General features: G+C 45.4%; 5 protein-coding genes across 12 annotated transcripts; 2 read left to right on the forward strand and 3 right to left on the reverse strand.

The window, feature by feature from the left end:
• Positions 1-3232: 3232 nt before the first annotated feature.
• On the reverse strand, positions 3233-27847 carry TCAF2 (TRPM8 channel associated factor 2). 5 transcript variants are annotated; one of them, XM_074825785.1, is made up of 10 exons: positions 27257-27847; positions 26449-26840; positions 21189-21264; positions 16982-17611; positions 13685-14655; positions 11613-11707; positions 10397-10610; positions 9329-9568; positions 7153-7490; positions 3233-4457 (listed from the first exon to the last, which is right to left on the reverse strand). In XM_074825785.1, the coding sequence occupies exons 4-10, from the start codon at positions 17596-17598 to the stop codon at positions 4212-4214; spliced, it is 2721 nt and encodes a 906-aa protein (XP_074681886.1). In that variant the 5' UTR covers positions 17599-17611; positions 21189-21264; positions 26449-26840; positions 27257-27847; the 3' UTR covers positions 3233-4211. The 5 variants fall into 5 exon arrangements, with proteins under 5 accessions (XP_074681886.1, XP_074681887.1, XP_074681889.1 ...); XM_074825786.1 differs by lacking the exon at positions 26449-26840; XM_074825788.1 differs by lacking the exons at positions 21189-21264; positions 26449-26840; positions 27257-27847 and having other exon boundaries at positions 13685-14262; positions 16982-19408.
• A 90-nt stretch (positions 27848-27937) lies between these two features.
• On the forward strand, positions 27938-48107 carry FKBP4 (FKBP prolyl isomerase 4). Its single transcript, XM_074825789.1, has 10 exons — positions 27938-28181; positions 31755-31899; positions 33163-33305; positions 37334-37454; positions 37997-38153; positions 39430-39520; positions 39863-39946; positions 40683-40868; positions 41395-41634; positions 45683-48107. Exons 1-10 carry the CDS (start codon positions 28098-28100, stop codon positions 45779-45781), a joined length of 1350 nt encoding a protein of 449 aa, XP_074681890.1. The 5' UTR covers positions 27938-28097; the 3' UTR covers positions 45782-48107.
• Positions 48108-48509: 402 nt separating this feature from the next.
• Positions 48510-63451, forward strand: ITFG2 (integrin alpha FG-GAP repeat containing 2). 2 transcript variants are annotated; one of them, XM_074825790.1, is made up of 12 exons: positions 48510-48727; positions 50076-50171; positions 50622-50663; positions 51518-51695; positions 52004-52143; positions 52585-52733; positions 53826-53920; positions 56420-56473; positions 58155-58246; positions 58769-58886; positions 59439-59612; positions 59772-63451. In XM_074825790.1, the coding sequence occupies exons 1-12, from the start codon at positions 48632-48634 to the stop codon at positions 59918-59920; spliced, it is 1383 nt and encodes a 460-aa protein (XP_074681891.1). In that variant the 5' UTR covers positions 48510-48631; the 3' UTR covers positions 59921-63451. The 2 variants fall into 2 exon arrangements, with proteins under 2 accessions (XP_074681891.1, XP_074681893.1); XM_074825792.1 differs by lacking the exon at positions 50622-50663.
• Positions 63452-63801: 350 nt separating this feature from the next.
• On the reverse strand, positions 63802-86932 carry NRIP2 (nuclear receptor interacting protein 2). 3 transcript variants are annotated; one of them, XR_012623443.1, is made up of 7 exons: positions 86465-86932; positions 81325-81501; positions 75153-75235; positions 74561-74688; positions 71638-71690; positions 70681-70833; positions 63802-69938 (listed from the first exon to the last, which is right to left on the reverse strand). XR_012623443.1 is itself a non-coding variant. In XM_074825793.1 (6 exons), the coding sequence occupies exons 1-6, from the start codon at positions 86693-86695 to the stop codon at positions 70741-70743; spliced, it is 765 nt and encodes a 254-aa protein (XP_074681894.1). In that variant the 5' UTR covers positions 86696-86932; the 3' UTR covers positions 63802-70740. The 3 variants fall into 3 exon arrangements, 1 of the variants encoding a protein (XP_074681894.1); XR_012623442.1 differs by having other exon boundaries at positions 63802-69960; XM_074825793.1 differs by having other exon boundaries at positions 63802-70833.
• Positions 86933-103933: 17001 nt separating this feature from the next.
• Positions 103934-111184, reverse strand: FOXM1 (forkhead box M1). The gene is made up of 8 exons (XM_074825796.1): positions 110635-111184; positions 109380-109528; positions 108947-109162; positions 108404-108532; positions 107781-107825; positions 106753-106831; positions 106132-106313; positions 103934-104986 (listed from the first exon to the last, which is right to left on the reverse strand). Exons 1-8 carry the CDS (start codon positions 111182-111184, stop codon positions 103934-103936), a joined length of 2403 nt encoding a protein of 800 aa, XP_074681897.1.
• Positions 111185-113427: the final 2243 nt, after the last annotated feature.

The raw sequence follows: 113427 nt of genomic DNA on the forward strand, positions 1-113427 counted from the left end.
GTTTTTGAGGTGCTGTGGGAATTTCAGGGAGGTCTGTTTCAAAAACAAGTTTGTTGGGAGTGTGGAAAAATGCTCCTTTATGAGGTAGTTTAAGATTAATCCTCTGGCTACACTTCAGTTTTTGTGGGATAATTTCCTCTGTTTCACGGTCACATATGTATGTTTATTTCAAACCATGGCACATTCAAATATACTATTTAATCTCACACTGCTCATAGGATTGCTCTTGGACTGGTCTAATCCTTGGAGTTAGGAGCTGAATCCCGGGTTAGATGTTGTACATCCCACACATACCTTTTACATTCTGGAGAAGCAGCAGCAGCTTCTGGCTGATTCTGTGCCTGGCCTTGTATTTTCCCATGTAAGAAATGGCAGTAGGCCATGCATGCCATCTCTTAGGTTTCAGGTACATTTTTCAACACATTACCATGAGCTGGACCATACTCAATTTATGGTTTTTTATAAAAAAAACGAGACAAACTGGCTGTTTATTCACAGCCAATTTGGTGAGGCCATATCCCTAACCAATACCAAACACTGCACACCTGCCAAGTCCTCTTGGTCATATCCCACACTGCTCTGCTAAACATCTTGGTCATCCTGTTTATCTTTGGGCCTTCCACTGCTTATGGTTCATGTCAACCACGTCAGCTTCCTATATGAAGGCTGTTGCAAATAGAAAATGCCTAAGGACTTTATTAAAAGTTGTTGATAAGTTTTTTTTAAAGGCAACCCTTGAAGTCTCTCATTGGCTCCTCCCTTCATTATCCTGTATTTGTATCCCAGGGCAGGTGGCACTGAAGGTGAGAACTTCTCTGAAGGGGAACTGCTGTGTGATGCAGTGTTTACACCAAGCAGAATTATTTGTTTCATAAATTATTGTGCAAAAGGAACTGTATTTCCTCAAAGAAAAGGGCCACTCCTGTATTCCAGAAGTTTTATTTAGGGAATACTGTGGCCCATTCAAACTTCACTTCACTCACACAGCTTGCACTCTCCACAGTTCCATCTGACGGTCCAAAATTTCTGCACCTGCAACAGGCTTCTTTTCTTTCATGTGTAGCCTCAGGCTATCAAGTATTAAGTCACTCAGGAAGTTTTTTTTATCCTGCTCCTACTCCCACGGAACTCCCTGGGCCCCTAGTACCTCACTGCTCTGCAATGGAAAACCAACTTCTGCCCGGCTCTTGAAGTAACCAGCTCATATTGCATGTTTTCAAGTGTCACTTTCGTTCATCCTCTTCGGTCATTATTCCCCATTCTTATGCACATTCAGCTTTCCTATTGTTGGCATACTGCAAGACTCAGTGGGAAGAGCCTTCCAAGTCCCCAGGACAGGTGCACATAGCACCAAACACCTGAGGAAAGTGGTCAAAAAAATCATGTATGTCACTGCCATACCGCAGAGTTCACTTTCTTTCATATTAAGGAGATGATTCATCTAACCTCCCTTAGAGAAATAGAGACCTCCAAAGGGCATCTTTGTGCTGCCTTAGGTGATGAATTGCGCTCTGCAGGTGCCTCCTTCTCCGCACAGGCCCTAAAGGGAGCCTCATGTGAGCAGCTCAGATTGAGATGGTGAACTTTTGATGGTCAAACCAGGGCAGGTGAATCCCATTGTAGCTATGCTTGATTTGTGGATTACTTCCTAAAGCTGCTGCTGGAGAATCAAGGGCTAAAATAATCAATACAAATAGCACAAATTTCTCTAGTTGTCTAACTAAATTTTGAGATATCAGAATGACTGGAACCTGATACTACATCAGCAGCTCCTTCACTACCACTCAGTCCTTTACTACCAAAAAAAGGAAAAGCCATGTTTAAAAATAATATAATGCTAGCCAGAAAGCTTATACAAAAGTAGTTAATAAAACTGACAGAGTCATCAGTATTTTATTACACATTTGCTCTTGAAGACGTATTGTGCCTCTGTGTGTTTCTCCAAGTGTCTTGGCAAATCTGACACTTCACCTATCAGTGAAATCTCTCTTAGCCTGATAATAAAAGGAGTCTTCATCAGATCTTTGTTGGGCTTCCAACTCCCTGCTAGCAGAAGGGAGTATATAGCAATAGCAGGCAACTTTCCACTAAAAGCAAGCTGGCTGTAAATATGAAGCCAGTAAGTCTGTATGTAATTTGAAAACCTCACCAGTGAACCCATTCAGTCTTTGTTTATCACATCACGAAAATCCTGTTTCTGGTTTTATTTTTGCTAAGGTAAATGTGGCCTCCTAATCTATTTCACTTTTTTCCACTTTAGCTCCTGCTCAGGTCGCTCTCGGGTGTGTCTTAGGATTTTCCCAGACTGCACGCTGAATTGCTCTGGGACTGCTGCTTGAACTACATTTTCACAGACATTATTGTTTCATGTGTTATTTTGCAGTCTGTCTCTGTGATAACATTTTCTTGTCTTACTGCTACAGTCTCAGTTTGGCCTTTCTGCTCTGACAGACTACCCCAGCATGCACCATAACTAGTGGATAGGCAACTGCAGAATTCAGTCCTGCCGTGTGCCAATCTTTTCTCTGATTTATCCTTATTTTATGGAGGAGAACAGACATCGTTCTGAGAATGACATTAATTTGAGTTAGTCCAATTTTGAATTGGTTTACTACATATGCCTAAATATTTCAGGCTGCATTTAGAGCTGGTGTAAACTACAGCTTCTCCATTGGAATCCCTATGGTTGGATGAGTCCATCCTAGCTCAGAATCCAACCCCATCTTTTTTTTTTTTTTTTTGTCTTGTTTTTCTTCAAGATCCATTTTGTTGTGCCATTCATGAAAAAAAGAACAGATCCTATCATACTTAAGTTACAGATCTGATAATACTTTGAGCATTTTTTTAATGGACATGAACTTAACTTTTATTTATAAACTTATTAGGGGTGAAATCTGCTTCTGTTGGTAGGGTCAGGTCTAAATCTTTATAACATGTAAATTTTCTTCTGAATCCCCAAACCAGGACCAAACCAGTACAGAAACACTGTCTAAGCTATGGTTAGCCTCTGCATTTATTTATTGGAAGAACAACTCATACTAGTAGTGAGTAAGAATGGAAAGAAAGTTTAAAAGACAAAGCAAAATATCGGGCCAATGAATCACAGGGAAATCAGAACCACATCCAAGTCAGAACAAAAATGAAGGGCGGCTGTAACAAATCTTTGGGTCATTCTATTTAGGCTTTTTTTTACTAGGCAGAGAGATATGAAAGTAGGACCACATACACAACCTGCAACTCCACAATGATTGCTTTATTTATTGCTGATACACAAGGAATGGGTTGGGACTGGTATGCTATTAGGCTAAGCATTAACATGCTTGCCAGCCCCCGTAATAGCCAAGCAGTTATGAATGAGGTGGGAGGAACATTAACTTCTGTTGCTCCTTGGAAAAGGCCGGTCCTCTGTCTTGATGAACTGTTGTCTTCCTCTTCTCTGCTCCCTCACGCTGTCATGACAGTGCCTATTTTTTAACCTTTGATGAGTCCATGAGTTAAGCCATTACTGCCTACAATCAAGTCACCTCTTTGCTACTCTCCCATCTTGCATAGCATGTATCTTGCTGTCAGGCTATGGTAAGAGTGACAGCTAATAATTGACTTATTGACATAAAGCTGGACATTGGGTCACACAGTCATACAAGGCAGGAAGAAATCTACAGCATTTCAGTATCAGCTATGTATTATATAAGCATTATAAGGTCACTTCCATGAGAGCAGGTGTGGAAGTTCTGCATCCTTAGAGTGATTAAAAACTAGGGATTTTAGGGTAACCAAAACCATAGTGAAAGACATGTTACTGAGATTATAACTGAAGAATACAACATTGTGGAGGCTACTATTTGCTTTAAAGATCCATATTCTATTGGTATTGTCCTTGAAATGGCTTCAGTGACTGCTCCACCCTGAAAAGTTCTACTTCATCAGAGAAAGGTTCTGCAGGAACTAAATCCAATCAGCATTACATTCCTCCTGAGGTGAAGAACCCAGAACAAAGCTCATTCATTATTTAACTCTTCAGAAGCTGGCTTAGATGGTTGCTGATCTGCACACAAGTTTCTGTGGAATTTCTGTTCGGGTTGACCGACATTGACAGCAAGAATCTAAAGAATTCAGTGTAAGCTAAGCACCCAGTGAGCTACCATGCAGCACACAATGAGGAAAAGATAGCCCATAGCTAGTATGTGAATCAAGGTTTAGATATTTTTCCTTCATGGTCTATAGGATCTCATTGGGTCCTGTTCCCAGCTGGGTAAAGAGGACAGTTCCCCAGACAGCTCTTTCTTGATAGGCCATCCCCAGGCTGTAAAAAATGGAGCCAAGTTCTTATTCACCTGCTGAGAAAACTTCCGTGCCCACAAGTTCATCTTAGAAGGGTTGTCTTTTGGGATGGTGGACATTTTCTGGTAGTCGGAGAAAAGGTGGATGAAGGGGTCCCAACCAAACCCTTCCTGCAGCTGATAAAGAATATAGTGTAAGAACAATGAAGTTCTTATTTCACTGGCACTATTTCTGTGTCACAAGCAATAGAAAATTCCATAGGTTTCTGCAGTGTCTCTTAAGAGTGAATGTAAGGTTAGATGAAGGCATTCAACTTCCAGGCTTTGGAGCACAACTTACAGCACTAGAGTACAGGAAAATACACATTTCCATTACAATGGCCTCCCAAAACAAACAGAGATGAAAGATGCATTGGGAGCAGCCAGAAATGTCAGCAACCTACTATACAAGCTGCTGCTTTGGGCAGAGGAAAGCTTCTTGTGCAGTGAAAAAGCTTCAGAGAGGACACTGACAGAAAACCTGGAAAGAAGGAGCACAGGAGAACAAGGAATAATAAGAAAACAGGAAAGAAAGATTGTGAGCAGGGCATGCTTTGGCTAGGAATGAGAACAAAAGGGAATCAGATAGAATAACTGCTGTTGCATGAGTAATGAGTTTAAAGAGGGATGGGAAACCTAAGCTGTTGCTCAAGATGAGGTTAATATGAAGAGCTGACTTGGAACAACAGCATGACAGGATGCAGAATGTCTACTCAACATCCATAGTTCTTTACCAAGCCATGACCTACATCTCGCTTTCTGATACTAAACAGATTGACATTAATTGCATTCCACAAATCCTCCATCATGCTGGAACAGCTAAGCAGGAAAGAGCACTTCTACATTAGACAGAATAAACAGGCAGATTATCTACCTTTAATAATCCCCTACTGATATGGGAACTCCTGGTGCTGAGACTAGCTATGGACTAGGCAGTATCTTTTTGTGAGAGGGTTGGAGAGCCATGAGGAGGCTGAGTGGAAGGTGGGAGGCGAAGGGGTCTGGTTTTGTGCCAGGTCAAAAGCAGTAAGCCAACATATACTGGAGGAGGCTCCACACCATGTTAGGTTATGTCTGAACTGCAGAATGCAGGAGCATCTCCTCGACCCCGAGTTCAAGTATCCATCCCAGACACTTCCCAACTCCTTGTCACAACATGTCCACAGTGAAAACTGTCTGTTCTCTCCCCTGCCACCAGTTTCCTATAGGAAGAAAACACAGGTACTTGTGTGGGTGAACTGTGGCACATCCTGGATAACTGGAGAAACCAGCACCCCGGAGCACACTGCAAGTGCTTCTTTCTCCTAGTCTAGACAGAACCTTGGGGGCTCTGGCTTTACTCCAAGGCAAGCAGTGAGGAGGTGGAGACAGAACAGTCTAGACAGGAGTTTTGTTGTTCCATTTAAATCTGTACATCTCTTGAGCCAATTAACTGATTTTCTAATTGTTTTATACTCTTTTTTTGCAAGAACTGTGATACGGCCATTAGTGACCACTCTGGAGAGGTAAATGGGTATCCAGGCTGGACTCTGAGAGATGGTATGCTCCATCAGGACATGGAAGTGTAAGAACCAGAGAGGAATTGATCCTAAACAGGCCTGAAGAAGGCTGAAGACTTCCTGGATTGAAGGAATATGAAAAGTGTCTAAATGGCAGCCAAATGTGGGTCTCAAAAGAATGTGGAGACCATTCCATAGGAGAAAAAAACCCACTATGGCTGTAATAGTGACAGTATATAGACAGAATTGTAATTGTTCTTTCATGTCAGATTTATCTCAGCTGTCCTGTCAGTAGCCAGACAGGAGGTGGGTGATCCCAGCCTATAGGGTGTGGGTGAGGCAGTGGGGCAGTGGCCAAACTGGTAAGGTAGTGTGGGAGAATTTCCCTTTTTGAAACTGTTCCACTCTGTATAACTATTTTGATATTTGTTGCACCAGCAAAAACAGGTTGATTCTTCAGCTTGATGATACAGGCACTTCTCTGGGATGTGGAAAAATCAAGATCAACACTTCCCCAATAAATATTTTCTTGTTCATGTAAGATGTGAGAGTTCACAAACAAGTGGGTTGAGGGATACTCACCTCACAAGTCAGTAGCTTAAGCCATCATAATGGACATTTACCTTACAGTCCCCAGTTAAAACCAGGTTGAGTGCTCTCTCCATTAGACTACTAGCTGCTATGAGGATTAAGGGAAAGGGGGAAGGGAAGAATCTCTCTCGTATGCTTCCCAAGAGAATGCACTTTAATCTAGGACAGGGTTCATGATTTAGAGTCTTGGCCACAGTGAGGGATCCAGTTACATGTGCAGGAGGATAAGCTGAACCCGTCCCCTTGCCACTTGATGGACTACACTGGCTCCACTCAGTGCATTAGCCGACACGAACACCCCGCTCTCTGTTGTGTTTTGCAAAGAGGAGCTGAGCCATGTAATTCATGGGTTCTGGCTCTTCTAGACACCTTACAATGCCAAGGGCTTTTTTTTTTGCCAACTAGCCCAGCGTCCCACAGGAAATCTGCAGCAGATTAAAGAGCTGTGCCCAAGTTTGATCACCCTTCTCCCATGCTGTGTAACAAGAAGCAGTTCCTGTTTTTCTCCTAGGGAGAAAGATATTGCACTAAGCTCTCTCCCCGGGGGGGATAAACCCAAGTCTGACAAAGGAAGGTTTTCAGGAGACATCGGGATTAGATGCTCTGTCTGTATACCTCTCAGGTGCTTTCTGGACCCAAGATGAACCCAGATTGTAAGCAAACACTCACAAAGCATGACAGCTACTGTCACCAGGCTGCAGACATCCTTCTGCACTAAGAATACACCAGCTTTTCCCAGTTACCTGTAGGTATGTCTCCAGAGCAGTCCACACCTCCCAGTCCTTTAGCTGAGCGCCTTTCTTCAGATATTCTCTTATCCTTTCCTCCCGACACTGTGACCTAAGTGCCTCATGGGCTTTATGCCGGGGAATCCCCAGCACCTTCTCATGAACATAGACAGACCAGAGGTTGCAGGTGGCCTCTGTGGTATGAGGGGGAAACTCCCATGCTTGCTGCTGCTGGTTGTGTCCCAGCTCATGGACAGGACCCCAAAGACCAGTAGTTCGCATGTGCTTCATGTCTAACATCTCCTTCACGGAATCGAGGTGGCCCATGATGGGGTAGCCAGCATGCATCCAGCCTGCAGGAAAGACAGGTACCAACGCATGTCATAAGTGCTCACCTGTGTGCCTCTTAGACATGTGACTGTGTTTTTTTTTTCCATTTCTCTAGTGCCTTTCCTCCATCTCACAAACCACACTGTTATTACCATGAATGACAAATATTTCCCTTTGTGAGATAAGGAAATACTACAAGTTTCACTTTAAGAAATAGTCAAATAAGCAGTGTAAAGGTAGCACTGAACAATCAGTTAAGCACAGTTTTGCCTGCTTTCCCTTTTTATACATAAGCATACAGTGATGGTTGGATTGAGGTTGAGATTTTAGGATGAGGGAAAAAGCCTGACCATTACCCAGAATACACCTGAACTCTCATAAACCGAGCACAGCAATAATGTGATTCAGCACCCTGGCAGAGCTGGAGTCTTCCTATGTAGAGTGTGGATACTGCAGGTCTGCACTCCAGCACCCAGCAGTATGGATGAGACACAATGGAAGTCACAGTTTGTCATGCTTAAGGGCTGCAAAGCTTGTCATGCTTAAGCCTGTTTTTAACCTCACAGGATAGCTATTCTATAAACAACTTCCCAGTACCATGCTAGGCAAGAATTTTGTGCTGCAAGAGATTTTACTTATGTATCCTTGGTGTCTTCAACACTGATTTGTCCTTATTCTTGAAGATTCCCAAAACTTCATGCAAGAGTCACATCCCTGAATTCAAACACCTATTGTAGCAGGGGATAAGCAGCCCTTTACACTCACTATGTAGGGAGCCTACACAACTGGCTTTGACTGAACACTAAGGCTGTAGACTACTCAAGTTGGAGAACATGAATGGCAAACCCCTTCCTGCAGGAACTATTTAAGGTCTTGAGCTCTCTCTTTTTTAATAAGAGGGATGCATGCATTTAGCAGTCACTGGCACCCAGAAAGCTCTGGTCCAGAAATGCAAGTGAAACCATTTAGTCCACCCAAAACAGAAGGGAATTTTATGTCTGCAGACTATGATCTTTTTAACTGGCATTTGCTCAGGATAGCAGAGTCTAACACTCCCAAGATGTGCAACAAATTCTTTCCATGTGGCTTAGCAAAGGTTTAGGACATCAGGGTTCATGCCAAGCCCTTGTCTCATTGTGGGATGATGAATTTAACCAGTCTATTTTGAAAAACAGCTGAACAAAACTTGTATTAATTGTATATAAGCTCCACATTTACAATACAATTTGACTCTAGATCCAATGCACGCAGTCCAAAACTGGAAAAGCTGAGGTGGGAGAGCATCCGCTGCAAAACTACACACTCATGAGCTTTGGTAGTGATACTGGTTCTACTGCTCCATTGCCATCATCTCGGGCACACATCTTTTCAGGCTAAGCTTCGCCCACAATAATCTTTGTGGAGCTCATCTCCAGCAGGCAGGCACACACAGGTTTAACAAGTGTCACTGAATGCATGAGAACAGTCCTGTGGCTGAGGCAGGGAAAAAATAGAAATCAGGTCACTGTCTCCCAGCTGTACTGACTCTGCAGTGCATTCAGAAGGGAGGGTGAGAGCCAAAGCCACTGCAGTCAGCAGCTCTGCCTCTTAACACACCCAGGCAGAAGAACAGCTGAGTGAGACAACACCAGTTTTGAGAGCAGGGAGGCATCTGAAAGGGTCAATATGTTTTTTTAAGCCCTGCCTTACTGTGTTTCCATCCTGATGGAGTAGCTCACAATTATGCAAGGGTCGCAGTCATTTAACACCTTACATATGTTTCCAGCCTGGTTTTAGCAAAATAATCTTGAAGGAACAGACATTGCTGCTAGAGGTCACTTGTCTTTTAGCCCTTGAGAAGGCCATATGGCAAAGTACCTACCACATGAGATCTGGACATCTGTTACAATCCTCTCTGGCCTTGGGAACTTTGTTGGTATGGCTGCCAGTTTGCTTATTGCCACCATGATCTCATTCCACAGGGTAAGCAGAGGCTGTGGGTTCTCCATATGGCGGATGCTGTCAGACGGCACCGTCAGGATGAGATTCTCAACAGCCAGTTCTGCCCAGGGAGCAGGGTAGTGCCGGATACAGGCCTTCCACTGGTTTTCACAGGTCTCCCCTACATCAACAGCAGAAAATCGGTTAAGCACAGCTCTGACTTTTGAACACACTCCCAGAGGACAAGCTGGGGAAAGAGACCACAGTCATGGAATTCTCTTGGAAAACAGTATGTGGTAGTTGTGTGACTGGGGGTGGTGGCTGTTAACTAGTTAGTCCTCATCCTGTGCTTGGGAAGTCTCCTCACGCTCTTTAACAGATGGAAAACAGACAGAAAAGGACTAGCATATACCAGAGTAGCAGCACAGCAAGAACAGATCCCTGTTTTCCATCTGAGAACAAGAAGCATTGGGTTTCTCCAGCACCTCTTGATGATCTCATTTCTTCTTCTCCAGCAGAGATTTGCTGTTTCATGTAACAACCCAGGTTTTGTTCAGTTTGACAGAAGAGCAAGAAGAAATTGCATACAGAAAGAGAAGAGGAACTGACAAAGATGGGAAATTCAGCAGCGATTTACTGTAGGGGCTGGAGATGGCCATAGGGGGGCACAGTAAAGCAGGCAGAGTGGAAGGCTTTGTCAGCTTGTCTCCCTCCAACACAACGGTTTCCCTCGGAAATGACAACTCCAACCTCCAAGAAATGTTGGTTTGGACAAACCCTGCCCATTTTGTGATAGCTCTTTCACCTACCTCCTGCCACATAGCAGGCACAGAGTGACTTACCCAGAATCCACGAGGACAACAAAGCAAGGAAACTAAATCTGGGTATTCCTAAACCGAGCCATTTCTAAGGTGTTCCTAAGCACAGGACCATCTTTTCTTTCTGTCACAGGGATAGCAGCATCTGTGAGCAGCACTGAGGAGAAAGGCACCAAGGTAAACAAACCTACCGAGCTTGAAGAAAGGAGCTCTGACTGCCCCTTCTACCGTGATGGGCACTTTTCCCAGGACACTCCTTGCTGGTACTACGATGTAAACGAGGCCACCCCAGAGGCAGGAAATAGACTGTTTCTGGCAGGCAATCTCACAGGTGCGTATTACCACTGGGGCCCGCTTCAGCTCTGTGGCGTGAGAGAGGTCATCTGTGTGACACCCAATCTGCACCTGGCAAACAGAAGGGTGAGAACAGCTGGTCAGAGGGCTCCAAGTATGACCTGGCAGACCAACCACAACACCCTGAGCCGTCTGCAGCAGCACTGTCCCTGCAGGGTTCGCACGCAGAAGCAGCCTTCTGACCCCAGCCTAGTTCAAGTTTTCAGTCTGTGGTGACCAGAAGCAGTAAATACAGTGAAAAAAAGCTGGTGAAGTTCAGTGCTATCCCTGTCTCACAGTCTTACAGCCATACTCCCATTATGACTGGCTCAACTACATCCTTCACCAGCAGTTCAGGGTACCGCAGTGACTTTTTTCACTGCACTGTATTTGCATTGATCGTTCCTTGACCCTTCACCAGCATCAAAGTCACATCCTGTTACATGTGAGCTGGAGAGATATGATCACTCCTGGCTTCTTTTATTGTGCCTCTTCCTCGGTCCTCGTACAGTAAACCAGACAGCGTGTGGCTGCAGGATGAGACAGAAACACCTGAGTTAACTTTGATTTCAGTTGCAGGGAGCTCACTGCAAAAATTATCCAAGCAGGTAACCTGCTTCATACTTTGCAGAGAACAGGATCCCAAGTAACTAGTTTATATCTGATCTGGATACATCTACACGAGCAATAGTGATAGGGCTGTGAAAGTACCTTATGAGAGATCTGGAGACACAGAACTAAGTTTGGAGCATAGAAGGTCCCAAGTTCTTATCTTGGGTCTGAAAATCACCTTGATCCGTTCTCTTTACACGATAACAAAACAAATACAGCTGCCTTCAGGCAGCAGCCACACTCAGTTATCCCGCCAGCACACAGAAATAAGAGGAATGTAACAGAACAGAGTGAGAAACAAGCTGAAAAATTATGACAATGCATGGGAAGTGCCACAGGGTGGCAGCAGTAGGAAAGGACTGAAAAGGCAGCAAAACCAGTAAGGAGAAAACCCTTCTCCGTGCTATTTTTGAGTGCTCACCTGACAAATACTAAACAGAAGCCGAATTAGAGACAGCTTACCTTCAGACCAGCACCGACCACCAGGCAAGGGAATGTTATAACCGCTGTGTGCCCTTCAGGGAGGTAGAGTCCTGTACTCCTCCAGGCTGTCTCACCTAAAAGGCAAGAGAACACAGTCCTAATCAGTCAAGCACTTCTTTGGCCTGATACAGATTCCGGAGATTTCAAGCTGCAACACAAGAATCTTCCATCATGTTCTTTTCCCTTGCTCTACACTCCCAGAACTGTCTCACATTTCTCCCAACCTGTCAGAAATACAGTTATAAAGCAGTAGGGTAGCAGCGTGAACAAGATCATCACACCATTAGCAAGCAATCCCACCCAAATTTGAACTTCTGGAGATTCCAAGCTTAAATGTGTTTACTAGTATCTTTTAAAAATAATAATAATAAAAAAAAAAGAAACCAAAACCCCCAACACCACCTCCACTCAGATCCTCTTACCCTAACACCCTCATAAGAGGTGCATACTGTAGCAGTATTAAACGCAGTTGAAATTGTAGTAGTCATAAAACATTTCCTAAATAACAGACTGAGAGTGACAGTGGATTTTTCCTTATTGACTGGTCCAGCACAAGCTGGGGCCCACAGGAATTCCCATTTCTAGCTGACTGAAGTTATGAAAAGCCTAAAAGCACAGTCTAGATGTAGATGTAGACAGCTAGATGTAAGATGGGTACCCCAAAACACCACTATACTTCAGCATGTTTCTAGACAGTTTTCCCATGGAAACACAAGTCTCCTCTGCCCAGATCTCTAAACACTTGTGATACCCAGTGCAAAACTGACCCATCTCCACTGTACTGATCAGGCAAAATCCACTCTGACATAAAGTTTACTCAAGCATATTTCAATACAACCAGCAAAAGTCCTAAAAGAGATGAACTGTCATAAAGCATCCCAACTTAGAACCTTTCCTGTCCTTCAAGAAAGCAGGGTCAGTTTTGTCAAGCAAAACCTAATCCAAGGAAAAATGCTAATTAGACCATATCACAATGTTTCACCAATTCATCTCAGGTTTGCTGAACATGCACCAAAGGCAGTTTAGAACTGGTGTTCAGGATTTGCTAGCATTTCTTTCTTGTTTGTTTATGTGAAATTACACAAATTCTGAATATTTCCGGTCAAACAAAATACTGTGTTTGATCCAATGCATTCAGTTCAGCCAACCCTAACAATTTTCCTCTTTTGTCCTGACTCATTTGTGTTAAAACCAGTGAGCAGTTACTCCACAACTTTTCTCTCTGCATATCCTCTGCACTCAGACATCACCGCTCCAGAACAGTCTCCTTTATCTCAACAGAAGACTTTGGAAACAACTCCTCTCAATCATATTCTAATACAAAAAAATCAAGATTAATCTGCCCAGGGGATAACACCTTACTAGCAGAATTTAACCTGGAGTTTAAACATATCAGCTGTGAGCAGGAATCTCAACAAGGTTTTACAGATACAAGGCCTAATCTTAGCCAAATCATTCAGGGTGTAATTACCAAGTACCTTGGCTTCAGTGGTGGTGTCAGCCCAGTAAGTTCCCACCATGCTTCTAGACTCTTGTTTTCACTCCCAAAACCAGACCTTCACTCCATCAACTGTGCTGACACAAGTTGTTGACACTGAGGCTGAAATTATCTAGATAAAATATAACCCTTTTGTGCCTAACTCCTACCTCTTAGTAGGATGGCCCCAATAGGCAGTTGTATCAGCACAACTATGGCAACAACCACCTGCAGTGTAGAGCCCAGGGTTTTTCAAGGAAGCTTTCTTGACAAAGCCATTGTGCTGTGCAAGTACCCTCAGGCACCGCTGTTAGGTGGTTCTTCCCCAAGCCCCTGTGTGCCAACAGCAAGGAAGCAGGATTTTTGTGGGGTGATTCAGTGGGCTGAAATCAGGGCTGGCCACAAAAGGAGCCTGTCTGCCACTACACAGAGGTGAGCCTCCTCACAAGTCCACAGTGAAATTTCACATCTGTGCCCACGTTCAGACATACACAGACACATGCACACTGAGGCCGGGTGCCCCAGCGATCCCAGCACCAGGATGCCTCAAGAGGAAGGGAGATAGACTCCTCACCTGGGTTTGTGCCATCAATTTCCACAGTGACAGGGAGGGCACAGACCCCAGCAGCAGATTTTTGCACTAGGGCTGCACTGTCCGTCATGGTGAGGGACAGCTCGGTCGCCATGCAGAGAAGAACTGCCTCTTTGGAGTTGCTCTTGACAGGGCAGTGCCTGCTGACGTGTGGGATCCCGCTTCTCTGAAGCACTTTGGTCAGGATGCGGTGGAGCGAGGCGTATGCAGGGCAGTCGTGGGCTGGGATGTGCAGAAAAGCAGCGCAGTCTTGTGCTAGCCTTTGCAGCCAGTCCTTCAAGGGGGCTTTGAGCTCCTCATGCTTGTCTACATGCCTGTTGAAAAGAGCGAGCGCCTTGCGGAAGTGGTAGTGCTCCCCAGATCCCACGGGCAGGTGCTTAGCTGCCTGGATGCTCTGCCCCAGAATGCTCAGCCCAAACCGGTTCAGGATTTTGTTGCCGGGATATTTTGCCACAGCAGCTTTGCCACGGTTCTGGGAAGACCAGTACCAGGCCTGTCCTCCAATCAGTAGGCCACCTCCCTCTGCCACGAAAGCGTGAACCCTCTCTGCCTCTCTGTCGCTGTAAGAAGAGCAGCAGTACACGCTGAGGTCATCTGTCAGCTGGGACACCTGTGACTTCACCTCTTCCTGAGAGAGGAGGCTACACAGTTTCTTCAGGCTGGCATCCACACCCACCAGCCCCTTCCTCCCAGCATCCAGCCAGCGGACAGCATTGAGCAGGAATCTGGCCAGCTTTGGGGAGAACAGCTGGCTCTCGTGGGTTGCCACCACAACACGGCCCTGGCCGTAGCGTGCTGCAGCTAAGAGGCAGCGGTGCGAGCTGTCCAGGCAGAGCGGGAAGGAGAGCACACCATGCACTAGTAAGATGGAGGGTATGCCCCCTGTCACCAAATCCAGCTCTGACACACCACGCAGGAGAAACTCAGCGTCAAGACTGAGGTTGGCCTGGTGCCTGCAGAACCAAGAGAGGTCCAGGTTAGCTCCCACCCCAGAATCCTTTGCACAAAAGGTCACTTTGTCCATCCCTGCTTCTTCTTCCTCCCTCATTCTAGTACATCATGTTGTCAGTTCTTTAATTTAAAAAAAAAAAAATCCATCAATACCTAATTCTTCTCTTTTTAAAGCCTCAGCTTTTGCAGCCAAGCAAATCTGTAAGAATCTCAGGACCCATTTAAAACAAAAGGAGAGAAAGATGGTCAAAATGAAGTTTCTAGACTTCTGACTTTGAAAAGTCACTTGAAAATCTAAATACATTGCAGAAACTCAAAAATCATTAAGACCTTTCACATTTTTTAAGCTGCAGATGATGTGGGAATTAGCACATCTCCTATAACAGAAACTTTCTCCATTTACCCCACCCTAGTCATTATCAGCTAGGCAAGCCCAAAAGATGTCTCTGTATCTTCTCCCAGCCTCTGCCACTGTTGAGAACTGAAGAAATGGTAGCTAGGCCAGATAGGCTAGATGGACAGGCAGACACACAGCTAGACCAATAATGAGTAACTAAAAGTTGAATCAGAGCCCTAACACATGGTCCTCACATTACCATTAGTCAGTCTCCACAGTATAAAGAGATTATACTGTGCAAAGCTCTCTTATCTCTGCTATTTCCATATAACTCCTATATGTCACTGTGGAGTAAGACATATTGAATTACTCTTGTTTGCTTTGTCTACACTTTCTCCTGGTTCTGCCAAACACAGTTTTCCCCCAACACCTGGAAAGAATCTGTTGTTATGTGGCCAGTGCAGCCAACTCAGTAAGAGTAAATGATGCTGCCCTTCTGCACACCCATAGGACAGGAATTAAATCTGCAGCTCTCCTTTGATTATTATTTTACTGAAACCCTTTGTCACACGGAGTATGTGCTCAGGCATATGGCACAGCACCTGCCTCAGACCGCAGTCTGATTCTCTGTGGGTTAAGCAGGAAGGCCCAGATGCACAAAGCTGTTGTGTTGCACAGAAATAACGTATCTAAATTTCTCTGTGGCTCTGGATCCAATCAAAACCACCACAAAAGTACCCTAAACAAGGTATAATTCACCCTTAGTCACCATTTAAAAACTTGTTAATTGCTATGTAATTTTTCTCTGCTGAATTCTCCATTCCTCTCCCTCTTCCATGCACTGTGCATGAGGCGGTGGGAACATACCTGTGCAATGCAGGTGGGAATAAGAATTGGTCAGAGAATTTTATTAAGTAACTTCATTTGTTAGCTGTGTCCTAAACACTTCACTGAATTCAACAGCAGAGATTTCTACTATGTTTATTGGGAAACAAACTGAGCATCCAGAAAGTACCAAATGTAATTATTTGTTTGAAAATGCTAGAAATATAGTATTATTTATCCACAAATAAAAGACTGTGAAGGAAAGACTTGCAGGGAATTTTGTTGTAATTGTCGCAGCTTTCACCGCAGTGGAATGAAGGTGCCACACAGAGGAAACACAGCAGCACTCATGCTTCTCAGAAAATCCGATGCACCTTGTGTAACTCAGCAGAAAGTGGTGCAAGGCACAGCCTGGCACACCCGCTGGCAAGGGGAGGTGGAGGAAGATGGCAGAGCAATACCTAGGATTTTGCTGCCTGGTCAGCTGTGCGATGTGAGTTACAACAGCCCTGAGTTTTACACCTGCTGCTTCAGGACCCAAAGGGCCAGGCTGGAATCCCAAACAAACTGGGAGCATGGAGATTTCCTGCCCACAGCCTGTGGGCACAGAAGCTGAGAAGGGAGGGTGGCACTCGCCTCTCCTCAGCTCTCGCCAGCCCCAGGGTTTCACTTGCAGAAGGTGAATTTCTGCAAGTAACAGGCCAAACAGGTTTAGCAGCTGCCAGCCAGAGCCTGGCCCAGAGGGCTGGCCTGGTGCTCCATCTCCAGCCTGGTTTTGAACTGTGGGAAAGTTGCCCTGAACGTACACACATGTGGGGAGAGGGGAAGGAGATCCTCCTCCTGTTCCGTGTTGCTGTGTGTTGCACTCAGGCACACCTGGTCAGGCAGACTGCTCTAAAAGATGGCTTCCCTTATTTCCTTCCCCTTGAATGAATTCCCCGGGCCTGGCTCAGCTGCCCTGGAAGCAGTCAAAGACACCATTCTTTCTGACTGCAAACAGCATTAAGGTGCCCCTTAAATTGGAAGACAACAGTTGCATCCAATCCTGGCTATTAAAGAACCAGCATTCATCATCATCCTCATCTCTCACCTCAAGAATCTTCTATAAAAACCTCACCTACATAACCTCATCAGTTGTTTAAACAGAGAGCAAATCAGATACTCACGGGACAATTAATGGGATCTTGGGAATTTTCTTGGCGACTTTGAAGATGCCTTTCTCCACAGCGTTTCCTGTGAAGTACACACCAGCCACGCTGGTCACCTGGTTCCCAGGGAATTCAAACAGCACCTTCTCCTTGCCATGTCGACTAGCCCAGTACCAGGCCTGGCCACCAATGAGCAGTCCTCCACCTCGCTTTACAAAGTCAACCAGGTCTTTCGCCTTCGTGCTGTCATAGGCATCCATACAGTACACCCCCAGGGAGGGGCTGAGCTCTGCCCCAGCCTGCACTTTGGCACCAGCCATGAGCAGCAGCTGGGAGAGGGAGTCCAGGTGAGGATGGACCCCAACCAGCGCCTCAGGGGAAGGCTTGAGCCACGCCACAGCATTTCTGAGGAACTGGGAAAACTTGGAGTCCTTCAAGATTCCCTCATGGGAAGCAACCACAATCCGGCCCTTCCCATAATGTGAAACAGCAATCAGAACCTGCTTCTTAGAGCTCACAAGCACAGGGTAGGCATCTTCTCCAACAAGCAGCAGCTCACAAGGAACAAAACTGCCAGTGAAGTCCCACGGCCCAACACCATCCACCAACAGCTCATAGGTGGCAGAGGGTTTCATCTTCAGGTCACTCCTATCCGGTGGAAAGAAGACCAACATTCATTACAGTATGGCTCAGCAAAAAAGAACAGCTGTAACAACCCTGTGGAGTCATTTCTCTGTTGTCTAGTAGGAACTCCAAACAGGAATCATTCACTGGAAGCTTGTGGCTTTGTTATCACACTATTTACCATTTAAACAGAAGTGACAAGTATATCAAGATGATGGAGGAGAAGAAAGTCACTGTTTCAACAAATTCTGCTATGCATCATGGTGGAGAACAGGGAAATAAAGGCATTCACTTTCCCATTAACAATTTATTTGGAGAGGGAGGGTGCCAGAGGCTCCATTAAGTCTACTAGGAACTTGCCTGGTAGAGGTGATTTACATGGAAATAGCCAGAAAATGAAAAGACCTTATCAACACAACACACGGGCACAATTCAAGCATGCAGTTCACATTTTAGTTCCTAACTGGATACATACAGAGCTACACACAGTTGCTGCAAGATGGTATTCCCAAGTTGTACTTTTCTACCTCTGTTTAGGCACTATAAGCCCTTGCTTAGTATTAGGAGGTGCTGTGAGGGGGAGTAGATTCAGCAGAAATGATGGAGACAACCAGCTCCCCTGGAATAACTGTCAAAGTCACACAGTACCTAGGAGAGCAGGTCTGGGCACAGGAGATTCATGCCCTAGTTTCCTGATCCAAACTGCCGCATGATCTCAAGGAAATTATTTCCCCTTTCCGCAGCTCTGTTTCACCTGTTTTCCCATCTACGAAGTAAGGAGAGTGGTACTGACCTTGATTGCCAAGCTCTTTGAGGTCTGTGGGTGACACGTGCTCTATTTAGGCTCCCTCAGTTTGAAAGTTTGGCTTAGCTCTTCACCAAAAATTATCTTCTGCTGAGGTGGAGCAGCTGCGACTTCTCAAACAGGAAGGTTTTGAGGTAGAGAGTATGACCCAGTCCCACCCAGTTCCTGTCATTCAGGATTCACAAGGCTGACTTGGAGCACAACGCCTACAGCAAGGGAAGGAGCTGCTCTGGGGCAGGCCTGGCCCTTTCCTTGCCAGTACCCCGTGCCAACACTGAGCGGCTTTCTCTGGTCTTCACACACATTTCATATTTGGCTACCCTGAAAGCAAATCTTTAGCATGCAAACACAGGAAAATGGAGAAATCCTGGAGAAGCAGCATCCTTGATCTGGGTTTGTCACAAGCCCCAGGGTGCTCAGAAACAGCAACCTGATTGACAGCATCATTCCCATTCCTTATCCTCTAGACATGCCTGGAAGCTCCTGTTTTTCACCCAAACTCTCATGAGACTCCACTGCTGGTTTTTGTATGATTTATGAGTCAAAGCTGCTGATTAACATACGATAAAAAGCATATTTCCCAGTAATTTAGCACTTGTTTGCTGGCTTAGTCTGAATTCCAGCTTTGTTTCCCCAGGTTTGAGAAAGTCCTACATTTAAAAGCAAATACGAGGTCTGAGTGGTTTAGGTTGTTTTACCAGGAATCATGCAACAAAGTAGTAAAACAACTTGGGAAAATACTAAAGTTTTTTTCTGGTGGCTTTTGAGGATTTGGTACTAATGTACCTATACTGACACACTGACCGTGGCGTAGGGGAGAGAAAAATCAGATGGACAGTTTCAACAACTCATATTCTACCTGAGGACTACCCTACAGGACTAGGTTTGAAGTAAATTCAGTAAAAAATGACCCTTACTTCTTAGCCTGCACCGTTCTTCTGATCACAGGATTTGAAAGCTAACATCCTCCGGACCCATAAAAGGTTGGCTGCTCCCTGGCATTAACCCAGAACAAGGTGTGGCTGTCTTGGGAAGGATTTTAACTCTCTCTTAACTGAATGCAATTATCACCATATAACAGAATTCCCAATTTCTATGTAATCACAATTTCTCCATTTCCATTGTATTAACCATTTCAGCATGGAGAGAAGGAAGGAAGAGTACTCATTAGACCCAGAGCAGACACAACTACAGGCAAACTCCTCTTTCTAGAGAAGACGCAGCAGGGACAAAGAACACTCATGTCTAACAAGAACTGCAGGAACTGCAGAGCTGTACGTCGTGTCAATTAGGAGGAAACAACTACTAGATCTGGGCATACACAGAGGGAAGGGGGAGATCTTGGTTCCTAGCTGCTTCCCTTCTTAACGTGGCAGTGCAAATTCTCCGTGACAGTGTCTTGAATGAGTCAAAGCCTCTCGATTCCTTGTCTTTCCTCCTGCCCCTTCCACCTCTCACCACCAGACAGTTCCCACTCCCCACAGAGCTGAGAATATTGAGAGTAGGTATTGGAATATACATTTATAAATCCTGCCAGATGACTAATTCTCTCCTAGCCTTTCTTCTGGCTCTGGAAAAGGGACAAAAACGCAATGGGAAGGTATTGGGGCTTCATTAAATGAAGACTTAAGATTCCATCATCTGCTGTCCAGAAGCCATCACAGCAGACAAAAGGGATGTGGTACAAAGGAAGGAATACCCCTGGTCTACTCAGGAAGAATACTTCTGGGAGACAGAGGACATGGGGGGGCTCTAAGGGTGAATAAGGGAACAGACTTTGTGTGTCAAGCGCTCACTCACTTTGGGGTGAGTCTTTAAGGTCCCTGTAAAGCCTGTGAGGATCTCCATGAGTAAAAAGTACAGGATTGTGCAGTATCTGAGAGGAACAGGACAAAAGGCATAGGACAGCCACTGGGGTGGATCACTTGTTAAGAACACAGGCAGCCTAAGTGAGTGAGATAGACAATTTCTAGAGATTCAGCTGCTCTTCCTAAATAGGGGGGACTTTTGGGGTTTCCAGCCTCTCCTCTCTTTCAGATTTACAGTCTAGTTGTCTGCACAGTAACCAAGCACCAAGTATGCTGCAAAGTCTGTAGGCAGTAAAGTCTGTAGGCGGGCTCTTGCTTTTTAACATATTTACCAACAAACTGAGCAAGCAGAGGAATGCTGACATTCAGCATTTGTTGAAGAGACAAATTTCATTATATTCATTATGTCTGTTTGTCATTAACAAGGTTTTAAACTGAACAAGGGTAGATTTAGAGTGGATGTAAGGAAGAAATTTTTTTATGATGAGAGTGGTGAGACACTGGAACGGGTTACCCAGAGAAGCTGTGGATGCCCCATCAGTGGAAGTGTTCAAAGTCAGGTTGAGCGGGGCTATGAGCAACCTGACCTAATGAAAGATGTCCCAGCAGGGCAGGAGGTTTGAACTAGATGATCATTGAAAGTCCCTTCCAACCCAAACCATTCTGTGATTTTGTGATTCTATGACTTGTGTGCTGCATAGAACAGATGCAAATTTAATATACACTAAAACTGCAAGTGTACTTCAAAATTCTATGGCATATTCTTTTAAATAAAGGCAGTGTCTACACTGCAAGCGTAAGTGGGCTCTAGAACTGGCTAAGCATAAAAGTGAGAGCCTGTGCTGCTGTTAGGGCAATAATGTGCTCGAGCTCTGCACCACTGGAGGACCAAGAACTTGGCCTTAGCCAGTGTGTGCTCACATACATACAACATCCAGAGTAACTGTGAGGCTGAACCACCTGAGAATGGGGTTAAATTTGTACTAACCTGAAGATGGAGACGACAACTCTCAGTACTGAACACCTCGGGTATGTTCTGCATGCCTCTCCACCCTTTTCAACACCTGTGAAAGCACAAGCACCATGAAGCCACCAGTAGGGTAGGCTAAAGAATGTAAAGATCAAGAAATGTGCAAGAAGGGTGGCAAGATAAAGCAATAAATTCAGCTGCAATGGATTGCATGCAAAAGAGAATACAACACTTAAACTTGGACAACAACCTTTCTTAAAGAACTGCTCAAAACTATGGTAAAAGAAGGCACCTAGTGGAGATAATAGAATCAAATATCTCAAGTTGGAAGGGACCCATGAGGATGATCAAGCCCAACTCCCTGCTCCTCGCAGAACTACCTAAAACTAAACCATATGACTAAGAGCATCATTCAGACGCTGCTTGAATTCTGACAGGCTTGGTGGTGTGAGCACTTCCCTGAGGAGCCTGTTCTGGTGACCCACCACCCTCCCAGTGAAGAACCTTTTCCTAGTGTCCAAGCTGAACTTCCCCTGACACTGCTGGAGAAGCGGGATGGAGAAGTGGGAGGCAGCCAAGCAAGAAAGCTTGCATGGGAAAGACAAAGTTAGGAAAAAAGGCATCAAAAGTGAAACAAAAGTAACAAAAGCCAAAGAAACAAAGCTAAACACATCAAAGGGAGAAAGAGCCAAAGAAGAACTAAGTTGTAAATTAACGACAACTTCAAAATTAGGTCAAGAAAGCAACTACCAAAAGAAGTTACTGTGTTTGTTTTTATTTTTTACACTTACAGTGTTTAATTAGAAAACAGATTGAAAACAAATAAAAACAACCAGAAATTTTTTTTAGTAAAAGTGCAGCAGAATCAATCAGGCAATTACCATCTGTAATTACTGTTATTGGTGTTAATTTCATACGGCACTTTACAGCAGTAGATTACAAAACACTACAATTTCCAAACCTTGCAAAATGCTGCTGTGTTTTAAGGAAAAAACCAGGAATTGCCCATCCTTTCTGGTGGTGTTAACATGCACACATTAGGGTACACTCAGTGGCTAACAGGATGCAAAGAAATAGAAAATCTGAATGTCTAAACATGCATCTGTCCAGCAGTCTTGATTGCTTTTAAAGATAAGGCAAGGAAAGAACAAAATGAAAACAACTGATAACATCTGTCTGGGTATTTTAAAATAATTTTGCATTTGGAAAGGTGTGGTGGTTTGACCTTGGCTAAATGCCAGGTACCCACCAAGTCGCTCTATCACTTCCCCCCCTTTCCCCTTTTTTTCTGAACAGGGCAAAGAGAGGAAAAGAAAATAAGATAGGAAAAAAACCACAACCCTTGTGGGTAAAACAAAAGCAGTTTTAATATAAGCAAAGTGAAGCAAAGGTCCGCACGCAGAAGCAAAAAAAAGAAAACAGATTTATTCTCTACTTCCCATGAACAGGCGATGTCGGGCCTTCTCAGGAAGCAGGGCTCCAATACGCGTAGTGGTTGCCTCGGAGGACCAAGGGTGACCCCACCCCCTTCCTCCTTTCTCCCAGCTTTATACTGAGCAGACGTCATATGGTCTGGAATATCCCTTTGGTCAGTTGGGGTCAGCTGTCCTGGTTGTGTCCCTTCCCAAGATCTTGTCCACCCTGTCCCACTGCGGGGGGAAAATGTCAGAAAGAGCCTTGGTGTTGTGTAAGCACTACTCAGCAGTAGCCACAACACCAGGGTGCTATCAACACCCTGCCAGCTCCCAACATAAAACACAGCACCATGAGGGCTGCTACAGGGGAAAACCAATTCTGGCTCAGCCAGACCCAGTACAAAAGGTAATTAACATCTTAATTAAAATTAATTTTACTAACTTCCATGAACTGAAAGCAGGCTGATGGGCTATGATCAGTGAAGACAGGGATACACTGAATCAGAAGAGATGTCTATAAAATAGTGCTGTTTAGCCTTTTTAAAAATCTCCATCTGTGATCTAAAAAGGACAGGACATACCACATAATGAAATTACCAAATAATAGAAAGTAACGTGCAGCAGCACAGAGGAAATCATAACCTCACTAGAAAATAATTTTTAAAAAAATGAGAACTTGCCTAAATGCAAGTCCTACGGCCTGTAGTTTTAGAAAAGCGTTGACATCTGTTGGCGAAAAGGAGCAGAGCAGCTCAGAAACCTCCGGCACTGCAGATACAGGGCCCTTTTCCAATGAAGGCGCTGGAGGGGTTGAGTCTCATTGGCATGCCTGCTATAGAACAGCTCAGATCATTTCCCTTTCAATGCTGCTAGGTTCTAAAGCAGGGGATAAGTGTAACACCACTGTTTTCATTTGAAAAGGAACAGAGAAGAGGCTTAATGCTCTTTGCATGTGGACCATGCCAATCTACTATAGTCTGCAGCATGTGGCAAAGGATGAGGAAAAATAACAACTTTATCCCTTCTGAACTAAAAGGACAGCACAGGCCTTGGTTTGCTATGTACTGCCGGGGAGCAAGGGAAGGCAGGGATAGTGGGACAGCACCCTGAGGCTGAAAATGAAGAACAGGCAGATATTAACTCAGGTGGTGGGCAGCGACTGACATCCTTAACAGCCTGTCACAGACATGTCACACAAACTAACAGCCCAGGGTTAGACTGATGAAGGTTTGTGCCCTACTGTGGACTTCAAGGGTAGCAGTGCTTACTGCAGAAAAAAAAAAAAAAAGTGAAATTCACATAAACTGAACCTTGCTTCCTCATCATGCACCATTATATCTTATAATGCAACAAGGAGAAGTATTACAAGCTATCTCTGATCTCTTAAATCATGTTCTTTTCCGACTCAGTGTGACAGAGGACCATCTGGGGTTTCTTTCAGACTCTGAGACTAACCAAGCAATCACTCTGAAGATATATATGCCAAAAAAACCCTAAGTTACTTAGTTCTTTATTACTGCAGCTAGACAGATACTTACAATCGATCAATGCTTTAAGGCCTTATTTCAAATAACATGGGTGCATGAATTCTCGCTCTCGCCCGTGTCCTCTGAGCTATCCCTCCAGTATTAGGTTCCTCAGGAATGTCTTCACACTGCTCGAGCCACGCTGGGTCGAACTGTCTTCCCTGGCGTCCCTGCCTATGGCTGGGCTGTCAGTCCACCTGCCAGCTGGCAGTGAGTCCGAGATGACAGAGTGTGTGGCTTCTGCCTTTATTCCTTTCTTACGCCTCATGCTTGGCCCTTTCAAGCCAATCAAGGGTGAACCCAGTGCTCATGATGAGCTTGGGTTCAGTTCACGTTCCGATCACAAATAAATATTCAGGGTTGTTCCCTTTTTGGTTATTCTGTTTGCTGTTATCTCATTGTCATCTCTGAGCTTGTACAGACCTGCATTCCTCACTCCTTATCCCCTGCTCACATGAGTCTGCAGTCCCAGCCCAACCCACACAACTGGGCAAGCAAACCCCTAAACCCCCAGGCCCCAGCCTGTCACAACAGTCGCTTGCGCTGTGACATACTCAGGAATTAGACCCTTTGACAGCACCCCAAAGGCCCTTCCTTCTCACTGGGCTAGGCCACCCCGAATCTCACCCTTGCCTGTGCAGAACCTGTCAATAAAGCTACAGCTGAGCTGTGTTGCCCTAAGCCATCTTTCATGGTTTATGTCCAAGCCTTGTTATCTCTAGCAAGTCTTTATGTAAACCTATTCATAAATCTAGCACATTGCAGACCAGCTTCATGTCCTGGGAGGCTGTTCCAGACTCTTGCTGCAATTAGTTGTTTTTCAGGACATTTTACTGTCCAGGCTACTCTCTGCTATTTAAGGCAGTCATCTCACTTGTCTTTTACTCTGCCTGGAAGCTATTGCCAAAATTTTCACTTTCACCTCCCCTAAGCCTACTCAACAACTTCTGAAATCTTTCCTTTGTGTTCTCCCCACCTTGCTCAGTTACTGGTTTTGATTTCAAAATTGTTTCTACCACGTATCTTCTTGAAAACAGGCCTGACATGACACTAAGGCTCCTCTCCAGTGCTGTGGTACTATAAACATGCCTTAAGAGAGGCTTAAAATGAGGCTTAAAAAACAAGGGAGACACTTCTGACCTGCCTTCCACCCATACATACCCTTGCAAAAGCATTATGGCATTGACATCACCTGAAACACTCACTGCCTTTTTTCTAGTAGCTCTGCCTCCTTTTCCATAAAGCCCTCCACGTACAGTCCACTTTTACCTTCTGTCTGTTGCACCCTAAGGAAGGCCCTTGAACAATATCTAAGCAGTCTTTGAAAAGTTACTAAGGGACATAGCCTGCAGTAGTGGGTTTAAATTAATTACATAAGTTTGCACTGCTATGCTGAAAACGAGGAAATGGCTGAACATATATGTGATATGTAACACCTGTAAGAGATCTCCACTAAAAGATCTCCTTTCTTTTTTATTATTTATTACTTTCCTAAACTTGGTTCTAGCACGTTTGGCAGTTGTAGCTAATTTGGCACCGTTTCTACATACTACAATTTTCAAATGCTGGATTATTAAGCATACAGCAGAAAAAGTACTAGTCCCAAACAGCAACTTCATTGCCAAACATAAGGCAGATGACCAGCAAAAACTTATTTTAAACCAACATATAGATGGTTTATTATTAGAAAATGTAGGTGAAAAGAGAGGTCGGACCTGATGAATGGGGAGGGCAGGCAACTTGTGTGTTAGTGCTGACTGGAGAATGTAAATTCACTACCATACAGACTCGTTAGGCAGGGGACAGATGAAATAGTATCTCCCATGTTTTTGCTGTGCCTCCCCTGACAAGACCTGCTGGACCAAAACCAGCTTAGATGCTTCTCTCTGTGTTCCTCAGTGTACCAGGGTCTAGGGTCTATGCACAGAACCAGCTTTGTACCTCCTACAGATTTAATCTGCAACCAAATAACTCATCCATGTTAAATTGCAAATTGACAACAGGTAGAACCTTCTAGACCAAATGCACTGAGAAACCACAGGAGTTTCTTTTCCCACTCCACCTTCCCTCTAGGTAGTTTGAAGGTGCACTAAAGCGTATGTTTGGGGTTGAAAAGCATGCTCTTTTCCAGGAGAAACCTGTAGAATTCACCCATCTGCTGGAAGAACTACAGGTTTTTTACTTAGGCTCTTTTGCTACCACTTTCCCTTGGCATCGGCAGAGCCAACCTAAGGCTGCTGGAGTCATTGTGCACTGTGCACAGATGCAGCTTTATCCTGGCACAGAACAACTCCAGGTTGCATGCAGAGCCAGCACAGATGCAACATGCATACTCACAGAGCAAACCCACACACTGCTGCAAGCCTTCTGCAGCTGTTCCAGGGATCCCTGCTGAACTTAGAGGTCTGCATTGCACAGGCCCATGCTCTGAGACGGCAGTGCAGTTTGGAAAAGCAACTCCAGAACACTGAACACCAGCCTGTGAGCTGCTCTCCTTCTACCTTCAGTGACTAGTTTTGCTACCGAAGGATCAAACATCATGCTGAAGATGCAAAAGCAGAAGGCGCACAAGAAGGCGTCTGTCCTGTCCTCAGCTGCTCATGGGGTGCGCACGATGTCGCCGGGGTCATGCAGTCCCAGCTCTTTTTTGGAGCTGATGGCACGGAGGAGCAAGCGTAGCAGGCAGGAGGGGCTGCTGAGTGTCAGTCTGCCCGCCCAGCGCCCAGGACCTGTTGGGAAAGCAGAAGAGAGCGGAAAGGAAAGTTCAAGAAGGGCTGGGAAGGTGCTGTGGGAAGATGCCGCCTGACGCTGGGTGCGTGCAAAGCATGGGGTGGCCAGGGAGCCGCTGTTAATGGCTTGCACTGGAAGGCTGAACATGTTTTAACACTTCTGCTTTAGTTATTTATGCCAAAAATGATGACAAGGTCCTGGTCTTATTTTACATCATTGCAAGATGCCGATGATTTGGCCCAAAGTAGCATAGAGCCCGTGAGGTTGCACAGATGCCGAGTAAGGCCAGAGCCCGGTCTGCTAATTCCTCTACACTTGCACTAATGCTCTTCATATTCAGAGTATTCATCTCTATTTATTTATGCATCCCCAAACGTTCCAGCAGCAGGTTGAGGCACAAAATGGTGCTACTTACCCCAATGGTTATGGATGGGCAAGCCACAGAGCTTACGCTCTGTGCCCTAAGCATGTCTTCACCTTTCCTGGTCCAGGGTAACGAACCGTTTTCAAGCACAGGGTTTCTAACGGGATCCGCAGCCCAGTAAACCACGGGATGCCCGAGCTCCTCGGGCCGCACGCTCGCTGTCAGCACGACGCTTCCCTGCCCGATTCTACCACCTTTCCTGTGATCATCCACAAGCGCAGCGCGGGCAAAAAGAAAACAAGCCCCCACATCTGCAAAGGACTCCTAGTACTGAGGTGGCAGGAGGGTGACTTTTCCTCTAAACACAGCTTAGAGTAAAACAGTCCCTGGGCAGGGCAGGGCAGGGCAGGGCAGGGCAGGGCAGCTCCTCCTCGCTGCCGGGCCGGGCCCCCCTGCACCACCTGTGAGAGGTGGGCGCACCTGCCCCTCTTCTCGGGAATAAACTCTCCTTCCTCCTCTTCCTCCCCCGTCGCCGCTTATCGCTGCCAGACGGTTTTGCCTCTCCCCTCCCCGGCACCGCTGTCTTCTCCGCCCCCAGGGGCGACGTGCACTTTCACCCCGGGCCCTGGCACTGCCGGGCGCTTTGCGGCAGCCCTGCCGCCTCTCTAGAAACTTCTCGGTCGGTCCCTCCCTCTCCGCTCCCCTCCCCTCCCTCCTCCCCGCCGCCCGGGGGCCGGCGCTGCAGCGCAGGCAGGAGGTGCGCGGTGCCCGCCCCCGCTGCTCGGAGCCGGAGGCGCAGCCAGCCGCTACCCCCAGCCCGGCGGGAGGCTGGTGCCGACCCCGACCCGGTGAGGCGGCTCTTCCCTGCGCAGCGGTGGCAGCGGCAGGCGGGATGACGGCGGAGGAGATGAAAGCGGACGGGGCTCCCTTGGAAGGGGCGGACATCACCCCCAAGCGCGATGAGGGCGTCCTCAAGGTACCGGGCGGCAGGGCGGCCGCTCCCCGTCCCCGCACACCCCGCGCTGACCGGGAGGGCGGTGGGGAAGCGGTGGGGGGTGTCTCCTCGCCTGCGGGCGCTCCCCGCGGCGCCTTACCCCCGCCGGGGCCCGGTTTTCCCGCTGAGGGGAAGGGGGACATGGCCGTTACCGGGCTGCCCGGCCGATTAAATATTAGCAGCGGCGGCGAGGGCGCTGCGGCTGCGCGCCCGCGGGAGCTCCCACGCGGCGGCAGCTCGCCGCTCCCTTCCCCCCGCCGGGAACCCCGCGGTCGCGGGTGGGGGGCTGCGGCGGGAGAGGCGCTTCCCGCCGCCCTCGGGCCGTTCCCCGCGGCTGGGGTGGGCTCTCCGCCCGCACGGCTTGTTTTGGGGGGGAGCGGGGGGGGGGGGTGTCCGCGTCCGTCCCTCAGCACGTGTTCGGGGGCTGGGAATTAAAGATGGTGCCTCGGCGGGGTGCGAGTGTGTCGTAGGGGGTGGTGGGTGGCGCGGAGCGGTGCCGCGCTGCCTGCTCCTGCCCGTCTTTTGAGGCTCTGGGAGCGAGGCTTCTCCATCTTGGTGCGAGCAGCCTCTCGGAGCCGAGATGGTGCCGTTGCACGCGTGGGCCTGGTGCGAACGCGCCCCGGCGCGGCAGCCGGGAAGGCGGCCCGGGGGCTCCGCCGCGGCGGGGCGGGGGGGGCTGCGCCCGCGGGCTGCGCCGGGCTGCTGGCTTCTTTCCCTCGTGCTGGGAAGTGGGTTGATACGGGGAGCAGAATTTATACCGTGAGGGGGAGTTGCGCTGACTTCCTCTGTCAGATATTTCCTATTTCCACATCTCTAGAAACTTCTTTAGTCTCTCTTAAAAGGTTTAACAATCACTGGGTGCGTTTTTTTAATCACAGTGAAATTTCAGAGTTACGGTGTGTGGAAGAAGAAAAGCGGCACGACAGCAAAGACAAAATTCTGGTTTTAACCTTTAGAGCTTTCTGGGTTTGGTTTTAACCTTTAGAGCCTTCTGGGTTTGTCATAGAGGCAGTGTCTCCAGTTCAGGAGGGGTATCGGGGACCAGATCGAAGATGTGTGGTTGGCCTTGATACTCTGCCTTCCCGTATTTCCTGCCACCGTGCTTTGGCGAGAGTTTCTATTTTTTTTTTTTTTGCACGTAGCACGGTATCAGGTCAGGGTTCTCATCCGCATGGAAGCTGTCTGCAGTCTCCTGCATCAGATCCCTGAGCCTGGTAAAAGGCAGCGAGTGTCTGCCCACTCCATGCAGTGCCCACCTCTTGATGATGGGAGAAGCAGTAGGTGGTTTTTGCTTTTGTTTTTTTTCTAATTTTTTTAAAGGCAGGGGAGAAAATACTGGCAAAAGAACTGACATTGTGAAAACCTCAAAAAAGGTGAGATTGTGAATTGATAAGGCAAAAGACTGTAAAGGTCATGAAGTCCAGCCTTCATGAATTTTATTTTTCTAGTAATTGCCACAGTGCAGAATACACCCAATTGAAATCAAGGGTCTAACTCTGAACTAACCTACACCAATTTTGTACTGGTATCATTGCACTGATCCGAGGCAGTTTTTTATTTGTTCATTAGCTTTATATCAGAATAGTATCCAGAGGTTTTCACCTGGTATTGCTGAATGTGCTTGCACTATTTCTGTTGTAAGTATTTAAGTTCAGAAATAGAAATGCTTGCAGTCATTATGAACAGAAAAATCAGGTTTCTCCATCTGAAAGGGAAATGTAAACCTTACGGAATATAGGGTTGCCATATTGAGTATATGAAAAAAGTGAAACTCGAGTGTCTTAAATGCAAAATAATAGTAATAATATTGTATAAATATTGAAAATGAGATCGTAATTATTTTCGTGTGAGATAACTTGGTATGACACTACAAGAATATGGCATTTGGAAAAGCTTAGTAAATTTCCATTAAATGCAGTTATTATTTCAAAGTGACTTCAGATTAGCTGCTTTGAAATTTCTAGTTTGGATCCACTTTTTTTAGTATATATCTATCTAGGCATGAAGTAGTTTAGGTTGATTACCAGATTCACATTATCTTCATATGTCTCCATTCCCTGATCTCTGTGAGAATGGTTGCTTGAATTTTTGCTTTCCTTGGGGGAGAAATCAATAGATTAGTTCTGTAATGCTAATATCTGCTGTAGCACCGAGGTGGTGCAGGGTAAGGGGATGGTGTGCTCTGTGATGTCAGGCATCCCTTTTCACACTCTGCATTCTCTCCCTAGGAAACTGATCAGGTAGTATTTTTTTCTGTTTTTTTCCCCCCCTCTTTTATGCATCCAGTGAGGTGCTTTCAGCTTGTTAAGAGTCTGACAGAGGCTGTCCGCATTGCCTCAGCTTTGAGTGGAGGGTGCTGGCATTTCAGTGGTATAGTTAGTTGCAGGGATGGTGGGAGGCAAAGTGGGAGATTGACAGTGGCTGGTTGCAAGAAGTTAAAATTTGGGAAGGAGACTTCCAAGGGTCTGCTTCCTTCGGTGAAAAACGTGATTGGTATAGGAGCATGACATTTTTATAGCTTTTTGTTAAAGGAGGAGCACCAATCCATAGTTCTGTGTAACTGCCCTTGAATAAATGCTTCACTACGTTTTCCACGTCTGTAGGTGCAAGCAAATAGGGTCCTCTGTTGGTTCCCTTTTGACTAGCTAAAATAATGCAGAACTTTGGCTTGGAGCTAGATACTCCAATCAGGACTGGAAACAACTCAAATTTGAACTTTGGAATCCTGTTATGGGCAGGGCTTCATATCCTTGCCCTATGAGATATGTCAGTATTCTCTATATACATTTCAAGTGAATTTTTTCAGAGAGATTGGCCAATCTTGCTTTTTGTATAGTGTAGATTTAGTTGATACTGGTATTGCTAGCTAGGCTGGGGAACCTCTTGAGAAGAAAATCAAATCCTTGCAGCTGTATGTGAAATCGGGGTGCTGGCAATCTGTGTCAGAGTTGTGGGGTGATAAAATTAATACAGTATAATAATTCTTAAGTGTTACTGTGTTGGCTGCTAGAACTAACCTGCATTGGGGTGAGAATCTGTTAACCTCTGTTAAACTGTGGTTTAACTTGAGTAATCTCAGAATACATGTTAGAATACACTTGGCATGGAAAGAACCAGCTTGTTACCTTGTTTAAATGCTTTGCCTTAAACACTGAACTCGGGGGTAATGATAGAGTGGTTGTGAGGAAGGTACTTCAATAAAGGAAAAAAAGCCCTGCCTAGTGCTTTACCTGATGAAGTTTCAAGAACATTTAAAATCTTGTTGAGGAAAGGTAAGTGACATTGCTAACTATAGATGCAGAGATTTGTCAGCTGGTGCCAACTGTTGCCAGTTAAGTTCTTGTATCACAGCAGAGCCATCTTGAGGTTCCTGCATTTGCAACACTGCTAATCTGTAGACAGAACAGTCAGTTCATTTCCAGGTAACTGAAGTAAACCTGCAAATCCTTTAGCTACTGAAGATGATAATGCATGCATCTAAGTAAATGGAGTTAATGTCCAATAGGCAGACTTCGTTTTCATCATCTTAATGTTGCTTACTGGTTTTTTTCTCAGGTTGTCAAGAGAGAAGGCAGTGGGACGGAGTCTCCGATGATTGGTGATAAAGTGACCGTCCATTACACAGGATGGCTTCTTGATGGCACTAAATTCGACTCCAGTCTGGACAGGAGAGATAAATTTTCATTTGACTTGGGGAAAGGTAATATTTTGTGTTTGGTATTGATCATTTAATTGAGGTGGGATTTCCTTGCTGTGTGGCTCCTTTGCATGTTAAAGTTGCTATTTTAACTTGAGTTTGGAGCTTAAGGTTTGTTCTGGTAGAACGGCCCAGTCGGAACCAGAACGGCTTTGAGATTCTTGTGAATGAGAAAACTCTGTAGCCCCTTGATGAGGCCTGCTCAAGAATTCACAGGCCTCAGACAAAGCACTCCAGGGTGCCAGTTTGCCCCGAAGCATAGTAATAAATGGTAGTTAAATAGCCAGAATGAGCATTTTGTTGATTGTTTTTTTGGCAGACTTGAATTCAGGAGTACTTAATTGTGACCAGATACTGGGACAGGGTGCATGGGGCAGCTGTCAGCTGCAGCATGATGAAACGTACTCCCTTTTTCCTTAAGTGCCCAAATTAACCCAAATATGAAGTCTTGAAGTAGTGCATCCCTTCGTTATCAAAAAGCTTCATTTTTTGAATGCATGAATCCAAACATCCTTGTTCCAGCGACTCTTGTTATTCAGTCTGAGCTTTTCCTGGCAGTTTCTTACCTGCTGCTTTTTTATTTGGGAGATAAATTCCGCAGTGTACTGAAATTTGAGATGATATGAAGCGTACGTATTAATACAAGAGTAATAGAAAGGCTGCTTGAGTGTGTTGAAAGAAGCAGCAAGTAGGAGAGCTTGAGTAGGAGATAGGATTTTGTTACTTGAGGTTCCCACTTCAGTTTTGGCTTTAGAAGGAATACTACTTCTGCTGCTTTACTCCCCCTTTCTGTTACAAGTGCATGTAACTTCTAGTTACCACTCGTGCTGGTCTTTGCCAACTGATAAAGTACAGAGAGAAAAGGCTGTTGTTCTGGATTGTTTTCAAAATATGAGCCTGCAATCTCTCACCCTAAGACCTTCCTCTTCGAAGAGTTTATTGTTATTTCCTCGCACTTGAGATTGTGCACTTCAGCCCGTGTCTGTGTTCAGATGACTTGTATTCTCTGTAGGTGAGGAAGTAAGGGGAGAAAAAGAACCACTACACCTAGAATGAAGAAATTTAGCTAAACTTGGATCCCCAAGTAACTTTATAATTTAATTAGGATTAAAACTGATGTACATAAATTGGAGTGAGCACAAGTCTTCTAGTATTTCTGTTCCATCTCAGCTTTTGTATACTAAAAATGATGATGCTCAGTTTCACAGCCAGTCATGCCTTTCACGTATGCCTCGCAATCATGTGATTGAAATTTGACTTGCATAGGTGAGGTGATCAAAGCATGGGACATTGCTGTGGCGACTATGAAGGTTGGTGAAATCTGTCGGATTACATGTAAACCAGAATATGCCTATGGCTCAGCTGGGAGCCCCCCAAAGATACCTCCCAACGCTACACTGATTTTTGAGGTAAGTGAGAGACAGTCACTAAAACTGTACGCTTGAAAAATAAACAAAAAACCATATTTCACTGTAGAAAATGTGTGATGTAATAGCCTTCCAAAACAGGAATGTTAGGTTTTTCTAAAGAGAAAAATATGGTCAATTAGGGTAGTGTTGGCAAAGCATAATGTTCTAGTCTGGCTGCTACTGATCTACAGTGGCTCAGGTTCCCTTATTTTGGAGTTTTTAAAACACTTGAACGTTTTCCAGTGTTCATAGTTTTAGTTAGGGAATGATTCACTGTAGGAGAGTGCAGGTTGGGAGGGTGGACTGTCTCAGTGGCAGACTCTGAAGCTGCTGAAAAAAAATCTTTAATCCTCCTTCCACTTCATAGGACTAAAAGTAATGATACTTGTTAAACATTATGAAGTTTTCAGCAACAGAAGAAGCAATTAATGTCCTCAGTAATACATATTTCATACTTTTTTGTTTTCTTTGCAACATTAACATCATCTATTGTGAGCTATTTGGAGGAGAAGAGATAATTACCCCATATAAACTGCTAGAATATAAAGTGTATTTGAACAGCCCTGCAAATACGAATTCTGTTTTCTGTAGAGCTGAGAATTTTAATAAACCTTAAAGCACTACAGGAACAGTTTGGATTCAGGTTGCTTGTTGATTACCAAAGTCTGTCTGTGGATCCAGCCTACACTGATGAATCTTATCGTCATAGAAAGTCATTCGTACACACTTGGTCCCTATGACAGATTGAGCAGTCTTGAGTTTGGTGTCTGGGTAACGCTAGTTTTACAATTCACATGGACAGTTGGTCTCCTCGGAGGTGAACTGCATGTCTTGGTGAGCATAGAGCTGATTAGCATGGGTATTTCTTAACCTCAGCAGCAGAGGACAGAGTTTGTTTCCTGGTGACCTTTAAGGCATCTCCCCACCCCTCCCCTTCCCAAAAGGTAGTGGAAATAGCAGCTGTCTCTTGTGTGTTATTTCAGTAATGAGAATGGTTGCTCAGAATGCTGAAACAGGTAAAAACAGCTCTCAGGGAGTAGGGGCTGAAAGCCTATTTAGATTTTAATGGAAACAATGAGCATCTGTTAAGAAGGGTAAATTAAACATAGTTGGATATTGTATTTGTATTACGTTTGGATAGTGTATTTGCATTTCTTTTTTCCAGGAACTTGTAATACCATAAAAGATGTATTTTGTGCGGAAGGATTCCAAAAATACTGCCAGGAGGTAGTATCCCAAGCCACTAAGGGACGAGAACTTACTCATTTCAAGTACATCAAAATTAATGCCATTATTTCTGCAGTTGACTGTTGAAAAATAGTATCTTTTAAAACTGTTCTTAAACAGCACTTTTTAATACATAAATTTGAAGACGCTCATGACTTGCTTATATTGATCAAACTACGTATGCTGGAATGCTGTGTGCTTTGCACAAATGCAGGTGATACTAAGTGTAATATAGGGCAGGATTGAAGGGGGAGATGAAAACACACATATTTATGGTGTTCTGACCTGATGATTCAATGCAAACTCTGCAATTATATTTTTTTTCTCCCCCTACCCCTCTACTTTTTCCCACTCACTTCATTTTGCTTGAGGGAAAGGAAGAACAAACAGAACTGCAGTGTAGCAATTACTGAAGATGTTCAGCTTCTCTGCTTTTTACTGTCCATGTGCAGTGTCTCAATGTGCTCAGACCTTCTACCTCAGCAGCATAACAAGGCATTCTTAAGGGCTTAGCACTAGTACACAGGATGCTACATCATTGTCCTGCAACAAGAGATAATACCTAATTTTGATAAATAAAATCACTAACTGCAAGATGGGATTTGTTTCATCAGAGTACTACTGAGTCTGATACAGTCATCCAGATTATTCACTTCCCACTAGGTTTTTCTTAATGATGCCAGTCTGACCTCTCCATCTTCTAGGTACTGTTTAGGTAAAAATAGTGTTTCATTCATGACCCTTTATATCCCCTGATGCCTGCCTGAGCAGTAATGTTAGAGGAGGAAAGGGAGAAGGAAAAGCACTGAAGCTGCCTATGAAGGTTTTGTGCTTCCCTAAGAAAATGGCCTGCAGATGACTGGCTACAATAAATAAGCTCTCTTAAGTTTTCACTTTCTTTAGTCTTGCTCCTGTGTTTCATTTTATTAAACCAATGTCAGCATGGTTCCTTTGCACGTACAATCACCATATCAAAATTTTGTATGAATTACCTTAAAAAAGGACCCTTTAAAACTAAGGACTCTAAAAAAGACCCTCTAAAATGTTAAAAGATTTTGTAGCTCTGTCATTACCACATCAGCATTTGGTTATGACCTGAAATAATGAATGTCTTCTAGTTTGGGTTTTTGGTTTTTTTGGTGTTTTTTTTTTTTTTTCTTTTCCTTCCTCATGATTGCTTTTGCTGAGCAATAAGAATAAGTAGATTCTTCCATAGAATACTGTTAAGGTTAAAAAACAATAATAATAAAAAAAATGGTGAAACCTGTATGGTCATCAGTGGGATGTTCTGGAATGACTTAGCATGTTTCAGACAGACTGAAGAGAAAGGCCATGATACAATTTGTTATTAGGTATCCATCAAAATACAAAGTGGAAGTACTCGTTGTATGTTCCTTTTGCATTCCAGGTATCTTAAGTCCAGTGTCATGAACATCCATAGCATTAGCCCTGAACTTTTTTTTTTAATGAAGTACTTAGTCTAAACAACGATTATAATGGCTTGCTCTTTTATGCTGTTTTTACTATTGTTTTACTCAAACATAGGATAGCAAAATTTTTTTTTTTCTTAATTTCATAGCAGCAACAACAAATTTCTTTTGTGACTAGTTATTTTTCCATCTGGTCATGATACTCCCACTTCAAACTATGATTTGCCTTAGAGACTTGAGAGGGCATGCGAAGATTCAGACTGGGTAGTTATCTCCTACATTAACACCAGCTCTTAAAAATTCTAAACAGTTTGTTGCAACAATGATTTTTAGATTAAAGGTGGGCCAGATCATGGTTTTGTTGTTTTATCATTCTTCTGGAAATAATTTTTTTCTGAAATGATCCCACAATACACAACAGTAAGGCAAGACTAGAGGGGAAAACATAACAAGACTAAAAAGACAACACTAACTCTGTTCAGGCAGGAAAGGAGAGTGACCCAGAAGTTTTGAAACTCTTGTCCTGTGGCACAAGAGTAGGAGGCTGAAGAAACAGGTGGGGAATAGCCAAAGTCTGAAAATGTACTCTAGACTTAATATTGCAGGATAAGCATTTGGGATCGCTTTGGACTCCGTTCCAAGCACTTTATACCCTTCATTCCACCTATGATCAAATTCAGATCAATTTAATCGGATAAGGATTGTATTTTTATAATTAATTTTCCTGCTACTTCTGTCCTTGCATTACTTACAAACCTCTCTGGCCCTTGGATGCAGTGACACTACCGGTGATTCTACTTGATGGTAGAGTAAGAGGATGTGACAGCTGCTGAAGAGTGTGGTAGCACTGCAAAGTGGCAGCTGAGAGCAAATTCTTCCTGGCTTAATGTAATCAAAAGGTATTTTCCCTCAAAACAAAAAAAACCCCACCCAAACCCAGTAAACAAAACATCAAGCCCCAAACCCACTATCCATGCTTTTGCCTGCAGACTTTGGCAAAAATACTGTTAAAGAAGTCAATAGTCTTTTTTTGCAGTAGTCCCTAAGCATTGTGGCTAATGTAAGCTTTATTCAGAAGCCAGGTTCACAGTCCTTTCAGTTAAAGGATTTAATTTGTAGTATTGGAGACCAAGACTGTTGGACAAAAAAAGCTGTAAAGGCCTGAATATAATCTGAAGCTCTTCAGTGGGTTTCCATCCAGTATCTAGTGAATACAGCACCTTCATAGCCTTGGCTATCTAATATCTTACAGGACGTTAAGATGGTGGCTTCCTGAACAGCTGTATTTTCAAAGATCTCTGGAGAACAAATTCTGTGAGTTACTGAATTGATGTGATGAGAATAAATGCGAGGCTTTTCTTCCTTCCACAGATAGAACTTTTTGAGTTCAAGGGGGAGGACCTCACTGATGATGAAGACGGTGGCATCATCCGAAGAATCCGTAAAAAGGGGGAAGGCTACTCCAAGCCCAATGAGGGTGCACTTGTAGAGAGTGAGTACATTACACAAATTGTACATGGGTTTACCATGTGGGAGGGCAGAACCTTTTTCCTCAATCTACAACTCCTTGCCCTGAGAGAGGGGAATACATGTCTTCTCCTTCCTTTACTAAGTAACTTAACAGAATAAAAGTTTACTCTAGGTTATTTCTGGAGAGGTTTACATTGTCCAGCAGCAACTGTGTTCTCCAGAGATACTGAATCTGATGAAATGCTTATCTGATCACAAAAGATAGATGAGGAATAAAGTATTTCCATTTACTGAGGAAGAAGAGGGGAGGTAGTTCTGGCACTTGTTTGGTTTTTGTTGGGTTTTTTCCCACTCCAACAACAGATGAACAAAGAAGGGTTTATTAAGTTTAGCAGCAGAAGTTCTATTTGCTGCCAGTAGCCGCCATGCGTAGGCAACTGTTAAAAGAGAAAAGACTGTTTAAGGAGGAGGCTTTGTCTCCCTGTGTTATCTGTGCTACTTGCCCTGTACTATACATAGATACCTTCTGATTTTTCTCTGGGTTGTTCTGTTTTTTGTTACCAGTCCAGTTTGAAGGGCGATACGGAGATCGTGTTTTTGACAGGCGAGAATTGCGGTTTGAGATCGGAGAAGGTGACAACTATGATCTTCCTCATGGTCTGGAGAAAGCAATTCAAAAAATGGAGAAATCTGAGGAATCTGTGTTCTATCTCAAACCGAAGTATGCTCTTTCAGATCTTTTGATACTTGAAGGGTTTATACTAAGCATATGACAAGAATGAAGTGTTTTGTTATAATCCCTTTCAGTTTTTATCAGTGCTGTAGTAAAAACTTCACAAGCCCTGAAAGTTTGATGTATGCCATTTGGTTGTGAAGTAGTAGCACTCCCTAGAGAAATTTACTTAAGTCTCTATAGTGTTGATTTTGGTGAATATTAAGAAAAATATTGTTGCTCTCTAACTTACTATTTTTTGGTCCCTCTTAACAGTACTTTACAGTACAGCAGTGCATATAAAGATACCTGAAGAACAGCCTCAGAATGGGAAAAGAGCTGATGAGCCTTCTGAGCAGTCCAGTGCGACCAGATAGCTAGTCCTTAGGTGATATAGTTAGTAAAGAGTATCAGAAATCCTTTGTCAGTAGAAAATGGTTCACTGGTGTTCTGAAACCCTTTTGGAAAAAGACCTTCAAAGCCTTCTTAGGCAAAGTTATATCCAAACTTGGACCATGATGAGAACTCCCTGAGACTAAGAACAACTGACTGAGATGTATGACTGCACAATATTGTAAGCTTAAACAGTCTTGGATAAGTAGAATTTTCTCTTACAGTGCGAACACATTTGAAACAAGGGGAGTTTTCACTGATTGCTTCCATCAAGCTTTAATTCATTTCCATTTTTATTTTAAATCTTTTAAACTGGAATTGAACCTGATGGGAGAAGAAAAGCAAAGCAATCTGATCTTGCGGGTTTTCCTGCTCATGTGCAGCTTCTTCTTTTGGAGTTGCAGCACAGAACCTTTCTATAGGCATTTACTGTTTATCAGCTGATAGGTGGTATGTTAAGTGTACAGCTGTTCACTTATTTGCTCTATATATCGTCATCTTTGCTTTTCTGAGAATAGTACTAAAATACAGGAGCTCTGAAGGAACCGGTCAGTCTAAGACCGTGAATGTAAAGCAAGATGTGTGTAACTTCAAAGTTTGGGGTGGGTTTTTTTGATGGAGAGAACTTGCTTTTCCTTCACATAAGCTTAAAAAAAAAAAAAAAATAGAACTGATAGCCTAGAGATTAACAAAATTAACCCCAGGTTTCTCCAGCTTCCTTCTAGCCTGTGCCTCCTAATTTTAGGGTAGTTCCCAGAATTCAAGCCTTTATGTCTTGTAATAATGCTGTGTAGGCATCCCAGATTTTCATGGGGTTTTTGCCTCCAGTTTCCTACGTAGCAAATATGTTTGGCTGGATAGTTTTGGAACTCTTCTTTTCTTCCCCTTATAGCTATGGTTTTGGAAGTGCTGGGAAGGAGAAATTTCAGATCCCTCCAGATGCAGAGCTACAGTATGAAGTGAAACTCAAAAGCTTTGAAAAGGTAGGAATGAGAGATGAAGTCCCAAAGAGATTGGGAGGTGGGGGAAGAAGTATGAGTGCAGCTTAAATAAGGACGATGGAATCCTTGAACGTTGATCTGAAATAGGGAAGCCACTGTTGTCAGAGATGATGACAGGCTGGGAGCTCTTGGCTGAGATTGTCCTTGTTCTTACTGTATCCCTGTCTGTTACTGTCAGTGTCTCTCCTGCTCTAGCCTAGTTATCAGTAGCGCAAAAGTCTGCTTTGCAAACCTGTCTCTACCATACTGTTAGTGGGAAGCAGCATAGCCACTTGGCTTCCCCTGGAATTGTATCACTGACTTGAACTGTTCCTGTTTGGGTAGGCTAAGGAGTCTTGGGAAATGAACACAGATGAGAAGCTGGAACAAAGCTGCATTGTGAAGGAGAGGGGCACTCAGTACTTCAAGGTAAATTACAGTCTCCAAATAATAATAGCATTTCTTATTCCATGTTGTGAGCTGATAATGATGATTGCAGCTGCTGTCATTTCAGAGTGGTGGTCATGCTATTCTCTGATTTTTTTTTTTTTTTTAATTTTTTTTACAGAGAGAACTGGAGGGGAGGGTGTCTTAAAAAAGAAAGCCTCAGAGTTGGAATATCCAAAGAACTAACTCAACAGGGAGTTAGTTCTCTCTGTCAGAGCTGTTTGCTGTACCTACAGATAACCGTGGGGCATACACTGAATAGCAGCGAGGTCACAGTTCCTGCTGTGGGATAGTGCTGTGAACAAACAACATTCATTTGGGTAGGGATGTGTGGACAAACAATTTGTGTGTTTCAAACAATTTGACTGGCTTAAGGCAGAATTTCCATTATCTTCATGACAGAGCAATAGTTGTGCTGTTTTGAAAGTGCCCCATCTGCCTTGTTTTGTATCAAAAGTTGAATACAAGGTGGGAGTTGAGAGTGAAGTACCAATGCTGGCCTATACACCTAGCCTCAATGGGGAAACTAGTAGGTATTCCTAAAGATTTGCTGATCCTATGCAGGAATGGCTTTCAGAAGTAGTGTATTTTTGATGATAGAAGTTATTTTCTGATTGAATTATTTTTTTCAGATCTATTGCTCAAGGTAAGCAGAAGGGGCAAGAGAGAGAGCAAAGTTACTGTGAGCTGTGTGATAATTGACCTTCCTTGTTTACAGGAGGGGAAATACAAACGGGCAGCATTACAGTACAAGAAGATTGTGTCATGGCTGGAGCATGAATCAGGACTCTCTGATGAGGAGGATACAAAAGCCAAAAGCTTGAGGCTTGCTGCCCACCTTAATCTAGCTATGTGCCATCTCAAGCTGAAGGAATACTCCCAAGCTTTGGAGAACTGCAACAAGGTAGTAAGGCTTTATTTATTCTTAAGCTGCACAAGTAATCTTGACAGTTTATCTCTTGCTTTAACGATTTGAGGGATACCACACCATGTGGTGTTTGGTCTGTCTTATCAGCTGGCAGTTGGGTAGTACTGAATACACAATGTAAAAATACCCAACAGGTTATTTTCATAATTATTGTCCTCTGAATATCTTTTACTAACTCACTGCTACACTGAGAATATTCAAGTATTTAGAAATTAGAAACACTTGAGATGTCATGAAGGTAGTCATGTTGGCAAAGGTCTGTCTAAAAGCTGGAATAGAGCTAGGACTAAATCTTAGACTTGCAGTTTCTCTGTCAAATAGTCTACGATATTCAGTCCTCTTCTTGTACTTCTATTCGCCTTATTAGTAAGCCCTGACAAGACTCATAGATCTGCATCAGAAGGGGTACAGTTCTAGCAGTCTCCGGTGTTTGACTGCATCTTACTTTAATTAAAAAAAAAAATTATTCTTGAATGTGGTTTTGTTTGTCTTTTTAATGCAGGCACTTGAACTGGATAGCAACAATGAAAAAGGCCTCTTCCGGCGTGGAGAGGCGCACTTGGCTGTCAATGACTTTGAATTGGCCCGTGGAGATTTCCAGAAAGTGATACAACTTTATCCAAGTAACAAAGCTGCCAAAGTGCAACTGGTAACTTGTCAACAAAAAATACGGGAGCAGCATGAGAAAGAGAAAAAGATGTATGCCAACATGTTCCAAAGGCTTGCAGACAAAGACTTAAAGGTAAGTAAAGCTACTCCAGAAGACTACAAGAGGTGGTGTCACATGTTAGACAAGGAATAGTGCTTTAGGTATTCTACTTACTACTTAGTACAGATAAATATAGTGGGAGAACACTCTTAAGTGGCATCCTCTGGGGGGAAATGGAAATGGCCAACAGTCAAAATAATTAGGCCATCTTGTTTGAGCAAGACAACTAGCAGTACCAAGCATAGCACAGAATGCTTTTACTTACTTCAACCGATTTTGCAACAGACCAGTGTTAAACAGAAAGCACCTGAAGTGATGAGATGCAAATATGATAATGTACAAGAACTGAAAAAAGTGCCTATTGTCCTTGAACTGATTGTTTTAAAGGGTCTGTTCTGGTGCTTGGATGGCCCGGCTACTGAGACCTTACGTGTTGTACGGATGGTGCTGAGCACCATCTTGCTTCTCATGGAGACATCAAGATGTGGTTGATGCTCTCCATCTCAAATGTCACAGATTGATTATGAAGTGCCAGAATTGAGACTGTCAGAAGATTCATTATTCTACTGTATGGGTGGTTTTCCTACTAAGCTTCACTAGAATCTTAGTAAATACTAGTTCAGTTAACTGCAATATTTGAAAATGGGTTATAACAAGGTTGTATCAGCTAGCAAGAAACTGCTGGTGAGAATCACATATCCTAAGAAAACGTTCTGTTTTCCTTAAATCTGATGGTCCAGAAAGACTGCGTAAACCTGTAACTTCCAAGATAAAGCTGAGATTTATATCAGACTCAGATTTTCTCAGTAACACTGGGGAGTGCAGAAGCTGGCATCTTGTGGGGTTATTTTGACTGATCTTTGTCCACCTTTGCAGAATGTGCAATGGAGAATCTGAAAAAATTGTCAAATACTGGTATGTCAACTTCCTGCAGTTAACTCTGTCAGTGAGTCTGTCCAGGGGCCCACTGTCCTCAGATGAGTCTATCCTGACAGTTCAGACATCTCAGCTGTCAGCTGACAATTTGCTACATGAAACACTTGCAAACCTCTCTTTTTCCTCCCACCCCAATCTTTCAAAATGAGATAGATCTGAAATAATTTATCTTCCAGAGACAGTGGGAGATGTATTCAACCCTTCATCTCTTACTCTGTTAAAGTAGTCATGTAGTAAGCATAGGGTAATCGCCCCAAACTGGATGGTTGGGTGGGCAAGCTGTTCTGTTCGTAGCTTTTCTGTTGTGGGTTTGTTGTTTGTTTTTTTTTCTCTTCAAAGAGTAGCAGTAGTTCTGTGGATTTGGTTCTGCTTCTCGGGGAGGAGTGTAAACACGCACATAAACACAGACATTCCCCAGTGATTCTGCAAGGAAAGTGTCATGGTCCATGTATTTATGTATCTTACTAAAGCAGCCTGATGTCAACAGTCCTTGCTTATTGGAGCCTGGAAGAAAGTATTCTGTCCTTTTAGACATTGTCAGATATAGCCATGCAGCACACTAATTTTTGGTAGGTTTTAATGAAAAATCTCAGGAAGGTGAAGATACAGCAACTAAACTAGAATGATTTCACTGTTGGGCATCTTCACTTTTGAAATTGCAGGTTCTGCTGCACAGGTTCCTTTCAGCTAGTACAGCTGCTAGGAATCTGGCTTCCTCCCCTAAGTGTGGGACACAGCAAGATCTGCTGTTGAGAGAGGAAGAGTGTATTGCTGAAACAAGCTATACCCATTAAAAATACAAAACGGCTGCCTTCAGGCTTTTCAAAATGTACTCCTCAGCCCCTAAGACAGACAGTTGGTAGAGCCGTATTCTTGGCAAGAGGCAGACTCACAGTGTTTGTGTTGCAGACTGGGACACTGCAAAGACATGGCACATAGTTCCAGTTTTCCAATCTACTTCAGACAGAATCATCTTGTAGAGTCATAGAATCGTTTAGGTTGGAAAGACCTTTAAAATCATGGAGTCCAACCATTAACCTAGCACTGCCAAGTCCACCACTAAACCATGTTCCTGAGCACCACATGTACATGTCTTTTAAGTACTTCTAGGGATGGTGGCTCAACCACTTCCCTGGGCAGCCTGTTCCAATGCTTGACAACCCTTTTGGTGAAGAAATTTTTCCTAATATCCAATTTAAACCTCCCCTGGGGCAACTCGAGGCAGTTTCCTCTTGTTCTATCGCTTGTTACTTGGGAGAAGAGACCCACACCCACCTCGCTACAACCTGCTGTCAGGTAGCTGTAGAGAGCAATGAGGTCTCCCCTGAGCCTCCTTTTCTCCAGACTAAACTACTGCAGTTCCCTCAATTGCTCCTCATAAGATCTGTGCTCCAGACTTTTCACCAGCCTTGTTGCCCTTCTTTGGACACATTCCAGGACCTCAATGTCTGTCTTTCAGTGAGGGGCCCAAAACTGAACACAGTAATTGAGGTGTGGCCTCACCAGTGCTGAGTACAGGGGGACAATCACTTCCCTGTCCCTGCTGGCCATGGCTATTCCTGATACAGGCCCAGATGCCATTGGTCTGGTTCATTCTTTTCAATAGTTAGATTATCTTGGGAATATGCATGTGTTTACATAGTTTTTTCTTGGAGCCATCTGGCCTACTTGAAATTGATGTGGTTTTATATGAAAAAAGATTGGTGGAACAGGGAACTATAAACAAAGGACACTTACTCCCCAGGTCAGTCTTGGGGATTTTTCTTGCAAGAAAACATATTTTCCTGTTAATTCATTTATCATGTTGCTTTACTGTAGCTCCAACAGCTTCTCTGTGGTGGTGGGAGAAGTTTAAGAGTTCTGGAGTAGAGGTTTGTTTATCAAATGACTTCTGATTGCTAAGGCAGTTCAAGCTGCCTATAGTTCTGAAATTCCTGACATCTGCATGTCTTACAGTCCATTGAAGTTTGACAGCCACACTTGCACCAGTAGTTCTTTTCATGAATTCGAATAGTTCACATATGTAAAGTGTGATATTTTTTTTCCTTCTTTTTTTCTTAAAGGTCAGGATGTTTATCACCTTACCTTAAGCCCAGGATTGCTAGCTAACAGATTTTCTGTGGAGAGGAGACTTTGCTCTCATGTGTTTCACAGAATGTTTCTAAGGATGAAAGGTTGACCTTTGATGTCTGGATGTTCTTTGGCTGTGTTTTTTTTTTGTGGCAGCTAAGTTGATGTAACATTCTAGTTTGAGGAGTCTACCCCTTTTTGCCCTCCTGTTCCGTGCCCCCAACAGTGCATTCTTATATCCTTGTTCTTGTTTGGTTCTCATCTAACCTCATAATAAAACAGATGGGTCAGGGTGCTAGGCTGACAAGTGGAATAGAAGTTTTATTGGACTGTCTTTTGAGATGAGCAGAAGAAGATATTTCTACCTCCTTTTACTGTGTTTGAAAATTATTGTAAGCTCAGGATATGCTGGCTATGTCCTATTGTAAAAACTGACCTCGGACTCTTACCAGTGGCACTCTGCTTTCCACCCCTTTTCATGTGGACTGGAAGATATAGCGAGGAGAGGGCCTTTAGAGCAGCTACCTTGTCAGATTAGATTCTCTTCCAGCTAAACTCTTAGAGAGGACATCCGAGTGACTGTTGTCAAGTTGAAGTTACTCTTCCTGAAACTAGTTGCCCGACAAAGATACTTGGTATCTTCAGTCCAAGTGTGCCTCATCCAGGTTTGGGGTGGGGGCATGGTATGGGAATTGCTGAAACAGAATCACGTTGAAATTGAAGCAGGATGAAAGCAGGTCTGTGCAGAAGCTTCCTAAATGAATTTCAGTTTGTGGGAGAACACTTTAAGGAAGTGTTATGTGGCAAGAGTGTGCACGCCACATTATGAATTGGAACCATCTAACACCAGTAGTATTTCTCAGCCTCGTCTAAACTGCTTCTGGTTTCTTAGATGCAGAAATAATGCAAAGAACTTTTTGGTTTCTCTTGGCTGAAGGTCCTAATATCTGAATTCAGTCTTGCAGGGAGACCAGGTATCCTAGTGGTAAGAATCAAATAATGTTTGTGGTATTGTTTGCAAACGCTAGTAACTTTGTGTAACAAAGGAATGTCTTTTATTTGTCTCTCTCTTTAGTCAGCTGCTACTCTTCAAACCAGCCACACTGAAGATGCGGAAATGAAAGAGGAGCAGAACGGAGTTGAAGATAAATCGGAAGTTGACACAGAAGCATGAAAACAAACCCTATTCCATTAGTTTTGTAAATGAAAGAATTTCCAGTGAATTAGACCTTTATTTTTCTACCTGGTTGGACAGTGGCTTCAGGGGAGCAGAGGCTAAAGCCACCATGCCACAGTCAGTTACAGCTTTACATGTCTGTTGAAGAAGCTGAGTGGCAGCATAAATCTGGTTTAATCCTAGGGACTATTTATTCATTTGGCCTCTGTTACTGTTCGGGTTCTGTCTGGATTTACTCTGTGTGGTTTATTTGCATTTTGCCATTGGTGTTTGTCTCTTTCTGGTTCCAGCTCACTTCTAATCCCAGGTTCTGCTTCCTAAACTTATTTCCTTGATTTCTTGCAAGTAATCAGCCTTTTCCAGGAGTCCTCACGTGAGACTTGAGAACAAATTGGCGCTCCCAGTTCTTCTGCCTTGGGATTGCCCCGTTCCCCCCTGTTCAGTAGGGAGTCCCTTCCATTAAGTGTTGTAACCTTTCCTGTATGCCTCCTCTTTGCAAATTGCTGAAGGTGAAGACTGTGAAGTCACAGCTTAAGTAATAAAGCTCCAGTTAAACTCAAGAAAAAACAACTTTTCGTGAGTTTTTATTGGAATTTGCACAGCATTAAGAGAATTTACTGTCCTTTGGTCATTCAGTGTTCTCATCCACATAGCTGTACAGTAGCCACAGTATCTGATTATTTTTCTGTGTTGTTTGTTCATTGCCATAGAAAATTCCCATAATAATTGATACAGTATTTACCCATATATTTGCAAAAGGAAAAAATACATTGCTGAAAACAAGTCTGTAACCTATGCATAGAGCTTATGTTCTGTTCATTATTTCTACCTTCCTCTTCACCCTCCATGTTGTAAAACTAGTCCAGAAAACGCCCATTTACTTATATGTGAAAGTGACTGGCTTTGAAGAGAAACTAAGTGATAATGGTTTAACACATACAAATACTTCTAAATCCTAATCAGCTACAAACTTCTGAGTGATTCTAATGTCTGCTTATCCCCATCTTGCAAGAAAGGTATTACTTGATATTCCGCTTCTTTCTGCGGTATATTGTGTGTCTTGTTTGGGGGTGGGTGGGGTTTTGTGTGGGCTTTTTGTTGGGTTTTCTGTTTGTCTGCAGTACTCAACATAGTGCTCAAATTCACGTTCTGTTTATCCTGTTACGTAGTGTTAAACTCAGCATCTCCACTGTCCTGTTCCGAGACCCTCTAGCAGCAGGGACACTTCTCTGCCTGCTCTGCGGGAGGAAGGTAGATAACTTTTTCCTTTCAGATAAACCAAAACACATCTTTTTTTCTGTGAGAAAGATGTCTTAAAAGCCCGAGGGAACTGCTCCGTGATGCTGGATGTATGACCGTGGCCTTGGATATAACCAGGAATTAAACAGCTCATTCACAGAAGGCAGTAGGGAGGCGGTTTTGCTGTTAGGACGAGCTGGATCATGGGTTGGAGCTAGCTTAGGGTGCTGCAAACTGCACTGTTCTCTGCAGTGGGGTGGAGGAGGGATAGGAGAAGAGGCAGGATAAAGTGGTTGGTAGGTCATCACATTTAAGGAAATGCTGATTTGATTTGCTTAGAAAAATCCTAGTGTTCCCAGGTACTGCTTTTTGTGAGTTCTGACTCAATAGGCTCAGCCCTGCATATGTGAAAACTTTTCCCTTGTACCAGAGCAGAGTTACCTCTAAGGGGAATGTTACAGACAAGTTACAACAAGGTGTGAAGAATGCCTGTCAACTGAAGTTACAAGAGGGGATTTCCAGACCCAGATCAGTGAGGGGAGCAGGAATGCCAAGCAAGAGTTCTTTTTCTACAGCCAGGAAATACCTTGATTTGTTAGGAATTATTACTGGAAAGATGAGCCCCTGTGGCTGAAACTTGGTGCTGTGAAAGCAAGTATAGGGCCAAGTCTTAATGATAAACTTAATTCTTGAACCACAGTTCTCAAAAAATCTCCCCGTGGGGGTGATGGTTCTTCAACATATTTTTGAAAGCAAAAAGATCACAGAGCATCAAAAACATTCCTAGAGTCAGTGGTGGGTATGTTACGTGCGAGCAATCTTGAAATTACCATTTTGTCCTCATTTACTACGTAACTGTGAAACGTTTAAGAATGAAAATCTAAGGACACTGAACATGCCCTATTCAGGCAGCTGAAAGGAGGTTCCATGCTGTCTTGAAAAAGGGGGCTAGTTGCCAGCAGAAGGTGGCATGCTCGTGTTTATAAGTGAGGTCATGCATGTAAACTTAAAATATAAACTGTTCGTGATGTCCTTCCAGAAAACTGCTTGAAATAAACAATTACAATACTGACTTTGTAAACCACACACTTCTGTCTCAATTTATATATCCCTTATCCTGTGCAGTGTTCTTGTAATAGTCATACCGGATCTTTTGGAGGTAAGAGAAGCGTCCACGTTTGCTGTAAAAAGGGGAAAAAAAACCGCTCTCTGCCCAACTCGCAACAGAAGTGGGAGGGAACTAACTGCTCGGATGTATGACCTTGGAAATGACCAGGAATTAAAACAGCTCGTTGGCAGAAGACGGGCGGGAGGGAAGCGGTACCCGGGATGTTTCCGCGCTGGGGGACGGCGGCGCTGAGGAGGCTGGACGGGGGCGCGGCGCCGCCAGGTGGCGGCGCCGCGCCCCCGTCCAGCCCCCTCAGCGCCGCCGTCCCTCAGGTGCCCCGTCCCCTTCCGGTCTCACGTGACTCCCCCCTCACGTGATCCCGGCCTTCTTCCCGCGCTCTGCGCCCGCGCGTCCCGGTGGCGTTTGTACCTGCGGAGCCGCTGGCGGCCGGCCCGGTGTCCCGCGGCGGGAGCTCCGCCTCAGCGGGCGGTGGTGGCGGGATGCGGTCCGTCAGCTACGTGCAGTGCGTGGCGCTCGACTTCGGCGGCAGCCTCTTCCCGCACGCCATTTGCCTGGGGGATGCCGACAATGACACGGTCCGGTGGCGGCTGAGGGGCGGGGAGGGGCAGGTCCCGCCCTGGCGTGGCAGCGGTGGCCCCTGAGGGCGAGGCCCTGCCCCGCCGCGGGGTTCGGGGGGGGGGCCTGTGGCAGCTGGGCCGCGGGAGGTGGTGGTGCTTCCGCAGGTGGACTGGGCCCAGTTTGGGTGGCGAGGAGGTGGTGGGGCTCCCACCCGTGGGGGGACGCGGAGCTTGATGGGCCCTTGAGCGATATGAGGGGCGCAGGGGTTGGATCAGATTCCCCCAGAGGCAAGCTGAATGTTCAGTGATTCTGTGCTGCAGCTAGTCAGTGCTCCCATCGCCCTTAGACATGCTCGGTACGGGCCCTGGATGATGTGTAGGGAGGTTAACTTCTGGTGCCAGAGAGAGACGCTCTCCTGTGGAGCTGTGGGGAAACGCTTTGCTGGGGCACAGTGGATCGCAAACAGGGTAGAGCCGAGTTTCAGCGTCTCTTGACTTGTATGATGGATGGATGCGCATCAGGAATGTTGCTATCAGCCCCACAAATGGTGGTTTCTGATGGGTCTGATTTGTCCATAACTAGCAAGAGGTTAGCTTAACCAGATACGTGTAAACTGTCCCTTCTTCTCAACAGTCAAATTTTATTACAGCGCTATCCTAATATCCTGAAAAGCGTCATGGCTAACAATGCAGTAGATAATAAAACAAATTTTCCCATAAGAAGTTGTGTTATGCAGGGTAATGTGTGCAGGGAGTTATGAAATACACACAATTAAGATACACAGGGGCATGATGCAGAAGATGGGGTAGTAGGAGTAGACTCTTCTCCAGGGGTGGCTGGTGATTTTTAGCAGTCATCTTTAAAGAAATAATCACCATTCTGAAAGACCTTTACCCCTTCATCAGGGAGATTGAATGCCCAGTGTAAATCTATTGCAAGTGTTCCTGCAGCCTCTTCCTGGATGATTAAATTTTCCTCATTGCCATTGTTCTCCTCGGGTAGTTAAAGATCAAGTCAATATAGATTGAAGGGTGGAAGATGGGGTGATGGTGATGATGATTAGCAGAGCAGGATATTAAAACAGTGACATAACTCTGAAACAGTGGCTAGAGATGCGGTGGATAATGGAATGTTGCTCTAAGGAGCCACTCTCCAGGTCTTTTTATCTGCGAGAGTAAAATTAGGGCTTTTATTTTTTTCCCAGACCTTCTCTGTCGATTCGAGTCTGTCTTTTTAACTCTTGTTTTGCTTGCTGCTTCTTCCCACAGAGCGATTTTTAGATTTGAATTCTGTTATTGCTGTGGGGAAGGAATGCTGTTATTGTAATTGTGAATTTCTTCTTACTAACCCAATTCTCTTGTACAGCTGAATGAGCTGGTGGTGGGAGACACCAACGGGAAACTCTATGTTTACAAGAATGATGACAGCAAACCCTGGGCTGTGCGATCTTGCCAAGGAATGGTCAGTTCTTGACAAAATTTTTAAATGGTTGGGCCTTTTGGTGTATGTGCAGCCAGCTATCCTTGACCGCTGCCTAGGAATATGTAGGCCAGAGGGGAATGGCAGCCAGAACTTGTTCTAATGCCTTTCATGTAGTTATGCAAGACCTTGCTTTTGCCCACAGCCAGCCTCATGGGCTGGAAGTGGTGAGCAAAGCACTGAACAAACACAGGAACTGGGCTTCTGTCCCACCTTGACCCTGCTCCTGTGCCCTGTGGGTTTTGCCTCAGGGCTCTGGGCAGTTGTGTGACAGGTGTGTTTCTGTCCCTGACTCTTCTCTCTTTGTCCTTGAAAAGGCTGTTTAGAGTTCAAGAGACGGTTTATGGGGGAGGAGAGGGGAGGGCAGAGGCTTATCCCAAAGTGCTGTTTTGGGCTGCCTTCTTTCATGTATGGCCTTCTTTTCTCTTGCAGCTCACATGTGTTGGCGTGGGAGATGTATGCAATAAAGGAAAGGTGAGAGCAGCCAAACTCTCTTCAGCTCAGTCTGTAGGGCACGTGGGAGGTGCTCGGGAGATTAGGGCAACGTCATACCCTGCGTGTGGAGGAAAACATGTTGCAGGTGTTTTCTCTCCAGGATCTGCCCTTGCTCATAGAGTTTTAGTGCTACTGTTTTAAAACCGTTCTTCTGTTTACATATAACCTGTATCTTTCTGTGAGCCATATGCAGGTTTTAGTGAGCAAGGAAGTCCATCCTGTCTTCAGAAACACTGCTGATTTCCATGTCCCCCCTGTGTGAGCACCACAAGGCTTTGGTGGTCTGAGGGTTGCTCCTTTTCCTCAGCGGCTTTTGCCCTGCTCTGTGCTGGTCCCTGCTGTGGGCCATGGCCCTTCTGCCACTTGGCTGTGTGCATTTAAGGTCATCTAAACAAGACTGAGCCATAGAATAGTCTAGACTCCCAAGCAGATTCCACTGGGTCTAATGACTCCTTTTGCTGGATTGCTATTTCTGGGGTTTAAGCCAGGACCACTGAGTCCAAAAGTCCCAGATTAGGCACCCTGCCTAAAATACTGTAGCAATGTGTGCTCTAGTGTGGAGCAGAGCTGAAGTGAGCATTGAAAATGCCACGCGTTGGGGATTGCATGCACATATCAGCTTGATAGCCTAGTCTGACAAGGATGAAAAAGAAGTTTGGACCCTGCAGTACCTGAGTAGTTTGTATGCTGACCAAACCCCTTTTTCCTGTTCCCTCTGTAGCAGTCACTGATCTGGACGGATCTACCCTCGTATCTTCCCTTCCCCTGCTGTAGGACAGCTTCTGTAGTTTCTAAAAGAGGAAAAATCAAAAGGTTTTTCTCTTCCCTCCTAGAATCTGGTGGTGGCGGTGAGTGCAGAAGGCTGGTTTCATCTTTTTGACCTGACATCTTCAAGTTCAAAACACTCAGATCCTTCAGGTCACCATGAGTTGGCAGGAGCAGAAGAGCAGAAACCAGTGTTCAAGCAGCACATTCCTGCCAACACCAAGGTCATGCTGATCAGTGACATTGGTGAGCCGGGAAGCTGGTGAGGGAGTTGGTGGGTATGAGGTGGTGGTGTTGAGAGAGAGGGAAAGTGTGTGGGACTCAGAAGGAAATTACTGTCGTGCTAAAACAAGTGCTCTAACAAACCACAGCCAAGTCGAGGAGGAGAGAAGCAAGAACTTCGGGAATTTTCCTGAAGTACAAGTCCTCGTTACAGGATTGGGATCCTCAGGGATGCTACCTGATGGATACCAGCACAGTGGCTTCTGAGTATTGGGGCTCTTGAGGCTATGAAAGCCTGAGAGAGCCTATCTCTCTCCTTGTATTCGCTGCAGATGGAGATGGGAAGTGTGAGTTGGTGGTGGGTTACACTGACAGGGTGGTACGTGCCTTCCGCTGGGAGGATTTGTCGGAGAATTCAGACCACGTCTCTGGGCAGCTGCTGCTGTTGAAGAAATGGCTGCTAGAAGGTCAGGTAAGGAAACAGGATGTTCAGAGCAGAACTTGTCATACAGTCTTTGAGAGGTGGCTGTTTCAAGGGAAGAAGCACAAAATCTCAGGCCTATGAACAAAGCAGTTGTCATGTTGATGGCTTGAAAGGAGATTTGCTCGGTCGTTGTCCTGTACATACGGAGCAGCTGGTGGGTTGGTCTGGGAAACAGTCGGTTGCTCTCATCCAACTAGAGAGCATTAGTGGAAAATATTAGCGTTGTTCTTAAGTGGCTTTTGGTAGGGAAACTGAACCTTTTACTGGAACTTGGACATTTTGCTTCTAGCTGAATTTGTTCAGCCTCTGCTCAGCTCTATCAGAAGAGCTGCCATATTCAAGTTTAGGTACAAGGAGCACAGTGAACCTTTCTGAGGTGTTTAAAGTTCTCAGTTTGACTCTATCCATGTTTTTCCTTTGCCGGTACAGGTGGACAGCCTCTCAGTGAACCCAGGTCCCGATGGCTCACCGGAGATGATGGTGTCTCAGCCAGGCTGTGGTTACGCCATTCTGCTGTGCACCTGGGACTCTGAGCAGCAGGCCACGACAGAGGGAAGAGACAACTCTGCGCCAAGCAGGTGAAGGGCATTGCTGCGTGGGGTAGATGAGGAGATTCTGCTGTAGATGCCCGTCACAAGGGGGTACCACCACACCACCTGTCTGAGGGTGGGGGAGTGTTGTCATCTGTCCTTGCTTCAGTGACCTGCGGTACTGCTGGGAGTTCATGACTTAAGCCCACTTGCACCCACACTTCCGTGAACACTTTACGTCTTTATCACAAAGGTGAACCCCACCACTTTCTTTGTATCCCACTGTGTTCTCCTTGGATTGGACAAGGAGAGTGGCAAAACCAGCCCACGGAGGGGGGCAATACTGGGAAATGAGTGACCTAGATTTCCAGAGAAAGAGTAGCAAGCAATCTGGTGACCTATCTAGTGGTGGGAAGGGTAGCGGCTGAAAGGCTGGGCCACGCCCAGTTAGTCTGAGGCCCGGGGTGACACTTTGGGTTTGTTCGCTCATTTCCTCCATGTGAAGTAGATGGAGGTTTTCCTGATGAGACCCCTGGCAGCCAGTGTTGTAAATCACAACCAGAACAATCGAGATGAGCAGTGGTGCTGGAGGGACCCTTGTGGGGAATTCATGTGCTTCTGGTGTTCTGTGAGACTTTAAGGCAGACCCAAAAAAACTGCAGCAGGAGGGCAGCTAGGCAAGGCTCCTTGGTGTCTTAGTGGAATGGTACCCTCCTAGCCAGAAGCCAGGCCCAGGCATGATCTCTGACCAGCCTATTTAACCCCAGACAGACACTTCCTGAGTGAAAAGCAGCCAGGCTGATGTGACACTAATGATAAAAATGGTCTTTTTTACCTTGATTGGAATACATATTTTACTGACGTCTTTTTTTTTTTTTTTTCCTTTGAGCTCTTTCCAGTTTTCTGATGCATTACATCATTCTGTTGCAATTTTTTTAAACATTAGTGAGTTCCTTTCATACCTGGGGTGGCATGCGTTCTTTTCCTTAGTCTTTACCATTAGAGGGCTAACCTATGCACAAACTCTGTCAACCTCTGGATTTGTAGAGCTTTGGACTACACTGCTCTTGAGATTGTTCTGGCACAGTCCCAGGCATGGTTCCCTAACCTTTCCCTGATGTCTGTCTCTCTTTTCCCTAGCGAGGCCCCTGTTCGAGATGTTATTCTACACCAAACATCTGGACGGATTCACAACAAGAACGTTTCCACTCATCTAATTGGTAGCATTGGCCGAGGTGAGAGATTAGGAGCTTGGGGGTCTCTGGCCCAACATTTGCCCCGACAGTTTTTCAGTACATCAGTCCAGCATGAAATCAGATTTCCTGTGGTTGGAAAGTAACAGTGGAAGGCAGCTGCAAGAGCAGAGGGAACTCGGCTTCCGTTAGCCAGCTCCCAAAGACAGCTGGATATTTGCATTTGAACTTCTTACAGCCTTTGTCCTTCCCTAGGTAGCTCTTACTCTTCCCTAGCGCAGCAGTTTCTCTGCAGCCTCCACTGGCATGCATTCAGTCACCCTGCATGGCTGCCAGGCCTTGCTCCTCCAGATGTCCTTGATCTTTGCTTTTGCATGGCTGCAGTTTATGCCCTTTTCTTATTCCCTAGATGCATCTCTGCCTTTCCACAGCCTCATCTTTGTTCTTGCTCTTGTGCTTTTCCCAACACCTGGCAGCTATATCCTGCCCTTCCTTCACCTATGCAGTCCCAACCCCTCTAGAGCTGCTTCCATATTTCATTTATATCGCTGTCCTCTGTTTCCTTCCAGTGTATTCTGTTCAGCTGTTGTATCTAAACTCTCCACAGCTGCTGGCTCCTCTCAGCCCTGACATGCTGCTGTTGTGTCCAGACTTTTCTTACACACTGCCACTGCTTCCCTTGTGTAACTGCTTTGTGCTCTGACCCGTGCCTCGTGCACCTGCTGAGCCCTGTTTTAGTACCTATGGAGAATAAGCAGCTTTCACTCCCCCTGGGAGCGTGTGGGCGTAACACAAGAAGGCAGAAAATTCCCAATGCAGATCACTTTCTCTTGTCTGCAGCTGGCTGGAATCCAGCTGCGTTTGCTCTGTCCAAGTATTACCCCTTGCAGTGCTGTCTGAGAATGATTTAGGCTGTCCAATGTAATTAAAGCTGGGGGAGAAGAGCAATCCACTGAAACCTCTCCTCTTCCCCTACCCCAGAGTACCCTTTCTCCCCAGTTTCTAAGCTTGTCATGTTTTCAGCATCTCGGATGCTGCTATGAGCAACGTGGTCAACAGAGCGTGAAATCAATTATTTCACTGCATACAAAGACTTGCATCTAATGAGAGGCGTCTGTGAAAAATGAAGGCACACAGAATAAGGGATGAAGAGAAGGTTGTGAAAAGCCCATGGATGCTGGACCATCAGTAATGAAGCATCTGAAGAGTGCCGCGCCGAGCAGTTTGTGAGGGGGACACAGCAGATCTTTTGGGTCAGAGCCTGTCTGGATGGATGTCAGCTAGGAGCAGCAGAACACTCAACCAGCTGAATGTTTGCTTGAAGCTGGTCTGTGGGAATAGAGTATTCTGTGTCCTGGGAGCATGCAGGGTGTTGTGGCTTGGAGCTGTCTCTGGGCAGTGGAGGTAGGATTGCAGTCTTAGGTCATTCTGGGGAAACTGCCTATTTGCTTCCAGCTCCGCAGGCTTGTCCCAGACTGCCAGGATTCCTGGGTTCCTGCAGACCTCAGGGAGCCAGTGTCTCTCCTACATTGTCACTGAAAGGATTAAATGCGGCTGTAGTTGAATACAGCTCCAGTCCTCCCCTGATAAGTGTTATAGCACTTTCAAAACGTGACCTTGCATGTCTTTTCTGACCGGTAGCTAGGTAGCGAGTGTACTGAGGGGTTGAAGCAGCCCGGTGGTTGGCGGGGCTCTCCTCTTCAGATTGAATTAGTCACATTTGTCAGTGCTGTCCTGCACGTAACTGATACACAGGCTTTGGAGAGGATACTCCTTTCAGGAAGTTCACAGCTGTATAAGCGTAGCCCAGGCAAGCCAGGGCGGAGCATGAAGGCACATGTCTAACCTGCTCATAAAGGGAAGGCTCTGTAGCATCTGACCAGTGTTTGCTGGGAGAGGATCACAGCTTCTGTGCAGTTTTGCTGTAGTGAAAACTATTAATAGCGTCGGTAGTATGATCTCCACAGACTCACTAAGGAGTTGCCATGGAGGTGCTTTTGTGCTAATGCGACCAATGCTTTGTCCTGCTGGTGGGATCTTGCTTTTTTAACCCTGCACCTTCCCAGAACAGCCAAAGGCCATGTTTCTGTCCTTGAAAGAAACAGTGAGGATACAGTTGTAATAGTCTTGTTCAGCTTCAGCTGTTCTTCAGTTTGTCCCTTGTGATGGTCTTCCTGTTCTCATGCATTTCTGGAACCTGGAGAGGGTGTGATGCAGTCCTCTAAAATCGTAACTGCCATGGGCCTGCAGGTGCATGTGTGGTACAGACAGACTCCTAGGAGCAGGCAGCAGAGCCAGACATGCCTGTAGCACTGCAAACCAAAGGTCTTGGGTTTTGAGATGCCAGTGCCCTACAAATAAAAGCCAGCACAGAGTACGATTGGTTACAGGAATCTGCAGATATCTGCTAAGCAAAGTGTCAAGGCTGGGCAAAAAAAGGAGGCAGGATGGATCAGCTTGGTTTGGATCTTTTTTTTCAGGAGAAGGAGGGGACAATGCTTCTAAACTGGCATCAACTGTCACTCTCTTCTGCACTTACAGGCTGCTCCAGTGAGAATAGTGGCTCAGGTCTCTTCGCTCTCTGTACTCTGGATGGTAAGTCCTACCACTGTCCTGGGAGAAGGGCCTGTGGGGTGGCCAAGGCCTGTCACTATTTCAAAGCAAGGGATCAGGGGCTCGATGCTTTTGGTTTTGAGAGAAGTGGGAGGTGGGCTTCCCTGGGTCAGGCAAGAGAATTTGACTCCAAGACTCCTTCTGCTGATGTATTTTATATGAAGGCATGAAAGCTAAGACAAAGTAAAGCAAAGTAAAAGTTGTCACTGTGAGCAAGTCCCCCCTAAGCCAGGTATGTGATAAGATCTGTATCTGAGGATATGATAAAACACATTAAAGCTGAGCCTGTCCTTCCATTCCTTACTGAATTGGGTCTGATACCGCACAGACTTGCTCTCTCCAGGAAACCTGTTGTGTTTTCTATCTGTTACTAATATCTGGCTTTCTCTCTTTCCCTGGTAGAGTCTATCTGTGGATTTCATTGTTGAAATCTGTGGATTTGAAAGCATTTTACAAACAATAATTACTTGTATGGTCCCATGGCCTATGGGGGTGGAAGTATTAAAGCAGTGAGCAGCTGGGAAAATGAAGAGGCTGGGTCATTGGCCCGAAAGCACACCGAAAGCTTGAGATGGAGAGTGAGACTAGAACTTCCATCTGCTGACTCCTAAGCTGCCAGATTACCCCGTGGTCAAACAACTGTTTGAGATGCCAATTCAGCAGTGCCATTCCTGTAGACAGGAGCCTCTAAATCACAGCAGAGTTGTGTCCTTGTACTTGAAGGGACTTGGGTTGTCTCCAGAAGCGGTAAAGGAAATGGATGCTGGACCTTGAGTATTGGTAGAGGGGAGCTGGCCTCACACAGGCCTGGAGCCAGGTTCTTCTGCCATGCCCCTGGCTGAGAAGTGATAGGACAGGCTGCAATCTAATGAGCTGAACACAGGGTTTCTGTCCAAAATGTAACAGTGTGGAGACAAGATGCTGTGCTTCTCCCTTCCCAGATAGGCAGCCTGGCCTCTTTGGGCCAGATGTCCACCTGCCCAATAGTGTCCTGCTAGGGAATTTCTGATTATTCTCTGGGCCTGAACTCTGAAGCTTCTGCATCTGGCAAGGCTTCCTGCCTCACTGTGGTTCACTTGTGACCCTTACTGAGGCTGGAGGGCACTGTGAGGTTAGATTCATGTTTATGTTCTGCTCTCTCAATGCCACTCCCCTGCCAATACTATCACAGTATCTCTGGATGATAGAAAAATGGTGTGAGGTAGGTGCCCGGTATGGTTTTAGCAGCCAAGAGGCCATGGCCATGCTATTAGCCAGCAGCTCTCGGCTGATACCTGTCAACATGCTGTCCTGAGATCACATGATCTGTGGGACACAGTGAGAAGCTTCTAGTTTACTCACTGTCTCATGTGAAATCTGTTGATGTACTGTACTTTGGAAGCCTGTTTTGGGCAGCTTTCTTCTTCTCTTAGAGCACAATCCAATTAGCAGGGCTGCTGCCATTTTTCCCTCTGTTTCCAGTTACTGATGACAAGATAATGGACTGTGGTCCTTCCCAGAACTGAGACTGTGGTATCTGTTATCAACCACAGCCTGTACCATGGGCCCAACCTTCTGCCTGCAAACCCTAAGTGTTGAAGAAGTGTGCAGGGCCCAGTGTTAGCAAACATCTTGCTTCCTTTTAATACTTTCAAGACAATCTTTATTTTTTTTTTCCCTCCAGGGACATTGAAACTCATGGAGGGAGCAGACAAGCTGCTCTGGTCTGTGCAGGTTGATCACCAGCTGTTTGCTTTGGAAAAGCTGGATGTTACTGTGAGTGTCTGTGAATAGGGCTGGGAGGGATGAAGACAAAATCTTTGTGTATATGAATTTAAGAAGGGCAGAGGGAGTACGACTCAGCTGAAAAAGTCTGGGATTATATAGGATGATACACAGAGTGTTCTGTCTGTGCCAGTGCATTCTGCACTCGGCCTGTCCACCTGCAAGAGCTTGAGCTGTGTCAGCGTGTTTGACCTAGCGAGTCCAGCATCCTGCTATGAACTTTTTCGTCCCCCAGCTGCTCTTTTATTTTACTGCAAAGTTGAATGGTTTTGCACACTGCTGATACCCTGGTTGTCTGCAAGCTCTTATGATACTTAAGGGTTGTGATAGAGAAGAGAGAGATGCTCTCCAAGTGCAGAAAGATGGGGAAAAGTGCAAAATGTCTGGACAAGATGTCCAAAAGTGACATCTTGTTCAAACATTAGCATTCTGTCTCTAAAGCAGGAAAGATTCTTGACTACCTATGGGAATAGTTGATGTCCATGCTAATACATGATCTTACGGTTCCTGCAGGGCAATGGGCACGAGGAGGTGATTGCCTGCGCGTGGGATGGTCAGACGTACATCATCGACCACAATCGGACTGTTGCCAGATTTCAAGCAGATGAGAATGTCAGTGCGTTCTGTGCAGGTGGGGAGCCTGACTGCAAAACCAGCCCTCACAGCATTTCTCCCTCAAAGCTACTACTCCCCTCTGGGACATCTGGAATCCTTTGTCCGTCTGTAGTGAGAAATAATTTCCCTGTGTGTGTACTGCAGACGGTCCAGCTAGTCTTTTCTCTGGGAGAAGTAGGGATGAGAGGAGGTGATGCTGAGGTTTTTCCCTGTAAGGATTTTGGGGTTTTTTCCTGTCCTTTTTCGATTTGCTGACTTCTAAGCTATTCTCAAGTGGAGTTAAGAAGCTCCACGGAACCATCCTGAGCCTTGGCTTTGCTCAGTCCCCTCTCTCGGACCTGCAAGAAGCAGCTTGAAAATCCCTGAGCTCCATGCATTAATAACAGTTTAGAGACACTTTCTTGGATTATCTCAAAGGCATTTCATAAACCCAAGTCCACATCTGTGCCCCTCACCCCACGTGCTTGCTTTCTGATAACAGGTTTGGTACCTCATCATGAGAAGTTACCTACTTGCTTTCTCTGTCCTTTTGGAAGTAGTCAGATCTCCACACTTTTGCTTTCTGCAGGCCTCTATGCATGCAAAGGAGGAAGCAACAGCCCCTGCCTGGTTTATGTCAGCTTCAATCAGAAGATCTACATCTACTGGGATGTGCAGCTGGAGAGAATGGAGTCCACCAATCTGTTGAAAATCCTGGATTGTGACCCAGAGTTTGGAAATCTCCTGCAGCAGCTGGGTGTGGGTGAGTGCAGGAGGGGTGAAAGACGTACAGGAAAAGAGAGGAAGGGCTGCTGGCAGGTGATGTGCCAGGAACTAGAGGTCCAGGTACTTCTTGAAGAAGAGGGACTTTCATACTGCCTGTTGAGAATCCCTAACAACTGTCTTTCTCTCTTTTCTGTAGAAAGAAGTGACGTTTCTGCTGTCAGAGACCTGATTCACAAAACACTGTATTTTCCAGAGAAAGAAGAGCAGAGCAGCCCCTGGCAGTGTCAGGACCCTGCTGGAACAGACTCCTCTGCCCACTACACTGTAATCCAAGATCCCTTATAACAAGTCACATGGAGGTTGATATCTTTAAGACCAGCACAAACTCTTCTCCATCTGGAATTGGACATCTGATGAAGATGAGACTGTTCTTTTGACATCTCTGTCAAAGCTTCCAGACAGCAAAGGGTGTACAGGCTGGGTTCTGTGGAGGGATGTGCTTGGCTGTAGCTTGAGTGAAAGTGGTGGGTTGATTTGCTATCAGAAGCTATCAGAACAGCAAGAGTCCAGGGTCCTGCTCCTTGGTCTTCCATTGCCAGTTTCCATGTTCTCCGTTAGCTAAAGCGTTTTGTGGGTGACTCTGAAGGCGCAGTGAGGACATAGATGGAGAGAATAGCTCAGTCTCTGTTTTGTCCTATTCGTACAGCTGCTTTAACGATTATTTCTGAGTAGGATCAGTGCAGGAACTGCAGATGGAGGAGTTGAGTTAGGGAGCAGGCAAGGGCCTTCTGTCCTATTTAGGTGTGTTTTTAAAGTAGAACCAGGCGTTGTTTGCCTTTGCTCTGCTGCTGCTCTTCTACTAAGCAGTTTCTCACAAACCACCTCCCGTTCCAAGGAGCTGGAGACATGTGTGAGAAGAACCACAACTTGCACTAATAAGGTGTTGAGAGTTAACAGCTGCAGTGAACCCCAGCTGTATACAAGAGGCATTGCTTGTCTCCATCTTCTTGAGCAGGGTGATCCCAGAGATGGCTGTGACTTAGCAAAGCAAATATGAGCTGGGCAATAAGAGGAATCAGTCTTAACTATGAATCTGTGGTGCTGTGAAGGCTTGGCCATTCTATAATAATCAGTGGAAATGCCACGCTCCCCTCTTGTTGTGGAGAATGCCATGCCATTTTGAGTCCTGCACAGCTGAAAGAGGCGGACTGGAGGTGACGTTCCGCTTGCTGGTATACAGAGTCTGGAAAAGGCTGGTGCTCACCCAGGCTGTTCCTACACAAAGGCCCAGGCAGGAACCTTTCCTGCTGGTGTTACGCTTTTCCCCATCTCCGCTTGCCCCTTGCCTAACTCTGCTTATTAGGATAGGAGCAGCAGGCTCACCTGCTGTTTTATATCTATTATCTTTCACTTGTGTGATGTTTTATTGGACACGCACGATGGGTGGAGCTGTCCCTGCACGCTTATGGCAGTCTGAGAGGGTTTGCATCCGAGTCTGAGCAAATGTGAGCTCTCTTTAGCAAATGGTAGTGTTTGAAAACCTGCTGTGCTGTACTCTGCAGAACATCCAAGGGCAGCCCTAACTGGGAGAAAGAACTTTGTATAGAGGAAAGGAGTGTCTTGCCCTTGGGTCAAAAGGACTGTTATTGAAGTAGCCCTGTGTGGTAGAAGGGCAGATCTTTACATGAGCCCTAGCTTTGCTTTGCAATTTCCATCTGTAGATTTATATAAGCTTTGTAGAGGACAGCTTCTGTCCTCTGTGTTTGATAGCTGTGAAAATTGAAGCATGGAGGAGTGAAATATGGCCTGCTCTGTACCAGCTAGCTCTCTTCTTGCTTCTCAGACCACTCTATATTCTTGCTCTGCAACTGCAGTGGAAGTTTCTCTCCATTTTAATGACCTCACTAAGAAGCATTTTTAAAGGTGCCTCTGTCATACTAAGTGCTTGTGCACAACTGGACCCTTCAGGCAGGAGCTCTCAAGTCCTAATAATGCTTTGGTAACAGGGGTGTTTAGAGCAGCAGGGCTTGAGTTTGTCAGCTGTGGAGAGCTGATCGTCTGCTGATGGGCTAAAGCAAGGAGTTGTCTTGAAGCTTGTGGGCTGAGATGTACAGCCACCCATCCCAGTGGGCAATCACCATTGCTTCTGGCAAATTAGTTGGTGTGAACCCTTGGGTTCTTGTCAGTCCCACCGTCCTTTCCTAATGAGGATGAGTCTTGTTGGGGCTATTAAGTAGATCACAGTCTATTGGTTTCGTGCTACTTCCAGGTTTCTGATTCCCAAAACGTAAAGCCACTCTTTCCGATCACCAGAACAAGTAAGGATTCTCCCGTCTCTCCTTTCAGGTGAAGTAGTAGCAGTTGCTACTCTTGTCTCCACCCCTTGGAGACTGGCTGAGGTGGGGAGAAGCAGTGTCCCTACGGATGGGGTGAACAGTTTGATTTCACTGTATTCTGGGATACTTTCCGCCTAGCCCTGTCGCTACCTGATTTTAATCTCGCACTTCAAAGTTAGTGGAACTGGCAGGAAGAGGGACCACAGTGGAGCAGGACTCTGCAGAGCAGTTTCCAGAAGTGTACAACAGAAACGACATTGTAGCAACGTCCCTGAAGAGGCCTGTGTCTTGGCATATGCTGTTCTTCCATCCTGAACAGAGACTGCTCTTCTTCCTCTGCCTAAGGCTGTGTATTTTCTTGTCCTGCCCCCCCCCCCCCCGCCCCCCCAATTCTGTGGCTTCTGTCTCCCCCACCAGGGACAGAAATAGGATGGTTACAAGCAACAGAAGATAGTAATGCCTGAGTTTTCAGTCATGGCTGGCACAACCGGGCATGTGTCCTGTTGCACAGAGGAGGGGCTCTCCTGCTGCGTGTGCTTTGACAAAAACAGACGGAGTTCTACCACAGCTTGTGCCTGCCATGGCCCCACTCAACGTTGTCTGGCTTTGGAGGGGCAGATGTTTTCCACAGAATTGCTCTCTTGGTAAATGTGCTGGGTTTGGGGGGGGGGGGGGGGGGCTACAGCGGTGGCTCCTGTGAGAAGCTTCTTGAAACCTCCTCTAGCTCCAAGGTGGACCCACCTCTGGCCAAGGCTGAGCCAGTTAATGACGGTGGCCGTGCCTCTGATAACATATTTAAGAAGGGAAACCTGAGAGGGGTTTGAGACTTGTGAGGAGTTATGAGAAGGACACTTATGTGAACACTGAGGTCAGTGGAAGAAAGGAGGAGGAGGTGGGGGGGAAGTGCCCCGGAGCAGAGACCCCCCCTGCAGCCCGTGGGGAGAGGGCAGGCTGTGCCCCTGCACCCGTGGAGGTCACCAGTGGAGCAGGGTCACCCTGCGGCCTGTGGAGGACCCCACGCTGGAGCAGGGGGCTGTGTCTGGAGAAAGCCGGGACTCGGGGAAGAAGAAGACCCTGCTGTTGTACTTCAGCTTTGGGTTGACACAGCACTGAGGTATATGGTGGAGTTGAGAACTGTCAATGTTAGGTTAATGGTTGGACTAGGTGATCTTCAGGGTCTTTTCCAACCTAGATTATTCTGTGATTCTGTGATGTGGGGGTGACCCACACCAGAGTAGCATGGGAATGGCTTCATCCTGTGGGAAGGATTCATCACAGAGTTTGTGGAGGACTGTCTCCCGTGAGAGGGGAACCACGTGGAGCAGGGGCAGAATGCAGCAGAGTGCTTTGGACTGACTTCACCCCCCGCCCCCTGCCCCTGCCCTGCTTGGGGGAGGAGGTAGAAATATCAGGAACAAAACAGCCTGGGAAGAAGGGAGGGGCGGGGGTAAGTGTTTTTAAGATGTGGTAATGCTTCTCACTGTCTCATTCTGTCTGTTAATGTTTTGAATTAAAGTGATGTTCTTTTTTCTTCCGCTAAGGAGCCTGTCTTTTGCCTGTGACAGTTAATGGCTGAGCCACCCCTCCCTGTCCTTATCTCGATTCCTGAGCCTTTGGCTTTATTTTCTCCTTCCCAGCACTGTGGGGGAAGGGGGGAGTGAATGGCTGTGTTGTGCTCAGTTGCCCTCTGGGCTCAAACCACAACAGTCTGCTGCTGGGACCCCAGAGGTTCCTGGAGCATTTTATTTGAGAGCTGGGCCAGGCTGAGCTAACCCGGTAGCTGGGTCTCACAGGTTATTGCAGTGCTCCTATATTGTAATTCCTTCTTGAGGCCTAACAAGAAAACAGGATCGTCTATGCTCATAACAGAAAACAGCTCAGTGCTGTCTGTCCATGCCAAATATAAACCTTTATTAGCAACAGAAGCGCAAGGGGGCTACAAATGGTTGTGTGACTGAAACTGTTTTATGCAAACCAAACTTTTCTGTACAGGTCAAATGACTTCCAAGGAAGGAAGGTCAAATTGATCCACTGTTGCACTGTTAATTGTTGAGAAGGAACAGGAAAGGATTAAGGGGGGAGAGATGACATTTTCTGAAGAACCATCTTTAAAAGAAAATGAGGCAAAACCAGTGTAAATGTTGGACAGGGCAACCTGTGCAACCTAGCCCTCCTCTTGTTGGCCTGAGGATGACAGAGCTGTGTGCTGTGCAGACCCGCGCATGCTGTGCTGTGGAAAACAGGTGAGAAGATATGGACACTACACATCATCCGTTCCCCAAAACTCTTCAGCTCTTAAAACTATTTGAGAGGAAAAACACTAATGTTTGAGACTTTCCCCTGACAATTTTATACTGTTTACAGCACGTAATAACTTGCAGATGCATTTTGCTTCTGTGCCCCTTGTGCACAAAAGAAAATGAAAACTACACAAGAATTAATTGGAACTTTGGTACTGTTCTTGGCCAAAACATAACTTCCTTCTTTTTTCATGCCCTGAACTCCAGAGTGACAATTAATAGGCTGGCTACAGTCAATAATTCCTGAAGTCAACCCTTCAGGCTACTTCCACTGGCAACATTTTCTGTGAAGTACACATCTACTCAGAGAAGGAGTCACGTAGGCTCTGTCTCTGGTCTAATGGAGTTATGTTACACTTTCATTGTAACTCATTGCCTGTTCCTGCCAGCCAACACAAGCCACAGAGTTGGAATTAGAAGTTGTTCCTTCCCACGCAGCAGAAAATGTTGTTTGCTGCATCCTACTCTGCAGCAGATTGGCGTACCCGCTGGTGCCAGGAAGCTTTTCAATGTCAGGATTTGCAAGACATGTTTGTATGTCCTAGTGCCAGCACACAGCAAGTGAGGGGTCCAACAGCATTCTCAGACACTGGGGGTATTTGCAGATAAATGATTCATGGCTTTGGTTGTGATGCTCAATTTACTAGCAAGAAAATAAAGGGAGGGGGTTGCTTTATTTTCCTGAGACAATAAACCCGCTGGCCATCCTTGGCCTCATTTTTATGATCTCTTTGCTGAGTGTAGTTATTTCTGTAACTCTTCAGGTATATCCTGGCATTTGCCAGTGGAGTCTCTTGAAAGGAGGACTGACTGCAAACGTATGTAGGTGGCTCAGTGGTTTTCAGTTCCGTAACTCGCCTGCTGGTAGTGAAAGAAGGAGCAGGCCTCTGGGAATATGGATGGTTGGAGCTCCCATTCCATTTAAAACCACGTGACCCCAAGCTCCTGGAAATGGTCGTGATTATGGCTTCGGCAGAGTGCGTGTTCTCGGGATAGGTTTCTCTCTTGCATGTAGGCCTTGGAAGGGGCCTCAGAAGTCCATCTCCCCATCCCCGGGCACGTTCAGCCATACATATCTCACACCTGCCATGTGACACTTCTCTGTTCCAAAGACTTGCTGTGACAGACACTTCCCTGCAGACTGTTCACAACTGCTGTGTCCACTCTACTGGAAAGTAGCCCTAGTAGGAGCTGACCACCAAGGCGGTTCAGAGAGATTATCCCTAAAATAGCAACATTCCATTGTCTATATTGAAGGGATGGGCCTCATCATGAGGAAGCCAGTGTTAGACACATGCAGGATGTGCCCGTGTCCTGCTCTGAGGTGGCAGTCTGTACTAAATTTCTACTTTCCATATGAAAGTATTAGCATTTTTTGATCTCTGGTGGAAAAAACCTTTAGATAGCTCCTTCTTTTCCCTTGTCCCCCAGAAGCAATAGAGATGACTGGAATTGGGGGTAGGGAAGTGTATCTGTATAATAGCCTTTTCCAAAAGAAACTACAATTGAGACAGTCTTCAGCCTTGCCAACCCTCTTAAAAATTACTTACTGGGCTCCCTAACGTAGGAAGACTTTTAAAAATTACCATGTTTGTAGATGGAGTTGAGTTTGCTTCCTTGAGATGTTGTCAGTCCTGGTTTATAATCACATCTTTTAAAGGTAAGATTCCTGTCTTTCACAATGGAAGCTGGGATTCCCATGTAATGACACAAAAACACTGGTCTTTGAAGAAAACACCAGTTTGGGCAAGAATTCCAAATAAATGTGTTAAGGTCAGTGATAGCATGTCATTTAATTCCAAGGAACTTTGGGAGATGGAAACCCACCAGGAATTGTGCTTGATGATGAGGAAACCAGGTACTGATGCTGCAGGGTTAGACTGTGATTTAGGGAAGTAGTTGAAGTGGGATGTCAGCCATGGTGTTATGACCTGCAGTTCTCATTTAGTCATGTAAATGTGTTTGGTTTTTTTTTTTTTCTGTAAGCTCTGCCTGCAACAAAGCTTGATGGGGAGGTTCCAGGATAACTGTTGGCAACAGATTCCTCAATGTCTGGGTGGAAGAGACCTTTACGGTGCGAACCTGCATGTTCAACTGACATTGACAGGAGGAAGGTGGAAAGCATGTCTTCTCTGGAGCTGATTTCAGAGCTGAAAAGAAGGGCTCTCATATGCTAGTTTAGTGCTTGTTCAGAAACATCCTCTCTGTGACTGACAAGTGGCACAGTCTACATTTATGCATGTAATTGTTAACAACAAAGAGGAAAGGCTGGCAAGATAGTGGCGCAAGGTGAGAGTGTATCAGCAACAGGAAAGCGTTAAAAGGATTATCTAAAAAGGAAAGAATCCCTTTTGGAAGAAGAAAATTTGTCACTTACCAGTGTGGAAGAATGAATAATTCACTCGGGGGAAGGTAAGGAGGATGCAAAGAGCTCATTATGCAGAGAGGGACAGATGGGACTGATGATTTTCATCTACTGTAGCGCATTAATTCGCAGAGGAACATAACTATTGGTGATTTGAGAAATGAGCCATGTGAATCTCAGAAAGGCTTCAGAAGGACTGGAGGGTGTTCTGAAGGTGAGCAAAAGCAGAGTTATCCCAAGACTGGCATTTAAGAGCAGCATCTGGTGAATTCCAACAGCAGCCAGTGTGCAAGTATCTGCAGGGCTGTAAGTGACAGGCGCTAGTCAAAATAGAATTGTCAACTCAAAACCATGCCAATTTTCTGTAGGATCCCATCCAGCACCCTTTAAATAGTCGGAAAGATTCCTGTTGGCTTCAGTGTGAGTTCAGGAAGACTCCTACTCACCTACACCCTCACCCTAGCCAGAGCCCAGCTCCAAAATGGACACCCACCAGGCATGGCTGTCACACAGAAGTGGCCAGGACTGAAAGCTGTTGGTGGCCCTCCCCTTTCCTTGGCAGACACTTGTGGGCACCAGCAAAGCCCAGGGAAAGCTGTTAGACACTCTGGAAGGCAGCAGAGACCTGTCTGGTCATCGTCAAAGCCTGGCAAAAGCCCTGGGGCGCTCTGGAAGGCAGCAGGACCCCTTGCAGGCTTCCTCAAAGCTTGGCTAAAGCTTTGGGTCACTCTGGAGGGAAACAGGGCCCCTTGCAGGCCAAAGCAAAGCCTGGCTAAAGCTTTGGGACACTCTGGAAGGAAGCAGGGCCCTTTGTGGGCACTGGCAGAAGCCATCAGATAGGGTTAGGGTTTGGATTAGGGATGGGGTTAGGGTTAGGTTGTTGGGGTTATGGTTGGGTTTAGGGTTAGTGTTAGGTGTAGGGTTAGGCTTATGTTTAGAGTTAGGGTAAGGGATTGGGGGTTAGGGTTAAGGAATAGGTTTAGTTATATGGTTAGGGGATTAGGATTAGGGTTAAATTTAGGGTTGAGGTTAGGGTAGGGTTACAGTTAGTGATATGGTTAGAGTTAGGGTTAGGGATTAAGGTGTAGGGTTATGGTCAGGAGTTAGAAATAGGGTTGGGGGTTAGGGTCAGAGTTAGGGGCTAGGGATTAGAGTTAGCATTAATTTTAGGATTAGGGTTAGGTTTGGGGGTTGGGGGGGTTAGATTTAACAGTTTAGGGTTAGGATTCAGGTTTAGGGGCTAGAGGTTAGGATTAGGGGTTAGGGTGAGGTTTACAGTTAGGGTTGAGGTTAGGGATAGGGTTAAGTTTAGGGTTACTGTTTAGGGTTAGGAATATGGTTAGGGTTTAGTATTAGGTGTTAGAGTTAACATTACATTTAGGATTAGTGTTAGGTTTTGGAATTTGGTTTAAGGGGTTAGAATAAATGCGTTAGAGTTAGCTGGTTAGATTTAGGGAGTTAGGGTTTAGGGTTAGGGGCCAGGGGTTATGACTAGTGGTTATGTTCAGGGTTAGGCATTAGGGTTAACATTAAGGTTTAGTGTTAGGTTTTGTGTTAGGGATTAGGGTTAGGTTTAGTCTAGCATAGGGTTAAGAGTTACATTAAAGGTTAGGGTTAGGTGTGAGGGATAGGGTTAGGGGATAAGGTTAGGAATAGGGTTTCAGTTAGGTTTAAAAGTTTGAGATAGATCTATGGTTAGGGGGTTGATTTAGGATTAGGGTTTTGAGGTTAGAGCTAGGGTCAGGCAATTAGGTTTAAGGTTAGCGTTAGGGGGTTATGTTTAAGGGTTATGGTTAGGGTTTCAGGTTTAGAGTTAGGGTCTGTGTTGGGGTTTAGGGTTGGGGTTAGGTTTATGGTTTAGGGGTTAGGATTAGTGGTACGGTTAGAGGTTTGGTTTAGGGTCAGGGTTACTTAAGGTTAGTAATAGGGTTAGTGTTAGAGTTAGGTTTAGGAGGTTAGGGTTAGAATTTAGGGTTAGGGTTAGCTTCAACAGTTAGATTTAGGGTCAGGGTTAGGGTTAGGGCTAGAGTTAGCTTTAATGTTTAGGATTAGGGTTTAGGTTTTGTCTTTTTTTTTTTTAAATAGACTTTTTTAAAAGTTAATGAATAGTAAGAGATGTAACAGACATTGTATCTGTCATCTTTAGCAGATTATTTGCCATAGTTCCATATGCCATTTGTAGAGGGCAACGAGATTTGGAAACCAGGTGAGTTGCTGCACATAGGAACAGGTGTTTCATCTATCTCAAACAAGGGTTTTTTCAGCAGAGTTGACCCCAGTACCACATAGATTCCATCTGACACACAGGATGGTTGAGTACAAGTCTGAACTGTCATTAAAGACCCCTGGGTTTGAGAAGCCAGTCAGACACGCAAGTGACACAAATCCAGGAGGAATTACTGGTACTTTGAAAGACAGGCTCATCGGGTAGAGATGGGTCCTGACATAAATGAGAGAACTGTTGGTGTCATTCAGGGGATTCATGGAAAACAGTTCATGCAGCCAGAAATAATTAGATGCACAAGTAGAAGAATGGCTAAGAAGACAAGGAACAGATCAGAAGCTGCAAGATATGATGACTAACAATAAAAGTCACTAGCCTGGTGCTGCCTGTAGGAGGAGCAGATGCCAATCACACCAACTGACACTGTAAGTGCATCCCAAGTCATATCAGCCAGGCTGTACTCTGCTGTCCTTAGCATGTGTTGAACTACAGCATACAGCATCTGATTTAGGAAAGAACTAACAGAAAAAAGCAAAAATGCATACACAAGTTATTTGAGAAGCACAACAGAAACAATGAGTGGTTTGATAAAAAAGGAAGAGAGCCAGTAGTGTTTAATCCAGGAAGACAGGCAAAATGGGGATGTCATGGCATCCTAAGGGTGGACAAAGGGATGTTGTGCAGAGTTTGGATAGTGAATCAGTAGTCATGAAACATGGAACAAGCCCTGATCTGGTGTATCTTTCCTAGAGCTAGTAAAGAATAGACTATGTATTTATCATACAGCTATGCTCTAGGATGCAAATAAAAAAAACCCAACCAAAACCAAAAACCCAACAACTAAGTGACTTAATAACCACCCTGGTCATCCCAGATGAGTTCACAGTTCTCTGACCTGAGCTGATACTGCAAGGAAGTCTAGTTCTTGTTTCATGCAGGAGTAGCAAAGTTGATGGGCTGTGAGATGCTGGGACTTGAGGCTGATGATGTATCTGTGTCCAATCACTAGATTTCAAGTTGAAAGAAAGGAGCTGACAGAGCAGAAGACTCTGGGTACTGTAATTCATCGCAGCATTTAAACTGGGTGGCAGGATCTCTGACGATACAGCAGAGGTGATAGGAATTGTAGCTCTAGCAGCTGGAGTTCAGAGAGGAGAGGCCTGGTCAGAGTGTGCAAGTCTGGTTACTGTGTATAACACCAAGAGATGATAAGCATAGCCATTCATATAATATAGCTTAGTGGCCAAGGATGCAGTTGCAAAGCCCAAGCCCCTGTGAGCGTCCACTGTACTGTAGGCATCTATGCTCAGCATTTCTGCAAACGCTTCTTAGAATTAAGAACTCTAAAAGTGTTGCTGCAAGTGTTTTCCAAGAAAATACTACTGTTCTGCTCTGAGCCAGCAAAAAGTAACAATATCCAGCTTCCCAGAGTACAGGTGAGGGGACTGGCCACAGAGCCCTTCCCACAAAGAAAGCGGAGTGAAGTCCGCTCGCATCGAGGCAAAGAGAAGGGAAACATTCGTGGCAATCTTTGGAGGCTTTGGGGGAAAGCGCTGCCCTCCTGTCCACAGAACAACTGGAGATTGTTCACGGAGGCCCTCTTGTCTCATGAACAGAGGCTATTGTGAAGTCATTAAAAGGGTAGGGTGAATTTAGTACAGAAGCAGAAATTGGAGTGACCAGGGACCGATAGAAAAACAAGAACAAAATGCCCGCTTGGCACATGGGGACAAGCAAGAGGGTCCACTGAAAGGAGGGATATCTCTCAAGGTGAGGCACTCTCAGCAATAGCAGCTTCCAGCACCCATTTGCCTTTTTCTCACTCCCCAGTGAATGCCTCAGCCTAGAACTCAGCAAGGTTAGGGGCATGTGAGCCTCACCCTCATCTCTCTCTCGTGGCAGCAAGTCTCCTCAGCCCCAGACCTGGGGAATGCAGCCACTCACTGACCAGGCTCTTCAGAGGCATGTAGAAAAGGCAGCTCTTGACTCAGTGCTTTAAATCTCAGGACTCCTTCCTCCAGGTCGATGCAACACTAAAGAAGGGGAGAGCCAGTTACTTGCTGAACATTCCAGATAGCAAATCTCACGATGTCTATGGGGAAAACCTGTATAAACATCAAACCACCCCACTTTGGATTTGTAAAGACCTTACAGTTCCCCTCCCTGTTCGCCATGCTGGCTCTTTGCTCCTGTTCTCTTCAATGAATTCCTCCCCAAACCCTTCACAGGGCCATTCCCCTCCCTTCTTCCCATGACTGCCCCTGAGGTGATGTCCTCACACCACTCAGCCATTCAGGCCAGTCTTTTCCTGCTTTATGAGTCCAACATGTAGCTACAAATATTTGACAAGCAGAAGCAAGCTTGCTGCAGCCGTATTCTGAGCCACCCACAAGCCAGGCTCAGCAGAACACTAACCCTGAACTGAGCTGACAAAAGGAGACAACTGTTCCTACTTGTATCCAGCTGGTGTTGGATACTGAATGTGATCATACAGCTTCATGTGGCTCAAAGCAAGGGCAGAGCTTGCTCATATCTGCCTTCAAAAGGCAACACAGATATAACTCGTGACACAGTGTGCCTTGCCTTATCTCCTCTTCCTGTTTGCAACTTATAGTCAGGAATACGAAGAATGGGAGATGTGATAGTGTCCTATCGGATGATTCCTTTCTTAAAACCTATAAGAAGGACTGGAAAGGAATCTGTGACACAGAGCATACTGCAGCCAGCCAGTGGCACCCTGGAAGACCTGGATGTAAGTATTTCTGATCCTTACAGCAACCAAATCTTGGAGAACTTCTTGAGAGGAACCCTGCAATAAGCAAGAACCCGTTTCTTACCTTGAGAGACAACAGTGTCTGGAGACCAATGCAAAACTCCAGCATTTCATCATCTGAGAAGAGAGAAGAGACTGATCAGGCTTAAGACTATATATACTGCCCCTCTAAAGAAAGCGTGTCTCTCCTGTAAGAGGATGTGGAATATGAGAGCATCTGGGTCATAAAGTTAGATGGTTATTCAGTATAAAGTGAATAACAAATAACAAAGGAAAGTGATGAATTAGACACACAAACATTAACAAGCAGGTGGTAACAGTGATAATAACAAAGACCAGCACTCTTCTGCCACTGACTGATGATCCATTAAAGGAGCTACTCAGGCACAGCCCTGAAGAGGGTCCAAATGAACTTTGTAGCTGGTAAGAGGAGGGAACCATGATTATCATGAGTATTATGAGATATTTGAGGGGGGTTGTGGGATTGGAACTTGCTATCAGATATCAGAAGGGGCTTGTGTAAAACTTACTATGGGCTGTGTAGGGGAAAGGCCAAAGGCAGGAGAAGGCAAGCAGCAGGGTGCATCAGGGAAGAACAAGCATGGATAAATGGAGAGGAGAGGGGTTAAGGGGGGCAGTTACATGCGAGCAGGCTGTTGGTCAGTTCACTTGTCTGACCACACCCTGCGACTGATGGCTGCAAGCTATCTGAACTTCTTACTAAATAATTTTATTAAGTAATTTTTTTCTGTGTAACCTCTCTACCCTACATGTGACTGCTGCAAGTCTTCAGTGTCGGCAAGTGTAGAAGGTGGCCACGGGTTAAAGGGCAATTAGCTCTAGATGTCAGCAGCCAGAGGGACTGGCATGCAAAAGAGGTGCCAATAACTGAAGGGACCACAGGCCCTAGGGCTCATAGATCTGTAACAACAACTGGAGGAGGGGATGTAGCTCACAGGTGCCAGCAGCTAGAGAGACCAGTGTGCAAAAGAAGTCTGGGTGCCAGTAAGTGGGGAAGGGAGTACAGGCCATAGGGCTTAGACACCGGGGTGCCAGCAACTGAAGGAACTGCAGTGTGTGCTGCAAGGTCTAAGTTCCAGTAACTGGGGAAGGAGTATGGGTCACAGAGCTTGTAGGTCTAGGTGCCAGCAACTGGAGAGATCAACATGCCAGAGAGCTCTGGGTGCCAGCTCTGACCAGGGTCACAGGGCCCTTAGGTTTATAAGCCAGCAACTGAAGAGGACAGAGCATATGTGTCAGAGGTGTAAATGCCACTAACTAGAAAGACTTGGGTGTGGTTTTATTTCCCCAGTGAATTTAATCTCGCAGGTTTGTATGCTTGTGGTTTTGTATATATAATCAGCTAGAAAACTTCAGTCTGGTCTAGCCAGTAAGTAAGAGGACACCTGCATCAGGAAAGACTCAGTGTCTGGGTCAGTGGCTAGGTAAGGGGCCCAGGGTCCAGACATGAGTATAAGACAGACCTAGAAGCAGTGCTGTTATCTGAAGACGCTGTGAATGTGAGTGCACTTGTGAATCCAGAGACTGAGGATGTATGAGCTTCTGCTAGTGAACTTCAATCCTGGTCAGCCAGAGAGGAGGACTGGGACTGGGCTATTTGTGCTGGTGTTTATGTGAGTGTTGGTAAAGGCACTGTTCTATGTGTGGTAATCTGTATGGCTGGCCTGGTCTGCATGCTCTCTGTACGGGTCTTTCTGGAATATATGTTCAGCCTTACCAGTGTATAACCTGCCACTAAGAACATGCATTGGACTGGGTGAGAGCGATCCCCAGGGTCTTAGAGTCATCCATCTGTACTTCAGTGGCAGGGAAGGAAGAATCCCCAGGTCCTGGAGTCTGCAGGATTCAGCACCCACCAGTAACATCATTAACACTTCCCATGCCTCCTGGATGCCTGCTTGCCCCGTAACCAGTGGCTGTATCTTGTAATTTATTTATAAGCACATAAGCAAGAGCACTGTGTGCACAGGGAGATGTGAGGCACAGATGTAGCAATCCTGCTCCTTCCAGGCAGCCATTTCCACATCCCAGCAAAATGGATAGGTGCTACTGGACTAAATTCACCTGTACTGGTACTAACACAGACTCCCCATGAAGGGCAAGAACAAGCAGAGGGGAAACCAGGGAAGAAAAGTGAGCTGGAGTGTGGAAGAGGCAGAAGCTCTTTCTAGATGACTAGGAAAGTGGAAAGAATGGACATGAAAAGAGGGAGCACAGGAGGTCTTGGAAGATGAACAGTACTCATCGAAGATGAGGAGACAGATAAAGGCAAGAGGGTAAAGCTGGAAGACTAATAGGGAGAAAGAACAGGGGGAAAAAAAGACAACTAAGTTGTTTTCAGCATGTGCACAGCTTGATGTAAATGCAGAACATGCAGCCTCTCTGTTGTTTTCTGGGTGTGCCCCAGTGACTGCTGACTTGACCTTGTCTCCTATGGCTCCTTCCTTCAAAGGGTCCTGCCTCAGGACACGGAGGGAGACTCAACACTCTGAGGCTACCAGGTTCTTCCAGGGTGCTCCGTGCAGCAGAGGCAGATGAGTACACAGAGAAACACTCTGGGGAATAAGATGTACCCTCTGTCCGTTTCTCTGATGACTTCCATCCAGCCAAAGACACAAGTGCTCATTCAATAGGAGAACATAAGGCACCAGAGGACTAATCAAGCAGCCTGGATAATTTTAAGAAAGGTCCATTTTAGAAGGATTTTCTACATCCTGTGTTAAAACCCAAAAGCACCTCATTTCTCCCCATTTTCAATGTCTTCTCTCTTTGTTCTCTTCCTATGCCCTTTGCCTTTGGTTACACAGAGGATATTCACAGCTCATAATGATCTCGGCCAGCAGTGGGGGTGACCACATCACCGACCTCCCACTGCGTTACACTTTCCCAGAGATCCTTTTAAATGCCCTTGGCAGGGCAAGAGGGACACAGGAAAACTGGGGGAGAGGAGGGGCTGGCACTCTCACCTACAACCAGTGCTGAACACAGCACTGTCTCCTGGCCAAATTGCAACTCCATATGTTCTACTCGGCCAACAACGCTGGGCATGGGAAGAGGGAAGTCTCCACAGTCCATGGCAGATACTTCTTCCAGCCTGTGGGACACAAGAGGTGTTATTGCCTCAAGTGGGGGAAGAGGAGGAAAAACAGGACTTCTCACTGATGGCAGTACTTCTCGGTCTCATTGGGAACAGGCCCACAAGAGGAGGAATCTTTTCCATACAGCATGTCTGGAGGCAGATTCCACAAGCAAAACCATAAGGTGTTATCCATTTGGGTTCCTCACCGCTGAGGCTAAACATCAGCTGGGCAGCTTTGCCCTACAGTACACACAGACAGAATGACACAGCTCTGCCTCCTAGTCTGGGGTCTGCACACAACTTTGCCAGGGCTCCTGCTGCCTTGCCCTGTAGCCCACCCTCTGCATCTTCTCCTCAACAGCCATGGCACATGCAAAGCTGCTAGTAATTATCACTGGGGCTGGGAATCAAGAGTGCCTAGGTTCTTGCCATAGGTTTTCTTTTAGCCACCCCTCCTTTTCTACTGTGCAAAGACTTACCCCAGCTGGTTTAAACAGCTCTTGGAGATGAGATTTGGTAGACACCCAGTGTTAACAGTCGCTTTCAATACCTGACCTTGGCACTAGAAAAAACAACAACAGATAATTACTGTGGGCTCAAAATTGACATACCCACTCCTCCAACAGTGTGACAATCCCTTAGGCCTTCCTTAACAACACAGCCAAAGATGTGGTGTTTTAGGCAGCAGTCAGAAGGCAGGAGACTCATCCAAGACAATGGTGGTCTCCCAAGTGCTCTGCAAACCTCTGCCAAATGCTTCTTCTTTAATTTGTCTTCTTTAATTTGTATTTGATTGCCCAGACACTTATCTGTTATTAGCTACTTCAACTTAGCCATGTTCCAGTCAAGAGATGAATAACTAGTGAATTTGTTCAGAAAAAACACACGGACTTTCTTAGCAGAGCAATAATTGATATGACAAATGCTTCTAAAGGAATACAAGCATGTACTACAGCCTTTGTAGGTTTCTTCTCTCCATTTCTTCTGGTGTCACAAGGAACAATGTTCCAGGGCTAGACGTCTGTTCGCAGTTGAACAGTTTCCAGAGGGAGAAGTCTGTGGGAGAAGCAGGAGCACACAGGACAAGCATCCCTGAGAAGAGCTTGAATTTAAGGCAGTTTCCAAGATAACTGACACATCCAAATGACACCTGAATCCAAGAAACAACCTAATAAAGAGGTGTCTGTTTTGTGTGGGACTTACATTAAGTTCCTAGACAGCTCTTTAGGGAAATAGGACATGAACACTACAACTACAATATTCACAGCTGGTGTCATCTAGCAAAGGGAGAGACTGGATGCCCTGCACCCAAGTCACCTCTGTGTGATCTTACTGGAATAATCCCCAGCACCTTGCCCATTTAATTTCTTCACTCCTTTGCACTTGAAAGGGAACATGAGGTGTGGTTGCCATCTGTTTTGTGTCCCTTCTGCACAGAGGTCCTTAATGGCAGGACAGAGGTGCTGAAAACAACAGGTTTCATATATGGTAGAGGTCTGAAAAAATAGTGTCATCAAGGACATCAGTAAGAGTTATGTTCAGAAAAAAAAAAAAAGGAGGAGCAGGACTTAGTAAACGAGCTGGAAAAGATGGAGTAACTGCCATCTACAAAATATGGCTTGCATCTACCTATAGTGCCTAACCACTCCCATTCTTGATTGCCTAGTTCTTCAAGGCTATGTCTCACACCAACACCCAAAAAAACCCCCATCCACAGAGTTTCCCTTTTGGGAGGCTCATTTTCCTCCTGCTATCATTTGTATCTGTCCTGCAATTCCTTCTCTTCAATCCACTATGGCACTCAGTGCCGTGAGCCACTCGGAAGAGGCAACAGACCTCCCACAGCTCCTCTACCCTTACGCTCATTCCTAAATGCTTTGAACACCTGAACTAGATCAGCATGACCATCAGGGACTCAGTGCAGAATCAGTAGGGTCAAGGAAAATCTCTCAATTTCCTGATTTCTTAGCTAAATTTGTTTATGATTATTACATGGGCTAATCATCACAGAGAGCTACATCCAGTATTTCCAAGATTTCATTTTCAAACGTGTTATTTGTGAGTTATTATAAAAAAAAAAAAAAAGGAAAACACACCTCCTGTGAGAAATACTGGAATGCTGCAAACAGACACAACAGCAATAGTAGCTTGAGTGCTTATTGCACTCAAGGCAACCTCAGCGCATACTGGAAACTTGAAGTCTGTTTTGTCTTGGAGCTCTTCCTCTGGGCTAAATTGCATCTGCAGTACCTCAGTGTAGAGAATTTAATCATTCTGAACATTTAGATACACCATGTTCCTAGAATGGCCACTTAGTTGACAAATTCTCAGGAACTGCAAGGCTACTGGAGCTAGAGATCTCAACCTATATGGTTTTACAGACTTCACCAAGAATCATGTAAGACTCATATGTATGATGTATATTTAAATAACATCAGTGGTTTTAGAAGGAAGAGCATTCACCATGTGTGGCCTCATCCATTAACAAAGAGAACAGTGTTCAAGCAGTATCTACACAGAAAATATGCACAGATGCATATTTTCAACAGATCCTGATTTGGTTATTATACCTTTTATTCTTTAATGTAAAAAAGCATGTCTTATTCATAAAGAGTTATGCCCAGTTAATTCACAATCCTGTGTGACTGCAAACACTTGTGGCTTCCTAGAACACCCAAGTGAGGCATATAATGTTAAATACTTTAAGAAAGCCAAAGCCAAGACAGATCTCTCAAACTTCTGGCTATCAGCACTGTGCCTTCCCCATTATATCATGTGCTTCTCAGAGTCTCAGCCACACTAACATCTACATTCAATCCAAAGCTGTTCTTTAGCACATGGTATGGAAATCTAAACTTCAGCAGGGAACGTTCAGACTGAACATTAGGAAAAAATTTTTCACAGAAAGAGTGGTCAGACAGTGGAATAGGCTGCCCAGGGAGGTGGTGGAGTCACCATCCCTGGATGTGTTTAAGGGTCATTTAGATGAGATGTTGGGGGATCTGGTGTAGGGGAGAACTTTGTAGAGTGGTTGGACTTGATGATCCCAAGGGTCTTTTCCAACCTGAATGATTCTGTGATTCTGTGGAATTGCCACAGAACTACGAAGTCACAGGTTGGAAGAACACAAAACTTAACTGACTTGATACCAGCTGGAAGATTCAGGAAACAGAGTCAGACCACAGAGAAACCAGCCCCCAGAAGCCCTCCTGCAGTTCTTTTCACATTCATACAGGAATATTCCCCCAGCTTCTTCACAAATGAGCAGTCCTTTTTCACTGTGGAGCAGCTTGGTCCCATGGTAATACAGATCACACATGACAGAGCGGGTAGGAGACCCAGCTGTGCTGCTCTCTGCTCCCAGAACGCACATCCATTCTCTTGCCTTTCTGCCTCTTGGCACAAATCTGTTTTAAGCAAGTGGGGGAGCATGCCAGCGCCTCACAGAAAGGGGAGAGCTGCAAAGCACTCTATTTAGAAGCTCCTGGCTTTGGCAATACTTGTGCTTGTTCAAGAAAAAGCATTGCCACCATGGGTCCAGGCTGCCTGGCATGTCAAGTTTAAACATTCAGGACTAGGATTAGTCCCTGCCCATAGAGGTCCCCAAGGCCAACTGGAGAGATCTCACCTTACCTCATGACAACAACAGTTTGTGGCAAAAGCTGGTATTACAAAGTCCAGGCTTCTAGAGGAAACAACCTAGAAATTGACTGGACCCAGAGGACAGTCCTATATCCCTGCCCATGGCAGGGGGGTTGAATCTTTAAGGTTCCTTCCAACTCAAACCATTCTATGATTCTATGACAAAATGCCTTCCCTTTTGCTTTTAGAGCTCTGTAATGTCTGTGCTGTCTGGTCCTCACTGACACATCAGTCTTGCCTAGAAGGATTGTGGCCAGACTAAGCAGAGAGACAAAATAAATCACAAAGTGCAGATACATGCTAAGTATCTTCCTCCTTATCCTCTGTACTGTGTTTCACAGAAGAGGCTTCTCTGTGCCTCTTCACTACCTAAGCGGGTATCTTAGCCATAAGCATCAGGTCAGGTATGCTCCCACATTTCCCCATACTGCAACCTGCCAACAGTGTCCAGCTGAATCAGCTCTTCCTCATTAACAGACATGGATTCTGCTGGGAAAGAGTTAACCAACCAGCACAGAAGCCAGCTGTTCATTGCCCAGCTACAGAAAAGGCATTGTATCAGCTCTTCAGAAACAGAAGACACTAACACTAACCATTTGCCCAGAGAACTCCCCAGGAGCCTGAGGAGAGTCACTGGTCCAGCATACCACAAGCACAATGCAGATTAGGTAAGGAGTACACAGGCAGCTGATGAGCACTCTAAGCCTTCTTGGACTACACATTACCCACTCTCAACTCCCCCCCCCCAAATTTTCAGTCTGTTACTACTAGTCACCATTAGTCATTATCTAAAAGTCAGTTATGGGGATTTCCAAGAAAGAGAAAGAGGGGAGTGGAATCAGTAAGGATCACCATTTATAAAGAGCTTTGTTTCCTGAAATAATGTCAGTTCCAAAGTCAAGAAGCTGCTTTAACCAACCAAGGTTGATTAATCCCAGGTTCCTTTGGCACAGAGGAAAAGCAGCCTTGGACAGCAGTGGAATCTTTCAGCATCTATTTCCAAGTCAATGAGAGGCAATCCCCACCACAAAAAAATTACAGCTTGATTTTATGATGCAGATGCCAGTCATGACAAACTTTCCAAAGTGCTTTGCAAAAACTGTGCAAAAAGGGGCAGTTCTGCTAAAGTACCATGTCAGCAACCCACCTAAGTAAATAGTAAGGTGAGTGACTCTGCAGTATAACTGTTATAGACTGGGTCTGTCTGTGATCTCTGAAACTTAAAAAAGCCTTAGGCACAGGGCAATTATAACCTGTTAGAGTAAAAACACTTACTGCCTTAATCTCCCTGTATCACTGATGTCTACATATATTCAGCTTTATTTCCTAACCAAATTCAGCTACTAGTCAGGAGATGCACTTGTTACCACTTTGAAATCTTCAGCATCCCTCCCTGAGTGGCAGATGATCTTTTCTAGGGAACTGCTGTCAGAGAGAAGAGACTTCACTGGGGTTGTGTTCTATTTCTAATAAAAACTGCACCATAGTCAAGCAGCTCTCCAAAAGGTACCAGCTCACCTCTCTGGTTAAAATGAACAGGCATCCTGAGTGCTATTTCTGCCATACATCTGTTACTTACAGGTGAGGCTTTTTGAAGTTCACAAATGTGAACATGAAAAGCAGCAAGACTAAAAAGAATGGGAGAAGAGCTTCCTTTCCTTTGATGTAAGAAGATTAAGTGTGGCAAATAATGACTGTCTCTTAAGAAGGGCAGAAAAAGAGAAAAATGCCTGTGCAGAAGGTACTGAGTTTAAGGAGAGTTAAGTGCAGTGTTAGACCTATTTCCTTGACTGTGATGTTCATTAACCTTCCTCCATGGAGGAAAATATAATGTGTGGGATAGCTGGGGTACAGTCCATTAGAAACAAAAAGGGGAACAATTAGTGGACTCTGACGCTGAGTTACTTACTGCCCATGGGATATGATACCCATGCATGACAGTCCTTGTTTGATGTACACGCCTGGCAAAACCCCACCCTTTATCAGTGAGTTTCCTCTTACAGAACAATACAGACTGACAACTAAAGAAAAAGAAACACCTTCGTTTGCTAAAAAAAAAAGACTCCAGCTATTTGGAGAAATTACACTGAGAGCCATTCATCCTATTAGTCTGTTTTCCCGAGTATGGTTATGTTAACCTAGTTACATCAGTCTAAAATCCAGGGTAAGCAACGCCTAACTGCAACAGTAAAGGCTGGGAAACAAACCAGACCTGGTACTGAAACACTGGTTCCAAACATTTCAGAAACTTGCCAACTGAATTTTCAAAGGTATACGTGTTTTTCCTGGAAGTGCAGACTTTATACTCTAACATGTGAGATGTTCTTTAGGACAGGTAACTGAAATAAACCCAGCTTAAAATGGATTTCGTATACCAAGTCTATACTTTGGTGAGTCGCATATCTGCGTATTACTGAACAGCTCTAACCATGCAGCCTTCTTTTATGGGGCACAGCTTTTGGATGTGCTTTCTTACCTACAGGGGCCAGGGAGGAGTGTGTTCTGCTGTATGGGAGGATATAAGGAGAAAAGGGAGCTAAAAATACTGCTTCCATCAAGAAATGCAACAGCGCTAATTCAGAGCACAGTTAGCCATTTTCTTAGGAGGTCCTTTGACACCTGAGAGAATCAGACCAGACTGAATCCAGTAAATGTAAATCAACTAGGGACACCTCTCTTAAAGTGATAAGGAGACATTCCTTGTTTCTGTATGCAGTTATGAAATACTTCGTATCATGGGAAAGCTGGCCTCCAAAGAAAGGAGATGTCATTAAGGTAATTTGTCTTCAAATACGGACAACTAGAATGCATGTGACAGAAAGGCTTTCCTCTGTCTGTTGGAAGAACTGAATCCAAACTCTAGGAGAGGCCATGTAGGAAATCTGCTCTCTCTGGCTGCAGCTGCCTTTGCAATTAATAACTTATCATGGCCCTTGGGAGTGGGGCAGCTGGAACTCATTGAGCATTTGCCATCACTGTGAAATCAGCAGCACCATGTTGTTGCCTTACCTGGCACTGTATTAGCAGGGATGAAGTCTCTTTCCTCCTGTCCTTTTCCTTTCCCATCTTTTCATCCTGGTCTTTTGCCAGCGGAGATTGAACCCGTGCAGACTGAACCCTGGTCTCGCCCCGCAGCTTGTTCAGATTGCCTTCCAAGAGGCGCCGCTGGACCACACTATGTGGCTGCTGTCTCCATCACAAAGAAAGAGAAATCTCAGCTAAGTATGGAGCTGAGGACAAGGACATGTACTAGCCCAGGAAAACAGATTGTAAATACATAACCTAGCTGATTATCCTGATGAAAGACAGGCTTATCCCAGAAAACTTCCTTTAAATACCAAGATTTTTCCTGTAGCCACTATGGTGACGTTAAAATGTTGGGATATCTGTGACAGGCAGGTCTCTGGGATGCAGTTATTGGAGGAGAAGAACATGCCTGATGCATGCTCTCCCCACACGTATCTGTTCCTTCAGCTAAACATGCACTTGGCAGCCTCATACCTGTTCAGGTACTGCACTACACTACCGGGTGGGTGTGTGCTGACGTCCAGCCAGGCACAGCCACCTTCTAATGTGGGAGGGGATGGGGCACGCAGCATGTGTGTGATGTACATATGGGTAAGAACACAGGACTCCACAAATTTTAGGTGTACAAGCAATTATTTATAGTGAAGCAAGAAGCTTCCCATGCATAGGAAACTAAAACTAGCTTCTAATGTTATTTGGAGTCTGTCTCTGCTTCCCTCCATCAGAAGCGATACTATTTTGACTCCCTTCCTAGTTGGGGGAGCATCTATGAAGCCCTCTGTTGTTCACAGCTAGAAGGGAACACCATCAGCCAGATCAACAGCTGAAGGACCTTTATTCCTATCATCTTATTCAATCTCATGTATCTTGTACTCCTATTTCATTCCTATCTCCTTTCTTCCAGGCAGAAGAAGGGGAGGTGCACCAAAAGGAAAGAAAAATTGTGAAAAACTTCTTGTCCCAACATTGCATACACACAGAGGAAATTGTTGCTTTGGAAAGAAAGCTCCCTTCACCATCAGCTTGATGCTCTGGTTTTTGCCCAATGTGGATCCAGTGCCTCCAATCCCTGCACAGCTACTGAATCAACAATGGGCAGCGTCAGTGGAGTAGGCCCGTTGGAGGTAGCTTTGTCCTTTCTCCATGTACTCAGCCTCATGGCCCTTCTCCAGGAGAGCAGCTGTTCAGAGCTGACAATAGCGTTCTCAGTAACGACTGCCTATGTGAAGAAAGGCGATGAATCTAAAGGGGCTCATGTGCTACAGCGTAAACCGTTGCTTTTGTCTTTCTCAAAAAAAAAAAAAATCTACTTCCAGATGGTGCAGCAGTTTGATGTAGGATCTTATCAATGTGCAGGCCAAACATCTGAACCAGACCAGACCTGCCAATGCGCCAGGCTGTATTAACCCTACAGAGTGTGTGTGCTTCAGACTAGCTTTATGCTTGGTCAGAGGGCTGAGGCCGGGGAAGTGTGTCGATTGCAACTCGAAGCACACTGACTTGTTAGTTTTGCCTAATGGTTGGCTCTTCTGTTGCACTCAGTATTGCTCTTCGCAAGGTGCCAAGTCCCCCATGCCTCTGTTTCCCTGTCACTCGAGCAGCGAGAGTCAGATCATTCACATGCTGCATGAGACACACTGCGGTAGTTGAAAAGGTGAGGTAAAAATATCCCTCTGCTCCTGGTCTTTTCCCAGCCTGCTGTGCAGGCACACAGCACAGCTGGCTGTTGTACTTCACTCCCTAAATACTCTGAGCACAGTGCCCGTTTGGCTGCCAGCTAACATCTGGGCCATGGGAAAAGGGCAGGGAACGGACAGCAGGTCTCCAAATTCCCACCCTCCCTCCTGTCTCCTCTCACAATCTGGCATGCAAAGGACCTTTCCCTCTCCCTGCAACCTTTCCCACAGAAAGAGCAGGCCCTTTGCAGCTGCCACCTCTGTCCCCTTCCTGTCACTCAGGCTGGGAAGAGGCCAAGTGTTGATAAGGACTCACAAGTAGCTGAGCTCTGGGACTGTGGAGGCATCTGATTCAAGAGCAGACTCCTTGGGCTGATGAGAAGCAATGAGATGAAGAGGATGGTGAGGGAGGACCTGAAGAGAGTTGTGGCCAGCAGCTGGAAGGGAGACCCTTCCAGGACTCTTAGAAGGATCAGAGCAGATTCCCAGTTCCATCATGTTCAGGCTCTCCAATGTGAAATCTCAAGGCCTTGTTATGATTAGTGAAGTGGTATGAGCTGGGAATCTTGGGTTCTGGGAGTGGAGAAGTCAGATCTTTGGATCTTCCTGGTACTTTCAGAATGTTTTAGTCAATGCAGCTACTTCTTTGGGGTTTTTGCCATTTAAAAAAAAAAAAAAAAAAAAAAGTGTCATCCTTGTAGTTGTTATAAAGCTGGAAATGTGAGTCCCCACTGAAAAATATAATTTCTCATTGTTGGAGATGTGATGGGCCCATCAGATGCCATATGCTGCTGGATGCATTGCATAAGCTGCACACACAGAATACACAGAAAAGAGTGACAAAAAGCCTGACTTTGTATAAGAAAATCTGTGGTTTATTTAAATGACATGATGCCTTGCTCTAATTTTAGGACATGCAGGGCTGCCACAGCTGAAGTCTCTGGCACTGTCAACGGAGACATGTTCTGGGGAATTAAACTTTCCTCCCAGTGTAAGTGCTATAGGACTCTGGGATATTTTGCACTCTCTCCAAGATGAACCTCTCCAGCACTTCCTGATGTTGCTTTGTTTTCAGCCCTGCATGCCTGTCCTCCAGGAGGGAGCCAGGTCAATTTAGGAAACATAGATGGAGTTTGACACGGGGCTGGAGGAGTGCCTGAAAGCATATTTTGAACTCTAATTTGCAGCCCCCAAAACATCACAGCAATATCACAGTGGCCTGTCAAGTTGCAGGGACTGTTGAATTGCTCTTGGAAATCTAAGGCCTGGTTCTTCTCTTCCTCCAAGGTAAACGAGAAACAGAGGTACTGCAGGTACCACACTGACCCCAGGTATAGCACTGTGCGTGCGAACTTTGCACAGGTGCCACACTTTATTTTGTGCCTTCTAACACCAGAACAAAATTTCCATGGCAGAAAAGATGTTATGTTTTATTCAGTGCTCCCTAGCTCCACGATAAAAATGTTTCAGCCATTCTGTTACGGACCAAACACAAACTATTTAGTAGTTTTCAGTGACCGAACACCATTTGCGTGTGAGGAAGTGTCCTGCCTAGAATGGCTAATTTTACCAGGAGAGCTGCTCGTGGCAAGCAATTTGGACAAGGCCTGTCTTGCTAGAGCACATTTGGGGCTCCAGAGTGCCAGCCTCTGGGGGCCAAGACTGCCACCCATACTGTGCAGGACTCTCGCAGAGGCCTCTGGCTGGCACCACACTTGTCATTTTGGGGCATAGTGTCACAGGAATCGATTCCAAAGCAAAGCAGGTGGACATGTTTCTCTCTGCCTTTGTGGATGGGCTCAGCAAACATGCACTGAAAGACTCAAAAGTGGCTCCTCCCTGTTCTCTGCCAAAAGCTGCACAAGGAAGAGCCCAGGGGTATGTCTGGCTATCCCCTCCTGAGGAGATGTTTCAGCTGCAGTGTGGCAGGGCATGAAGGGCCAATGCTAGCCTGCCTGTGCTGCCAGCCCCCGGGCTCTGGTGTGGCCAGACCTCCTTCCCTGCATGGAGAAGAGGCCCTGTTCCTTGCTAACGTGACACCTACATGACTCCCCTCTTGTACTTCAGACAGCGACCGTGTTCAGGGCCAGAGGGACGCTCAAGACCAGTCCCTGCTGACAGCCATGTGTGCGGCTGCAAAGGACAGGCAGAGCATGAGGCAACAGCTCAGGGTGACTTTGAGGAGCCACCCTTGACCCTGCTGAGCCAGAGACTCTCAGCAGCTGCAGGGAGGGTGGTGGGAGCAGGAGGGGGCGCCAGCAGTGGAACATGGCCCTGACCCCTCATCTGCGCATGGCAGAGCTGCTGCACCCAAAGGTTTTAGCAAGGAGGATAGCTTCCACCCAGGCCCAGTGCCTGGGACCCTGCCTGTCCTGCACACATGTGTCCCTGTGTGCCCCAGCACCTCGCTGCCAGCAGTGGTGGGGCCTGCCACAGCAGTTGGGAAACAACCAGAGGAGATAACACATGCATGAGCATCTGTGGTATTGCTGTGATGGTCTGAGGATATAGAGGGAAGCACAGGCTTCAGGGAGGGGCAAGATCTTTTATGACACTCCCTGGCACAGCTGGAATAAGTGGTTGTGCCCCCATCACTGGCCAGACCCGGGGCCTCTTTTGGGAAAATGGTTTAGACCTCTCCATCCTTGAGCAGTTAAACTCCACAGTGGAGAGAAGTTAGACAGCAAAACTGCCAGAGCAAGGGGGAGATGCGTGCAGTTAAGCCAGCAAGAGATCCTATGGAAAATTGCTCCCAGCCTTGGGAAAGTCCCTTCAGACCACAGACTGCCCAGGCTCCTGGAACAGATCCCTTCCCTGATGCCTCCTGCTCCATGTCTCTACAAGGAGATGCCCACAGGCCTTACTCCCATGCCTCCTCCCCAGAGGTGTCATCCATGGGTGCTGGCCACTGCAGCTGCCTGCACGCCTGGCTAGCCATCCTGCCCTGTGCTAGACCCTCTGGAAATCCAAAGAGTAGGGGGAAAGAGAATAATGGTAAAAGGTGACAAGGTCAAACATAACTCTCAGAGTTTCATGAACTGTGCTTCCCTCCCTGCTTAATCCAGGGAGGAGTCTGCTTTTGAGATGGATCATGCAGGAATACAAGGTAGCTTTCAGAGATATCCCACATGGAAACATGTATGTCAGATGAACATATATATCTGTACTGGGTGAGTGGAAAGTTGGATGCTGGAGACTTCTTCCAGTCCATGTCTGCCTGCCTCTGTGAGTAGTTTGGTCCCTATGGGGATGCATGAGAAGATGGATGCAAAAAAAAAGGGTGATGCATTCCTTCTCCTCACCCTGACCTGCTCCTAGGATGATGCTGAAGGGAAGTTTCGTCTTTGCTGAACCCATGACCCTTTCACAAAGCCTGACAGCAATTCCCAACTGGGATGAAGGCTATTAGGAGAACCCGCTCCCAAAGGGGATCCCGCTGGACTCACCAGATCCTTGGACGTGCCAAGCCTTGTCAAGCCATCCAGGGGCAGCAGGTCAGCAGAGTCCTTGTGCACAAACTGGGTGGCCTGTTTAAGACGCCTCTTCTGTTGCAGAATAGCTTTGTTCCTCAGCTCCACCTCGCACTCCTCTCGCTCCAGGTCAGGAGTACCTTCACTCTGTTTTTCCTCCTGGTCTCCTTGCCCCAGTGGCAGGGGGCAGCTCTTCCTTGTGCTCATGGTGAAAATTCAGACAGAACAGGTCCTTCTTTGTACGGTGGCGTGTTCCCTGAACTCGTTTCCTGGTGTTTGCTCTCCTGAGGCTGACTCAGTCTCTGAGCTCCTTTCCCTTTCCCTTCCCCACAGCTCTCTTTCTCTCCCTTTCTCTGCCTTTCTTCCTGCTCTCTTAGTTATAACTCACCCATTTCTGAAGTGTCTCTGTGCCTTTTTCTCCCTCTGTCCTCTCCACTCCCCCAGTGTCCCTCTGCTCCCCACCTCTTCCTCTCCCTCTCTTCTTCTGTCCTGCCTGCAGCTCTGCCTCCTCCGGTCGGTGGGTCCCTGTTGTAACAGAAAGAGCCCTACGTCAGAAACCAATTTCCATAAATTACAGCAGAGCCGGCAAGATGCTCCAGCTGGAAAAATCCAGCAGCAGAAGGATGGCCCCGCTGTTGTGGGCTGGACTTACCTCCCTTGGGCTGTGTGCGCGCACGCGTGTGTGTGGGGTGTATGTCTGTCTGTGTACGTACACACACGCTGCCTGTTCCCAGACAGCAAATCTCTCAGTGACAGGCTGTGCAGTTCAGTGTCACTGCTGGCAGGGATTTGACGCATCTCAGTGAGTCTGTAAATACTGGCAACAACACGGTTCAGCCCTGGAGGTGATGCAGTGCCTTGGTAAATGGGAGAGAGCATCCGCCTCAAGGCTGCTGGCAGGCATGCCCAGTCTCACTTCTGCAGAGTGTCATGCATTTGCAATAGGCTGCACTGAAGGACTTTACCACGTAGCCTGAACAAAATGCTGAAGGCCTTGTTTCTGCTCCCAGCCAGGGCAAATGTATTGGGCCTGACTCCACCCTCATTTTCACCCCTCTCCATCTAGAGCAATTCCCTGAAGTTGCAGAAGCCTAAAATCACTGGCTTGTTGATACCAGTGGACTTGACTCCCTGTTTACACTAAGAGTGTGCTGACATTGCTGCAGTGTGGGATGTCTGGACCAGGGCAGATATTTCTCTTCTCAGGGGAGAGAGGACGTGGCAGAGCTCACTTCTTCAACTTTCTGCCTCCACGTTATCCTGCTTGAAACTATAAGTTTCAACTTGAACTGAAGCTGCTTTATTTTGATCCCTGTTCGCTGGTGAATGCGCTGCCCCAGTAAGCACCCATTCTGACATCGTGTACAGAGGAGGAAACCAGAGTTTTACTCAGCTGTGAAGCTGAGGACAGCATCACCTTTCTGTAAATATCACCTGGGGGTGAAAGAGCTTTCATGTATGACATAGAAGGAATAGCAACAACAGACTAAAAAATTTACAGCAAAAGGAAGCTTTCTGTTGCTCCTTTTTTTTTTTTTTTTCCAGCTTAGTAGCATGTAACATTCCAACATTACTAATACCAATTATTTCTATGTTCTAGATTGCATATAAAAATATAACACTGAGTTTTCAATGTTAGGAAGTAAATCCAATGGTCCATGTTCAAAGATGAGTCCAGTCAGCCACTGTGAGACCTCAGTGTAGTCACAGAAACTACACAAAATTTGGCCTCAGTGCAAAGCAAACCGTGGTGTTTACCTTCTACTCCCTGCTGATCATCACAGTGTTAGCATTTCTCTTGGGATCTTTGGTCCTCAGATGTTAGAAGAGAGGTTGGTCATTTTTAGAGTCATTCTAAAATTTGAAGAGGTTAAGCTTTTTGTTCCCAATATGCTAACTGCTTTACACAAGGTGTCAATGGTTCCCACAGCACCAATTTGCAGAACCAGATTTGGCAGAAATGGGAGTAGAAATATATTCTAACTGCTTTACACTACAAGGCCAAACTCCAACATCATAATGCAGGCAGAGTCTCATCAAGAGCTCGGCAGAGCTGTTTTCAACTGTCCTTGTCCCTCTGCAAGCCGAATTAAGAGAAGAGTTTAAATAATAGATATTCCTGGGAACACTGTGTTCCTACCGTCTTGTTTTCTTGCGTCTAGGTTGCTATGATTGCTGATTTACATACACTTTGACTTCTTGTGGCCTCATTGAGTATCCTCTCAGTCTTGTTATTGAGTCCTTTAACCATCCCCATAAACCAGTAATGAATCATGCACGTCTGCTCTCACACAGGGCCAAGAGGCCCTTTTTCCATCCTGTTCTTCTTAAACAGAGCCCATTTACTCAGTAGGTTAGATGCTTTCAGGTTTTTTGCAGAATGGATGCTCTTAAAGTTTTTCTAATGGAGAACCAGACCACAGTGCAGCAAATTTAGGTTTATTCCCAGTAGCTATGCCTTTCCCAGTCATCTTTTGTAGGCCCTGGAAACCAGTGTATGACTCACCAACAGCCTGTGTTAGAAAAATAAAGCTGATTTAGATAAAAACATCCATACACAACCCCATACACACTGAGAAATTATTTTCCTTCTTTGATCCAGTCACATACAATAATCATAACCCGTTATACCTCACTATTCTCTACCCTTAATACAGAAATTCTTACAGGATGTGTAACAGTGCTATTCAGACAATGGAAAAACTACTCCACCTCCACAGAAGATAAATGCCTTTCTCCCTGCTCCTGTTATCAGCTTGGCCTTCTAGATCAAGCAGTTATAGATCAGTGAGAGCTCTGGGGCAAAAGATTCCAGCTTCTAACTACAAATCCACAGCACTGTATCTGTATTCATGACTGTTGGTCCCTGGTCTTGGCCCCGTCCACGTCAGAGAAATGCTGAAGTGTTCAGAATATATTTCTGAGGAAAGGCACTCAAAAGCAACATTTCCCTGTAGTCAGTTTGCCCAGTGAAGAAACTGGAGAGGGTCAATATTCCAGCCAGCTCTTCTGTTGTTGAAGAAATTTATGATCAGTACCTGGAGTGGTGAAGGGGAGAAATGGACTCCTTTGCTGAAGTAAGTAACTCCCAGATTAAAGAATATGAGATAAAGTAAAGATTTTACCTCCCTCTGCCAGGAACATTAAGGAGTATCCCAGCTGTTTGAGGAGCTGCTCTGTTGAAGGCTTTCACTGGTTTGACTTTAAATTTCACATGCTGAGTTTCTTTCACCACAGATTTTCTTTGTATCTGACTTCTGGGAAGCTTTACCTAACCTAATCAGTCCTCTTTAAAATATTCTCCTGCTACTTTTGAAACTTCTTGTACTTGTTCCCTTCTTAGAGACTTCTCTTTGGCTTTGAATTTTTCTCTCTTTCAACAATTTGGAAACTATTATTTTGTCCTCTTGTAGAGCCAACACAGTGCAGGTGGGAGGGTGGATTGTAGATAAAGAGATTTACATTTCTCTTGTGTCAAGCTAGACTGTTACAGAGCTCAACAAAAGCCCCCACATAATATAACCAGCCCAGAGGTCGCTTCGACATTACACCACTTTCTAAGGCAGTTTGGTAGAGCAAGCTTCAAGTGGTTGTAAAGTGCCACTGGGTGTAGCAACTATGTCAAGGCCAGGAGATTCTTTATAGTGGCCCAGTGCAGGGTCACTATGAGATGACTTTCTGCTCATCCTCTTGCATTCTCACAGTCTGTGCACAGTCTGTGGATGCACAGATGGTGCAGAGGAGGGACAAGAGGACAAACTCAGGCAAATTATGCATGTTTCTCTCTCCCATTCCATCTCTGACAAAAATTATTTGGAAAAAAAGCTTCCTCTGCTTTGAATTCCCTCCAGTTTGTCTATTTGTATAATAAAATAATTTCCTATTCTTCAAATAATAAGTGACAGGTTACAGTATTTATATCTGTGAATATGTCTGGCAAGATTCCATCAAACAAATGTCATCTCAGATGCACATAACATTTTAGCTCAGCTGCTGGACAGCAAAGTAATGTCAGTCAGAAAGTAGAATAGTTTGTTTAGTTAGGTAATTTAGGGTCAAGTCTCTGTAGCCATCTGCCATAGGGGCTAGATTTATGAAAACACTGTGGCAAACCTGGAACAGTGTTGCCCAATATGAATTCCCCCTCCTGTATAAATATTGTTTGTGATGATTTGTGTCCTGTCTGTATTGATTTCACTGCTTGAGCTACGCTGCATACAAACGGGCCTTTTCTGTTTGGTTAGAATAGTTAGCATTGCCACAGAACAGTTGCTGATCATTCTGCAAACTATTCCAGTTGCAGATCCTCCTGGAAACTGTGCTAGGGCACACGGAAAATAAGAAAGTGATTGGTGACAGCCAACATGACTTCACTAAAGTCAATTTGTGACTGGCTAATTTGGTGGCCTTCTATGACAGGGTTATAGCACTGGTGGGTAAGGGAAGAGCAACTGACATCATCTACCTGGACCTGTGCAAAGCATTTGACACTGTGCCACACAACATCCTTGTCTCTAAATTGGAGACACATGGATTTGATGGATGGACCACTCGGTGGATAAGGAACTGGCTGGATGGTCACACTCAAAGAGTTGTGATCAACGGCTCCATGTCCAAGTGCAGAGCAGTGACGAGTGGCATTCCTCAGGGGTCGGTGTTGGACCAGTGCTGTTTAACATCTTTGTTGGTGACACAGACAGTGGGATCGAGCGCACCCTCAGCAAATTTGCTGATGACACCAAGCTGTGTGGTGCGGTCGACACGCTGGAGGGAAGGGATGTGCCATCCAGAGGGACCTGGACAGGCTGGAGAGGTGGCACCATGCAAACCTCATGGAGTTCAACAAGGCCAAGTGCAAGGTCCTGCACATGGGTCGGGGCAATCCCAAGCACAAATACAGGCTGGGTGATGAGTGGATTGAGAGCAGCCCTGCAGAGAAGGACTTGGTAGTATTAATGGATGGAAAACTGACTATGAGCCAGCAATGTGCGCTCGCAAACCAGAAAGCCAACTGTGTCCTGGACTGCAGAGAAGTGTGGCCAGCAGTCCAAGGGAGGGGATTCTCCCCCTCTATTCTGGTCTTGTGAGACCCTACCTCCAGTGTTGTGTCCAGCTCTGGGGCCCCCAACACAAGAAGGACATGGGCCTGCTCAAGTGGGTCCAGAGGAGGCCACAAAGATCATCAGGGAGCTGGAGCACCTCCCCTGTGAGGACAGGCTGAGAGACTTGGAGTTGTTCAGCCTGGAGAAGAGAAGGCTCTGGGAAGACCTTATAGCAGCCTTCCAGTACTTAAAGGGGGCTACTGGAAAGATGGGAAGGGACCCTTTATCAGGGAGTGTAGGGATAGGATGAGGGGTAACAGTTTTAAACTCAAAGATGGTAGATTTAGATTAGATATAAGGAAGAAATTCTTTATTGTGAGAGTGGTGAGACACTGGCACAGGTTGCCCAGAGAAGCTGTGGCTGCCCCCTCCCTGGCAGTGCTCAAGGCCAGGTTGGATGGGGCTTTGAGCAACCTGGGCTAGTGGACGGTGTCCCTGCCTGTGGGACTAGATGAGCTTTAAGGTCCCTTCCAACCCAAACCATTCTGTGTTTCTATGATTCTGTTATCATGCGGCAGGCAATACAAAATTCCCCCTTCCATTACATGGCTGCATGAATGACACTACATGGCTTTGGCTTTGTTTTCAAAAGGGGAAAGAATATTCACTTTTATTAGAATGCTAATGGACATAGAAATGGCAGCTATCTTATGCTAGAGATTCTCGGTGCTCATGAAGATATTTAAAGTAGAGAATAATTTGTGGAAGGAATATGCTTACTAATAAAAGTGTGCAAGAGTTTGATATGAACGATAGTTGTGTATGTAAGACCAATAACACAGTACTTGGAAATGTGCAGTCTCAAAGGTGTCTCCTCTGTGTGTCTCTGGGTAGTTGCTTTCATTTCACTGTCCTTTCACTTCCTATCCACAGGGAGAACAGTATTTCCATTATCCACTTAGCTTGAGGCTAAGAATGCACTTGTCCCTAACACAGACAATTTTTTGAAAGTCTCTATATCCTGCCATAATAATAATGAAAATTTTACACCATTAAGGCTCCTTTCAGAGGATGTCCTCAAAGATGAATACTCAAACAGTACACCCAGTACTGCTAAGTTGCCTCGAAAAGATTAATTTGGTGCACATATGTGTGGGGTTATTACTAAAAGCACTTACAGAGTCTTGACAGGGTGCTTTGAGTGGCTGTCTATGGGCCTCTGTCAAAATCTTTTTTTTTTTTTTTTGATAAAACAACAACAGAAGCAAAGAAATGAGACAACCACTTATACACTTTTTGCCTGTGCTTAGACAGCTGTAGAATCAGGGCAGCTCTCATATTGCTCAAAATGAAGCCCAGATGTAATCCTCAGAAGGTAAAGGATCTCTCTGTTGACTGTCCTTGCCTTCAATTTCCTTTCCTTTGGGGACAGTTTTAATTTTAGAGTCCTCCAACAGACACTGAGGAAAACTTTCCTATCAGCACTTGCTAGGTGTACTGCGATGTTTCTTGACATGTTTGTAAATGGCTTGCTTTGCATCTTAAAGCAACTGAGAGCAGCCAAATTCTTCATCAGTCAGCAGTATAACTTGTTGAAACCAATTATAATCACTTTAACCAGGTATATTTGTCAGTATACACAGTCTAAGCCATGTGCCTGTAGCACATGTAGCATATTTGTACCTGTAGCTTGTTTCTGCCTGCTGCAATGTGATGCTCTGTGAGCACCTTGACTGGAGCAGTTCTACTGTAGCAGGGCTACCCAGATGCTCCCACTCAGTTCTGGGGGGAGTCAACCACTCTAAAGGGTGTTGCAGCCCACCTATGCTCTCTTGTTCAGGCAGACTTTTATTTAGAAATACAGCAATTCAAGCATCAGTGCTTGCTGGCTAAATCTTTAAAGATATCCTCCTGTTGTGGATGGTTCTTCAGGAACACCACCTGAGTCCTGCTTAGTGAATCAGCACCTTTTCCACATTGTGTTTCCTTCTTGTTGGTAGGTGCAAACACTGGGTTCATCCCATGTAAAACAGTCAAACCCAAGCCCTGAAAACAGGTTTTCACATCTCTCATGCTTTTCTGTGGTACCTGATCATTTTGGCTCAGCCTTAAACCTGAGGTCTGTTGAATCTGTGATGGTCCTTATACAACCTTCTCCTGTTCTTTATTCTCTCAAACAGCCTCAAGTTGCAGCAGGGGAGATTTATATTGGATATTAGGAAAAAATCTCTTCACCGAAAGGGTTATCAAACATTGGAACAGGCTGCCCAGGGAAGTGGTTGAGTCACTATTCCTGGAAGTATTGCAAAGACATGTAGACATGGTGCTTAGGGGCATGGTTTAGTGGTGGACTTGGCAGTGTTAGGTTTACAATTGGACTTGACGATCTTAAAGGTCTTTTCCAACCTAAACAGTTTTATGAATCTATGATTCTGTGTCTTCTGATCCCTGTCTCCATTTGGCTCTTTGAGTCACCTTCTTCTCATCAAGGTCTTCCCTCCTATCATCCACTCCCTGATGCCTAGTAGGAGTCCCTGGGACACAAGAGAGCTCATGTTCCCATGCTCAGCTGATGGCAGTCATGAAGAGAAAGTTCCAAAAGAAGTCTCCACACACTCCAGCAAGTCTGTGCTGGAGCACATTCTGTACTGAACAAATATTTCAGGTTTTAGTTGCCAACTATGTCTCTGCTAAGGATGTTAAATACATCTTTAAAATAATGTTTGTAAGAGCCAAAAATCGGAAAGTTTTCATTCAGCTCATAAAAAGGGATACATCAAAGCCAAGAAGGACACCCTGACAAACTCCCTCCACAGCAGAGAGGCCTTAGGTCTTTTCAACAAAAGGTTTGCTATAAAATGTTTTTTTCTTAAGCTGGACAAAATATTCTTGTGCTGTCATTTATAGAAGCAATTGGGCTGTTCAAACTGAATTCTGTGTTTCTTGCCCCTTCTCTCCCCTGTAGGACAAGAATAACTCCACCTGAGACTGATATCCAGCATGGATATTTTCTGCTCAAACAATTCAGGATTTTATGATGCAATCACCAGCACAGTAGTACTGCTAGTACAGAAGCAGCTTTATCTACACAATGCACATACAGTGACAGGAAGACAGAGGGACGTGTTATCACCCCAAGGATTTGATGGACAGCAATGATGGTTTAACAATGTCATTTTATTTTAAATTATAAATACTGGGTTCCTTTGGTTTCTTAGCCTTTACGCTGCATTCATACACTGTATCACCCAGTTGTTCTTTGCATTCTTGATGTCTAGGCTTTGGCATGATTTGAGTGACAACTGAGATTATCTCATGATCTCCTGAATCCAGCAACCAAGATTTTAATAAAAATAGCAAAAAAAAATCAAAACTGAGATTCAGCTATGGGAAACGGCAAAACAGCTCTTTGTAGTAGGGCAGTCCCATGGGTATGCATAGCAGAGTGCAGACTGTCAAGCACTGACTAGCTACAGGGTGGAGCTTCTGAGGTCAGACCATTCTGTGGCATTGATATTATTATTTGCAAATACTTGGAAAAGCATATTGATGTTGAAAGCATCTTCAGTGATCACACAAGCTGCAAGCGATGCACTTATGGTGTCAGTTCTGCTGCATTCCTGACCTTTCTCCCCCTCCTATCATTGGATGCTAAATACATCAAACACTGTTAGTTGTCCAAAATTTTAAGGATACATTGTAATTTGAATTCATAAAGGAATGACAAGTGTCCCAAGTGGCCTTTGAAGCAGAAAGAGAGTGATTGAGATGTGTAGAAAATGAGAGGAGTGGCTGAGAGGGAGTGGGTGAAGGCCTACAAGAAGCAAGTGTATGATGTCCACCAAAATTATGGTGGGGTGGGGGTTTTGGAGGCTGGGGATCATCCTGTTCTGCATGTAAAGGCTTGGGCTCGTGGAGAGAAATGTAGAGATACCTGCTTTCCTGGGAGGCTACTTCTGACAGAAACTTTGCAAACATGAAAGCCCTATTCAGGGGACTGGCAGGACTATTGATGGCCTGACACATGGAGCACCATGATTTCTCCCAGCATCCAAGTCCTAACCTGTAACGTGCTGTCCTGGTTTCGGCTGGGAGAGAGTTAATTTTCTTCTGTAGCTGGTACAGTGTTGTGTTTTGGATTTAGTAGGAGAATAATGTTGATAACATACAGATGTTTTCACTTGTTGCTAAGTAGTGTTTAGAGTAAGTCAAGGAATTTTCAGCTTCTCATGCCCTGCCAGCAAGAAGGCTGAAGGGGCACAAGAATTTGGGAGAGCACACAGACAGGACAGCTAGCCCAAACTGGCTATACATGCCCAGTATATAAACTGGGGGGAGTTGGCTGGGTGGGGTGGATCGCTGCTCAGGGACTGGCACCCGGCCAGCGGATGGTGAGCAATTGCACTGTGCATCACTTGTCTTTCTCGGGTTTTATTTCACTTTTTTTTGGTATTTTCTTTTTCATTATTTTTTTTTTCAATTATTAAACTATTCTTATCTCAACCCATGAGCTTTACTTGTTTCCGATTCTCAAGTGAGCAAGCGGCTGCACGGTGTTTAGTTGCTGGCTGGGGATAAACCATGAGACATGCCCCTTGTCAAGAGATGAAGAAGTAGAAGTGAAGACAGATGCTGCATATGGAGCAAAGATACAACAGGGTGTGGTCATGGGGAACCTGAGAAAGAGAGAGAACCGAGAGTGTCTAAACGGAGAGACAGCAAGTAGCACAGATTACATATGGGCACTTTCAGCCCTCAAGAAGTAACCCTAAGATGATGACAGAGCTCTTGACAACCCATATTCTTATTAAAGTTTCATGTACTGTTGAGTTAACAATGCCTGAAGCAATTCCTCCTCTAGGTATCTCTTCATGTGTAAGAACAGCTAAGCAGGCAAAAATTAACTGCCCCAAACAAAAATTTTTCTAAAGTAAAGCTTAAAGTGGAAAATGCTGCAAGACCCCAAATTGAGTGCTTCAGGGCTTATACATGCTTTATCCAGAATAGAAATTGCAGTTGGAATTTCATACTGTACCATGATTCAAAATCACTCTGAGCATAGACAAAAATGTAATCTCAGAATTCAGAATAAAAAAAATGTAAGCAATCTAAACCTGTTACTCCGTGAGAAAAGCATAGAGTTGAAATGGGATGTTCTGGTCTGTTGTGCAATGATACTATCCAAAACTTTGCCTTTATTAAAATTTACATGAAAATATATCAAATGGGAAAGAATACAGTACAGCAAGAAAAGATACCATATTGGTAGTGAGAAAAAAAATTTTCTGTAGAAAATGTCAGGACTATTAAGAGATTTCTCTGAAGAGGGTTTTTTTGTCCTGTTAGAAAATTGGTCTATCCATTTTTCAAACAGTCCTGGTACTAATGAACTGTTTGTAACCACAGATGAGTATTAAAAAAACTTACCTTCTACAAGTTACATTACTAAATAAACAACAACCTCCTACCCGTCCATCAGAAGGTAATAGAGACCAACAGCAGGGAGCATAAGCCATCCCTGTCTGTCTGTAGTTTAATAATAATTTGTGCCGACTGTTTTGCTTGACTTTCTTAAATAATGCCATTAAATGTTTCTGTTTTAAAATAAGGTACATCCAAAAAAAGGAAGCAAATGTGGAGGATAAATAATTCTGATGATATATCTTCTATGCAAACAGTTTACCAGTGTGCTCTGTATAATGACTTCCCACAGATTTTGAGCTGTGGAATAGAATCCACTTTGCATAATCTTTTGCCTGTATTGGTAAACTGTGTATCAGGATAGTTATCATCTTAATTTTTCCAAGAAAAGTTGTAACTGAAACTCAAGGACAAATGTGTCATTTGAACTGCATCAGCAATTCAGATTCATGGCCTTATGTTCTAAAACTCTGCTTGTATCAAAGCAAGAAACCAGTCTGAGATGACTATTGAAGCAGGACACTTTCTTCTTAATCTCAGGCAGCTAATATTTGTTATACCCTGAGTTTCTTTTTATCCAGTTGTAGCTCACCTCTGCTGGAAAAAGGGGAGCAGGGAGGGAGGCTATTTCTGTGCAGGAACAAGCCCACATTTTTCAAGCCTGTCATTTTGATCTCTGAATCCATAGTGCATTTTAAAGAGGAAGCCAGGTATTTTACTAAAAAAGAAATTTCCACCTTTGTTTAGAGCTAGACTGCCCTCTGGTAGAAATGAAGGCCTGACACCCTCACAAAAAGATTGCTGGGTTGTAAAACAGGGTCTCATTCTTCCATATGGGGAAGGGCTTGATTTCTTCCTCCAGCAGCCAAGTTGCAAAAGCAAAAACGTGGCAATCATCTTTACTCACCTCATGTCAGGAGACATCCAGTCCCTTTCAGCTGACAAAAAGGGGTAGGAGGAACCCCACTCAACTGGTGAAGGGGGAATTACATTCCCTTTTGCATCTTTTGCACTTCTTGCCAGGTATAGAGCAGAACTTTCAGAGGACCGGAGCATCCACAGCTCCTTGTAGCTTTGAGTGTCCCAAATCCTTTGAAAATTGTATCTTAAATTAATGTTTTCTTTCACTAGCTAGAAGGTGTTAAACAGCATGCTCTGTTATCAGAACTCAAGGACAGCCTTGGGATACTCCTGCACATTACTCAGAGAAGACCTGGAGGAGTGTGAAAGGGTGTGAAGAACTGTGCCTACCTGCTCTTGAGCTACAACAGGTTCATGAGAAGACAAGAAGTATAGCTCTGCTTTTAGTGAAGGAGGATGGACAGAGGTATCCCACCATCTTCCAAGATCACATCTCTACACTATAATCCAAATACTGAGTCTGCAGAGGGACAGGTGATACCTGCATTCTCCCTCTGTATACATTTCCTCTGTTCTGAGCCTACTTCAGTGCTCTGCTTGCAAACATACAACTCCTCAGTTCTTTGCCTGGTTACAACTCCTCATGCTACACAGACCTCTTGTTTCCTGTGAACTGCTAACTTGGCACTGCCCTGACACCCCTATTCTAAATGCCTGAAGTAAGATCTTTGTTCATAAAGTCTTAACCATGTTCCCCATTCTTCCTTACAAAAATACTTCTTTTTCCCTCCCACTGTCATGTGGCAGTCAAGCCTTTTACCTGTTACAAGCATAGATCTCTTCAGAGAGACCCTCTTTATGATAACACTGTCAAACCGCTTCATTGCTGTCACTTGCTGAGCAAGTGTGACTTAATATGTCCCAACTCATTCCCAAGCCAGACTAAAGCTTGAAGTGAGCCCCCCAGGTCAGCAGTAAGGATGGAGGTATGTGGTGGAGCTACTGCAGGGAGGACATCAGAATTCTTTTGGCTGGGGCTGGTTATAAGCCCTACACCTCAGCCTGCTCACAAGCAGGAAAAGGGGGTAGATGGTCCTGTACAATATCCAGGAACCTCTGATTTAAAAATGTACAATTACTCACGAAAAAGGTTTGCAGAGGAAGACACTGGCAAAAAGCATGGCTTTCTCCTATGGAAATGCTGCTTCTGTTGTACTGTTCCCCAAGAGCTGTGCTGGTTTAAAACAGAGGCATAACAGGAGCACGTCTTCTGGGGGAGGTTGTCAATAATCTTTATTACAGAATCACAGAATCATCTAGGTTGGAAAAGACCTTGAAGATCATCCAGTCCAACCATTAACCTAACATTGACAGTTCCCATCTACACCATATCCCTCAGCACTATGTTGACTCTACTCTTGAACACCTCCAGGGATGGGGACTCCACCACCTCCCTGGGCAGCCCATTCCAATACCTAACAACCCCTTCTGTAAAGAAATACTTCCTAATATCCAGTCTAAACCTTCCCCGGCGCAACTTGAGGCCATTCCCTCTTGTCCTATCACTTGTTACTTGGTTAAAGAGACTCATCCCCAGCTCTCTGCAACGGCCTTTCAGGGAGTTGTAGAGGGTGATGAGGTCTCCCCTCAGCCTCCTCTTCTCCAGACTAAACAACCCCAGTTCCCTCAGCCACTCCTTATAAGACCTGTCCTCCAGACCCTTCACCAGCTTCATTGCCCTTCTCTGGACACGCTCGAGTCATTCAATGTCGTTTTTGTAGTGAGGGGCCCAAAACTGAACACAGGAATCGAGGTGCGGCCTCACCAGTGCCGAGTACAGGGGTAAGATCCCTTCCCTGTCCCTGCTGGCCACGCTATTTCTGATACAAGCCAGGATGCCACTGGCCTTCTTGGCCACCTGGGCACACTGCTGGCTCCTGTTCAGCCGGCTATTATTATTGGATGATGCTGCTGTGTAACTTGTTCTGTCTGTGCCAAGAGCTGGGGGTGAACTTTCTATCCCATGACACAATTACCTGTATGCTCCCACCTGTCTGAGTCCCCTGTATACAGTGCCCCAAATTCCATAAACTTCAGTGTATGTTCAACTCCTATACAGGGTGCTCTTGCTGTGCCTTATTGCAGTGCCCTATTGTCTTCTGCTTTGTGTCTAGTGTGATCCCCTACCATTTTTTCATCAGCTCCTGGCAGAATGCAACTATTCTTCCTCAAGGTAAGTCTCCATGCTGTCTCCTGATAATGGGGATGAGGACTGGGGCAAGACCATGCCCAGTAGTCCTTCAGTGCAAGTTCAAGTGGGCTGAACTGAACACAATGTGATTGCAGGGTGGTTCTTGCTGTTTGGAGGCTATAGCTGTCCAAAGAGAAAGACAGTTCAGTTTTCTGTTCTTGGACAGGTGTGCTTCTCTGTCTTTCTTTGACTCAGCTAATTCCTGCAGAGCAGAGGCTGACAGCGATGTCAGTGCTCAGCTCTGAGCACTAAATGTATGCTTTTGCATAATGGAGAGGATGGTGGCCTTAGGCTCAAGAAGTTGTCTACTACACATCCAAGCTGACTGCAGAAGAATTTCTGTCCTGCTCAATCAAGTCTCTGCCCCTATACCTCAAGTTCAACAACTGGCTCCCCATGGTCCAAAATAATGCTTTTGTTTCTCACACAGTGTTTTACTTCTGCCTGGCAGCTCCATCATCATGTTGTTCTAGCCTTTGGTTCGTGACAAATCTTTTCAAAACATAATACTCCTACCCTGCAGCCCCTCTTCCACTGCTCCCACCATGACCTCACTGCGTATGTCTCCAGCACTTGCCCGAGAGTACAAAGTGCTTGAGTTCCAGCTGTCTTACTTATCTGTCACTTCACTCCTGAGCAATGGCACCCGTGAACAGTCCAGTTGCTCAAATATAGGATACCTGAGCAATAACCTCCAGCAACAAACTCTGCCAATTTAATCTGACATCCTCCAAACAGCTGCTTTGCTGAGCGATTAGAAGCGCAGCTCCCTGCTTCTCTGCCTTATGTTTATCTGCTTTCCAACACCTGATCACGTTTAATCTTGCGGATCTTCTGTGGGCTAGGCCTGGGATATTAAGAGCACGTGTCCTTCTCCCTCTGTGACAACAGATGTGAAACTCCTTACAGCTAAAGATGCAAATATCCATGACTTCCACACTCAAACAACTTATCTTCATAGTAGTTTACGTGCTGCAACAACCAATTCCCATAAATAGTGACATATAAATACCAGCAGGGAAAGAACAGGAGGAGAATCCAAAACTAACAATTTTCAACAAGCTGGCTGCAGTCACTCAAACACTGGTGTGATGACTTTATAGCTTTTTGTACAACTTTACAGTGGTGAATGTAACAGGATGAAATTAAGGAAAGGCAGAATATCAGGCAAACACAGATAAAGAGAAATAAGGTAGTCTTCCGGAGGCTTGTAATGAAATCCTCACTAAGAGAAACTTTGAATTATGTTGAGCAAAACACTGGGAAATCTGCTGTGGGAGCAGTAAGTAGGTAGGACTGCTTAAAGTTATTTTTTCTGTTGTTCCTTCCACCTTTTTTGATATAACTGCCTTCTAGCAGAGTTCTCACTGGAATACTTAGCAGGAGGGGAAACTAGTCTTTGACACTACTATGTTCACAGTATAGTGTGAGGTGGCCATCAAAGCACCTCAGATGACTGGGACAGCAAGGGATCACCTGTCTAGAATTAACAACATCCCATCATGCCAAGGACAAGAGGATTTCATAATTCACTGGAGACATGATCCTCAGTTAGCTGGCTCCTGGATGTCAGTTGTGTACATGCATCCTCTCAGGAGCAAGAAGTGAGGTGAAAGGGAGAGAGGATGTCTTGAGAAACCCAAGTAGAGTGTTGACAGCTGTGTAACACATACTAGCAGAAAGCATGCCACAAACCACAGAGTGAGCCTCTTCTGCAGCCTCATGACCACAGTCTTGCCTTCTGTCTGCATCTCTTCTTCCCCCTGGGCCTAAATCTAGATTTATGGCTTTCCCCTCAGCTCTCCTTGCTGAAGACAGATGTGCTGTGTAGCTTTGATCAGTTTTCACAGCAGTCTGATACAATTCCCTGATCAAAGAATGATTATTTCAATCCAGGCTGGAGGAACATGAACTCCTTACTAGAGAACATTTGCAGAGAAGGAATCAAGACCTCCTGCCCTCACAGGCAGTATTGGCAAATCAATCCTAAACAAAATATACCCTTAAGAGGCTACTGGCACACAATAGTTCTTAGTCCTAAAGCTTTCTGAAGCCCTTTCTTATTTCCCGTTTAAAGGCAAACAAACCCTGACACTCAATCAGAAGTGATGGAACTTCAACTTCTAATCACTGTCAAAAATCTGCTCTGAAATTCACATGGCAGCCTGGTAAAACATTTTCTCTGGTGGCCCCAAGCTGAGCAGTCATTTGTGCTAGGCAGACAGAAATGCAGATCAGGGAGTCCAGTAACCCTCCCCAGAAAAGCTGAAATAATAATCATCAACACAAAGTGCTTGAAACATCTTCCGAGAGCAAATGACCTTTAACAAGCACCCAAGAGAACGGCCATTCTGAAAACCACACACATCTCAGTCTAGTTTTGTGTTTCTAGGGGAAGGCAGAAATACAGATTTTTTTTTGAGTGAGACTTGTTTTGCATTTACAAAATAAAGAAACTAGCCTGCTGGGGGTATTCTGATGTTTTACACTAATTTATTATGTTTCTGACTTGTGAAGTCAGCATTTACCCATGAACAGAAGGAAAAAATATATTATTTGAAGAGGGGTTCAGTAACAACCAAGCCAAGATGGCCTGAGGAATACTGAAAAAGTCCTAATGATCACTTACTCAGGGATCACTGAAAACACACATTAGACAAGCAAAAATTGGTTGTTCATGCTATGGCCCAGCCTGAGCATGCTGCCAAAAGTGAAAGCAGTAAAGACTATACTCAGCTGTGTTCCCACAGAAGCTTTATTGAGTATGTAGATACATGAGCCATCAGTTGTCTGTAAGCAGAAGGATCAGGTCTTTTCCATGGCAATTTCCTCTTTTGATACGAGTTTTAGAGAATTGGGATGAGCTGTCCTATTGCACCAAGAGAAACATACCTTGTGTTTCCAGAGGTCACTTTCTGGTGGAAATATCAGCATTTGCTTTATAGGTTCTTTTTTACATTTTCAACTGTGTATTGTAATGAGGACAGCTTTAACCATTGAACAGAAGTCCATCTTACTGCAATAGTGACTCTACCTAGGCTTCTAGGTACATAACAATAGGACTCTGGAATCAGAAGAGCTATACAGCTTGATCCAAGGTCTTCTCCACTCCACCCTGGGAAAAGGAAGCCAAATCAAGATTTTATGCTGCAGTAACCTGTTTCAGTTTGACTTGAGTCACATATAGGTGATTTTTCAGGTCTTTGCCCCAGCAGCCTTCAGAACAGCCTAGACCAATGTGTTTCTGAAGTCAAAGAAGAAAAAGAAGTATTTTGGCCTCTCATCTAGGGTAAAATACAGAAGACATGGAACATATGGACAATATTAGTCAAACCCTTTACCAGCTCAAATATTCCCATAATCCTACAAGAATAAAATTATTATTATAATTAAGGGCTAATTTAAGGAATGTACAATATTTACAGCCATTAAAACTACACAGAGGATACTAAGTAATAGGAGAACAAAGTAAAGGGAAGTAAGGACAGAGCTAGGAGGAGGTTCCCAGACTCCTTCCTATTGTACATAACTGAGGAGTACATCCATTTCCTCTGATGCCTTAAGTAGCAAATGCCATTCAGGGCCTACCTAGATGTTCTCTTGATAACCTCTCTTCAGGAACTCATCTTTAGCACAAGGTTAGAGATTCTATCTTGTTCCACATAAAGTCTATTGTAGCTTAAAAACAGAACTTATAGCAGCCAATGGGCCTGTCTCCCAGCTTAGCAGGAGTCAATAATGCCCTCTGTTCCCATGGATGTGGGAATTAGTCACAAGCAGACAGTCGTCTTGGACTATGTGACCAGATCTCAGAAGAGTAGAGTGCTTTCTGTAATATCAGAACAAGGCAAATTCATTCCTCAGGCCAGTTTACTTCAGTTCAGGTATGAGCTGAGACCAACTAATGTCCGTTCCTAAGTTTTCATCCTCAAGACCAGGAAAGCTGATATCTAGAAGGATTTTGCTCAGACTGTCATTCATTGTGTCCAGGATAAGGCCCTCCATGAGAGATCGGTTTTCAGTAAAACCAGAGGATGGCAGTTCAACAGACGATTGCTTAGTAGACTCATGAACAAAAGCTGGAGAGCTTGTGAGGGGGGCATGCACCATGTCACTGGATTCTGTATTGAGCAGTTCCCGAGGGGACTCAAAGAGGGGATTTTTAAGGGGTGTGCTGTTAAAACCCAGCAAGTCCTGGTTCTCCCGGAGGGGCGTGAACGGCAGCTGAAGGGTTCTCACTGGACTGAAGTCCAGCTCGTGACTTCCCTTTGCTAAGGGTGCAGACTTCCAGGGGTCAAGGCCCCCTAATGGCGGGCTGGTAGTTGCTGAGACTTTGCTGGGAGTGGAAGAAACTGGTAATTTGCTGAACATCTCCTTGACTGGGGTTTTAAAGGGCCCCTCTTCACCCTGCGAGCAGTTGAGCTGTGATACATTCTCAAGAGGCTGCCCTTCCTGCAGGAAGGGGCGGTCTGCCCCTAACCGAAAAGGGTCAAAGCCGTTGCTTTCTGGCAGAACAAGGACAGGCTCTTCTGAGCAAGGCAGTGCTAGGCGTTGTTTCCTTCTGGATCTGCCTATTTCCCGCCTTTCCCTCCTCTTTATAACTAACGTGTCAGGAACACCCTTAGGTGGTGACTTCAGGATGGTGAATTGTTTCTTCTCCTTTGTGGATGCGACTGGGAGGAACAAGCCTGGCTCTTCCTTTACCATTAGGGTTGAGGCAAATGGGGTCAGCCAGTCATCCAGCTGAGAGCTTTCTTCCTCCTTTATACAGACACTCTCAGGGAAAGAAGCTGATTCCTCACCAGGCTGGGAGCTGCTCTCCTTTAGGGAATGGGTTGAGGAAAATAAACCTTCATCACATTGACTCTCCTCCTTGACAGTGGCCATGGGTAAAGAGGATGATTCTTCTGCAGAGAGTGACATCTACAAAGAAACACAAGTGACATGTCATCAGCAAGCAAGCATTTAACCTACCCAATATCCAAAGGACAGTGGAAGGAAGAAAAGACTGGCACTTAAGGACGGCAGAACAGGTAAGAGGAGGATTTTCAGAAAGCAGTAACTGTAACAACAGTCAGAGATTGATCTCTGCGTGAAGTTGATACAAAGGAGCCTGAAGATCACATCGGAAGGATTTTAGCTACATGACTGAAAGTCATGCCCTTCAGAGCACTTCTGCTGTAAGGAACTTCTAGGAGTACAGGCAGAAGGAGAGCTGAATATTTCTGGAAAAGTGTAATCCCTTTGATTCTTCCTTACACTACCTACATGTGAAATAACAAAGTGAATGAGGACAGATTTCCCAGAAACCAAGGAAAAAGAGAAAAATTGAGGTTATCAAACGAAAAAGAGCACAGGGAAAAGATAAATCACATCAGGAGAGAACATAAAGCAGCAGGCACACAAAGGAAAATAGGATTATGGTTAGACAGGATGGAAGAAGTTAAAGCTTTACAATGTCTAAGCATCCAAGAGCAGTCAGTGAGATGCCAGGAGAATGACCTGTTTAATAGCTGTTTTGCTTGAGCCCAGAATAACTGGGAACTCCACAGAATTAGCAGACAGCAGGTACTGAAAACCTCTGGGAAGAGACTACATGCAAATAAATGCCTTTCAAAAGAAGTTCCCTATGTTACGTGTCTCTTCAGAGCTATCAAAAATCTGAACGTTTTAGAGGCAGAACAAAGTCATTTCTCCCATTTCTTCATGTCCAAGCAATAGGGAAAAATTGTCTTGACCAAATCATAGGGCCCTCTCCTCTAGTGAATTACAGTAACATCCTTAGAGCAAGTCAGCTAGCAGGTAATAGTCACCCTAGAGACAGAAAAGGACAGCAAGGATTGTCACTGGCTAGTTCCTTAATATGAGCTTAGAGTTTTAGAGCACCTAATAAAGATGCATGAAGGAACCATATGAAGAACAGTGTCCATAGAAGGCAAGAGCTATAGAAAAGAAAAGACACAACCAAACAAAAATCCCCAAACGAAAACACCACCCACTCCCTCCCCCAAAAGAACGAAAAAAAAAAAAAAAAAAGACCCTCAGAAAACAAGAAACAAGAATCCAACCTTTGGAGCAATGCGCACACGCTTATTGCTCCGGAAAGTCTCTGAGCTGCTGAGGGATGCTCCCTGTGCCATGGATAGGGGAACCTTCATAGAAGGCTGCAAGACAAGAGGCTGACTCAAAGGAAACTGGATCGGAACCAGGTAGGAGTTGATGCGAGGAAGCAAAGGCTTCATCTTTCGGCCTGGAAGGGAAAAGAATGGACTTGCTAGCCTCTTACCCTTCCTCTACTACCTCTTGAAACCCAGCCATGTGCTAGGAAGTCCCTTCTAAACACCCCAAAATAAACATCCGATCAGAGATAGGCTCACTTGTCTTCGCTGCTAATTTTGAGGATACAAATCCTAAGCCAGAAGGCCTGATGAACAAGAAAAATAGTTCTTCATACAGATCTTAGCCCTCAGGATGGGGCAAGCTCTGCTCTCACTCCATTTGAGTACCCAGTCCCCTCCATCTCCCCATCACATCCTCTCTGACACAACAATACTGCCTTCGCCTCCAAACCTGACAGTAGGAAGCTTAAAAGCTGGCAAACAATTTCCACTTTTATTCCTAAGGAATCTGAGAGGGCCCCAGGTTTATGGGACTGATTTTCTTTGGCCCAGGCTGATGTAGACACTCACGTGCATTTTGAGGTTCAGTTTTGCTGCTGCTGTTGCTTCCCATGTTCTTCTGGGTATCTGGAGGATATCTCTTCTGCTGCTGCAGTCATTGTGAAATAAGAGAGAAGGAGGAAAGAAAGAGATTTAAAGAGAAGAATCCATCTTTAGTCTGCTGCCTCACTCAGAACTGCTAATCCAGAAGCCTGTGCTGTGCTAATACAGAGAGAGCAGCAGTTAGCACTCAGCACTCACACCAGCTCTATCACTGTGCCACTTGTTGTTTTGCAGCCATGCCATCTCAAAGCCAGCTGCCAACCAAAAGCTGCGTAGAAAGAGATGGCATGACAGAGCTGCTCCAGCTGCGGACTCTACTGCAGAAGTGACCTGGTTTCAGTGTCCTCAGTGCCTGAGGAAAGGTGAATAGGATAGCTTTATTGTATACTGGATCTCTATACAAACCATAGACCAGATATGTTCAAGTGGAATAGCAGAGGCAACAGAAGAATCAGAAGTCTAAGCAGATGGAAAGAAGGCCAGAGCTGCAGTTGTGACAGAAAAGTGTTTGACTGGCTGCTTGCAAATCTGTCCTTGTTAAAACTGCTGAATGCAAGAGAGACAGCAAACAGGTTCATCCTTCTGAGAGTCGCAATGCAGCTGGGTTCCAAAATGGAAAAGGAGCACAGGGAGATCTTATTCTCTCTGGATCTGAGCCCCAGAACAGATCGGGACTGCTGCCACGGAGATGAGGATTTTACCAGAAATCTGTGCCTGGGCTTGTTCTCTGAAGCCTGCTGGTGCCCATTGCAGCCTACTTCGGCAGCAGACTTCTAGTTGCTCAAAGCTGTACAGCTCTACCAGCTGTAGAGAGATATCATCTGAAGGCAATTAATCCCTGGCTCAAATCCTTTCCCCAGAAAGAGTGCGCATGGAGCTGTATGACTAGGTGCAGCAGTGACCTAGTCCCCCTCCCTGAGCCTCTTCTCCTTTCCTTCAGTGACTGGCAAGAGGAGAATGGAAGCCCAAGCCCCAGGCCGGAGGATAAGTCTTACTGATTCAAAGTGCTCAGGCGATGTTGGTGACCCCAAGTCCAGTGGCTGGTGGCAGCAAGGCATTGAGAGAGAGAAAAATAAGATGAAGTTATCAACCAAAAGGGGAACAAACTTGTAAAGTCTGAGCAAACAAGTCAATCTGCCCACCCACTGCAGAAAACACAGAATAGTCTAAACAACCTATACCAGGCTCACAAGATCTGTTTCTCCCACAAAAAGGTACTTCTGAAAATACCTAGCTGGGATAGGGCAATTGGATCCTATGACTGTCTAATCAAACAGCATAACAACTCCTGCTTGACTTCAGTGGAAAACTTCTCACTAGGAATTCGGAAATTCCTAGTGAGAAGGAAAGAAGTTGAACAAACTCGCTATTACATTTGGCACACCACCTGAAGAATAAACACATCCCACAGAAGCTCCAGTTCATATGCACAGCCACAGCACCTTCTCTTTCAAATACAGAGCTTGTCTACTTGTCAAGAGAAGTGTCTGAATCCAGCTTCTACAAAAAGGCTGATGTCAAAGCAGCTTAAATTTCCTGTTAAAATAAGGTGCATCTGGCTAGTGTGGCATTTAGGAACTGGATAGCCTGTCCCATTTTCTTTGCATGAGGCACTCACCTTAAATACCTGGTCCAATGTTAGGCAACGGTTTGCATCAGGGTGAATAGTCCAGAATGAGATTTTACCATTAGCAGATGTCTCACGGACAAACATATCATGAAGAGACAGGTTATGCCGGATGGAGTTCTGCAGAGAAAGGAGTGAAGGGGAGGTTGAAAAGTAGTGTTGTTTTCAGCACAGCAATGCCTACCTCAGACATGACTGCCCTGACAGAGGGGTTACATTCCAAAGTGTAGACAACATGGACCTTCATATTGACTGCATACTCAGCCAACCCTGTCATCAGTCTCTTATTCTATTTACTCTTGAAATCCCTATTCTTACTCCAGTGAATATATACTGTCATCTTCCCGAAGTAGAATCCGAAAAGGGGTACAAGAAGTGGGACAAGAAACATCTGGAATGAGAGGGTATTTGGGGTGTGGTTCTTAAATTAATTTCCATCTTGCTCTGCAGGCTGGGGAACAACTTTTCATTGTCATCCAGAAGGCTTATAATTTCACCCCGTGGCCCCCAGCAACTTGAGGGCCTGCTTGTTACCTTCCAACCTGGCTTAGCCACATGCTTAAAATACGGGAAATGATCCTCAATCCAGGTATAGATGTCCTTTAGAGTCATACGCTTCTTCTCAGTGCTGTTGATGGCAAACTGGATCATGGCCATGTAGGAGTAAGGAGGTCGTTCTGATACTGAATCCTGCCATGAGGAGGAGGCGGCAGTGGTAGAAATAGCAGCAGCAGCAGAATCTTCTTCAGTCTGAGAGACAGAAGGAATGATACATGAGTGCTCAAAGTTGACAAAAAGAGCCACGGAACATCCCTGGATCCTCCAGGTTCTGCTACTCAGGTCAGTAAATGCCAAACCCAGGTTACTTAGAGATAGTGATGTCTAGTTCTTGCAGGTCTTCTGATCCACATGGATTACTTCCCTACCAAAAGTTTTAGCACATGCTCTGTTGTCTTCTCCTACTTACCTTGATTGTTTCCTGCAGAGGCATCTGGTTCTCTTTTTCCGTGTCTTGCTTCACAGAACAGGGACTTAGCCCATCAGATCTCATCTTCCCCAGCCACTGGATGTTAGTTAGACTATTGTCCAACACAGAGCTCATTGTCTCGCCACTGCCTGTTGGGATAACAAGCCCATAGCTCTGCTTACTCACAAGTAACCCTCTTCCCCCCTCATCTCGAGTGCCAGAACAAAGGCACTAGTCACACTTCTAAAAGAGGTGTCCCTGTCTCAAGATAGGGGCAAGGTGGTATTGCAATGCTAATGTTTCTTGTGGAAGGAATTCAACCCTGAATTCCTGATTTCATGTGAATCTGCCCAATTTATGAAAAAAGCTGCAGCCTTAAAAACAAACATTCAAACCAGACTATGGCTCTCAACCAAAATAGGACAATGTTGATCCAGTACTTCAAGTATTTTTAGCTAGAGGATGAATCTAGCAAGCAGAGGCCGAGGAAGGTGGTGACAAACTCCAACTGGAATACCTATCACAAGACCCAGTCAGAAACTCAGATATCTCCAGGTTTTTGAACTGCAGCCATGAAAACTAACACTGTTTTGTTATTCCTGGCGAGGCTGGTTGTAGTGATGCAGCTATTGCAGTCATCTATGGGTTCCTGTCAGGCAGTACCATGCCGTGGGATAAGATTTACTAGAGTCCCAAAGCTACATAGCTATTTTAAGTTGCAAATACAAATTTGATCTGAGCAGTGTTTCAAAGTAAAATCCATCCCCTTCTAACCTTTATTCAGCAGCTTCATGAAACAGCCAAGGAGGAAACAGACTTGCCACTTAGTTATTAAAGGATGTGAATCATCTCTTTTTCAAAGCTCTAGGCCTGTATGCTTTGTCACTGGTTAGGGTACTCTATGTTAGTCTTGAATTCAGCCACAACCCTTTTGCTAAATGAAACTTAGTCTTTTGTTCTTCTAGACTTGATTTCCTCAAGCCAGCCCTTTTTTTCCCAGCACTAAAATTTTGCTATACAGCTTCATATGTCATCTCTTCCACCACAAATATATTCAACAAGATCCTTCAGTTTTCACTACATATCCACAGCTGTGTTATTAGAATCAGATCCATAGCTATTTTTGTAATTAACGGAATAGTCTTCATTACTGCGTACTGAGATCCAAGTACTACACTCATTGGCCCACTTTCATATCTCTTTGTCTATCTGTCAGGACCAAAAAAAAAAGAAAAAAAGGGTAAAGATTACATACTGTTGGTCTCCTGTTCTTGTCCAGCCACAGAATCAATTCCCGAATGCCAGAGCATCTTCCCTCCTGCAAGACCAGGTGTCTGTGTAACATTCTTCTCTCTTTCTTGATCATCTGCAGTCTTGGCTGCTGTACTGGGTTTCTTCTCTGATGGAAGATGCTGCGATGGCGTTGGACCTGCTGAACGGGATGTGCCCCCGCTGCTAATGAGAATGAACTTGTTGGGCCCATTGTTGCCACATTCTTTTCCTTTTGCTGTCAGTGCCTCTATGATGCTCTGGATATCAGCATTTGTAGGGATGGCCACCACTTGCGTATTGGGCATGGTAGGATGGTCAATTATCTTTATTCCTGCTGGGAATGTCTGCAGGCCACAGTCTGTTTTGTCTCTGGGTTGGCTGTTGTGTTGCTTCTCCTGGCTGTGCTCCTGCTTAGGAGTCTTTTCATCTTGACCACTGTCCTCATCTCTTGTTGAAGTACTGGATGCATTCTTCTGTGGGAGGGTCAGTTTCCGTCTTTTGAGAATTAAGGGCCTGCGAGGGCTGGTCCTCATTATTGATCTATACAGTCACTCTCCATTGAAAGGGACAAGAATAAATCCTGCAAAACAAAAGATACAGCATAAGAGTGCAGAGGGCAGGAGCAGCTTGGAAAGGTGCAGCAAATCACCACAGGCCTCCCACAGAGGACACATTCTCAGGAATTGCTACAACACTAGAAACAAGGAAGGAAAAATTAAAAAATGAAAGCATTTAATAAGGTTGACAAGGCCATTGGAAAATAGTACTGTAGCTCCTTTATCCCCACCTTGTGTAAGCAGGACAAGAGAGATATTTCCAGAGTAGATAATTTGCATCACAAGTTGGGAGCCACAGAGTACATAATAATGAGGGAAGTATGTATATGTGCTTTACAGAAAGGGAAACTAGGACTTAAGTGACTTCACCAGAATCAGACAGCAAGCTGGAGGGAGAGGAGAGAAGCTAGAGCATAGAAGTATCAGTCCTAATTCTTGTATCCTATTGCCGTAACTAGCAGATCACACGACCTGAGAGAAAAGGGAAATTAACAGATGGTTTCAGATTTGGGAAGCAGAGATTGTCCCAAACACTAGAAAGGCACACAATAAATGCAGCATTTAGGTGCTTTAAACTAAATGTAAAGTAAATGCTTTAGTCATTCCTTCTGTAGCTTTGTCAAGAACCAGATAAATTCATCATTAGGCAGCATGAAATTTAAATGTCAAACTTTTGGACAACGATTTAGATTATAAAGCAGAAAGCAAAGGAGAAAAATCAGAGATACCGCTTGCAGTGTGTCCCTTCTGAAACCATCACTTATAAGATATCATGCCATACAAGAATTAGGGGGAAGGCAAACTATAGCAGGGCAAGAATACACAAATTGTACTTATTGTTTATCATTAGGGATGGCAGGAGGAACAGAAACAAATAAAAAGAGGCCTTTTGCATTGGTAGATTTGACTAGGCCAGCTAGTAAACAAGAAGATTCTCTGCAGGTATCACCTACATCGATACAAACCGGAAGGAGTCCAGCAGATAGAGAACTGAGTCGAGCCCCTACGTGCGAGGAGCAGGCGGCCCTGCGACCAGGGGCTGTCCAGCGGCGAGGCCACCGGCAGAAGCGTTCAGCATTACACCGGGACTGCAGCACCCAGGTGCACACATGGCCCTTCGCGATCTGCTCCGCTCCCTTAAAGAGAGATCCCCGTGAACAGCGATGAAAGAGAAGCCTTTAGCCAGCCCCCCAGAGGCTGCGTTCCCTGTAGGAGTCGGCCGCTTCCCAAGAGGGCCTCGAAGTGCTGCCACCGGTACAGGCCTCGGGGCAACTCCGTGCACGCACGGCCTCAGGGGTTCCAAGGGGGGCGGCACAGAAAGGCTCCTCTCTCCTTCCTCACCCGCTCTGACCCCAGTCCCACCGCGCTCGCCGCTAGCCCGGCTGCTCCCCCAGAGCCCCTCCGCCCCGGCCCGGGCCGGGCCTAGACACTTCCCTCCCCCAGCCGCCCTCCGCTCCTAGCGCAGCTCTCCGGAGGACGCCAGCCCCTGCCTCCAACGGGGAGGCACCGGGAGGCTGCGGCGGGTGCCGGGCGCGGGTCGCGACTCACCACCTCCCCGGCCGGGCAAGGGGTACGGCGGGAGGCGACACCGCCAGCGCTTCCGGGCTCCGCCGCCACTCGCGGCAGAGAGCGTTTCCCGGTTTGAATTTGGCGCCCGGCGACGCGTTGGCGTCACGTGCCTGCCTGGGCCAATGAGATGGGGCGGGGGCGGGGCGGGGCAGATCGGACCAATCGGCTGCGGCGGCGGGGGATACGGATGTGCCGGCAGCCCCTCCCACCGGCGGGGCTCAACCGCGGCCTGTGGGCTCTGTCCTGGGAGAGCCGCTCGCATCCCGGCGGGGGCAGCCCCCGGAGCTTCCCTCAGCTGCCTCGCCTCGGGCCGAGAGCTCTGCCCGGTCACCAGTCCCCCGTGAGGAGCCGTGGAGTGCCGCTGTTGAGCGGGTGTTAGGGTTGTGTCCGGCTCGGGGGGCTGGCGGGGCTCGCTCAGTAACCAGCCAGGCTGCTGCCGTCTTGTGCGTTTGGTAAGGGAAGGCATTTCTCGGAAAATGTGCTCTTTAAGAGTCCTGATCTGTCCTAATCCGTGTTTGAACGGGAAATTAAATTCAACATCATTTCGCTTAACTTACTATTCACTTAGCCACTTTATGTAAGAGATGTAGAATACAGGAGGGAAATGCCAAGTATGTTTTGCATTGAAAAACTTTAAAATCCTGAAATTA

This window comes from Strix aluco, chromosome 5 (genome assembly GCF_031877795.1).
Source record: "Strix aluco isolate bStrAlu1 chromosome 5, bStrAlu1.hap1, whole genome shotgun sequence".
NCBI lineage: Eukaryota > Metazoa > Chordata > Aves > Strigiformes > Strigidae > Strix > Strix aluco.

Bases quoted from the DNA above. Each gene is read 5' to 3' on its own strand.
- FOXM1 (XM_074825796.1), bottom strand. From the start codon at position 111,184: ATGAGGACCAGCCCTCGCAGGCCCTTAATTCTCAAAAGACGGAAACTG. The intron at 109,163-109,379 runs GTAAGTAGGAGA...TCTGTCTCTCAG, and splicing joins CTCTGCAGGAAACAATCAAG to ACTGAAGAAGATTCTGCTGC. The intron at 108,533-108,946 runs GTAACAAGCAGG...CTTTCTCTGCAG, and splicing joins TGGCTAAGCCAGGTTGGAAG to AACTCCATCCGGCATAACCT.
- FKBP4 (XM_074825789.1), top strand. From the start codon at position 28,098: ATGACGGCGGAGGAGATGAAAGCGGACGGGGCTCCCTTGGAAGGGGCG. The intron at 39,521-39,862 runs GTAGGAATGAGA...CTGTTTGGGTAG, and splicing joins AACTCAAAAGCTTTGAAAAG to GCTAAGGAGTCTTGGGAAAT. The intron at 40,869-41,394 runs GTAGTAAGGCTT...TTTTTAATGCAG, and splicing joins CTTTGGAGAACTGCAACAAG to GCACTTGAACTGGATAGCAA.
- TCAF2 (XM_074825784.1), bottom strand. From the start codon at position 17,637: ATGTTGGTCTTCTTTCCACCGGATAGGAGTGACCTGAAGATGAAACCC. The intron at 11,708-13,684 runs GTGAGGAGTCTA...CTTGCCTTTTAG, and splicing joins AATTGATGGCACAAACCCAG to GTGAGACAGCCTGGAGGAGT. The intron at 9,569-10,396 runs GTAGGTTTGTTT...CTGTTGATGTAG, and splicing joins AGCTCCTTTCTTCAAGCTCG to GGGAGACCTGTGAAAACCAG.
- NRIP2 (XM_074825793.1), bottom strand. From the start codon at position 86,695: ATGAGCACAAGGAAGAGCTGCCCCCTGCCACTGGGGCAAGGAGACCAG. The intron at 81,502-86,464 runs GTGAGTCCAGCG...TGATGGAGACAG, and splicing joins TTGGCACGTCCAAGGATCTG to CAGCCACATAGTGTGGTCCA. The intron at 71,691-74,560 runs GTGAGAGTGCCA...CTCTCTTCTCAG, and splicing joins GTGTTCAGCACTGGTTGTAG to ATGATGAAATGCTGGAGTTT.
- ITFG2 (XM_074825790.1), top strand. From the start codon at position 48,632: ATGCGGTCCGTCAGCTACGTGCAGTGCGTGGCGCTCGACTTCGGCGGC. The intron at 48,728-50,075 runs GTCCGGTGGCGG...TCTCTTGTACAG, and splicing joins GGGATGCCGACAATGACACG to CTGAATGAGCTGGTGGTGGG. The intron at 53,921-56,419 runs GTGAGAGATTAG...CTGCACTTACAG, and splicing joins AATTGGTAGCATTGGCCGAG to GCTGCTCCAGTGAGAATAGT.